This window comes from Dermacentor andersoni, chromosome 10 (assembly GCF_023375885.2).
Source record: "Dermacentor andersoni chromosome 10, qqDerAnde1_hic_scaffold, whole genome shotgun sequence".
In the NCBI taxonomy this organism is placed as follows: Eukaryota; Metazoa; Arthropoda; class Arachnida; order Ixodida; family Ixodidae; genus Dermacentor; species Dermacentor andersoni.
Genome location: NC_092823.1, coordinates 35,887,558 through 36,031,736, shown reverse-complemented (window position 1 = coordinate 36,031,736; position 144,179 = coordinate 35,887,558). Strand labels below are relative to the sequence as shown.

The following is a 144,179-nucleotide window of genomic DNA, read 5'->3' as shown; positions in this document are numbered from 1 at the left end:
TCGACTGGGTCCGTGCCTCATAGCTTGGCATACACTGGCATCAATTTCATACAAGCAGAGGAGCAAATCAATTTGCAGGAAATGCAAAAATTTCAGAAAATACAAGATCAATGCAAACAACAGGCAAATATTTGCATAAAGAAAATCCATAAATATACGAAAGCATCGTGGGAAATTCACTGAATCAGAAATGAGAAAAAAGGTAGAGGAAATACAAGCAGTGTTTTACCAAAAAATAAAAGAATGGAGAGTTATACCTAGATGTTGCGTAGCTGATTCAAAGAGATCAATTCTATATCCGTGTAATTTTTGGCCAACTCAATGAACATAGTTGGTAATGCGTACATTAACATTTGCTTACCGTAGGTCATGCGACATCTATCAACTTTCCATGTTTCGAGATAGCGTCTGTTGTATGCAGGGGAATTTTTTCGCGACCTCGCCAGTGATTTCAGAAGGTAATGTTTCTTGTTTGTTTCCAGCTTATGTTGTCGAAGTAGTATGAAATGGTACATACATTGTACGTTAACAAGCTTAAGCTTGTTGAACATGTCGTCTGTGTGACTTAGGTAAGAATGTTTAAAAACAAGTCGTATTGCACGCTTCTGAAATGAAAGTTTCTTCATATTTTCTTTCGTTGTTCCCCAAACTAGTGCACCATAGTTTAGAGTAGAAGAAAATAGAGCGTTGTACAAAATATTGTTATTAGAAAGAGGGAACGTAAATCAATGTCGACGCATGAGAGCAATTATTTGGATAGTTTTTTTTCGTTAGTTAATTGATGTGAGCATCACAGGATAAATTATTGGAGAAAATCACGCCAAGCGTTTTAAAACTTCCTACAACTTCTATTCCGAAATCGTTTAGCAGAAGTCGGGGGATTTCGCAGCATTTGTTTCGTGGGTGAAAAAAAGCTGCTTTGGTTTTACTAATGTTTAGCTTTAATTCATTACTTGTAGCCCCCAGGTGAATGCGATAAAGTGTTTCATTTGCGTGAAAAGATAGGCATGCGACATCCAAGCCGGTAACAAATAGGCTAGTATCGTCAGCGTATAACATATACTTGGCGGTGTGATCAATGTTAACAATATCGTTAATGTAAAGAACAAAAATAAAAGGACCCAAAATGCGTCCCTGTGGGTCACCTAAATTAACTGGTTTGCGTAAATAACAGTGACCACTAATCATGACAAACTACGACCGATGCTGTAGGTACGATGAAATAAGTGACAGAGCTTTCCCTCGATTGCCATAGTGCTCCAATTTTGCACAAGTATGTTGTCTTAATATGACTGAAGGCTTTTGTGAAATCCAAAAAGATACCACGGACCAAGCTCTGACTTTCAGATTTCAAGTATTTTTTTCTTTTTGCATGAGCAAAGCCATCTCGGTAGATTTGTCTTTCCTGAAGCCGTACTGCCAGTCAGCATGTTGTAGCGATCAGTAAATGAAATTAAACGCGTTAAATTTTTTTCGAATACTTTTCGAAAAGACTGGTGGAATGGATATTGGATGGTAGTTCATAAGATCCTTCCTATCAACTTTTTTGTAGATTGCCGTAATTTTTGCGCATTGCATTTACGAGGAAATACCGCACATGAAAGACAATTGTTAGTTATATGCGTTAAGCAATGTGTGATTAGGTCGATAGCGAATTTTACAGCTTTTATCTGCAGATCCATCATGTCTGTGGCTGTCCTGTTTTTTTAAATTCGTGTACGTTGTAATACCTTCCGATTCGGATACTTGCCGCAAAGACATTGTAGGCTCGCAGCGCAGCTCCATGTAAGGCCGGCTGTCACCTCCAGATGTTGATGGGAGATCAGAAAGGAAGGAATCATGAAATGCGCTTGATCGTTTTTCTCCACACATGTCCACGTTGTCCTTCAGTATCTTCAGTATCACTTCAGTACTTTTGCCAAATATCGTATTCAGTTTGCGCCACATCTCCCCAGAGCATTGGCTCGAAGAAATTAAGCGGTTATAATGGTACCTGCTTTTAGCAGCACGAAATTCTTTAGTGACATGATTTCTATGTTTCTTGAAAGCACTAAGCATATCAGGAATCTAGTTTGAATAAATGTTTTGTATAGCTGCTCTCGTTATCTTATTAGATGCGGAAGGTCAGTAGGTACCCATGGCTTACGGGCTTTCTTTGGTCGGAGGAGGAGGAGGAATAAACTTTATTTGTGCACAGCAGATTTGAGACATAGGCCTCTACCTAAATGACGGCCTCGAGCCCTTGGGCCCTGGCGGCATCTTCGGCCTGCTGGATTGCCTTGAGTTGGTCTTCCGGTGCACAGCTGAGCAACGCGGTCTCCCACTGCTCTCTGGTCTTAATTATTTTATTCTGTATGGGTGTACGAGGACAAGCCCAAACAATATGTTGTAGGTCCGCCCTTTCTTCACAGAATCTACATCTATCCGTGTAAAGGTCCGGGTAGTAGCGGTGGTAGGCCACCGGGTTCGGATATGTATCTGTTTGTAAGAGGCGCCATGCCGTCGCTTGCTGTCTATTTAACGAGGAGTGTGCCGGGGGGAAATGGGCCCTTCCCAATTTATAGTGTTTGGTGATCTCGTTAAAGCTGGTCATCCGGTCTCTCTCCGTTCCCAGTATTTGTTGCGTGTCACCTGCTCGGCCTGTCAGTTCTCGAGCCAGGTTGTGCGCTATTTCGTTCCCGGGAAGGGAGGAGTGTGCGGGTGCCCAAATAATGTGGATGTCGCGATCTTCACGAAAGTTGTTTAAAATTCTCAGTGCTTCCGGCGAGATTCTTCCCTTTGCATAGTTCTTGACGGCTGTCTTGCAGTCGCTTACTACGATGTTAGCTTCCGTGGAGGCTATTGCCAGTGCTAAGGCAGCTTCCTCCGCCACCTCTGCCTTCCATGTTTTTACCGTCCCACTAACTCTGCAGTCACCCTCTAGACTCGTAGCAACTATGGACATACTATGTCCATTTGCGTACTCCGCCGCGTCCACATAGACCACGTCCCTGGCACTACGGAATCTTTTGTGGAGAGCTCTCGCTCGTGCGTTTCTTCGATCTTCGTGAAACTCCGGGTGCATGTTTCTGGGGAGTGGGGGTATTGATAGATGTTCCCTTATTTTCCTTGGGATGTCTCTCCGCACTCCGTGCTGTGCTTCGTAGGTTATTCCGATGTCATCTAAGATGTGTCTCCCCGTCAAACTCTGTGTAAGCCTTTCATACTGCGCTACTCTCTGGGCCTCAATAAGTTCGTCTAATGTGTTGTGCACGCCGAGCGCCAAGAATTTCTCGTTTGACGTATTTGCCGGAAGTCCCAAGGCTTGCTTATACGCCCTTCTAATAATGCAGTCTATCTTGGTTTTCTCCGCAGCGTAGAGCTTGAGGTAAGGAACCACATATACAATGCGACTGATTACGAATGTTTCTATTAATCGGATGAGATTGTGCTCTTTCATGCCATAGTGCCTGTTGGATATCCGCTTTATTAGTCTGATTGTTTGTTGAACACTATTGTCAAGTAGTCTAAGGGTTTCTCCGTTATGGCCGTTTTCGGATATGCGGAGTCCCAGTATTCTCAGGCTCTCCACTATCGGTATCGTGGTGCCTTCTACTGTGACCACAATGCCCGGCCTTTCCCTAATGCTTTTTCGACCCCGGCATGTGGGCCTATAGAGCAGAAGTTCTGATTTTTGTGAGGAGCATCTCAGTCCCTTGTCTTTGATGTAGTCTTCCACCGTGTTTACTGCTGTTTGAAGGATCTCTTCCACATGCCCATCGCTTCCACCCGCCACCCAAAGGGTGATGTCGTCCGCGTAGAGGCTGTGTCCGAGTCCTTCTATCTTGTCAAGTCTCGCAGGAAGACCGATCATTGCCACGTTGAATAGAAAGGGAGATAGGACTGAACCCTGCGGGGTACCCCTATTACCTAGCTTGAGCGCGTCCGATTTGGATTCTCCAATTGAAATCTTTGCGGTACGATCTGTCAAGAAGTCTTTGATGTACGCGTATGTTTTACGTCCTACATCCAGCTTTTGGAGATTTTGTAGTATGGCCTTGTGCGTGACGGTGTCAAAGGCCTTAGTTAGATCGAGACCTAGTATTGCCTTAGTGTCCAGACTTTTCTCACCCGCATCTATGATCTGATGTTTTAGTTTGAGCATAACATCCTGCGTCGATAACTTTGGTCGAAATCCAACCATGGTATGTGGGTAAAGTCCTCCATCATCCATGTATCTCGTGAGACGTGTGAGAACCACATGTTCCATGAGTTTACCGACGCAGGATGTCAGTGATATCGGCCTTAAGTTCGTCAGTTGTGGTTTCTTTCCAGGCTTTGGTATAAAAATGATTTGGGCTGATTTCCATTGACTTGGAATGCTGCCTTGCTCCCAGCAGTTATTCATGTAGTCCGTGAGAGCTCGGATGGATACATCGTCGAGGTTCCTGAGTGTTTTGTTGCTTATCCCATCAGGTCCTGGTGCAGATTTCGAGTTGAGCCTGGTGAGTTCATATCTGACTTCTGCCTCCGTAATAGGGGTATCAAGATCAGGATTCTCGTTACCTAGGTAATCCGGAAGTAGTTCTCTCTCCGCATCTCCAACGTACATCTTTTGGAGCTCTCGAAAGAGCTCTTCTTCTGTACCGTTGTAGCTGTGTATAACCTTCTGTAGATTGTGTCTTTGTATGGTTTTTGTACTTCCGGGGTCCAAGAGACATCGGAGAATGTTCCAGGTCTTGGACATTCCTATCTGCCTTTCCATCAAGTCGCACGTGGCTTCCCACTTCTGTTGGGTTAACCTATTTGCATATATCTCGATTTCCTTGTTTAATTCCACAATTCTCTTCCTTAATTTCCGATTATGTTTTTGCTTTTTCCATCTTTTCAGCATGCTACCTTTCGCTTCCCACATGTGCAATAATCTGCTATCCATCTCCTCTATACCTGCCTCCTCTGGAACAGTTTTGGTAGCTCGTTTAATGTTTTCTTGCAGTTTCTCTGCCCATTTCTCAATGTCCGTTATAGTGTCTTCCGCATCATCTTGTCGGATTTTGCGGAAAGAGTCCCATTCTACTAGCTTGAGTTCTCTCCCCCTCTTTTTCCTTGGGCCTGCTTGTACCGTTGTGACGACGATGTAGTGGTCACTACCTAAGCTTTCCTGCATGTTTGTCCATTGAGAAACTGCTAGATTCTTCGTAAATGTTAGATCTGGTGTCGTGTCGTTGGTTACGCTGTTTCCTATTCTGGTTGGTGTCTGAGGGTCAGTTATGAGCGTTAGTCCTTCGTGCTGAGCGTCTGCCCATAGGCTTCGGCCCTTAATGTTCTCTATCCTGTATCCCCAAGCCGCGTGTGGCGCGTTAAAATCGCCGACCACGACTAGTGCCTGCTTCTGCGCTACGCTCAACACTTTGCGGAAGAGTGGGCCGAATTTGGGCTTGTGCCGGGGTGGACTATATATGTTCAGAATAAATAGACTTCCCTCTTCTTTACGGGAGGGGATTATTTCAATCAGGACGTGGTCTATGCCGCGCACACCGGTATCGTGCTCGACAGCCGAGAGGTTTCTGTGTATCAGCGTCGTGACGGTTGCCTTCTCGCCGGAAGCACTGTACGATTTATACCCCGATAATTTTGCGATCCCCCCGGTTTCCTGCAGGGCAATGACATCTGGCGCCTCCTTACTTGTTACGAACTGCTGCAGGTTTCCTCGCTTGCGACGATACCCGCGGCAGTTCCATTGCCAAATCGCGTATTGGTTACGCGGCGCCATGTTGATTTATCTGTTCTTCCCCGGTGGCCTTGCTATTTTCTACCGCATTCGGCCTGCTATACGGTTTGCTTTTAACCGGTCCTGCGCCTGCCGGCCTAATATCCTTTGGTGTGCTTTCTAGTGCCGCTACTCTATTCTCTAATCCATCGAATCGTTGTTTAATCTCTACATACATGTTTGTGATTTGTTGCTGTAACCCATCGAACATTCCTTTAAACGTTCCCATCACCTCGCTGATTGCGAATACACTCTTTTCTTCAGCCGTTTCTTGCGCCCTCCTTTTGTGTGGTGGTGCTTCTCCGTTCGCTTGCGTGGGAACGGGCGTTGGAGCCCGACTACGCGTCGACGTCGTACCGGCGGAGGGTGCGTTGACATTCTTTTGTTGCTGAAGCTTCGCGTTTTCTGCCCTAAGCTGCTTGATCTCATCTTTAAGCGTTGCATTCTCTCGGGTAATCTGCTCTAACATGTTTCTAATCTGTGTCATTTCCTGTTCTAGGGCGGACCCTTTAACTTTAGGCGATTGAGTAGCAGTGCCGGAGACCGCGCTTGCCCAGCTCACCTGTGCTTTGCTCCCGTCTCCCCCTCGATTAGTTCTCGAACCGGACCTCGACCTTGATCTCGTCCACGATCTGGTCCTGGACCTGGACCTGGAGCGTTCGCGACCGGCTTCCCCTGGCAGTCTCGGGAAGGAACCAGAGCGGTGTCTTCCGTAGTTTTTCCTGCTTGTTTCTTCTCTGTCGGTTGAGGGCTGCTTGCTCGCTACAGTCTTATGATTATTGTTGTTGCTCCCTCTGGTTTCTTTGTAGTTGTAGTAGGAGTACTCTTCCTCTTCGGCCACTTCTTCTTCCCTCCTCCGTCGCTCCCAGCGGCGTCTCCTGACCAGGTACGGTATCTTGTATCTTGCTTGGCACTTCTTGTCTCCCGTGAGGTGGTCTTTGCCGCACAGTTGGCACTCCGCGTCGCAGTTGTGATCCTGCTGAGGATTCTTGCACCCACACCCCCGGCAAATCTTGTCTTCAGGGTTGGGGCACACGTCAGCCCTGTGCCCTGTTCTTCCGCATCCATAGCATATGTCGATGTGTTTTTTATACAAGGAGCATTGGATAAGCATCGCTCCATACCTCACATATCTGGGGACGTGAAAACCTTCAAATAAAATGATCACGTTGTCTGTGTTACCCATTCTCTTGGCGTGCAAGACTCCAGGATTGCGTGGCGTGACCAGACCAGTGTCATAAACTAGTGCCTCAGCGACCATCTTTGAATATTTATTTCTGTAAATGAATCTTCTAAAATTATTGACCACTCTACACCTGTAGCACACGTTTCTTACAGATCAGTTATCTCTCTCACATTAACCAGTTTCCGTGAATCTATCGCACAGGTAAGCTGGGATTATGTTTTGAGTGAACGTAATCCAGAGATCACCTACGACAGGTTCTTAGAAAAGATTACATATATCTACAATTCATGCTTTCGGTAAAAAACATTCTTTGGTCGGGTAAATGTTTTTTACCGAAAGCATGAATTGTAGATATATGTAATCTTTTCTAAGAACCTGTCGTAGGTGATCTCTGGATTACGTTCACTCAAAACATAATCCCAGCTTACCTGTGCGATAGATTCACGGAAACTGGTTAATGTGAGAGAGATAACTGATCTGTAAGAAACGTGTGCTACAGGTGTAGAGTGGTCAATAATTTTAGAAGATTCATTTACAGAAATAAATATTCAAAGATGGTCGCTGAGGCACTAGTTTATGACACTAAAGTGCACACGGCGCAAATCAACATCTGTAATGAAGAGATCAAGAAGAGTTTCTGTTGTCAGCCTCGTTAGTGAAGATATTACATTCTGGCAATTGTGTATACGTACGAGAGACTCAAAGGCAGCTTTATTACGGTTATCTGCAAGTAAATTAATATTAAAATCGCCGCGTAAAATTATTTGATATTTATAATCGTTAACAAATTCCAGGAATGAATCTAAAAAGCTAAACAGGAGGAAACGTGACCGCGAGGTGGGTGATAGCAGACACAAAATAAAAATTTTCGTGATTTGAGAACGAGGGCTTCATAGCGACGAGTTTCATTGCGCATGATTTGAAATTGCAGTTCAGCCTGAAAAAACCACGCCGAAGGGATGCTGGTCCCATTACCGCGACAGACGGATGAGACGGTCTATACGAGGAGTGTTCTCCGCGTTCCTCGAGAGGGTTCAGGCCTGGAAAATTCGTCGCCTCGGTCCGGTGCACGATGGTCGGTGCCACGGTAACGTTAAATCTGGATCACGTACGCTTTCGCCAAACTGTGGCAACGGGAGACAGAGCGAGCCCGTAGGTCTAGACAGGTCGTTGAAGAGAGCAGACAGGACGCGCCAGCGATGGCGTGGCTTTATGTGCCGGACGCTAGCCCGTGCTGGCGCGTGCCGACCGCATCACTAATGCTCGTGCGCATGCGAGCGTCTGCTACGTTTCATGCGCAAGCGTCAAATGGCCCATTGAGCGAAAAAAAAAAGCTGGCGTCTCATCTGTAGCAGCGAAACGGTAGGTCACATTAGAAACAAAGCTGCGACACGATCACGGCTCGACCGATCAGGGCGGGTGGTTCACCTGCTGCATCACCAGCACACCAGGTGTTGCGTGAGGGGTTTCGCCGCGTGGCCACGTCGCCACCGCTCTCTCAAGCCTGTGTTATGCGCGCGTTTATTGCCCCCGCAAGCTCCCGCCTGCGTTCGAACTGCGGTAAGGCCGAATCAAAACGCGCCTTTCAACGCGCTTACTTGCCCGCGAAGAGCTCGAAGGACCGCGCTCAGCGGCGTTCAATTGGACATTAATGCTTTTACATTCACAACTTAAAGGAAGTGCTTCGGTGTCCTAGGATTTATTCATGGGACGCTAATACTGCTGCCGCTACAAAGCAAACGAACGAGCAACACGAATCTTGAGCGCACACGCGTGCGTCACAATCTTGTGCGATCACGTCTACGAAGCCTCACATGAAGTTGCGCCCTTCTCGTTTAGCTCTGAAATATCAACCTGGAATCGTCGATGTAAAGAAGGTTCCAAATGATGACCTGTTGCATACTGAAGCAAATGATGCCATGCTCTGCTGAGTCGATTCCGGTGTGAAATGCAGTATCCGCCTTTCATCGCCAGTAACGGCGATGAAAAGTGGATCATGCACTATAAGGTCAAGTAATATTTCACCTCCCTCGGCATACCGCTTCAGATGATTCATTGAAGGAATCATTCGCTTGCCTATCATCATGCCGTCATATTGCTTAGGCACCCACCGATTGGAAACCTTCCGGTACCCTAGCACCCGCGAACGATGTCGTAAACACTCCCCTCCGAATTGCCCTTAGCTGTACACGCCGATCCGCTTTCCCCAGTGAATTCACGGGGGAGAAATCAGTCAGTGATGCACGCTGCCTCCACAAACGCTCATTGTCATGCAAGACTTCGCAGCCTTTTTACAACTGACAACACCACTCCTCACACTTGTAAACACGAGGCACCTTTCAACGTACGTGGACTGCATTTACCTGTGGATATCGACGGATGTTCGTCCCTTGCTCCGTAGAAAACGAATCGCATTTCGTTGCTCGTATGTCGTGGACGTGTGAAGCACAACCGCCATCTTTAACAACTGACGGCAGCACCTTGGCGCGGAGCTACCGGCACTTAAGGCCGAGTCGGTCCAAGAAAAGTCCACCGCAGGGAATGAATATGTTGACTTCGCATTTACGGCTATAATTTGGTTAAAAAAGCAAAGGCAACGTCTTTCTGACTCGCGCTCGTAGTTTACAGCGCATATTGCAATTTATAAATTGTAGCTTGGGAGTTTGTAGGTAGATCCCAGGCACGTAGCCAGGATTTTTTTTTCACGAGGCACAACCCAAAGTAACGTTTCTATGCAAACGAGGGGGGAGGGGGTAATTTTACTCGTGCAAACGTGAATAATGCCCACCGTTCACCGTAAAGGCGCGTAAACTCGCAAAAGGTAAATGAAATAAGGTGTATCTCACAGGTACGGCTGTGAGATACACGCCTCTTTTACTTGGCAAACAAGGAACCACATCAAATGAACTCAGGCAGGCGAGAAGCGCAGGAACGACACTGCCAAGAAGTAAACAAGCGAAAGTGTGAAATAAAGATTTCTAGTAGTGTTCTTGTATTAGCTCTGAAAGAATTATGGAGAAAGGTATATTTGAGGAGCAACAGCACTTCTTCTGGATCCCTCGTTTACTGCCCTACCAAGTTCCAAAACTGACTCGTAGTGCTATTTGGGAAGTTGCGTAACGATGCGTGGTCGCCAGTCTCGTACAACCGCATATAGCGCAAGAAGCTGCGGTTCTAGACGTTCTCTGCCCACCGCGGAGGGTAAAAAAAAAAAAAAAAAAACCCATAAGCACAGCAGAGAACTGCCTACGTCGGGCGGCTCGACTAATAACTGTACTAGCGTCATTGAAAACACATGGAGTCATTCTGGATTTCCAGCGGCGTTTTCTCTGCTTCCTCTTTAAACAAAAATATTTTGATCCATAAATATTTTCACTACCAACGGTTAAATTTGTTAATTCTTGGTTTTCCTTTCTGTTTGGCCGTTGCCTCAGCTCTCTCCGTTAGTAAATCGATTAATCCCTCAAGTCCTTGCGACTTTTGTTTCCTGTTGCCAATTTCGCACTAAAAGCGCTATACAATTAGGACACACCAGACGAGGTAACGGAATAAATTCACTTTGCTTATGGGTTTAGCTGCTATTGCAAGGCGTGATGATGGACTCTGTTTCGCATCAGTTTATTTTCCATCTTATCTAACTCATATTGCGGCTATATGGTTCCGAGGATATGCCAGCGTCGCGGCAAGCCGTCACTCCCGGAAATAAGCAAGAAAAAAGAAAAGTTAAACGCAACTGGCGTTTTCTCTGGCCGCAACTCGTTCCACGAGCATACAGACCAGCTGACTACGAACTGAATCCCTATTCTGGTCCCTGGATCAGTCTAAACAAAGAAGGTTCAAATAACGAAGGAGCAGTGGTGCGCGTGACCAGTGCAATAGACGGTGACAACTGAACGCATCTTATGCTAATCGCGTGGGCGCCAAGCCGATGAGAAAACGCCTTCACACGCCAGGAGATAGGACACAGGCCGGACCAACGTTACTAGACTAGCTTCAGTTGTAAACCTCCCCGCCCGCGCGCTTACAGCCGCTGTCGCCACTTCTGTGACAGCCGCCAGAGGGCAACGCTGTTCCATCGGGCTTAGAATAATAATAATAATATTTGGGGTTTTACGTGCCAAAACCACTTTCTGATTATGAGGCACGCCGTAGTGGAGGACTCCGGAAATTTCGACCACCTGGGGTTCTTTAACGTGCACCTAAATCTAAGCACACGGGTGTTTTCGCATTTCGCCCCCATCGAAATGCGGCCGCCGTGGCCGGGATTCGATCCCGCGACCTCGTGCTCAGCAGCCCAACACCATAGCCACTGAGCAACCACGGCGGGTATCCATCGGGCTTAGAGTCACTGGAAAAAATTTCAGAGTACCGCATTCGTTTTCCCCGCGCCGCCGGCGCGTTCATTGGCCCAACCGTGCCACGTGACCTCTGGGGCGCCATACACCTTCCAAGCGCCGGGCGCGCCGGCTGAGTTAGAGCGCAGGCAGCGCAGGTTCCCTACGTTTTTTTGTCGCGCTCGCATTTGGTTGCAAGGAAATCGTGCCTGGCTGCTGCGCCTTCGGATGCAGCAACCGAACTGAGTCTGGAAAGACTTTTTTTTCTAGATTCCGGCCGGGAAAAATGACCGAGAGCGTCGTTCTGCGTGGTGACACAGAACCGGCCGGGAGAATTTCAAGCCTACAACAAACACCAGCGTGTGCGAGGTATAAGTATACCTTGCTTGTGCTTTTCGGCACTGTTTTAGAAGATACTTAAGCGAAGTGCACGCGGTGTTAGCGATGCTACGAAAATAGGAGTTCATTGTAGGGATCGTTCGCGTATTGCACGCTTGACGCGGGTACACGTGTACGCGTTTGTTGCTCAACACACGCGGTTATTCCGTGCTCGTGGCACGCGAAGGCACACTTGTCGCGCGAGAATTCCACGTCCTCACGTGCACCAGGTACTCGCATGATTTCTCCGCGCGCTCTCGCCTCGAGTCACTCGACCCATATCGCACTTGTTTTTCGCAGATCGTGACGATCGCAGTCATAAAAACCTGGTCAATACGAGGCCCATGATACTTCCTTTTTTCCACTTATCCTTTGCTCATTTATACATACGCATTTCGAGCTTGAGACCAACGGCCAGGTGGTATTCACAACACATTCTTCAAATTTTGAGCTTGTAAGCCGAGCACATGCAATAACTCAAGTCAGCATACATATTATGTTTTATGTTGAAATAATACGGTACATGCCCAAATACTGTTGTGCGTGATGCATAACAAGAAATACAAAACAACAGAACACCCAGTAGCTTTAGTTTCACTCTGTCACTATGCATGTTACATAAACCGCTCTGAAAGCGCAAGAATTTTATACATCGCCTATGTAATTTAGAAAAAAAAGTGCTGCGTCACCAGCCGGCGTTCCTGCTTTTTTTTTACACAGGCAGCATATCTTGGCAGTCTAAGAAAACAGTCATAAATAAGGTAAGAGTAGCCGCTCATGGACGCACTAGACAGCCGCGTTCATAAATTGCAATGTAGCAAACTCTCGCGCATTATCAGTGTACAGAAGTACATATACGTTGCTGTAATAACGCAAATGGCTCATATTGGCCTTCCACAAGATTTAGTGCGCAAAATGGTAATCGAAGTTGGTTTTTACGCCTGCTGCGCACAGATCGTCTTATGATAACGGCCAAACACCGGTGCGCACACGGCAGTCGCAGTGTGTCGTGCGTATATGGCGGACGAAGTCGCCAGGCAGAGTCGAGAACGCGCGGTATCCGATTACAAGCTAAATAAATGTATCCGATTTAGCTTGTGAAATTATACAATGAACGTACGTGCCGATGACACAGGCAGGTGTTAGTTTCGTCCTGCTTGGAAACATTCAATGGAACCGACGGCGGTCCACGATGTTCATGCCCAAAAGCACAAGCTTGCCTCATTCCGGCTCGAAGTGACGAAATGTTTCCTACGTAGCTCGCTCCGCGGAAGGGAAAAAAACGCGTGCATAAGCTCCCGATAGCAGCGCTAAGCTGCTGCCCACAATCATAGCACAGTTTCAGCAGTAAACACGATCGGAGTGCAAAACAACCGCCGGCTGCATTACTTCGCACAAAATAACGTTTTCTTTTCGTTCTTAGCAACCATTATCTCCGGGCACAAAGTATTTATACTTCATTAAACACTCAACCCGATGTGTCACTGAATATCAAGCTCTTCCAACACGGCGGCCTCCACGCGACGCAGTCGGCTTGGAAGGTATATGGCGGTGGCCGCTCAGTGTTGCCAGTCAAATTACGACCTTTGCGGTACTCTGAAATTTTTTCCAGTGACTCTAATCGGGCTCCACTGCAGACGCCTCGTCACAGCCTTGAGCTCGTGCGGACGGGCAGTTTGCGCGTGTTTCGCGCTCGCTGGCGTTCTCCCTTCTCCGAATTAGTGATACCACGAGAAAGCGGTATCCACCTACAGCAAGAAGATTTATCGCGCCAGTTCGTTAATACTGAAAGAAGGGTAAACTGCACGAAAGGAAGAAACGCATACAGCGAAGCGCGGAAGCTGCGTTTCTAAATGTCGTGTGTTTCTTCCTGTCGTCTTAACGTTTCGCGCAGTTTAGGCTCACGAGCCTGAATATCTGGCCTAAGTGCGTGATTGTAGGATGATCTGCATCCCCACCGAAGCTTCTCACCACGCCAAAGAAGCGCTACAAAAAGAAAGATGAGGTCGGTCTTTGTACACACAAGCCACAAAAAAAAAAAAAGAAAGAAAAAGAAACAAGTCGGATTTTTCATTCCGTGAAGATGCTTAATCAGCGAAACTGAAACGTGCGGCCCCTGTGTTTATCACTGGGCTGAGGGTTCATTAAAGCATTTCTCAGTTATGAGGTTACACACACAATCGGCTACGAGAGAGAACGACGTCACTGACCGTATGCCCGCAGTCCGCAGTTGTCGCGTGCGTTCGATGTCTCGAGTTTGCTCGGCGGCGTGGTTAGCAGCCTTCGCCTGCGATTTGCCGCTTGTAATTCTTCAAAATTAAATCTTTCCGGTACGAAAGACCATGAGTGGCTCATACCCCGTAAACGCGGCCTCCCCATTACGACGACAGAAGTGAAGTGAAATTCTACGCTGGAAAGATGAACGGCCACGCAGCCAGCTGTGGAAGACGACGACGAACGCGGGAGCAGTGGCACAAGCGCGTGCCGTTGATTTCGCAGAGAGTTCCCGGTCGGCACGAGGAATTGCTCTGTTCCACGCCGAGCGAAGCGTCGCTTTGCTGGGTGCAGAGAAAAAGTGGTGCGCCGAACTGTTGACATCGTTCCGATAGCGGCCTATGCAGCCAGGTACGCAGCACGGCGGCATCGTCTGCTGATATTCTTAAGAAACTCGGCGAAGGCTACAGTTCCAAGGATGACATGCTTGCGAAATTCGCTCTCAACAACGAACCACAGAATACATCAACGCTGCACCGCGTGCTTAGTCCGGCCCGCCCGCGTAGCCGGCTAGTGAGGAAGTGAAGCCGGGCGCGACTGCAGCGCCACGAAGGCGCGGGCGGGTGGCGGTTCCGCGCAACGGCGCCGAGTTTTAAAACTGAAGCTAGTCTAGTAACGTTGGGCCGGACCGCCGCTGAAATCTTGACGCTTGGGCCGGCAGACCACCAGCTTCGCTTCTCAGCCCGGCACTCTTGACTTCTTGAGGTTCGGTCCCACAGCCCGACAGCCGCGCTTAATCCACTCCGCACAGCGGCCATCTCCTCCCCCGCCCCCCCCCCCCCCAAAAAAGAAAGCTTTTTTTCCCTTTTAATCTTCTCCTCCCTCGTGAAGAACCAGTGTGTCTTCGTGATTGGCTGTTGGCCAAGGTGCCGCGTCCGGCGAGCTCGCGCCGAATCTCACTAGTCTTTCTCTTTGCATTTGTGTTACTGGTCGTCCACCGCACCAGACACGCGCACATTAGTCGTTATAAGTGACATAGGGGTACACTTATAGCCAGTGCAATATTCAACCATTTTTTTTTTTACTGGAACCGACAAGAAGGAACTGCCATATACGAAGTTTTATACCCGAAAATCGTTTAGTGCAATATCGTCGTGTATTGACAGCAGCAAATTCCGGAAAAAAGAAGAACTGAGCAAATTACAAGAACTTGGACTGGGAAAAACAAATGACAGATCTTCCTGCCCTACTATCGTAACAAAATTCTTTAATGGAGCAAGCACGGAGTTCAAATAGCAGTAAACTGAGAATTGCACAGAATAAAATCAAGATACAGATTCATTATTGTGGGACATAGTATGCACCATCTTTACGATATACACTAGTTACACAGACTAAGGCGGTACGAAGAATACGCACCAAGAGAACCGCACACACATATATACAGTTGAAAATACAACAAATTATTACGTATTGCACACACAACAGTAAACATTCCCGTCACAAAAGGGACAATCTACCAATATTGAAAAATCTATGCACTGTTATAAATAAGCAATAACGTCAGCACTACACCTGTAGGTTAGTGGCATTTTATAAATCAGAAGAAAAGCGCTACATGCGACAGCAACGTTCTTATTTTTTCCGGCCTGTTGTATTTTCGGTGTTTGTTAGAACAATCAAATTCTGTTCAAGCTGTCACAATTCGCCGTGGTTTCTTCACAAACGTCCAAATAATTTCGTCGACGTTAACTGGTGCCCGATGAATTGACATGAGGGCTAACCCGCTAAGGCGCTCCAGAGCGGTTCGGTTTCGTAGCTACGTCTTAACCCTCTTTAATGTCGAGAAACTGCGTTCTGCAGCGGCGGTTGTCACTGGCAGCGTTGCCAAAACCTTGAGCAATGTGTGAACTTTGGGAAATAGGCTCTCGTCACATTTCAGTAATGCGTCAGTGGCATAGCGCGGCGTCTCCTCTACTCATGTTGCCTGCCACTTCTCTTTCCACATTTCCCACTCTCGCCTTAGCGAAGGTATGTGCGTTGTCTGCATGTCGTGCATGTAAAATTGGAATGCCGCCTGCACGGACTCAAAGTTTGCTTTAGAGGCGTATTTTGTTAGAACAACGTGCAAACTACCCAAAGTTGCCCTGTGGCATGCAAAGCGGCGCTCGAGGGAAGCGCTAACATCGTCCGTGTAGGGAATAAACAACGCTCGCCTATAGTATTGCTCTGTTGAAGTTGAAGAGTAGTTAGCCCGAAGTTTCTGCGTGCCAACTACACGCGGGTATTCAGTTAACACCAAAATCAGCCGCTGTCTTTTGACATGCGGAAAATATATTGCGAAACTCCGCCTTATAATTAACAGCCATTCTTTCTAGCTTATTCAGCACAAGGTCTACTCAGTCTAAAGGGACGTTCATGTCAACAGACGTGCTCTGTAACTACTCCTACGAACGATGCGTTAAGCTTAAGAAGGTGTCACAAACAGTAAGATATACGAGGAAGTTAAAGGAGCATACTCGATAGTGGAGAGCAGACGTGGTGGAAGCGCTTGATGTGTGGGGCGCTTCCATGAGCTCTTCTAGTGCGGCGACTATTTGGGGCAATGCCTCACTAAACATTGAGACCGCCTCGCGGCGTTCCACCCACCTACTTTCATAATACCATTGTAAGCGGCAGAAGGACTTCGAGGCGCTTTGAAGGAGCCTTTTCAGGACCGCAGTTCTTTTAGGCGATCCCCTGAAGAAAGCGCAAACGTCTTTAATCGTGCCGAATGTACGTTGAATGTTTTTAACATTCGAGGCGTCGCTCAGGCAGAGATTGAGGGACTGCGATAAGCTGTGCGTGTACAAAACAGTTGGAAACTCCTTGCGAACACCTGTACACCACGAAATGCTCCTCTCCTGACTGCCGCGCCATCGTAACCTTTGCCTCTCATGTCTTCCAGCTGCAGACCTAGCTTAACAAGCTCACTTTTCAGCGTGTGAGCTAAGCTAGAAGCACTGACATCTTCCACAGCTACCAAGGACAAGAAATCCTCTCGAATCCAGAAAGTGCTGGAGTCAACGTACAGACGCACAATGAAAATTGTTCTGTTTGCGATATGTCCGACGTTTCGTCGGCTAGCCCGGCAAAAAACCCTGATTTGTTGACTTCTCTGACTATTTTGTCTTGGATTAGCTTACCGATAATAGAAATTATCTCATTTTGTATGCATGGACTTGAGCACAGAACGTCGTTTCTAGCTGTTTGAATGTGATGCAGCCAAGACGGTGTCCCCTCCATTGGCCCTGTAGTGTAAAAGCGCCCTAAAGTTGCCGTCATTGTTTACTGGCTCTTCGAGAGTAAGTCGCCCTACAGCGTTGTCACCCCTGAGAGCGAGGTCTTGTCTTCCGCACAGCGCGATAGTCTCGACGATTGCGCGCAGTTTCGCCTTGGTGTCCTAAAACAAGTCCTTCGCTTGCTGGTTCATCTGCATGTGGACGCTATCCACTTTACCTCTCATCACATCAAGGAAACGTTGAGCTTCAATAGTAGCCATCTTGTGGTAATCTGTCCGCGAATGGCTTTCGAAAGTCTCAATGGCCTGTTCCCATTTTCTAAATGGGGTGGTTACGAGGCTTTTGCACGTTTGGTGGGCACCTTTACCAGTTTCCGTTTCAGCGCGAAAAAGCACGCAAGTTTTACAATGTGCTCCAATTTTAGCATCAGAAAAGCAAACCACTTATATCGCTGAAGCCAGTGGGACTGGAACTTGCGTCTCTTGTCGCCTTTAGACACAGAGACCTCAAAGTCGTAGCTGGAAGGCGGCGTCCAGACTTCGGAGTATGCTCGGTCTTTGATGTCGCCAGGTATGCCTGGGCGATTAACGTAGAGTCCAATATCATATTCACTAATTGGGAGGACAGTTGTTGCTGCTTCTTCGGCCTGATGAGATGTCTCGTCATACCCGCCGGTCGCTGCTACATTTCCGCTTGAGGAAGTGGAAGCTGGTGGCGAGCAAGGGCGCGGCTTCTATAGTAAGAGAAACTTATTTAGAAATAGCCCAATATAAATTATACCACTTAGTGCAACTAGACATCCTTTAAAGTCTTTCTTTGAGTTACAATGCTTATGGCTCACTGAATAAAGTTACATGGCCTGACTACAAGGCCTGACGTGACAGCGTCAGCGCTGTCTCTGTGTATCTGTTTCTTTCTACGTCCTGGTTCAGTCGCGCTTACACACTCTATCATGGATTCAAATCAACTAGTCCGCCAACGTGTTTTAACCGAGCGTCAGCGCTTACCTTTGGTAGTTTGGTAAAGAAGCTTGTTATTTGCAGGAATGCCTCCTGTCGCTTCCTGGACGTCGGACCGTGGCTTGTCCCGTCTTTGTCCATAGTCGCGGCATAAGATTGGAAGACCTCGAGCCTTCCTCGTGAGGGGTGAAATAGCCCGTCCTGGAGTCTTCCAGGGTGCACCATCAACTTCCTTTAACGAATGTGACTTCGGCGGCGAACGCGTAAAAGATGAAGTCTTGACAGGGAGCGTGCTTCCACCTAGGAACGGTGAAGCGAAGTGCTGTATCATGACACTAACGAGCACCGACAGTGACCGCTTCGGCAGTCTCAACGCTGTCAGCGCAGCTGAGGCTCCAACGCGGTGTAGCCTGAGGGTCTTGAGGTGACGGCACAGCTTCCGCACATGCTTGGTATTTCGCGTTGGATCATCCTGTGACGCCTCGTCACCTACGGAGTGTAGCTACAGCATGCATCAGCCGTGCTTACACGCTGCCTACTGCATCGCTTGCGGTGGTACCAATTAAGAAAACTCCTGCGCTAAGCGGCGAAGAAAGGAAACGACGTCGACGGGTGAATCTCGCGTTGGTCCGGCGAAAGACACGGCAACGTGTCTAATAATACTCTAACCGCAACCCAATGTTGACCGCCGCATAGCTGTCAAGTCTGAAGATTGATTTGGCGGCGCTTTAGGAATATGTGTAAGGAGTGGCGGCATGGGCGGGGGGGGGGGGGGGGTAGGAGGCCTAATATGGGGGCGCAGGCCCTCCGCCAACCTAAATTGCTGGCTCTCCCATAAATGAGGGCAGATGTAAGCATGAAATGGTTACTGGCAAAGCAGATTGGTTGGAGATCAACCTGCTGCCTGCTGCCTGCCTGCTGGAGATGAACCAGCCTGCTGTGCATGTTCGCAACGGCAAACCCCACCACACCACACCACACTGCACCACGCCATACTGTGAACTGGTCCATGTGGACGCAGCCCAGCTAGGAGAAGAAAACAGGCTGAAGGCGGCACGAGAAGCAGCGAAAGACGCCAGGGAGACAGAGCGCACGGCCCTGCTAGAAGAAAATCACCTGAAGGAGGCGCTACGCAGCGTGGCACAACCCCTGGAGGCGACAAAAAAGCCACCCCGGGGAATTCAAGGACCGCTGGGGTTCAAAACAGCACAGGCAACCCTGTTTCAGCACCAAAAAATAAAAACCAAGTGTATGGTGCCCTGTATTTGCCTTTTGAACGACAATATTGAAAATGACAAATAAAATGTAAATGTATTATAACTTACAGCTTGAGGGCCCCGTGTACAGCGTCGACCGTCGTTTCGGCAAAAACCATACTGAATCATGCGTGCTCAACCAGGCAGGCCCTCCACGTAGGGCAAAGTTACTGATTTGACTCTCTCATAGCAAAATACGTCAGAAAAATTTAGAGTACGACATACACACAACCTACAGACATGACAGCGTTGGGTTGTAATTTGAATTATACGAGAAATCATAATTTACGCGGAAACTCGAACTCGGCGTTTTTATTATGCACAGACCGGCCACAGCGTCCCCTATTTGAGCGTGCCGCCACGCGCCAATCTCGCAGGCCACGGAGCGGTGCGCCTGGTTCCTAGCAACACCTCCAGATGACGCTCGCCTCCGCCCCATCGCAGCCCACGCAAAAGGTCGCGTTTCTACTAGAAAGCTCGCCTTCGTGTATAGCGTTCGCCGCCAGCGTTTCCCTTAAACATTACGGTGACATAAGCTGCAGTTGCGAGGAAGCGTCAGAAGCAGTCAAGGATTTTTAAATGATATCACGTTCCACTCTTAAAGGAGAAGCTTAAGCGACCTCCAAATTTCAAAGCGATAGCTTTACTGGCCGTGAACTTGCGATTTCACCCCTGGCGGTGCTCCGAGGAGGCCCAAGACGTCATAACGCGTGCCTCGCCGCGGGAATGTCTCTCTCTCTCGCTCCCTAGTGACTACTGCGCATACGCCACTAGTAGCACCGAGTCACAGGTGTTCCCCCGCTGAGCATCACCGCGCCTTTCCCCCGCCGCCGTTTGATATGACGTCACATCGCGTTCGTCGTCGTTGCGCTCGCCTCCGCTCGCTTCGCCAGCTGTGTCGCATGCCTTATAACATGTCGGAGGATTGAAAAGGAGAGCTCGCGTGCGCCGCAACCACAGTTGAGGCGGCAGTATGGACGGCTACAATTCTGATAAGCAGGAGGAGGCCTGGAATCGACGTCTAGATGAAGAGGAAATGAATCGCCCACGAAACAGAGGAGCAGCGCGCCGAACGACTGACTAAACGCCACAACATAGCTAGACAAACAGGCTAACCTGGACTTGCAATCAAGAATCACCAAGGCTAACCATGCTAACCAGCCTAAGCTTTTGCTACGTATATCCTGGCATAGCTGAGCTAAGCCACTGCCAAATTTTCGCTACAGAGTTAAGCATTTGTAAACGCTGTGCGTCTGTTATTCATTTACCCATCAATTCCCAGAAATGTGTGAAAAATTCTCGATGACAGAAATCAAAATTTTGTTTACTGTCTCACATGCGGCAACTGTGATTCCAATCGGTCGTATGAAAATATTCGTGCTTTTCACATGTATTTAATTGAAGTACTTGTAGTTTCACCGAGCTCTTGACTAATTTCTGTCTTTATTAACGTACGTATTCTCATCTAGCCAGAAATGTCGTGGAATAAGATTGACAGATTTCATTGCCAGCATACATGTCACACTAGTTTTATTGCGGCAATCAAGAGCTCGACGGACCACTCTGGTTAGGTAAAGCATTATTAGCACAACAGCTCACTGCCAACGAAAAGAAAAGAAACAGAGCTCGTCGCTTCGGGATCTCCACAAATTCATCGTTCAAGTGAACCGGTCATTTCAAGATTCATTTATGCAGGATGTCCCAGCTGAGCTTAATAAAATAAAAAAATTATGCCTACCAACGTACTCTAAGAGGTCGCCACCAAATAAATGCGTTGTTGGCTATCGTGTGGAACAAGTCATGCTATTTTTCGTGCTCTGCCTAATTAGTCAAGAGTTTTTATCCTCTTTCACGACTTCGTAACATTAAGCAACCAAAGAGCGAAACTTCTAAATATGTATATACAGGGTGTCTCAGCTAAGTTGAACCAATATTCTGAAAATACCTATGCGTTCTTCAGAACAGAAATCGCGTGAAAGTTGTTAATGTTTACTAAACTTACAGTACCATTATTCTGCTCGTCTTCTTTTGAGTATTTAGTTCAGATAAATGAATTAACTGTTTAAATATAGCTTGAAACGTTCAGGCGTCAAACGGAAAGTTGTGGTGCTCCACGAAATTGCCCAATCCAGGCACTTCCAACGAGATAGACTTAGCGTGGCCATTTTTATTCGGGAAAAACGAAAGCTCGCGGAGTTTCCACGGGATTTCCACGTGACAGCGCGTTCTATGCGCCCGAATGCGCCTAGGGTGCCTCGATGCGCGCGCGCGCTCCGCTGAGGGTGAAGACAACTGCGTCGTCTGCTACGGCGGCTGCCATTGCCATGCCTACTTCAGAGGCGCGGGGCGTGCGCCAACAGGCTTTTTGCACTTGCCGCTGCAAAAGCGCGCTTGTCTTCGCGACCAAAAGACAATACAACTGCGTTTCACGCCTTTTCTAATGAAGTGTCAACAGAACAGGCTTGTAAGGGGCAACTGTCCAAATATTTTAAGATTTGGACGGTCGTTTCTCCTAGCACACGGCGACTCGGGTGCTAGATTGGAAAGAGTTCATAGAGCGCACTAGGAACCTAACTGCAGGATTAAAATAAATTAATAACAGCAATATCATAAGCAGGTAGATTGCATTCAATTACTCAATTGTGTAACTAATTAAGAACGCTCCAGTTGCCTTATTCACATTTATTGTCAACCTAGAATGACGGTTTTTTTTGTAGAAGAAAAAAGATTAATGTGCTTTACGTACCTTGTCCTAAGAAATAAAAGCCAGCGCATTCGCCACACGTACACGAACCGAATATCGCAGTACCTGAGCCGCGCATGCATGCATTGTGCACTGAAAACCCCAAATATCTCCAGGCATTTTTATACGCGTGTAGTCGGCCATTCGAACTTGGCGGGACCACTGTATATTGGTCAAATGATGAGGAAAGTTTTAGTCGCAGTGAAAATACATCCGTTTATACTCGAATGGAATCGAAATTTTGAGGTCAATAATAGGTCAAACTAATGAGAGTCGACTGCATAGTATATTCAACGCGCACTTAAGACAGTGTTTTAAAGACAAAATAACAATCTATTGCCGCGATCAGAGGTTAGTTGAAAACAAACAATCATTAATATTGTTTAAAACCATGAAGTTGTTTATTTGCCCCGAAAAAAAAATATTTCAGGGTACTTTGAAGGCATGTTTGCACAGATTATCCTTGTCTTCAGAACCTGGAGTCAGTGCAATTTAGGACACTTATTAGGTGTAAAAATAGGAACTCTGCTAATGCTAGCAGCATGAGTGTACTTCAGCGTGGATAGAAGCTTAGGTTAAATTAACTCCCGCACACGTTTTGCTTGCGTGACCATTGAGACGAGCTTTCTGAAGGTGTCGGAGGAAGATGCGCAGTCTCAATTTTGCGTACCTGTCGGTCAGCGTTTTCCGTATTTCTTCAGCATGGCTTGCGCACAGCTTCAAGCGCGGTCGGTATGCTTGCTTGCAGCAGACCTTTCCTAGGTATGCTGTAAGTGAGCGGACAGGTGACTTCATTGTCACTAGTTTGCCTGTGCACCATAAGTTTATCCCTACAAAGTGCTCCTCGTAGATTTTGAGCATGTGCATCACATCATCACTGGGATAAATTAGGTTGTCACCTTCTGACACATATTCCTTCAGAGCAGTCAGAGAGGCATGTTCGTCACTAGCACATCCCAGTAGGGCATCCTTGCATTGCTGGCAGCTGACAGACGGCAAGATTCCTTTCAAAATGAAGCCTCCTATGTAGTGTAGAATGCTGCACTCTGTTGTGGACAGTTCTTCAATGAACAGAATTTCTGAGTCGTTTATCTCATCAGCTTCCACTTCTGTCCTTTCTTTCTTTGCCTGGGAGAAAAGGTCTACCAGATATTCGCGGTCATCGAGATCGTAGCTCGTCGTCCGTGGGGTAAATAAAAACTGGCTCACGCTCACAAGCCTCAGAGCGCATTTCATATCATACGCACTGGGCACAGGTTTTCTTAGTCGAACCACCGAAAAGAGGTTCTCCAGACAATCCTGTAAGAGTCTGCTGGTAAGAAAAAAATCGTACCCCTCATTTCCCAGCAACACTTCTTGGAGGTGGATGACAACGGTTGTTGCAATGAGAAGGCCAGCTTGGCATGGTTTCCACAGTGATGTGGACCCCATTTTCGTACTTCTAATGGTCTCCATTGCCGTGTGCAACGTGCCTAGGGCGGCATAATACTTGGCCATACTCCTGCGACTTAAGGCCATTGTTGGGTTGCGAGACGACATTAGAGAATACCATTTGAAAATGAGCTCCAAAAACCATGCAGTGGTTTCAGCTTCTTCTTCAATTACAGATGCTCTTATTAAAAACCGAATAGCAGCTGGTGCTTCGCGGAAAAACTGAACGGCAACAGCAACTTTCATTTTCGTGAAATGGCCACTGCTAGTGTGCACCTCGCATAGGTTGGGCGCTACCTTGAGCTCGTGCTCTGCGTCATAGTCGAGCACAGCCTGAACATGCTCGAGTTTGACCTCCGATGATGGCAGGTTGTTCTCCTTTACAGTGGCGTCACTCAACGTAAAAACTGATGAACTTAGTAACTGTCCTCTGAGATTTTTGAGAACGTGTGCAGGGTCAGCCGTGAAAAACAGTTGCTTTCCATCCAAACATGGGTGTGGTATAGAGCACACAGTTGAGGAGTTCCTGTGGCTTGAAAAGCCAAAGTCTGGCCACATCGCTCGATTTGACGCACCCATATCAGATGTCACAACACGAACTCTGAGGGACACCTGGCTGCATAATTGAACAAGCTCAAGGACATAGTGCTTGAGCACAGAGCCCTCTACGTGATGTCCGGTGAATTCATAAGCGATCACCTGTTTCCACCTCTGATTGAAATCGCCTAGCATGAACACTAACGCGTGATTGGCAGGCTCGTCAGGCTTTGGCGGTAGCGTCTTTCCTCCAAGGAGCGCATCTTCAGCACGGTCCAACTCATATCCACTTGAAATCTCCATTTCATCCAAAAAAAGGATGCAATCTTTCTCCACCTCCTCCGTGGCCATTGCCTTGCACCGCATGACGTCAATCACCTCGTGAAGTATCCCCGGAAGGAACTTCAAACCTTCGAGCCTGCGAGTCAGTGTCCTGTTTGAGGGAAGGGGATATCCCAGCTTTCTGAGCGTTTCATATCCAGTTGTCCCGCAAGCGAACTTAATTTGAAGGCCTTGCTTGACCGTTTCAGGCGTCCAGGAATTGCCCCGGTTGTTGCTCCTAGACAGAGCACGGAGCTGATCTTCATTCAGGAACTTGACATTTTTTGAAAAATTCCTGATTTCGCTTTCAAGCCTCTGAACTTGATTTTTGAGGCCCTTAATACTGTTTCTGGCGGCAGCATGATGGTCCTGAAGGTCTGTGTATTTCCTCGTGATGTCCGCTAGCTGCTTCTTCAGCTCTGCAGAATACGAGGAAGCAGTCTGGGTCCCACTAGGTTCGCCGGCTTGCTCTCTCCTGTCTGCATCCTGAACCTGCTGTGGACACTCAGCAATGACATTGCTGACCTGGAACGAGTCCATTTCGGATGTATCTTCCTGAAGCGGAGGTCTGAATTGAGACTGCTCCGTGGTCTCAGAGAGCGTTATTCCTTCACATGACGAGCTGCTTGCTTCCACGGGGGTCGCATCTGATTTACCATTTGAGAGCGAGATCTCTGAAGCCGCTCTCTCCTTCGGTGCTTTTCGCTCCTTAGGTAAAGCTGCAACATAAAAAAATATGCACTTTAAGATTGGTTTATTCGACCTGGCGAGCTAGTACATTCTTTTCTACAACAAGCAAGATGGGACCAAGGATCACATCTTTTCTACAGTGTACTCTTGAGAACGCACATAAACTGGAGCAAGCATGTTAATGTTGTACGCTAACGTGCACGAACCCGACATTTCCAGAAGGTTAAAAATGTTTTTTTTATTTAATGCTATCCACAAGCATGTTCCCGAGACGGCTTGTAAGCAATGCAGGTAACAATAGCTATATAATACTTATCCGGACTTCAGAAATAACAACTTACGTTTGAATGAAAAAAGAGTTGGAACTGCATTCGGCTTCGGCTGTTTCCATCCATCTGAACGATGCTGTTCAAAGCTGCTTGGTTCAAAGTGAGCCTGCAAATGAATGTGTAAGGTTGAGGCACATTAGCATTTTTGTTTCACTGTAGATGATATAGACAAAACCAAGTATATCATATAACTGGTATGTCCAAAACAGTGTAGTATAACCAAGTGTGTCATAAATGAAACTTTGTTTTACACTTGCTTGACGGAGAGCATCCGTAGAGCACCCAGAGCGAGATTTTATTTACAGACCCCAAGTATAGATAATTAATATAGCAACGTGCGAACAAAAATTCCAGTCATCATGAATATGTGCTCGCAGCAAACAATGCAGGTCATAGAGACGAGGGGGTGCATGTGCTCAAGGACAGGGTGCGAAATAAGTGATAGCAGGTACCAAGAAAAGCCTATGCAGAATGCACTGAAAAAGTGAAGCTTTATTTTCGCATGCATTACTAATCGAACAAATTCACTTTTTCTCAGCTGTTATAAAATTTTTAGGACAGTACCACTAATTTTATTTGTAACAAGCACATGAGCACAATTATGCCATGTGTACTATAAGCGACTTTCCGCGCATCTTATACCGCGCAATGAAATCAATTAGGTGGCATCAGTGATGTGAGCTGCAGTCGGTACACTGTTACGGCTGTCGCTAAACGTTTTAAAGCGAGGGCAGCTCTCGCATTCCTTGGCTCGTTGTGCGAAAAGCCCGCCGTTGCCGTGGCAGCAGCACCTCCCCCCCCCCGTATTTAACCCGGGGGGCAGGGGGGGGGGGGGTTATGACGAGTGTATTGTCACCGCGGGGGTGACAATGCACAAGTTTAAACCTGTCGGCGTGGTGAAGGAATGTAGAACTTCTTGCTGGGCGAGTTGGTGCATAGCTTTCTTGGGATCGAGCATAGCTTTCTTGGGAAGGAAGGAGCGAGCAGACAGCGGAATATTTCTGCAGCTACCGAGTGCATTAAAAGGAAAATCCCGCGGTCAACATCAGCTGGCCTTCAGTTTTCGGAGAGCGAGGTTGCGGTGCTATGCCGTCTTCACCGTCTGAGGTTCAATCACTCGCGTCCACATCACCACTCGAGACAGCAAAGCGTGGCCGTAGGCGGCAGGGCATGGTGAGAACTCCGCAAATAAAACCCAGCTGAGAGATCGCAATATGACCGATTTGTCGTCTCGCTTTGTCGCGACCTCATAATAAGCAACTTTCGGAGCCTCGCAAAAATTACATAGCCGCACTACACATTGCAGTAGCATTTCGCCGCAGCCCTACACTCAGCAACAAGTAACGCTCTCGCCTTTACACAACATAATGATTGCTTAGGAGCCCACATAATCGAAATAGACTGCACTTTTCCTTTATTTTACTATGAAGGGGAATTGTGTGCGCCATTGTGAAGAGATTTCATGTTCATTGTTTCAAGTTAAAATGCAGTCAGTGAGTCAGAAGAGCAGGCGCACCAAAAAAGGCCTCAAGCTTTTTTTCAGCGAGAAAGTCTCATTCGAAGGAAAATACTCGAACAACGCCTCCTTTTTTTTTCTTTTTTCACTCTCTCTCGTCAAGAGAACGCGGGCATTTTTGTTTTCTTAAAAGGTGCGGAACTTTCCGGGCAGCGATACTCGTTCTGTGAGCAATCTAATTTGCTCCCAACATTTGCCACACAATCCCTGTGCACGAAGTTGCTAATCCTCAGCGGCACTTAATTTCAGAGCGATCATATTCACATGTCCCTGTTCAGACCTTCCACACGTTCTCTCAATAAAAATGAATCGCGTACCTCAACGGCACGCCCATGCGAATCCTTTGACATACGAAGGAAAGCTTTACTCACGCTGCACATGCACGATGAGTTTGTCGGTTGCCACTTGTCGCGCTTGGTCTTTACTGTCTAAAGCAGCCTTCTCTTGGGGTCCCTCGGGAACTGAAACATTCTCCATCCCTTTCTGGAGTGGTTGGTGCACTGCGGCACACAACAACCCGGCATTTTTCGATGTGCGCCACCGGTCAGCACCAAGAGAAAAGGCGACAGAGCGAACGCACGTGTTACGGCCGCCGCGCCGCCGCGAGAAAGGGCATGAAAATGGCCGCAGGTGGACTGTCCCGGCCGAGGAGGCGGCACTCGCCCTCCCAAAGGGTGACCTCACACTAGAGAGGGCGCGCGCGCATCGAGGCACCCTAAATGCGCCACCATCACAGCGCTCTCAACCGTGCTTTCTAAAAAACACCACTCGCTTCGTCCCTTTCGTGCTGCCCACGACAGAGCTTCGCGTTGTGCTTGGTTCCGAGATAAACGCCAGTGGGTTCGGGCGGCATTTGAAATACAGCGCGGCTCCCGTGTCTGCGGCGATAATTGCACTCTCACGCAAGCACAATGCATGCGGAGCAAAAATGACAAGCTCATGAGTTCGAATTTGGGAGCAACAAGTAAACAAGCATATAACAAGCTTGATAACGTTGCCTGAATTACTTTGGTTGTCACAAAAGTAAGAATTGTAAACTGACACGGAATGTAGCTTTTTAGCTTCCTGTCCATTCCTTGTCAGCAGAGAATTTGTAATTTCATATTACTTATGTGCCTTTTCCACGCCGTACAAAAGTTTCACACAGATGGCTCATTTCATGGATAACGGTTGTAAAGATTTATTCGCTGTGATGTCTGTCTAAGGAATGTGTTCTAACAAGTCGCTATCTGCCATAATGCAGTATTAGCACCTTTTCAGCACGTCCGATGTAGCTTTTTTCACGACGAAGGACGGTATCTCACTGCAGGCCTCAGTAATCTCGGCATTTAGCGTTTCTGGCATAGTTGTAGGTTTGCGGTACACTCGGTGATTCACATGTCCCCATAAGAGGAAGTCAAGAGGTGTCAAGTCCGGTGACCTTCCAGGCCATGCCACTGGTCAATGCGGCCCGACCCACTGGCGTTTGAAGGCTTCGTCAAACCATGCTCGGGGAAGGCTGCTGCTTTGAGCTGGTGCACCGTCGTTCTGATACCAAGTTCACTTCAAAAACGCAAGAGTAAGATCACAGCGAAAATTTTCTACTAGGCCTTCCAAGATGTCGTTGACGTACCGCAGAGCATTGATCATGTGGTTAAAAATTATGGGGCCAGTTATTCTTCCATCAAAATATACCTCACCACACACTGACTGACAATTGGTACTGGCGTCTGGTCTGCGCCACCCAATGCGGGTTCGTATCGCTCGAGTAATGCGTATTATGGATCTTGACTTGAGAATTTCTGGAGAAGGTTGCCTCATCTGTCAAGAGCAGTTTGTCGACAAAATCCCGTATTTAGTCACTATTCACAAGGATCCCATTTGAGAAATCAAGCCGCCATTGAAAGTGTATTTCTTGAAGCTCTTGATGCGGTTGCAGGTGATATGGATGCATTTCAGCCTTCCTAAGAACTCTTGACACTGAAGATATTGAAATGTCGACCTCACCATTTACATCACGCACGTTGTAATGAGGGTTTGCAGTCATCAAAGCCCAAATGTCTTCTTCAGCCTCTTCACTGATGGTCCCCTTTCTGTGCCGCGTCTTCTTGAAGCTACCTCTATCTTTCAGCGTCAAAAAACTCCTCATGATTGTGTTCGCGCTAGGTCTTCCGCAACATTTCCAATTTCGGTATACCTTGGCAGGTTTCCTTGGCAGGCTAAGGCCATGTTCGCCTTCTGCTCGCTTGAGTACGGCATGCTTTGGGCACTGCAAACAAATTCTTCGAAACGGTTGCGCGGCACGACAGTAATAGACAGTCGAGCTAACATGCATCTAGCCCTGGCACAGCTTGGAAGAAAATCGGCGTTGTAATATGATGCTTTCTCTCGCACAGGTTCCAGATGTATGATGTATGTCTTGTGTGTATTTTTTCTATTCCGCATGGGCTTGAACGCTGAAAAAGAAGTTGCTCTTCTGCCATATCGGAATAAATGGCTGATGACTGGGCGTTCTTTGGCGACAGGCGCGAGCGGCTGCTGACGAAGCGCTTTTTCGGAGCGCCGTCGCCAGCCGCGGCCGGTAATATCAGAGCCGAGAAAAGTTTGAAGCCGCTTCTAGTAAGCGCGGCGCTGGTGATGTTTTTACAAATCACTCATGAGAGCGCTGTACACGCAGCGCATTCGGGCGCCAGCACAGAGCGCGCGGTCTCGTGGTATTTTTTAAACTCCGCGGGCTTTCGTTTTTCCCCAACAAAAACGGCTACGCTAAGTCTATATTGTTGGAAGTACCTGGGTTGGGCAATATTTGTGGAGCTCGACAACTTTCCCATTGACCCCTGAACGTTTCAAGCTGTATTTAAAAAGTTAATTAATTTATCTCGGCTAATTACTCAAACAAAGACGAGCAAAAACATGGTACTGTAAGTTTAGATAAACGCTAACAACATTCACGCGATCTATGTTGTGAAGAGCGCATAGGTTTTTTTTTTTTTCAGAATCTTGGTCCAAGTTATCTGGGACACCCTGCATACGTATAGGAGAGAAAAGGCAGGGAGGTTAGCCAGACGCACGTCTCGTTTGCTACCCTGCACTGGGAAAAGGGGTATGGGATGAAAAGATGGAGGGGGAGATAGAGAGAGCACACTTTTGCACATATGTGAAGGTTCGCACCGAGCCTACACACGGTCGCCAAGACCTGTCTACTTGAGGTACTGTAACAACGCTTTTATGGGTTTCTGTGCCGTTGACGCGCACTGCCGAGGTCCAAGGATCCTCATTCCCAAACATGGTCTAGAGGCCGGTTTAATACTGTTTGCAGAGTTTAACGCTCGAGGTCGTACTGAGGACCGAGACATATGATGTTATCAATCGTTTCTATAGTTCCACATGTGTATGCCGCATTCGAATGCGGAACGAGTGGACGTTTGTAAATGTCACCCCGATCCAGAGGTATCGCAATACTGTTGCCTCAGAACGGGAAATATTTGGCGACACTTGGGGCTTTAAGGATGGATCAAGTCCATGAAGATGACACTTTGGGAGGTCGGCAGAACACCAGTATTTCCATGTCAAAGATTTAGCGGCGATACGAGTGTTTCTTGCAGCGTCGGTTCTGGATGAGGTGATAGGAACTGGTGGGGCTTCCAGATGGGTCGACCGGGCGGCTTCGTCGGCTTACCAGCAATGTTGGTATATCCAGGTAGCCACTGAAATATTCAGTTTCATGCCCTTTAGCGATAACTTGATAGTTGCTTTCTCTTATCTTATATTTTAGTTGCTTATGAGTGCTGAAGTATGAAAATAAAAAGAAAAACGTCTATTGCCCGCTTGTGTGCAGTGATTGGAATGCTCTCAAACGTGCCGCGTTTGAACGTACAGCGCATCACATAATGATTGCAGTTGCAGGAATAACCAGGACATTATGTGCAGACTCAGAATCGTACGGTACACACGTACGGTACACATTTCTACTTTTTGTTTGGTAAAGAAGCCCCGTTATGCGCTAGGGGCAGAAAACGATTGCAAATCTTCCAACGCTTCCGATTTCTTTTTTCGCGAAGGTTACGAATTTAAGCTTGTTTTGCCATTTTACGACAGTTGCGTGAAATTACACGAAATATTCTGTTCGTGAAAATCTTCGCTCTTCCACCTACAAAGATATTCTCGAAATTTTTCTGACGGTAAAAATACAACAGAGTCATACTGGGTTGGTGTGTACTCGGACCAATTTCGATGCAGCGCATATTGGCCCTGCAAATTACCGTTTTATGGAATAAGATGTATTGCTCTGGAACTAATTAATAGCTATTTATCGTCAGGAATACAGTGCACAGATGTAAACGGCGTTTCATCTGCTTTTGGCACAATATGTACAGGTGTTCCACAGGGCTCCATTTTAGGGCCCTGATTTTTTTCTACTGTACATTAATGATATTAGCAATGTACCTAGTTCAGCTGATATAGTTCTGTATGCAGATGACACTAACATATTTTTCTCCAGTAATGACTTCTTGAACACTTTAGCAAATGCAAACAAATATTTGTCTGAACTATCATTATGGTTACATGCCAATGAGCTTCAGCTAAATGTGAAAAAAAAATTTATAGTGTTTAAACCTAAAAATAAAATCTTAACCTTCGAACCTGTTCTCAGTTTCAGAGGAGAAAACATTGAGCGTGTGAGGTCTACACGTTTTCTTGGTGTGGTCTTCAGTGAGCAATTAACCTGGACTGAGCATATTAACTACTTGCGGTCCAAGATATCACACTCAGTCGGGCTAATGCATAAATTAAGGCTTCTTCTACCAACCTGGCTAAAAAAACAACTATATTTCACGCTTATCCAGTCACTTCTCGACTACTGTTTATTTGTATGTGGTAGAACAACGTCTACAAACCTCAATTCCTTATTTATCTTGCAAAAAAAAAGCAAATAGAGCAATCCTTCATGTTCCCTACACTTCCAGTACACGAGAATACTGGCGACCACTGGGCCTTCTTAACATATATAAGTTAATAACACTTCGACAGGCAATTTAGGCTCATTGCTTGATCCACAGGAAACCTAACCTTAGCTTCTGTTCAGTTGCACGGCCTGATGCTCTTTATGAACTCCGATATGTCTGTCGCAAAACTCCTGAGGTTAGAACTAATTATGGGCCTCAGACCTTTGAACATACCATTATAACTTTCTTGAATGACAAGAAAGATATCGAAACGCTAATACACGAGTTCCCATGTAAAATACTTTACAAAGAAAGAGTTATGGATCCGTTACTTAGGTCATAACACACAACTTATAGCTACTGTAGTCTTAATGTGGCAGATTATTTACAACATTGCTAGATAACGGTGGTTTACTTATTTGTTGATTTTTGTGTGCTCGCTTTCATGTTTCTTTTCACAGCTGTAATTTCAAAAAGTACTACCTCGAAACATTTATATACTGTACAGAATTGTGGATGTTCTTTTTTTGTGCGATTTTAATGTTACTTTAGAAGAAAGCTTGTCTCAAATGCACTGTTTGTCACCACGAGGAGGATAGGCCTCGTCAGGCATATACAGCCTTTAGCCTCCCTCCTGACGTGGCGATGTATGTTTGGATGCTGTACATAACATTGAAAAAGAGAATAAATTGTCCTTAAAAAAGAAAAGTCACTGCAGGAGTCACCCTTACCTGAAAAATAATGTGCTGCTGGTAGGGGTCGCCATGAAAAGTTTTTTTTTTTTAAGGAAAGCGGCAGAGACATAGAGAGGTCAAGAGTGCTGTAGTGCCTCGAAACCCTCTCAGCCCACAAACTTCCTGGATGTCGGGCCTGGAGCTGCGCAAGACAGCCTGCCACTGCGGATCACTACCACTGCTTGTGATTTTAATGCGGTTCAAAGATTTTTGGGGTTGGATGCTGTATATAAGGGCAAATAATTGTATTAGGGGGCGTGTGAATCGCACAAAAAAGTGCGCAATGGGTCAGCTAAAAGAAAGGAACAAAATCCACTTAGTTTCCTCCTCCCCCCTCCGAGTGATGTCTGGGGAATTTGACGAATTTGAACGTAACCCGTTTGGCAGGTGTGCAACTGTCTGTACTCGAGGTTTTAATTGAGTATGAGGGGAAAGAGAGAGAGAGACGACATTATTTTTCCACGACATACTTATGAAGAGCTCGCTGTCATCTGCTAACGTAATGTTTCCCTTCGTGAGTACAGGAGATTGTACAGGAGATTGGACACCGCTCTGAATCCCCAGTCTGCCCGTGTTTTGCGGAATTGATTAAGATGAGGCGCGGCTGACTGACATCTCGTTGGCTAAGTGCCATTGAGCGAAATTTCATTCTACTGCAATACTCGTATCCATTAGTTGTCACATTTAGGTTTGACATACTTTTAAAAAATCGCCCTTTACGTTGTAACTCTAGTCCCTGAGCTGAATTTTTCAAGGAGGCGGACAATAATACCACGAGAAATTGAAACACAGATTCAACTAATTAAGAAATGTTTTAGGAATTAACTTCTCAATTGATTTATGGCTCATATGGCCATTTAAGAATTGTAGCCCATGAACTTGCAGGGCGTATCCACTTAGACTGAATTTCTTTAATGACACCTGTTTGGAGATATCAGCCATCAAAATCGCTGGAAAATTCACTGTCGCTCAAATAAAAAAAAACACTATTTTAAATATTGGAGCACATAAGCAACGCGAACGGCAATGTATTTCCTTCCAGAGTTTTGGAAATATCTCGAGACTTGTGTGATCCTGGAAATTCATTTCATGCGTATACGTCTTAGAAGCTTACCGGCTATAATGCGAAAATTCGAATATGTGCGGCAAAATAATCAATTACGAGGTTAATTAGTGAATTTTCGTTATCAGTTGTAGCGGGTTGCAGAGTGACGGAGACGATTCAAGAGCACGTACCGCACTATATGTGATTATGATTATGAATATGTGATTTGATTTCTCACGATAATAATGTCCGCCTCTTCGAATAATCCAGCTCAATGGCAAGAATTACGCTATCTGCCACAGGCCATTTTTAAAAATTCCGTAAAACTTAAAAAAGATCACCCTTTATAGTCACTGTCGTAATATCACAGATAACACTTATTTATGGTCTCTTAGGTCCATCTACAAGCACTTCATCCTACTCCCCTCTCTCGACCTGCAGCTGTCAGATTACAATTCCTTTGGCGTTCTATGGCTTTAGAGCTTTTGCGTTATAAATCTTCATCGATTACGACGAGCTACTATTCGAGTGAGAACTCCTCACTCACCATAATAAGTGGAAACATACCAAGAACTGGTCGTATTTAGAATGAGGACACCTAAAGCTTCGCTGTTCCTGCAATCAAATTCATTACCCACAAATAGGTCTTTGAAGTCATAAACACGTAGCGTTTTCCGCAGGCAAGGCGAAGAATGGCGTCAGATACGGACAGCGGTTCAACCCTGCACCATTCGGCCTCGGACTGTTCAGTTGTATGCTGAAGGATTGGGGCAGATTGCCGACGATGCCGTGGACCTTATCGCCAGCGACCGGGACGAAAATGGCGACGTACCGGACTGCTATACCATCATGCAGAGATGGGCGTTAGAGTGTAAGTGTACTTGGGACTATCTATGGACTGAATATTCGAAGTAAGACAACGATAACGCCCTGTAATTCACCACCTATATTACAAAAAAGTAGGACATAACTGTTTACGGGAGTTTACTTGTTATGATGAAATATTGCGTTTCATTATGTGCGATACTATACAGTCGAACGCCCTCAAACGAAGCGCTTGGGGGCTTCCGAAGTTATTCGCTGTACAGGTCGCTTCATTGCGACCGTCACGCACTGTACCACTCAGAATAGAACCGGGAGAGCAGCATTATTGCGACAGCAATTATATGGACACTTCCGGTGCATTTTGCCAAATGCGATAACACCATCGGCGCGCCGCATGCTGGGTTAAACGCATGAGGGGAGCTGATGATCGGCAGCTCAATCTCGCGCACACAAAGCAGAAAAGCGGGCAAGAAACACACCGTCTTGCCTCATGCTAAAAGCCCTTTAGGCAGGGAGGAAGAACGGCGGCGTTGTGCTCCAACCGTGCCCGACGAGCGCCGAAGATGGCAGCTCTAACTGTAAAGGAGGAAAGCGCGTGTAAAGGAGGAAAGCGGGCACGAAACGCGCTGTCTTCAGTCGCAGTCGCTCCTCCGGCAGCAATTGGGCCGCGCGCGCGTTATATTGAAAGCAATCTGCGTCAAGGGCTGTCGCAAGTGTGACGGCGTCTCATGCCTTTTTACGCGACAGCGTTATGCAGCACGTGTCGCAGAAAAGCCGGTGCCGTCGGCGGCGTTGGCCGTCAGCGAAAATCCCGGAAGGCAATTCATAAATAAAAACAACTTGCAAGATGGGCTGCGTTGGAATTGAACCAGGGTCTCCGGAGTGTGAGGCGGAGACGCTACCACTTAGCCATGAGTTAGATCGTTCAAAGTGGGACTAAAACGCCTCTAGTGAATGCGGTGTTGCCTTACAAACGTGCCGTAGAAAGCTATACTTGTGTGTATATCGGTAATTATGAGCATGTAAATTACAGAAGTCGCAGTTAAACGCGTAGCGAAGTACGTTTCCGCTACATTTCTTCTGCGCTTTCCGCACACGCAGAGCCATCTTGCGGAGAACATAGAAGACCCCCTCCTCTCAATGTACGGCGCTGCTTCGACAGGTGGCGCGCCACGCGCGCATTGGGGCTGTGCGGCGACCCGTGGGAGGCGCGTCGCGGCCCGGACTCACTCTCCCCTGACGACGCTTCCCCGTGCCCCCTACGGGTTGCAGAATCAAGCGTCCTTCCTTTCTTTACATCACTATCTATCTATCTCTCTGCCCGTGCCGATCACGACGTTTGGCTGACATAGATCGTTTCCGCCTCCGAGACACCGAGTTCTTTGGTTCATTCCGCTTGCTCAGGCGTACTCTTCGTTGCCGCGCCGAACGCTGCGTTGCTCGACGCTCACCGCGTGATTGGCGCTGCAAAGTCCGATGCGGGGCGCCTCGTAAGTGATCGCTGCGCCGTAGCGCATTGTCTTACACCTTTGGCGGGTCGACAGCAACGCTGTCGCGTTCCACTCTTGAAGGCGAACCTTAAGCGCCCTCCAATTTATCGTGCTGCGTTCCCGCCGTTCAGGTTGTGTTGAAGCGATACACACCTCCAAGGTCTCTCCGCTCGCTGCAGCTGCCGCACTTCCTCACGCCAGCGTTTTGACAACGAATACTAGCGGTAGGAAAGTCCTGCTAACTTCACTGAGCCATATTATACCCCATTTACTGCCCTCTTATTCCTCCAATAGCACTGCTACACTCGCCTCACTAGTAACGTTCTAGCACTAAACTTTGCCAGGTTCAGATTCCAATGGCGGCCTACCCAGAACCAGGAATTCTAAGCACCCTCTACTGCGTCGCAGGTCTGACCGCCGCCGTGGTCAGTTGCTTCGCAGCTGCTGGGGACTAAGGGCCGGGTTTGGATTGTTCTATTCATATAGGAGGTTGTGGCCAAATACTCCACCAGGGTGGCCAACCCCGCTCTGGTGAGGGAGTGCGTTACCGGTTCTGGTCACCGGGATCAGGCTGCACTCCAGGCATGTTTATGCAATTTTATCAACACGCGGATTTTTTTATTCCGGTGGAAAATTGCGTGGCACCGGGATTCGAGCCACGGTCCTCTTGCACGCGAAGCGGATACTCTACCTCTACGCCATCGATGGACGACTGCAATGCCAGGGCAGGCAAGAAGCAGGGTGGAGACAAGTCAGTGGGGGAATATGGCATAGGCTCTAGGAATAGCAGGGGAGAATTATTACTAGAATTTGCAGAACAGAATAATATGTGCATAATTAATACCTTCTTCCGCAAGCGGGATAGCCGAAAGTGGACGTGCAGGAGCCCGAATAGCGAGACTAGAAATGAAATAGACTTTATGCTCTGCGTTAACCCTGGCATCATACAAGATGTGGATGTGCTCGGCAAGGTGCGCTGCAGTGACCATAGGATGGTAAGAACTCGAATTAGCCTAGACTTGAGGCGGGAACGGAAGAAACTGGTACATAAGAAGTCGATCAATGAGTAAGCGGTAAGAGGCAAACTAGAGGAATTCCGGATCAAGCTACAGAACAGGTATGCGGAATTAACTCAGGAAGAGGACCTTAATGTTGAAGCAATGAACGACAATCTTATGGGCATCATTAAGGAGTGCAATAGTAGTCGCTGGTAACTCCGTTAGACAGGATACCAGTAAGCTACCGCAGTTGACGAAAGATCTGATCAAGAAACGCCAATGTATGAAAGCATCTAACCCTACAGCTAGAATAAAACTAGCAGAACTTTCTAAGTTATTCAACAAGCGTAAGACAGCTGACGTAAGGAACTATAATATGGATAGAATTGAACATGCTCTCAGGAACGGAGGAAGCCTAAAAGCAGTGAAGAAACTAGGAATTGGCAAGAATCAGATGTATGCGCTAAGAGACTGAGCCGGCAATATCATTACTAATATGGATAAGATAGTTGAAGTGGCTGAGGAGTTCTATAGAGATTAATACAGTATCAGTGGCACCCACGACGATAATGGAACAGGGAATAGTCTAGAGGAATTTGAAATCCCACAGGTAACGCCGGAAGAAGTAAAGGAAGCCTTGGGGACTACGCAAAGGGGGAAGGCAGCTGGGGAGGATCAGGGAACAGCAGATTTATTGAACGATGGTTGGCACACTGTTCTAGAAAAACTGGCCACCCTCTATACGCAATGCCTCATGACTTCAAGCGTGCCGGAATCTTGGAAGAACGCTAACATATTCCTAATTCATAAGAAAGGGGACGCCAAAGACTTGATAAGTTGTAGACCGATCAGCTTACTGTCCGTTGCCTAAAAGTATTTACTAAGATAATCGCAAATAGAATCAGGAACACCTTAGACTTCTGTCATCCAAAGGACCAGGCAGGATTCCGTAAAGGCTACTCAACAATAGACCATATTCACACTATCAATAAGGTGGCAGAGCAATGTGCGGAATATAACCACCTTTTATATGTAGCTTTCATTGATTACGAGAAAGTGTTTGATTCAGTCGCACCCTCAGCAGTCATGGAGGCATTACTGAGTCAGTCTGTAGACGAGCCGTATGTAAAAATACTGAAAGATATCTATAGCGGCTCCACAGGCACCGTAGTCCTCCATAAAGAAAGCAACAAATTCCCAATAAAGAAAGGCGCCAGGCAGGGAGATAAGACCTCTCCAATGCTATTCAAAGCGTGTTTACAGGAGGTATTCAGAGACCTGGATCGGGAAGAATTGGGGATAACAGGTAATGGAGAATGCCTTAGCAACTTGCGATTCGCTGATGATATTGTCTGGTGTTACGTTTCGCCTACGACGCGCGGTATAGCCGGCGCGGATGCAACGGACGCCGGGGCTTCGTTCAAAGCGGCGGACATTTTGGCCCGTTCGGAGCTGCCGCAACGCCTCCCCGCCAAGCGCGTCCAGGCGTGTTTCAGTGCCACGTGTCTTCGTGTGTGCGTGTGTGTGTGTGTGCCCACGCTTGTCAAAGCGCGGCAGCCGGGGAGAGGAGCTCCCCAACTGTGAAGCGAGGAGGTCGGACCGGCGCCGGCTTGGCGGATGCGTCACTACACTCGTCTCAACGTGTCTCTCAACCTGTCCGTGCCCCGCCGTCACGTGGCCTCGTCACGAGGCCTTCCTCTTGCCCTCGACTCCGAGAGTATAAGAGCAGCTGCCCCCGGACGCCAAGAGAGGCTCCGATTCCTTCCGTTGAGTTACGTGCTCTCCCGTCTCTCCACTTCGGTCGACCTGACCGCCCGCTCTTTTGCGATGCTAGAATAAACAAGTTGTTCTGTTAGCAGTCGACTCATGCTTTGCCGGGACCTTCGGATGCTTCCAGTTGTGCCCCAGGCCGCCAGGCCAACGCTACCCTTGGGGCTTGCGACCTATTTGCAACAACGTGCGTCAGCACTGAGATTACAACACTGGCTTAGTAACTCAGGGGACCAATTGCAATGCATGCTCACTGACCTGGAGAGGCAAAGCAGAAGGGTGTGTCTAAAAATTATTCTGCAGAAAACTAAAGTAATGTTTAACAGTCTCGGATGAGAACAGCAGTTTACGATAGGTAGCGAGGCACTGGAAGTGGTAAGGGAATACATCTACCTAGGCCAGATAGTGACCGTGGATCTCGATCATGAGACCAAAATAATCAGAAGAATAAGATTGGGCTGGGGCGCGTTTGGCAGGCTTCTCAGATCATCAATAGCAGGTTGCCATTATCCCTCAAGAGAAAAGAGCATAACAGCTGTGTCTTACCAGCATTCAACTACGGGGAGAAACCTGGGGGCTTACGAAAAGAGTTCTACTTAAATGGGGGACGACGCAACGAGCTATGGAAACAAAAAATATAGGTGTGACGTTAAGGGATAAGAAAAGAGCAGATTGGGTGAGGGAACAAACGCGAGGTAGTGACATCGTAGTTGAAATCAAGCAGAATAAATGGGCATGGGCAGCACATGTAATGAGGAGGGAAGATAACTGTTAGGGGTTGCGGACTGGATTTAGAAGAGAAGGGAAGCGTAGCAGGCGGTGGCAGGAAGGTAGGTGGGCGGATGAGATAAAGAACTTTGTAGGGACAACATGGCCACATTTAGGACATGACATGCGTAGTTGGAGAAGTATGGGAGAGGCCTTTGCCCTGCAGTGGGCGTAGCCAGGCTGGTGATTATGATGATGCTGAACGTTGGGGGCTGATCCCAGTGGTAGTGTTGTTTAAGGTTACATGTCGCAGGAGAGTGAGATAAATGAGATGCGAAAAGCGGGCATGTTTGCCGGAAGATAAATGGTTTGCTACCCTGCATTAGGAAAGAGGTAAGGGAGGACAGAAAGCTAAGGCAGAAATATAGACCCCGAGAAAAAGTGGGACATCAAAAACGTGAACACACAAAGTCGCACACTGGTTCAACCAAAGCGCTTGAACGGGGGAGCTTCAGTAGCCCCTGTGTCGCCTTTTGGTGCAAACACCGTATCAGCCGGCCCTCCTAGATATTCTCCAAAGTAAACGCGACGTACCTGAAAGGAAAGTTGAGTTAATATGGACACCGGCTCACTCTGGGCTGGAGGGCAACGAACTTGCCCACCAGTTCGCCCGAGAGATGCAACACCGGGTTGAGGAAGGTGAGCCACAGTCCATATTTAGTTACAGAGACATTACGAACCATTATAAGACGGAGAGGGGCCGTTACCCCGATCCTCACAAATCGCTTAGCAGAGAACAGCAAGCGATCTACAGGCAAATACAGGCAGGATCATTCCCGCACCCTTACCTTCAAAACAAGATGTACCCGGAAAGGTACGACAAGGATTGTAACTTCTGCAAAACTCAGTTAGGCACGCTCCAACACGTCATTGGAGTATTCGATTTCATCAAGGCGATCCCCCCACCTCTTAACTGCCCTGCTACCTTACCCCATCCCTCATCCACCCTTACCGAGCGATAGGAGACCTTGCTAACCAGCACCGCCCTGGAAGACCAGCTCGTCCTGATCTCCAGGGGCCAGGCGGCTAGGGAAGCATATGGGTCCCGTGAAGAGGGAACCACTTCCATCGACGGCGTCTAAGAAGATGTCGAGCTCGGCTCAATAAAGTTGTTTCTCTCTCTCTCTCTCTCCAAGATCGTCTGACCATAAAGCCGTGCCATCGCAGTCATGAGCGACTGTCTCTGGGAACTGTAGCGAGGGGAATAACAGACGACATGTTCGGTGGTTTTAGCACTGACGCAACTGTCACAAGCAATACTGTCCGCCATTCAAATGCGGCAGCCAAATGTATTCGTGAATGATACTCCAAGCTATACTCGACAGAGAGCAGTTACCTAAATTCCAGATAGTCCAGACGGAATGCTAAGTCGGATAGAATGTGCCACAGATGTGACTGGGTAAGTGCACTTCGTATGTGCACTGGGGACAATGGGTATGTCCCAATGTCTCCAGTTTTCTTTCCCTCTTATATGATAACACTATAAACATTCCGCATTACTTATCAATATAAACAGCGTGCAGCGTATATTATCTACATAACCGTTCACTACACAACATTTACGTTATTTTTACGACTGTTGTCCACAAATTAATCAATACTTCGGATTACGTAGACATAAACTAAAGCTTACTCAGCCAATTCTTTTTCTTGATGTGAGCTTCTAGCGTCCTACTATTTCAAACGCGCTACTAGTCTCAAAACATTTTTTTTTTATATGTCGAAGTTTCGCCCAAAGGAAGAATAATTGACTCCGAGAGCAAATTGTTAGACATCTATACGCAATAAGGGTAGTAGTTTTATTAGCTGTGTAAGGTTCAGTAAACATTCGCTTACTACATTAACAAGCATGGCGTCACGCGCGCACAATCACACATGAACACACCTGACTCGATGACTGTTCTCACTCCTCCAGTGTTCTGACTCGCTGTCAGAACACTGGAGTGATGAAGACTGGCAGCAGCGGCGAACGCATTTCCTTTCGTGGCTGCCTCTCGCTTCAACGCAAACCATGCGCCCGAGAACACAGCGCGCACGGAACCCTCAGCAATTTCGGGCCTGCTAGGTTTCCAACCCAATTCAAAATCTGAACTGGGACGCGCACGGCCGCACTAAATCGCGCCATGCGCAGAAGCGGCCAGAGTAGAAGCGGAAACACTAAAGCCCCTTTTGGGAAACACACCTTGCCCCGCTTCTCGGTCTCCTAGCTCACGCACATCTCCCCGCTCCCCCCTTGCGCGAGCTAAGTGTCGCGCGCACCCTCCCGACTTTCCTCCCTCGCGTGCGCGTAAGGACGTTGCCACACCAAGCCTTCTCGGCCCACTTTCGCGTGCTTTCTCCCACACCTAAGGCACACAGCGCGCGGCACGAACTGATCGCTCTTGGACTTCATGCCGAACCACACGGCGACGCCGAAGCCGACGGCTGAAATTCGCCTAGAGTGACCGCATAATTGCTATGGCAATAAATCTTCAATCTGGCCTACACCGTGCAAGGTTGTGTTACGCTTCTGCGAAACAGCGATGGCAAACCGACCATTACTTACTTCTTAAAGCACTGAGTGACCCGAAGCATGAACCTTAATGTGGCTTTCAGGTTTTTATGCATATGACATAATGACGGACGATAAATTATCACAAACAGGCATGGGTGTGCAGTCAACAACTCTTTGCGTAATGCCGCATTAATCGCCTAATTTTACGCAGTGTTGGTACCACGCCGTGGTAAGCATCCAACATTTGATGACCAATAAATAAAATACTATATGCCAGAGGCTCTTAATTTTTCACAGTCGCAAACTCAATCAACAACATGGCCCGCGTGTTGTAGACGCAGAGCTTTCACAAAAAGTTAACGTACGACGCAGCAACTAAGCGTCTGCAGTCTAACACGTTAGCGATGGCGAATAAAAAATTTGAGCAGTTATATGTATTTAATGCGCTCATTCTCTAACTGTAATGGCTTTACGGGAAGTCTGCGCTGCGCATTACACGGTCTACCCAGCTCCATTTTTTTTCTCTTAGTATCAAGTAGACTAATAACACCCGTTTGCTCTCTCGTCATCACCGCTCTCTCTTTGTGTGTTAATGTTAGGTCTAACATTTTTGGTCCCATCGACCTTATCGCAATCTTTAACTTGTTCTCCAGTTCTTTGTTAACCTCCAATTTTCGGCCCGGTACGTTAGCCCCAGTAGAATGCAACGATTGTACACTTTTTTATTCAATGACAGTGGCAAGCTCCTAGTCAGGATTTCGTAATACCTGCCGCATGCACTCCAACCCAATTTTTTTTTTTGTAAATTATTCTCGCGATCACGCTCCACTGCGAGCACTTGACTTAGATAAACGTAGTACTGGAGACTCTAGAGGCTCACTGGGGATCATCAGTTCTCGTTGGCTTGAAATACATTACCTTTGACTTCGGCCATAATAATCTTAAGCCACACTTTTTCCCTTTTTCGGTTAAAGTCATCAATTGTTTGTCGCAGTTCATCCACAGTGTTGCTAAACAGGACATTGTTATTTGCAAACCGAATGTTGTTGAGACATTCACTGTTAATCCTCACTGCTGAGCCTTCCCAGTCTAATAGCTGCACTACGTCTAAGCATGCGTCTGATTTCATAATGGACCAGTAAAGTTGTTTCTCTCTCTCTTTCTCTCTAAGCATGAAGCATGGGCGAGATTGTGTCCCTTGCCAGACTGCTTTCTTGATAGGTAACTTTGTACTCTTCTTTTTGAGGAAGTACTCCGATATTTTTGTAGGCAATGAAGTGCAGTCAAGGACGACAGAAAACTAGGTGGGATGATGAAATTACGAAATTCGCAGGCGCAATTGTGAATCAGCGAGCGCAAGACTGAGGTAATTGGAGATCGCTGGGCATGCTGCCGTGGACATAGGCAGATGATGATCTTAATAAGCGCAGCGCAGTGCGGTTTCCACCAAGAGCGAAGAAAACAAGTGTACGTCACAGGATCGATTGCAAGGACCAGGAGCTCCGCGATGCGCCCCTTGGTACGAAAGAATGCAAGGCTTCTATAGCAGTCCTTTTTATGCTACTACGATAGCCAGCGATTGTGACCTACAAGGCAGAAAATTCGTAGCCAACAATATAGGAGCATGCCTCCTAGACATGCGCAAGAAGATGGCCTACTGCAAGCCCTAAGAGCGATACTGTGACGAAGAGGTGTCCAGTGTTGTGCGCGAAAACGAGGGCCTCTACTGGTGGCGCTCACGCCCAATGTGAATGTGCACGCTATATCCTTAAAGAAACCAAAGTGTCACCTTAAATTTTGATGACAATGTACTTACTATATTACTCTTGCGCGGGGTTCAGGGGGCTTGGCAGAGAATAGCAGGAAACTCCTACTGATCTTTCGGGGAGATTTCTTCGCCTCCAAGACTCGTTAAGTTTTGGAAAGAGCTCGAAAGCATTAATATCAGTGGTTGTTTCTGGCTGTAGCGGTAGGCAATGAGAGTACAAGCAGGATCAGTACCGGCAGCAACAGTAGTGGCAGCAGTGAATGTAGTAATAATTATAACAATAATAGACACAGCAGTAGTACTAGTATTACATGATTTCATTTGTGAAAAACCGCTTATAGGCATTCCGCCTATCGCCTTTAAATCGTATTGGAAAACAGATAAATTTCGGTAGCTTACATTTATCAACAAGCGGAATTTATTCTCAAGAAAGAAAAAGAAGCGGAACATATGGACTGGCGCAAATAAATGAATACCGTAAAAGAAATAGACAAGGATGCATTAGAAATTACCAACCTTTCCCCTACCGAAAAATCGGGTAGACGAAGCTTGTCGTTCGTGAACCTGACTTTCGTCACGCTTAAGTAACCCACAGGTAACGATGCCCGTTGCTTCGGCCTCCAGCTCTCTCAGCTCGGGATCTTCTCGTTGCTGTCGGATTGTCTGGGCTCGGGCGGCTCTAACGGCTCGATCAGTGCGCCGACGGCTAGCCGTTTCACGGGTGAGTTCTCGCCGCCGTTCGTTAAACGCTGCCCGGTCCTCGGGGGAACGCACAAACCGTGGCCGTGGCCTTCCGTGGCCTTCCCATCAGTTTTCCGAGACTGAACAGAAACGATGCCGGTGCAGCGCGCGCGATACCCTTTCCTGCCCTTCCCCTCTCCGGCGATAGCGCGCGTGGCGTGAGCGCGCGCCTATGCAGCTGGAATCCTTCCTAATGACTCGCGCTCCGGCGCCGGCGCAGCTGTCAACTCATGAAACCGCTCTTTGTAGGAGCTGCTCTGCTCTGGGAGCAACTGGGTCTTTTTGCGTGACCAGGATAACGCCACTTGTAAGGGAATGCAAGCTTCGCTTGAATATATTATGCTATTCCTCGAAAAATTGCGTAGGGAGTCTGTGCACTGGTGGTAAGTATACTGTTGTCGTGTGCAAGAATTCAGGTGTCTACGTATGGTAGAACGTGTGTAGTTCCAACAAGATGATAAAAATGTACAGAATAGGCTACATAAGCATCAATGAATTAAACTGCGTAGAATGTCGGAACATGCCATTCGTAAATAAAAAAAAGAGAGCAGCTACTTTGGACAAACTTTTTATATTATTATTTCTTTTGTTTTACAGCTGTCATGCTTGTTTCTATGGACCAGAGACTAGGTCTGCTTGACAATCCACTGTCACCCGACTCAGACGCAGCTGGAATAATGAACGGAATCGTCGCACTATTTTCTGACATGGACAAACTGGTGACGCGATTTCCTTACTATCGTTACTTCCCAACGCCCATCATTAGGCGTTTTCAACGCACTGGGGATTACTTAGTCGCGTAAGTACCGTTACCTAGTGTGCATTTATTTTTACTAATCGCTTTCTATTATGCGTGCATGTGTAATTTGTTTGTATTTTTGCGTTTCCAATATATTCGCTCATTTATAACACAAAGTACACGCTCACAAGATAAATAATGTGAAAGGCAACAGGCAGCATTTGCCTCTTCGAGATGGAGCCAATGACAACAGGTACTGTGAGACACGTCACTGTGGCCTGCATGATTATTTTATGCCGTCATGGAGTATATATAGACTTGTAATGCAAAATGCGTCTGGCGAAAACAGCTTCTAGTTTGCTTTAGGCCCAAACAAATAAACGTTCCTTTCCTTCGACCGTTTCCTAACCTTACGTGAGGCCTCCTTGCCGCGAATGGCCGATGGAGGAAGCAAGCGTACTCTGAAACTTCCCTTCGCCTGTCCTCACGTAAGGAACGCTTGCCGCATGCCTGGGTTCGAGAGGATCTGTTAAAATATTTGCACGAACACCATTGTTGAATAAAAAGGTATTGCATCGTCGCGTATATTCTTTTTTTAATTCAAGTGCTAATATAGAAAGGCGCGCATGCTTTCTTCTAGTTTTGTTTACTAAACGTAAGAAAGTACCACATTATAGCGCAAAACTGGATGCGCTCCAGCAATGATGTCACCCCCGCCGTTGTGCAACGTCTAGCAACGGCTAGGAACATACCTTGGAAAGACCAACGTTTTTAAATATACTTACTTTCGAAACTGCACTTGTAGAGCCGAGCGCGACTTGTCCCTAGGCGGTGAGAGGGCGCTGCTGTCGAAGCTTGCGCCCCTTTTCGCGGAGTTCGTGGCGTGCAGCCTCTTATTCTGTACGCTCGTGAATTGTGCTAGTGTCTAGCGCAGTGCGTGTTATGTTTACGCTGCGACATCTGCATAAGGAAGGACGCTGGGATAAGGAACAAGGTCGGCTGTGACTAGTCCATCGCTTTTTGTGGGCAATTGTGAAGTGTGCAACTATTCTAGTGCCTCGAAGCTCAGTGATTCATCGTGAGGTAAGATGCGCTGACATCCATCCGTTCATCATGCCAACTTGTTTTGTGCCCGGTTGTACCAGTGGGTACAGGACAAATAAAGAAAGACGGCGCTTTCTTGCCCCTCGAAGTGACCCCGAGCTTCTTCAAAAGTGGGTGAGCGCCATTCCCCGCGCAGACAAGCTGCTTGGGAAAACGTGTAAAGTGTGCGATGTCCAATTTCAGCTTGCAGATATCGTGCAAACGTGCCCGCACATTATCAACGGGAACGTCATAGAGATAGAGCGCGGATCGTGGGCACTTAAAGCCGATGCTGTGCCAACGGAGTGTTCAAACTTGTCAAGCTACCTGTCTGTTGTGCGCAAAAGGCGGAAATTACGGAAGAAGAGGTACAGATTCGTGAGCAATTCGGTGCCAGTGCTCTGTGAGCTCAGTGAAATGAATGCGGAGGAGGTTATATCCATCACAGAGACCATTAGTGTTACTGACGGTATTGAGAATTCCGCGTCATTGCGGCTGCCGAAAAACTGGACCGTGGCGATCTTGGAAGAACTTCCGATTCACCGACAACTCGTGTTTTATAACACAGGAATGCAGAGAGGTGTTTACTTTGTTCTCAAGAATGTCGTGATGAAAGGGAACTTGACGTACATCGTTTCCAGCTGCGGAAAACTTCTGCACAAATCGCCTGTTGACGTCCCAATCTGTAAAATGGAAGATGTACAATCAGTTTTGCAAATCGTGCACAACAAGCCTTTCTGCCGTGGATGCACACGCAGTGATGCTGGTGTGGTGCTTCCACCAAAACTGAAGGAAGTGGCAATAGTTTGTACCAGAAGAACTGCTCAGTTCTGACCAGTGCGGGCCGGGGAGTGTGTAGTATGTGTGTTAGCATGACAAGAAGTTTGGCCGATGTTCGGACTGCTATCCCTTTACACGCCTGTAAAACTGGCTGTAAAGGGTAATTGCGAGAAACGTGAGGATCGTGTTTTGCTCAGTGCCTTTCAAAGCTTAGGCGAAAAGCGGTGCGATGTCCTTGCAAAAAAAATGATATTGAAGGAGCAAGTTTGGGATCAACTAAAGGCTATCCCCTTCAAGGAACTGTACAGTTAACCTTATCACCATACATGAAATGCTCCCATCACCGGAAAAAACGGTGTTATATTACCTAGCTGGGTATGCAGCTTTTAAAATCAGCCAATGCACTCATTGTATGGAGTTTAAAAAGGATGCACTGGGCGGTAAAGACTCCCTTCCTGTTGAAGCCACCTTGTCATGGAGCGTACGTATGCGACAGGCTCCGTTGTGTATCCATAAAGAAATTTTGTTTGTTTGAGCGGTGTGGAAGAAATCGTCAGTCAAGCCTTCGAAGAAACTCTATTTGGCCACATTTTCTGGAAGTCCTGGGTACACTCATTCAGTGGAACCAGTGCAGTAGGCTGCCAGCACGACTGCGATAAATTTATTGCCGGCGTCATATACTTCTACTTAATGACACGCATGCACTTTTCTTGCTGGACAAAAACCCGCGAGAACGGTTGTGCTGTGCGAGCGCAGAGAGAAAGAAAGAAAGCTAAACTTGTCTGAGAGAATGCACTCGTGGCTGCACAGTGTAAATATGTCAATAAACCACACCTTTTTCTTTCAAATAGTAAAAGTGCGGAGTCGTGTTGATAGTTTCATATCGGCGTGCATCACTGATAACTAATCATCCATGCTGCCTTCGCAAAGATAATGACAAGTTTTTGAGGCCGTGAAGTGTCAATCACAAACAACAGAACACGTACTGGTAAGTATTTCTGTTCAGCACAAGCGTACTCAGAGGTGACAGCTACCACAATAAACGTAGCCTTAGAATGCCACATACCTCGACGAAAGCTAAGAGGTATGAATGTGCACATGCATTTACTGCTGCAAGAGCAGCGCTAAAACTATTTAATGACCCGCTGTGGTTGCTCACTGGCTATGGTGTTGGGCTGCTGAGCACGAGGTCGCGGGATTGAATCCCGGCCACGGCGGCCGCATTTCGATGGGGGCTAAATGCAAAAACACCCCTGTACTTAGATTTGGGTGCACGTTAAGGAACCCCAGGTGCTTGAAATTTCCGGAGTCCTCCACTGGCACGCCATCTGCCTCATAATCCGAAAGTGGTTTGGCACGTAAAGTCCCATAATTTAATATTGTTTAATGGATTATCAAAAAAACATAACAGTTAAAAGTCCCCAGAAAAAAAAAAATTGGAGGACGCTTAAGGTTCGCTTTCAAGAGTGGAACGCGATAGCGTTATCGCACCCCGTTCGCACCGCCCACTCATTCGCTCGGCATGCTCTTGAGTCACACAAAGACGAAACGTGCGCCTGAGCAAGCGGAACGAACCAAAGAACTCGTTGTCTCGGAGGGAGGATGGTCCTACGCGAGCCAAACGTCGTGATCGGCACGGACAGCCCGGCCGCGACGCGCCATGAAGGCGCACGCGATTATGGGGCTGACGCCTCGATGGGATCGTCCTCTATCTCGCTTGGGAGCATCACGCAGACGCATGACTCCTCGCCAGCAGTACGGCACACTCCGCAGGGGACGCTTTCCCACCAGACGCGTTACGGCGCAGCGACACGTCAGAGGCGTCCCGCATCGGACGCTGCACCTAGGAATCGCGCTGTGAGCGGAAAGAGGAGCCGCGCCGCCTAAACACGAGGGTTCGAGTGACGCACGCTGGAAGTTGGAAGGGGAGAGAGCGAGAAAACTTATTAAACGCAAGGGTATTGAGGCATCCTCGCACCGGCCCCGCACGGTCCCAATGCACTCAAACGAGACGAAGGGGAGAAGCGGGCGAGTGGCACGCCATCTGTCGGGGCAGCGCCGTACATTGCGAGGAGGGGGTCTTCTGTGTTTGCCGCAAGATGGCTCTGCGCGTGCGCCAAGCGCAGAAGAAATGTAGCGGAAACGTACTTTGCTACTCGTTTAAATGCGACTTCTGTAATTTACATGCTCACATTTATCGATATACACTGCAGTATAAATTTCTACCGCACGTTTCTAAGGCAACACCGCATAAACTAGAGGTGATTTCGTCGCGTTTCGAACCATCGAACTCAAGGCTGAGTGAGGAGGACTCACGCATAAGGAGGACTCCTAATTGGCTAAGTCCCCTGGACAAAGTGACTAGCCTACATCGTTCTTATCACGACACACTGGTCCGGCATTGACTAGTTCTTTTTATGGCCGTGTATTCACATTGTACTTTCTTTTGATAAGCCGGTAGTAAAAGAAAATCATGGATGAGTGGTAGTGTCTCCGTCTCACACTCCGGAGACCCTGGTTCGATTCCCACCCAGTTCATCTTGCAAGTTGTTTTTTTATTTATGAATTGCCTTCCGGGATTTTTCGCTCACCGCCAACGCTGACGACACCGTCTTTTCTACGACACGAGCTCTTTAACGCTTCCGCGTTAAAACGCGCTATACGTACAGGCGCCAGGGACAAGCGCCCCTGCGGCGCGCTATGAGACGCTGCTCGCTCCATCGCTCAACCTTCGACCGCAGCGCCGCGGTGGCAGGAATCGCAGCGGGCCGCCTGCCCCGTATGGCTGCGCCGCGGTGTTTGGACGCTAAGTATAGTTCAAAACGTTGGCAAGATGTACTGTGCTCCAGCTTCTCCGCATGCGCAAGGTATCGTCAGGCCCCGCACACTCTCAAGTTACAGCGATCGCCACAGAGGGCGAAAAATTAACCGCGGCGCGTTCCAACATAAGCACGCAAGTGGATCTGCTGTAATTAGGTCACACCTTAATTTTGATTTTTTCTGCTAGGGGCGCTCAGTGTGGCTAAAGCTGTGCAGGGTTATATGGGCTGGACTAGTTTCGATGTGGGGGAAGCTCGCAGTAAAATTGAGTATGAAGAACGACTGAGGAATATGGAAGAAAGTGAATGGGCTGGGAGAGTGTTGATGTATCTGTACAGGAAAAACATTGATTCAGAGTGGAGGAAAAGGACTAGGAAGCTTACCAGCAAGTACGCGGCCTGTAGGGTGGGCAACACAACCAGAAAGAACGTCAAGCGGGAAGTGAGAGAGGCCGAAGTAATCTCATGGGTGGCGGCAATGGAAAAGAAACCTGCCATGACTAACTACTTAAGAAGAAGAAACGAAATCAGGAAAGAAACAATTTATGATAACTCAAAGGGACGCTCATTACTTTTCTAAGCGAGATCGGGATGCCTTAGAACTCCCACCTATAAAGCGATATATAAGAAGGAAGAAGAAGCATGTGCTTGTTGGGGCAAAGCTAGGGAAACTACGGAGCATATTTTCTTACAATGTGAAGACGTCTACCCAGCGGTCGATTTAGGCACCACTGGCCTCCTTGAAGCCCTTCGGTTCAGCGAGAGCAGAGGAAAATTAAACATGTCATCAATAGGGATTAGTAAGAGGCGATTGGAGAATTGGTGGAATAAAAGTAGGGAAACGGCAACAAACGGAGACGTACAAAGACACAATTCGCTATAGGGGATTAGAAATTATATTGTGGGAGTTCATAGTGTTTTTTTTTATTGTTCAACGTAGGTAGGACATTAGGCAGTATAATAGCAAGAGCTCGATGGCCCAACCCACCACCCCGCTCCAAAGGGGATGCTCATAACATCCATCCATATTTGATCTCTAAATGTACTTTTAATAACCGTGAAATATAGTCAACGTGTACTTTTTTGCAAAATAAACAGGCAATTTTTTATTAAACTTACGTTAAGCCGGTGCTTTATTACTTGAATAAAGGTTTTGAGACCTCACTGACGTATGATGAGCAGCAGCCCAATGATATCGATTGCAGTCCGTGCCGTTTATCGATTCAAATTGTGCAGCGGTTATATTTGCAAACGGGGTGGTCGTTTCCTTTTGGCACCATCAGGCAGGTTCGTTTTAATTCGACAACAACAATATCTCAGCCAGTTTATGCGTGCGATATTCTACAGCCGCTACCAGGCGATCGTGTTTAGACTCAATTTCATCAGTTGCGGCGTTTCACTGGCGTAATGTCTACATGCGCGGCTTCCGCCGGCAGTGATCTGCCGCGTCTGGCCGCGTCATGGCCAGTTGCTTGTAATGAATGCCGTAGCTAGCGTGAAAACTCGTCGCTGGAACCGAGCACAGTCTGTTTGGAAGCTATCCAAGAAAGCGGATTAACCTTGCAGCCGCTGGGTCCGTGCACCGGTGAGTTAAAAACCACTGCTTTGGATTTCATCTTTCAATTTCTTCGGGTGCGAGGCGGATAAAACAGATTGCTGTAGTCATTTTTTCTCAAAGTGGAAAATCATAATAAGGTTATTGCTCTTCAAAGGCAGTTGAACCAAAGCTCTTCTTATTTTGCCCAGTTGCTAAAATTCCTAACACGTCGTACAGTTAATAAAAGAAAGTTTTGCCTCTGTCTGCTTGAATGATACACTGCGATAAATTCACAGCACATTAGTGCAAGTGTACTTCTGGTGATACAGTTGGATTAATATCATTTGATACATAATATACAATTACTGTGTTTATTACCTAGTGGCTGGCAAAAAAATTTAATCGACGCTTCACTAAGCACAACCTGCACAAGGACACCATTGAAATAAATGCACACTCCAAACAGTGTTGTGTGTGTGTGTGTGTGTGTGCTTTTCTGTCATGGAGCGTTTTGTGCACTCTTCTTAGTCATACATTAATCACCAACTCACCCCCGCTTCCACCATAGTAATTGAGGCTCTTTCTTCTTTTACCTCTATCCTCCAAGATACTGCTCATATTTGAGCACCCCTTTGGACTCTATTGTATCTGGACGTACAAGCCAACAGTGAATGTGTCACGACGGAGCCAGAATCCTCGCAACGTACGTTTCTGAACACTTCAACTAGAACCGTGCTTTGTTCATTTATTGTCAAAACTTTTGTTTCACCATTCTTTGCTTGCAGGTTTGTCATGGCTTCGTGATTTATCTTTTCAGGAAGAAGTACAACACAGATTATTCCTTTGGACAACAGAGATTATTGGTTTGCAAGCTGCCCATGCCAAGCCATAAGACGCTCAACGGTTACCATAATGACAACAGGTCCTCTTGAACTACGTGCCTCACCATGAAACGTTTGCAAGTTTACCAGATATAGGGCTGTGAGCTCTATCAGCAAAGCAGCAGTCTACAGTTTTGTGTCATACCGAGCAGGAATGCTAAAATTTGACATAGAATCTTGCTTGATTTTAAGGACGTTTTATCACAATCGGAGAAGCAACAAGTTGAGTCCCAACTTGTTTCTTTTCTCGTCATGTAGCATCCCCTACTTGGTAATGCACAATCTCTGTCATGTGCTATTTGCAAATCAGATTGACGGGCCTTACCACCAAGTATCACATGCTCCCTCAAAGCGTTAATTTGTTACATGAAACTGCAAATAATGTTGAAGCCTTCAAAATCGCGTGGTGCAATTTTGAGGAAATGATGCTTCATGTTCACTGAAACTCTGGCAGCACTCTTCACATTAATATTCTATTTTTTATTTAAAGTACGCTCAGGGCCATATGCCATTATAGAGGGGAGTGATTGCAAAGCAGTAGAGTAAAAGAAACGAACAACGGCAGTGAGTTCTGGTAATACAATGATTCTCCTGATTACACAATGTTACCTAATGTTTTGCAAAAGGAGTTTGTTGTCGGTGATGGCTACGATATTTGAGAGAAGGTGGTTGCATTCCTGAGATGTATGGGGATGAAAGATTGAAAGAAATACTTCCTGTAGGAGGAATGAATCCGTGCGTTACTGTGATGATCGATGCAGTTTGAAATGAGCTTGGGGACGGGGTATGAAGTCGTAGTTAAGTGTGGTATGACGGAAAATTAACGAAATAGCGAAACATGGCGACTGCGGCGATTATCTAGGGGATATGCGATGGTTAGTTTCATTAAGGATATACTCGCGGTACGGTTATAATTATTTAGAAAGAATGAAACGAGCAGTTAATTCGTACTAGTTCAAGCGAATTAATGAGACTAACGCGTCTGGGATCCCATATTGCAGATGAATATTCAAGTTTTGAGCATATTAGCGTCTTCTCAAGGTGTAGTTTTAAAGTAGACAGTGCTTTGGAAAAGCTGCAGTGTAAGTTCCCGAGCAGGTGAATAGCATTGTTAATGGCCTACTCTATATCGGTCCAATTTAAATTATTTGTAATGTGTACACCAATATATTTGTAGGACATGACGAAATCTAAGGGAAGATTGTTAACACGGTAAGTGCTAGAAATAGAATTAGATCTCGATATTGCATTTTTCATTTGTTAACTACAAAAGGCTCATGTACAGTTTGCATGAAATCAGTGACTAGGCTAGCCCTGCACCGTAAGAGATGCCTAGAAAGGGCAACTTCACATAACTGGCCTACTCCACACTTTTCAAACACGAGAAACCAATAAAATGAATTTTTCTTTCTCTTCAAACACTAGATGACATACCTGAGGACAGTGTGTCCACAAGAAGGTTTTGGAATATACTCGAAGTTTGGCTTAACATTCAGCTAACCAACAGTGGACGAGCAAGGAAAGCCTCCGATGGGAACTTATCTTCATCACGGCCCTCATAAATATGTTTGATTCTTGAAACATTGGATACAGGCTGAGGCTTCTCTTGCTCACCTCTGTTGCTCAACAGAAGGGTTCATCTCCTTGTAACCGTTTTGCATTGTTTGAACACGCAAACCGAAATGCTTTTCAACATGAAACCATAAATTGCATCTTACAAGGATCCGTAAGCATTAATTTGGCATACATATATGTTTATTTAGTGTCCTTGTTTATACACAATATTTGCAGAGGTCTTTGTAAGCACTGTTGTCTCCATAACGTTCCTCGCCTTCCTCCGAGCACTGCACTCGTGTCAAAGCCTTTACTGCGGCACCTGAACACTAAATGTGCAGCAGGAATATCACGAATGCACAATATGTGATCTAAAAATTTGCGTAAAATTTTTTTCCTCTGCAATTCGTGCCTATCGCCAATGTGTTCTGAAAAAAATGCGACGTTGCAGTTCGAGATTGCCTTACTGACATTACATCTTTGCCGAGCACTTATGTTTCTTTTGTTAATCTAGCTGAAATCGTCGGAGGCAGACAACATACGTATAGTATGAAACACGTCAAACAGCACTGAACGCAACACAAGTACGACTGTAGCCGAGTACAATTTCACTGTCCTTGCTTTAGTGGCACGCCAATCACGATGGGAAAACTTTGCTCGATTTCAGCTTTCAATTCCGTTAAACAGATTACTATATATATCGGTGTATCTGTATGTTGTAAACTCAGTGACTAACAGCATTAGCTCCACCTGATTGTACGAAAATTGTGGGCATGTACTGTACTGCTTCATTCACGATTGACAATAAACAATTTAAGCTTACTTGTCTGACGTGTCTTTTTTGCCATTTGAGGCCTCTCGGTCATGTGGCGATATAATAAAGGTATCGCTAGTCATTTTAGAGTGTCGTACACACGAACACCACTCCAAAGGCGGCACAACGCCCAAAACCAGCGAGCGAGTAGCACAACCAACCCCACCAGCCGCTACCGTAGCGGCCATATTGCTCACTGCGTAATGATGATATTAGTTTTAATTTTGCCAACGCCATTTCTCGGTCGCATACTTTAGTTTACAGCGCCACCGGTACTCTTATTTTCGTTGCACTGTGGAAGGTACAGTTTCCCTTCTCTAAGTTTATATAGATGTTTTGTGGTATCGTCACGTGGGTAAGCAGCGAGGTGAAGTGCTCGTTCACGGCCAGCAGCGGTGTAAGGACGCATGAAGGTAGCTTCGGAGCTACCTTACGCCGAGGAAGTACCAAGGAAAGCTTCACTGAGGGCCTCTCAGTAAGCAAGCTATCAGAGTGACAAAAGGTGGCCTCACCGCAATGAAGGATTCCTTGCTAGGAAGGAGAATTTCATTGTTTGGCCCTTATAGTGTTATCGATTAATCGGTCTTGGTTCATCGACAGTAAAGACAAACGACAATAAGTAGGGTTCAGTTCAGTACGGTTTCGTAATAGGCACAAGATAGCATAATAACGAAACTTAAAGTTGTGGAAACCAGTTAATTCAGAAATCTTCTGAAACACACATTATTGTATCCTCCATGACTTTATCACTGTCAGGTGAATTTCTTACAATAGTTGTGAACCGTGCCGTCTCTACAGCGTGATTCAGAAGTTCTTTGAAAAATACTGGCTTCCATGACTTTATGCGCCAAGGTATCATTATGCTTACGCAAAGAAACGCTCCTGTCAAATCAATATATATGTGTCTCACTTTACTCACAAATGCACGAGATGTGTTTGTGTGCCTGGCTTTCCAAGATATTTGTTTCTTATACAGGGTGATCAATTTCTCGTTTTATGGAATTTTTGAAAATAGCCTATGGCAGATAGCATAATTCTTGACTTTCGCTGGAACAGATCGACATTACTAGGCCGAAAAGTCGAAACATATATTCAAGTTATCATTTAAAAATTTAATTACCTTCCTAAATAATTATTTGCCCGCAGATATTGCCATTTCCAAATCGTAGCCAGTGACTTTGTAAAGCATATCCACTTGAAATGAATTTCCAGAAAGAGACCAGTTTCGATATTATTATTTTCCAAACTGGAAATAAATACATGAGCGTTCCAGCTACCTTTGTGCCAGTTGATAAAAAAGCACATAAAAAAAAGAACAAGTGAAACAACTCTGCATTTTCCCGGCAAATTTGGAGGCACATATATCCAAGCCAGCGTCAATCTTGAAATACCATCAACGTGTATACGCCTTGCATTTCCTTGTTGTTGTTCCCCCCCCCCCACCTTATTTAATGCCCGATTCTCCGTCCTAAGGGTAAATAAATGAAACTAAAGACTCATTGGCTACAATTCGCAAATTTCAATAGGAGCCGTAGAGTAATTAACTCACAAAAATTTGTGGACTTTAGTTTATTAGTTGGATATGTGCTTTGATTTCCCACGCGAGTAATCTGCACCTCTGTGACTAATCCAGCTCAAGGGCCTAAATTGTGTTCTCTGCAAAGGGATATTTTTGAAAATTCCATAAATCTTAAACAATGATCTCCCTGTACGAAGTTGCAATGGCGATTCAACTGATGGAACCCTGTATATTCAGGTACCCTGTGAATCAATTTTTATTCTATATTCGTTGGTTCTCTATAGTTTTACTGCGAGAGAAGCGCTCAGAACTGGGCCTACTTTTTGCGACGACAACAGGCGTCGTCGTCGTCAAGTCGTCGCCGTTACTGCGTCGTCGTAATGACGTCTACTTAGCTTTACTGCCGTTTTGGAAGCGAAAGTAAGCTTTTCACACCACCGACGTTGCATTGCAGAGCGGCACACAATCCACGTTGCAGCAAGGCAGCTTTTGTAGAAGTGAAATTGTGCCTCACAACGTAACATCGGTGAGGCCGTCTCTGTACCGCCTAATAAAAAAAATTCTCATGTACCACGTATGAAAACGACAATGTGATTTTGAGGCTAGGCGTAGTGGTGGACGCATGAATTTTCTTCCCCTGGGATTTTTAAGGTATACCTAAATGCAAGTCAGCCAGAACGTGATTTCCACACTCATATATATATATATATATATATATATATATATATATATATATATATATATATATATATATATATATGTGTTTGTGTGTGTGTGTGTGTGTGTGTGTGTGTGTGTGTGTGTGGTGTCATACCATCAGAATCCAACAAACACTGCCACCAAGGACACCATAGGAGAAATTACGTGTACTTTATAAATGAAATAAAGAAACGATGAATTAATGGAAATTGAAGTGCATGAACAAACAACTTGCCGCAGGTGGGGAAGGATCCCACAACCTTTGCATTTCGCGTGCGATGCTCTACCAATTCAGCTACCGCGGCGCCGTTTTCCCATCCACTTGGGTATTTATGTTTCCTTGTAGAATCCTGGGAGTGTTAGCCAGCGCCACCACTCACAGACTTTGGCGGCGGACGCGGAACATCCTTTCGGCTGCAGGCGTCACGAGAACGTGAACTTTATGGGTGAAGGCGACCGGTCAATAAACCCACACATGCTACCTGAAGGCATCTATGTTGCCGGATTCGAGACCCTCGTTCTGTAATAAACGAGAAGAAAGGGGGTTAACCGACGGGCCCTTCACCCAAAAAGATGACGTTCTCGTGATCCCCCCCCCCTCCCGACGGTTTTCGGAATGATTTATGCTAGGCAATTTGCTCTGGTCTTTGTCGCTATCACTCGTGCAAGTTGTCATTAATGATGTAGTGCATGTGTTAGGCGACTTCTCATAAATTTTTTGTGCACATGCTCGATGTCAGCGCATGCGCAATGATGTTCTCGGTGGTTCGTTTCTGAAAATAAAGTTATTGCAAGTGAGCGTCTCTCCTGTCCAGGTCTCCTTTTTCTGCAACACTTCTGCCCTCCCCTTTGCAAAATCATGTCAAAGAAACTCGCTCAACCGCTTACTTTTCCCGGAGGTCTACTTGAGCAGCTCGAGGATGGCGTAGTACTACTGGAGTAGTACTAAGCGCGCAGGAATGGGGGCGTGTTCGCAATGATTGAGCAGCTAGGCAAGCCCACATTCTTTCTAACCATCAGCATGTCCGAACTACACAATGAGCGCCATGTCATCGAGAGAGTCAAAGAGCCGGCCCAAGCGCGCCACCGCAGCGGCGATGCCACCTGCAAAATGCTTCGCATAACTTGGATTCCCACAGTACGTGGCAATTGCGTATATTTTTAGTACTCGTTCATGCGCACATTGCGGGTCATCGGAAAACACTGCACATATGTCTGAGCGTACGTGCTGAGGGACCACGAGTAATCATTTGCGGCGGTCCCAGAGATTGCCACGGTGGCATAAGAGTTCGTGACGAACGACGAGGAGACGTGCTTGGTGACGCAATTCACGGCCACAAGAAGACACTGATGCGTGACAGGAAAGCCATCATAGAAACAAGTCATGGGTACTTCTGCTAGTCCAAAAGCATGCACATCCGGCCACAAAATCTAAGAAAAAGCTTCATATCTCGGTACCTCACAACGGAGCCTGGTGTTCGCATTGCCAGCCCCTCCTAGTACACGCGAACCACATATTGATGCACTACTTTACTGGTTACTTTTATAGACTGCTGGAAAATTCAACGTTTTACGAGATCCCCCGGTCAGGAAAATTTTGTGGCCGGGTGCACGTGGCGCTAAGGCCGTACTTATATCTCCACTTGCGTAGAAGTAAGCTGGCCTGACACAGGGGAGCGAGACGGGGCATTCGCGGCCGAATGGTTGCGGCCAGAGTGGTGCAGCACTCGAATATTGTAATCTTGTAGACAGAGCGTCCATGGAGCAAGGAAACCTGCGCGGTATTTCAGGGCAGACCGCCAGCAGAAGGCACGGTGTTCAGTTATCACGTCGAATACATGTCCGGAATCGTAAATAGAGAATTTAGTTATAACCGGAAAGATCGCCAAACATTTATTTTCTGTAACGAATAGCTGAGTTTCGCTTTGGTGATTGCGGGGCTGGTGAAGGCAACGACGTACACATCGACGCCTTTCGTTTAACAAGAAGTACTGGCAGGCGAATTGCGCTGCAAAAAGATACCAATCTCATTTCCTTACGTAGGTGAGCTCACGTGCCCATTTCTGATGAACAATGATGTTCAACAAATTATTTTCAGCTCTCCTAACGAAGGAAGATCACTCCCGCGTACCATTTGTCCCCGAAATTGACTGGCCTTATATGGAACCCCTTACCATAACTGCTGAAGGCATATAATTTCTAATCGACAACCTGAACGTTTCTACTTCTTCTGAATTCGATAATATCAACTATCAGGTGCTGAAGAGTACAAAGCCCATATCAAGCGAAATGTTGTGTCTCATATTTCAGCAATCATTACAGACAGATCAACTCCCTGCAGAGTGCAAAACCGTGAAAATAATTGCAGCTTTTAAGAGCGGGGACACAAGTTCTGACAGTTACAGACCAATCTCGCTCACATCCGTATGTTGCAAATTACTAGAGCACGTTGTTTCTTCTGACGTCCGCCGTTATCTTCAGTCTAATAACTTTTTCTTTCCCAACCAGCACAGTTTGTGCCGTTAATTCTCCAGATTATCAGCCCTTCATCTTGATTCTCTAACGTTATCCATGACTGCGTAACTTTCTTTCCTTTCGCACAAAGTCAATTCTTGAACTCAGAGAAGCTCGGCGCATGAAGAATAAGATAAAACACCGAATGGATAAGCTAGCGGATCAAAGATGGAAATGCTTTTGCGAGTCACTAGACCCCGGCAAGCCATTGTCCCTTGTGTGGCGCACCCTACGGGGTCTTTGCTCAAGACCCCAGCAACGACGCCCTTTTAACGCACTTGCTCTCTATCAAAACCGCCGTGAGATAGACGTTGCAGAGGACTTTTGTGCGAAAGTCGTCGGCGGCACAGTTTTAGTCCCTGACATGGCTTTAAGCGACACTCCCGGTCCACGAGATACAAGTATGGAGGCTCCATTCTCTATGGAAGAGTTAGAAGCTGCTATGGCGCTCTGCAGGTGTTCGTCTTCACCAGGGCCCGATGGCATAACATCTACTGCTTTGCGCCACCTAGGTCGAGAAGCACGAAGAGAACCCTTCAGCCTTTTTAATAGTTCATGGTAAGATGGTGTCTTCCCACAGGAATGGAAACGCAGCCGCCTGGTACCGCTACTAAAAGCAGGAAAGTCGCCGCTCGAACTGGCATCGTATCGGCCTATAGCACTTGCCAGCTGCGTCGGGAAGCTCATGGAACGCATAATGCTCATGCGTCTCGAATGGTACCTTGAACACCACAAAATTTACCCTGATTCTATGGCGGGATTTCGACGATGTCGTTCATCGATTGACAATGTCATCGATCTAGTGTCATCTGTAAAACAGCAAAAATCGTGGAAACGATTATCAGTAGCGCTCTTCCTGGACGTGAAAGTCGCTTACGACAAGGTTTCCCATCAATCCATTCAAGACGCACTTTTGACAATTGAATTAGAAGGGCGAGTATATCGATGGATCAGAAACTACTTGACACAAAGGTCCTTGTTCGTACGTACGTAAGGTGGTCCGACTACCGACCATTACATGTGCCGAGGAGTTCCCCAAGGTTGTGTTCTAAGCCCTATTCTTTTCAACGTCGCGCTTCTTGGGCTGGCTGAATCCCTACCGGAACTAGTGAGTGTCTCAATCTACGCCGACAACATCTGTATCTGGTCAACGGCGGTCACTCGCCTGCAGGTTCGTGCAAGGCTACAGAGCAGCAACACAGGCATCTGACTATCTTCACGCACAAGGCCTTACCACCTCAACAGAAAAATGTGCGCTAGTCGCTTTTACACGAAAATCGATGTCTCGTTATCCACTATGCATCAATGGCCAGCCTATCTCCTACAAGAGAAATCATCGTTTTTGGGTGTCATTGTGGACTGGGACCTCTCTTGGAGCCCTCGCGTTGCCCACTTGAAGAAGAAGCTCACAGCTATTGTTCATGTCTTCAAATTCATCGCCAGGAAAACATGGGGATCGTCAGTGGGATCCATGCTACAGTTATATTGAGCACTTTTTATTGGATTGCTGCGCTAGAGTGCTCCAGTGCTTACTACAACATGCAAGTCAAGTCATAGAGAACTTCAGAGTGTGCAAGCACAACTGCGTGTTTGCCTAGGCCTTCCGCGGAGCGCCTCGACAGCAGGAACCATTATAATGGCTCAAGACCGTCCGATCACGACTTACATTAGCACCGACACGCTTAGGGCCCATGTTCGTCATGTTTCACGCATGCAATCAAGCTCTCTTGCCTGCCTGCCAGAACGACGACCACAGGCGTCCATCTCCAACGAGGTAAGCATCCATCGTGCCTGTCTACCATCGGGCTTCACACCCTCAGCACGTTCAACCTGAGCTTTGTGGTGTTTAAAACACCTCAAGTGCGTCTTACGGTTCCAGGCATAAGAAAGAAGACCGACCTGCCTACCTTCGCCCTGAAGCAAGCAGCTCTGGATTGTTTGAACACTTTCTACTGTGACCGAGTCCACATATATACGGATGGCTCTTCCACTCAAACCAGCTCCACGGGCGCAGCGGTTATACCATCACGATCAATTAGCATCCGATACAAGATTTCTCACTTGGCAACATCGACCAGGTCGGAGCTTGTTGCCCTACGAGCTGACGTTGATTACACTAACAACCAACCCGCTAATCGGTGGGCAATATTGTGCCATTCAAAGGTGGCCTTACAATGTCTTCTGTCATCTCTTCGTCGCGGGTCCTGTGAACAACTAGTGTCGGAGATACGAGAAATGCACCATCGTATGATAGCGAAAGGACACGACGTCGTGTTTCAGTGGCTGCCTGGCCATTGCGGTATCTCCGGCAACGACCTCGCTGACAAAGCTGCTAGAAAAGCACACGAAGGAGCAACCCTTGTTTGAATACCTTTATCACGGAGTGACGCAGCCCAACACCTAAGCAAGATAGCAGATCGTATGACATTAGAGAAGTGGCACACACCTGAATTCAGCCAAGATCAATTGCATTCTCTCGACACCTCTATGCAACTGCGGCTGTTATCAGGACTTCCGCGAATTTAGCAAACAATGCTGTGCCGCTTACGCTTGGGCGTCGCATTCACCAATGCATATACGTTTTTGATTAGGATGGCTGATAGCGCCGACTGCAATGCCTGCGGTGTCGAGGAACCTATAGAACATCTACTGTGCTACTGCCCATCTTTTGAAAACAAAAGACATGACCTTTGCACCGCTCTCAATCAGCTAGGTAGAACACCGTTCACCTTGAACAAGATCTTGGGACCGTGGCCTCGCATATCGCAGCTACAGAAAGCCACAAAAGCGTTGCTATGATTCTTGAAAGCTACCGGATTGAGTCACCGTCTGTGATCCGGATTGAGTAACCGAATGATATCCCAAGTAGACCTTCTCTTGTTCTTTTGATCTTTCCGTCCCCTTTTCCCTTTCCCCAGTGTAGGGTAGCCAACCGGGCTCAGTCCTGGTTAACCTCCCTACCTGTCCTTTATCATTTGCTCTCTCTCTTCATCACCTGCTTGTGTTAGCTCGTGTTTTCCACAAGGCAGTGTTCTCGGTCCTTTCTTTTTCCTTATTTATACTAGACACCTGTGACTTAATATAGCATTCCGTGTGCGTTTGTTTGCTGATAATTGTGTAATGTCATCATCAGCAGCAGCCTGGTAACCCCCACTGCAGGGCAAAGGCCTCTCCCATACTTCTCCAACTACTCCGGTCATGTGCTAATTGTTGTAATGTTGTCCCTACAAACTTCTTAATCTCATTCGCCCATCCAACTTTCTGGCGCCCCCTGCTACGCTTCCCTTCCCTTGGAATGCAGTCCGGAACCCTTAATAACGATTGGTTATCTTCCCTCCTCATTAAATGTCCTGCCCATGCCCATTTCTTTTTCTTGATTTCAACTAAGATGTCATTAACTCGCGTTTGTTCCCTCACGAAATTTGCTCTTTTCTTATCCTTTAACGTTACACCCATCATTATTCTTTCCATACCTCGTTGCGTCGTCCTCAATTTATGTAGAACGCTTTTTGTAAGTTTCCAGGTTTCTGCCCCGTAGGTGAGTGAGTACTGGTAAGACACAGCTGTTATACACTTTCCTCTTGAGGGATACTGGCAACCTTCTGTTCATGATCTGGGAATGCCTGCCAAACTAACCCCAGCCCATTCTTATCCTTCTGATTATTTCAGTCTCGTTATCCGGATCCGCTGTCACTACCTGGCCTAAATAGATGTATACCTTCACCACTTTCAGTGCCTCGCTACCTATCGTAAACTGCTGTTCTCTTCCAAGACTGTTAAACACTACTTTAGTTTCCTGCAGAGTAATATTTAGACCCACCCTTCGGCTTTGCCTCTCCAGGTCAGAGAGCATGCATTGCAATTGTTTCCCTGAGTTACTAAGCAAGAGAATATCATCAGCGAATCGCAAGTTACTAATGTATTCTCGATTAATTTTTATCCCCAATTCTTCCCAATCCAAGTCTCTGAATACCTCCTGTAAACACGCTGTGAATGGCATTGGAGAGATCGTATCTCCCTGCGTGACGCCCTTCTTTATTGGGATTTTCTTGCTTTCTTTATGGAGGACTACGGTGGCTGTGGAGTCGCTATGGATATCTTTTTGTTCCATTCGTTCCACGTAAGTACGAGGTTCTGGACAGGAGCTTTGCCGCTTCAAATTAACCTGGGGCCTGGCGGACCAACCGACTGAGCCATCTCTCCGGCCAAATTCCAGGGGTCACGAGTTCAAATCCCCGATTTTCTTCCTTTCCTTTTTTTCCTTATTTATCTCTTTTCTTCTAGTTTATCATTATAACAGGGAATTAAATATCTTCGCCACGTCGTCCGCACGGCGATCTTCTTAAATTTTTTTCTTGAAACACTTGAAATTTTTTTCCTCTATCATATATGGCCACTAATGTACAGCTTATAAACTACCCGGTTTGTGCGGTTTAACCGAGCTCAGATTGGTCGGCCATGACTGATCGAAGAAGGCACTACTGTAGGTTAAATGAGGCGTAAAACTCCAGCTTAGGCTCGCTGCGTTCCCAGAAAAACTACGAGGTCAGTTACCTCCCCCCCCCCACCATTCCGTCCTTCTCATTAGCTCTATTATAATCACTGTCCAAAGCTGTAGAAAGGATGAAGACACCGCCGAGAGCCTTTAAGGTCGCCTTCTTTGTGCGAATCTCAGCGCGATAGTGCGACAGAACATTCTGAACAGCCACCCGGGAACGCGTGTGTTCGGACGACAAGAGACTAGCATACGCGGCGAGCGGATCATACGACACTCGGAGCCTCTTGGTAAGCGCTGAAAAAACTTTTCCCTTTTTATTTTTACGCACAAGTGTTAAGCGCTGTTTTCATGTAGCAAAAATATATCGTGTACCTAGGCGCGCTCAAGTCCGTGTGCATGCGTAAGATGCGGGAAACAAGAGGCTAGTGCAACCGAGAATTGACACTATGTCGTGCAACCTATACCGATCAGCAAAAACCTGCAAAGGGCGAACAAATTATCGGATCTCTTACGCATGAAGGGCCCTCTGGGCCATACTTGGCGGCGACATGGACTAGCCGCTTGCGGCATTATCTTACTGAGCTATGTCTTATGTACGGTTGCGGTAGTCGGAAGTTCAAGACCGTCCCGTATTCCTTTTCAGTTTTTCCTTTTCTTTTTTTTTTAAGCGATGGTGTATCTGCGTATGACATCCTCCAGTGCACTACAGCGGGGCTATACTAATCAAGGTACAACCAAATTAGGAAGGCCCACTAAGCTTGAACATAGACACTCCCTCACCAGAACAGGAGTTGGCCTGCCTGGCGCAGTATTCGGCCACAACCTCCCTAATGAAATGATCTCAAAGAAATGGCCCTCAGTCCCGAGTGGCTGCGGAGCCTCTGACCAAGGTGGCGGTCAGACTTGCAACGCAGCAGAGGGTGCTAAGAAAATCTGGGTCCAGACAGGCCGCCAATGGAAACTGACCCTTGCAACGTTTAAGACGCAAACCCTCTCGAGTTAGGCAAGCTTAGCAGGACTCTTCGAAGAACTATCAGACATTGTTTTGGATATTATCGGCCTTATTGGGATGAGAAGACCTGATGAGGCTTACACATTGCTGAATAACGGCCATGTCCCCTGCTATAGAGGTATCCCGGATAAGAAGCATTACGGGGTGGGATTTTACAGCAGCAACGAGAGGGTAGCAATAGTCGTAATCAAATTGAATAAATCGTATAGATTAAAGGTAGTACAAACCTACACTCCAACGTCCAGTCACGACGATGAGGAAGTAGATCAGTTTTATGAATATGTTGAATTAGCGATGCAAAAAGTGCAAACGCGGTATACAGTAGTAATGGGGGACTTCCATGCAAAAGTGGGGAAAAAGCAGGCGGGTGAACAGGCAATTGGCAACTACGGTGTCGATTCTAGAAACACTAGAGGCGAGATGCTGGTAGAATTCGCAGAAAAAAATGAGCTGAGAATAATGAACACTTCTTTCAGGAAACGTAACAGAAAATGGACCTGCAAAAGCCCTAATGGTGAAACAAGAAATGAAATTGATTTCATAGTTTTTACCGATCCCAGCATAGTGCAACATGTTCAAGTAATAGGTAGGGTATAGTGTAGTGATCATAGGTTAATGAGGGCCAGGATCCACCTGAATTTCAACAGAGAAAGGGTAAAATTGGTTAAGAAAAAACAGGTCAACCTAGAGGCAGTAAGGGTAAAAGCAGACAAATTTAGGCTGGTACTTGCAAAAAAATATGCAGCCTTAGAACAGAGAGATGATGATGATGACATAGAGGTAATCAATGAAACCGTAACGAGGCTGGCTTCAGAGGCAGCGATTGAAGTGGGAGGCAACGCACCGAGGCAACCAGTATGGAAGCTCTCCCAAGTAACAAAGGACCTAATAAAGAAACGATAAAGTATGAAAGTGTCCAACTCAAGAGATAAGATAGAATTCGCGGAATTTTGAAAAACTGATCAACAAGGCGAAAATAAGTGATATTCGAAACCATAACGTGAGAAAGACTGAAGAAGCCGTAAAAAATGGACGCAGCCTGAAATTAGTAAGAAGGAAACTTGGCATAGGACAAACCAAGATAAGATAAAAGATAAGCAGGGTAATATTATCAGCAATCTGGAAGATATAGTAAAAGCAGCGGCAGAATTCTATACTCACCTTTACAGTACCCAGACGACTCAGGAGTGCTCTAGTCAAAACAATAGTGAACAATATACAGAAACTCCTCCTATATATAGAGATGAGGTCAGAAATGCCTTGCAAGGCATGAAACGGGGAAAAGCGGCAGGAGAGGACGGAATAACAGCCGATTTAATCAAAGATGAAGGAGACGTAATGCTAGGAAAACAGGCGGCTCTCTGTACGAAGTGTCTATCGACTGCAAGGGTCCCAGAAAACTGGAAGAATTCAAACATCATACTAATCCACAAAAAGCCCGACGTTAAAGAACTAAAGAAATTATAGGCCTATTAGCTTACTCCCAGTATTATATAAAATATTTACAAAAATAATTTCCACCAGAATAAGGACAACACTGGAATTTAGTCAACCATGGGAGCAAGGTGGCTTCAGGAAAGGTTACTCTACATCACATCCATGTCACATCCATGTCACATCCATCCATCCATGTCACCTGATCCCTGACATGGATCACATCCATGTCATTAAGCAGGTTATCGAGAAATCCGCAGAGTATAATAAAGCTCTCTATATGGCTTTCATAGATTACGAAAAAGCATTTGATTTAGTAGAGATACCAGCAGTCATAAAGGCATTGCGTAATCAAGGAGTACAGACCGCTTACGTAAATACCCTAGAAAATATCTACAGATATTCCACAGCCATCTTAATTCTTCACAAGAAAAGCAGGAAGATACCTATAAAGAAAGGAGTCAGACAAGGAGACACCATCTCTCCAATGCTATCCACTGCGTGCTTAGAAGAAGTATACAAGCTATTAAACTGGGGACGCTTAGGAGTAAAGATCGCCGGCGAATACCTCAGCAACCTTCGGTTTGCCGATGACATTGTTCTATTAAGCAACAATGCAGACGACTTACAACAAATGATTGAGGACCTTAACAGGGAAAGTGTAAGAGTGGGACTGAAGATTAATATGCAGAAGACAAAGATAATGATAAATAACCTGGCAAGGGAACACGATTTCAAGATCGCAGGTCAGCCTCTAGAGTCCGTGGAGGAGTACGTTTACCTAGGTCGACTAATCACAGGGAACCTGGACCATGAGAAGGAAATTCACAGAAGAATAAAAATGGGTTGGATCACATGCGCCAGACATCGGGAGCTCCTGAATGGGAGCTTACCGTTATCATTGAAAAGGAAAGTATACAATTAGTGCATTTTACCGGTGCTGACATACGGCGCAGGGACTTCGTGGCTGACAAAGAAGCTTGAGAACAAGTTAAGGACCGCGCAAGGAGCGACGGAACGAAGAATGCTAGGTATAACTTTAAGAGACAGAAAAAGATCAGTTTGGATCAGAGAGAAAACGGGCGTAGACGATATTCTAATAGACCTTACGAGAAAAAAAAAACGGCGCTGGGCAGGTAATGTAATGCGCAGACTGGATAACCGTTGGACCATTAGGGTAACGGAATGGGTACCAAGAGAAAGGAAGCTCAGTAGAGGACGGCAGAAGACTAGATCGAGTGACGAAATTAGGAAATTTGCTGGTGCTATTTGGAGTCGGTTGGCGCAGGACAGGGGTAATTGGAGATTGCAGGAAGAGGCCTTCGTCCTGCAGTGGACATGATGCAGTGGATGATGATGATGATGGCGGCGGCTGTGGACCCGCTATAGATATCTTTCAATATATTTACATACGGCTCGTCTACACCCTGATTCTGTAGTGCCTCCATGACTGCTGAGGTTTCGACTGAATCAAACGCTTTCTCGTAATCAATGAAAGCTGTATGTAAGGGTTGGTTATATTCCGCACATTTCTCTATCACCTTATTGATAGTGTGAATATGGTCTGTTGTTGAGTAGCCTTTAAAAAATCCTGCCTAGTCCTTTTGTTGACAGAAGTCTAAGGTGTTCCAGATTATATTTGCGATTACCTTAGTAAATCCTTTGTAGGCGACGGGCAGTAAGCTGATCGGTCTATCATTTTTCAAATCTTTGGCGTCCCCTTTCTTAAGGATTAGAATTATGTTGGCGTTCTTCCAAGATTCCGGTACGCTCGAGGTCATGATGCATTGCGTATACAAGGTGGCCAGTTTTTCTAGAAGAATCTGCCCACTATTCTTCAACAAATATGCGGTTATCTGATCCTTCCTAGCTACCTTCCCCCTTTGCATAGCTCCCAAGGCTTTCTTTACTTCTTCCGGCATTACTTGTGGGATATCAAATTTCGTTAGACTATTCTCTCTTCCATTATCGTCGTGGGTGCCACTGGTAATGTATAAATCTCTATAGACCTCCTCAGCCACTTCTCGTCAACATACATATTTAATGTAGTGTAATAAAATGAGCTGACGATACTCACCTTCTTCAGCAGGACCTTAATAATATTTCTAGGTGGTGTGAACAATGGCTGATGGCGCTCTACTACTTCAAATATAAAATGATGACTTTCATCCGTAAACGCCCTAATTTCAATTTCTCTTGATTTTTGGATAACGTGCCTGTGTCAGATAATTGGTTGTACAGATACCTCGACATTTATTCTACACCAAATTTTTGCTGGTCCCACCATACTCCTCGCGTCTGTGCTAAAGCATACCGCTCATTTAGTCATCTCCGCCACAACCTAAAAAAATCGCCTGCTTATGCCTGATCATGCCCGTAATTTAGCTTACGTAACTTATGTGCCCCCCCTCCCCACTTGAATTTGCATCTACGATATGGTCATCGCACCACAACTATCGGATCACAGAACTCTAAACAATACAAAACAGAGCTGCCAGATATATCTGCAGCCTTAACCAGCAATCCAGTGTGTCTGAAATGAAAAAAGAACGTTATCCCGCCTGTAGAAAATCGCCACTTAGTCTCCCTGTTGTGCCTGTTACACAAGTACGTGTATATAGATAGGCCTTCGCCCCTACCGCTTAGCACTCCGCTGCGCACGTGTACACGTTTGCAAAATAATCGTAGTTTTTTTACTCATTTTCCAATGTACAAATGCTTATATGCCACATGCCTCTGGAATGATCGTTCCAATTCGATTGCATCATTATCAAATACTGTTTCTTTCCCTGAGCACATGTATAGCTTGTACTGCTAGGAGAATCCTAGGTATATTTTATACCATGATAGCCTTCTCTTTTGAATGAACTTATATTTTTTCTATGCTTTTACATGTGTTTGCTATTCCACATTATCTGTGTTCAATTTTATTAAACTAGTTATTACGATGAATTTTGTAATGTTTTGTATTGATGAGATGCCTAGTGTTTGCCCCACATTCAAGATTATTGATTTTGACATTATTGATTTTGATTTGGGCCTGCAGGGTTCACTGAATAAATAAATAAATAAATAAAAACGGCCGTGACTTAGGTTGGTTAAGCCTGGTGATTGCGAAGCAATAGTGTGTCGCCGAGCTGCATACTGGGCACGCCGCTTAGAAAGTCGTTCTCCTTCCGTCTCCGTAGCTCGCTGATGCTTCCTCTTTGCATTCTGCCGAGCTGCCTTGTTCGGGAGTTAGGCCGCCTTCAAGAGTGGAACGCGATAGCGTTATTGCACCCCGTTCGCACCGCCTACTCAAACGCGCTACGCCAGCCAAACGTCGCGATCGGCAAAGATAGCCGGGCCCCGACGCGCCATGAAGGCGGATGCGATCATGGGTAAATCATGGGTAGTGTTCCTGTATATGCTCCCGCAGGGAGCAGAGTTGCGCATAGGTCCGCCGCCGTGATCCAGCTCTGCAGCGAAGGCACTCCTCGCGCGCGCAGGAGCCAAATGCCGCTCGGTGTTCCGCCTTTTTCTCTAGTGGTCGCAAGCTACAAGCGCCAATTGTTCGCAGGCGCTTAGCAAAGGGCACTTCTTAATACAGGCTACGCTTGAACGAGTCATTCGTGCAGCCGGAGGAGGTGGGCTTCCAACCAACCCAAACTTTGTATGTACCTATGTAAACACGCGTATACAAACACACACGAACGTACAAATAGGGGGTAGGACCGCCTTCGATTCCCCAAAATAAAATACTCCCGTGGCTCGAACAGCTCCAATGTTCGCTCGCAAACGCGCAGTACGTTGCCACAAAAAGTGGTGCAATGATTTTCAGCATGCATATGAAGTCTTATCATGGTCAGAAAGCAAGAAAGTCTTATCATGGTCAGAAAGCAAGAAAGCAAGAGTGTTTAAAACTTCACACACGTAAGGTGGACACTTAGCGCATTTTCGCTGCCGAAACCAGCTGATTAATGACCGTCGCCAAGAGAGCTGTCGTGCCTGCAGTTATGTCAGTGACCGTTAACAGAGCGCCATTTATCACTAACCATCGTTCACAAAAGCTGCACGTTTTCGACACATGCGGTGCAGACACAGATTTAAGCGCATTTCAAATGTTGACATGCGCACATTTTAAGCAAAGCTTACTTTTATTTACTATTACTATTTAGTAGTGCTTACTATTTAGTAGCAGCAAATCTGCAAGTAGAAAAAGATTCAAGATGCAAGAGCTTCTAGCTGCTCCTCTGAACGCACGATCGACGGTCCACTGATTGCAATGGCGATGGTACTGACGGAAACGACGAGTTCGCATGAGTCGGCGATGCACCCGTAAAGTTGGCTTCGCAGCGGCGCGTATCATTTGACGTCATTTTTCGCGCTCGGCCAATAGCGGTGCGAGCGGCGCCGGAAAAGTTATGCGCAACTCTGCTCCCTGCGGGAGCATATACAGGAACACTAATCATGGGGCGAGTGGTGCGCCACGTGTCGGGGCAGCTCCGCACATTGCGAGGAGGGTGTCTTCTGTGTTTGCCCCAAGATGGCTCTGCGTGTGCGCAGCGCGCGCAAGATATGTAGTGGAAAGGTACTTTGCTACTCGTGAAACTGCGACTTCTGTAAGTTACGTGGTCATAATTATCGATATATACCGCAGTATAACTTCCTACGGCACATTTCTAAGGCAACAGCGCATTCACTAGAGGCGATTTTGTCCCGTTTTGAAGTAGCGAACTCGTGGCTGAGTGATCACTGCCTAGTCATGGTTACAATCGGTACGAAGAGAATAGCTGCGAAATTTAATTGGGACTTGTGGAAGTTTAATGATAAATTACTGGAAGATGAAGAGTACGTGACTAAAGTCAAGGAATATATAGCGAACATGCTGCGAAGTAACTCCGGGAGTTTTATGCAAGTATGGGAGCTGTTCAAATGTGATATTAAAATAGCCGTTATTGATAGATTATGTGCGCTTCGGCGACAAGAAAAGCAACGAGTTAAAGAGCTGCAGAGTGCCCTAGATATTATGCTAAGTACGGAGTGCTACGAGCCGGGATTGTTCACAAAAGAAATTAAAGAGACTAAAACTAAGCTCGAGGCAATAGACGAACAAATGTACCGTGGCGCAGTGATAAGGGCGCGTAACGAAAAACTGTGGTCCGGAGAGACGCCTACCAAACGCGCGCTCAGTGATGAAAGAAGGCACGCTCTGTCGAAAGAAATAACGGAAATATGCTATCAAAACGAACTCACAAATCGAAGAGAAATAATCAAGCAGGCATTCGTCGAACATTACACAGATATATTCAGCCTTAATACTCCGAACACTGACTACTTCAGGACAGAATTCCTATCGCTGATGCCGAGATTAGAGGATGACCTTGTACACGCTCTAGAAGCCAGTATTACGGCTGAGGAAATTGAATCAGCGATTCTGGAGCTTAGTTCAAACAAGTCGCCTCGGCCAGACGGTCTCGGTGCATCTCTATATAAAGCCTTTAGAACAGAAATGGCAGTCGCACTTGAAAGGCTGATTAGCGAATTCTATGAAATGAAAGCAAGTCCTCCATCCTTCCGAGCGTCCCACGTAGTACTAATTCCTAAAACGAATGATCCCATTAAGTTACAGTCTGTTGAATCATACCGTCCCATCAGTCTAACAAACGTGGACTATAAGATATTCATGAAGATTTTAGCTCGACGCCTTCAAAGTGTTATTAAGTCACTTGTAGGGCCACATCAGACATGCGGCATAAAAGGCAGGTCAATCTTTACCAAATGTTCACACAGCTAGAACTGTCCTTGAATGCTGTGACGGAATGTATGTGCGCGTGGCCATGTTGCAATTAGATCTGCACAAGGCGTTCGATAAAGTCGTACACGAAGTTCTGTTCTCGATCCTAGACCATATCAATGTTGGAACCGTTATTACACAAGGTGTTAAAATGATGTACAATGATTGTATAGCGAAGCTGATAATTAATAGGCAGTTAAGTGATGGTATTCCTGTGCAGTCGTCTGTGACACAAGGCTGCCCTTTACCCCCTGCTTTTCGCTCTCTACCTCGAGCCCTTTTGCTTGCGGCTGCTGAAGAGCCCAAACATCCGAGGTTACACTTTTCATAAAACTGAAGTTCGAGTTTTAGCATATGCTGATGATGTAGCAGTTTTTTGTACGGACCATGACAGTGTTAAAGCAGTTGTACAAGAGGCTGTAAAATTTTGTACTGCAAGTGGAAGTGCTATTAACTGGAACAAGTGTCTTGGTTTTTGGCATGGGAATTGGCAATACAAGCCTGAAACTTTTTGTAACATGCAATGGGCGGTAACTCCAGGCACCTACCTAGGTGTCCCCCACGAACATTATCGAGATAGCAAAGAATATTGGGACAATGAAGTAGTGCGAATGAAAACCCAGATCGGCAAATGGGGAGGGCATAAATTTTCAATGTTTGCAATAGCCACCGTGTGTAATTTGTTTTTAGTCGCTAAGATCTTTTATGTGATGCAAGCGTTATGTCTGACGAGGGTGTCTGTGCAAAAGCTGCATAGAGTATTTGCGATGTTTATTTGGGCCTCAACATGGGAACGTACAAGTCGTAGTAATCTGTTCCATAGCGTGTTCAATGGGGGGCTGGGGTTGTGACATTTGTTCCTCAAACAGATTGTAAGCAGGTTTCTTTTTTTGCGAGATCAAAAGGATGCTTTTCTGAGAACAATGATTCAAGCTAGACTGCGCGATTCATTGCCTGATTATGTAGTGTCGTCCATGTATACGGGGCCAATGCCTTTAAGTGCTTTTTTGCGTGAAGTGGTCGCGTCTTTCCGATTACTAAAAGCAAGATTTTCTAGTGAATATCTGGCCGCTGTTACTAGTAAGAAGTTGTACAAAGATCTTGTTGATGTATTCTTGCCTGTACCGTTGTATCGTACAGTATTTGTTTTAGGTTCAGAACGAGATGTTCTTAAGAGAGTTAAACGAATGCCGGTAAGAGCTTCTGTTAAATCTTTCTTTTTCCAACTACATACAGGCACTCTCCCAGTCAAACCGTGGCTGCAAAGCAAAGGCATTTTTGTACCTTGGTCTGTGAATTGCTTTATATGCAAGAAACCGGAGACGATTGAGCATATCTTTTTGGACTGTCATGACGCAGTGTTTTTGTGAGATATTTTAAAACGTAGCCTTAAAAAGGAATTGCCGTCAAGTGCTTTCGGGATACGCTTCCTGCCATGTGCGGAACCAGAGGGAGTGCCTGTCGATTTGTTAATGCTTATGTGCATGCACAGTGTGTGGCGAACGCGTATGGATATTAGACATGAGCGCATTGTTCAGGCCCCGGCACATGAATACTTCATTAAAAGTGTGTTATATATACGCGAATTTTTCTGTGCACAGAGTGATCGTCCTGATTGGCTAAGTGCTTTGGGCAAAGTGACTAGCCTACATCGTTCTTATCACACCACACTGATCCGGCATTGACTAGTTATTTTTTATGACCATGTAATACTTACATTGTATTTTCTTTTGCCAAGCCGGTATTAAAAACAAAAAAAAAAACTCGTGACTGAGTGGTAGCGTCTCCGTTTCACACTCCGGAGACCCTGGTTCGATTCCCACCAGCCCAGCTTACAAGGTGTTTTTTATTTATGGAATGACGTTATTTATGTGACGTCACTCTAGGTCACGTGGTGTGACGTCACGCAGCCAGGTCACGCTAAAGCTCAATGGTGCCTACCACCGCCTCGCCACGGAACGGGCTGAAGTGCGATCTAAAGTAGTGTTGCTTCGCAATAAAACGCGCCAAGGCCGAGTTCACTGCCATCCGTGTGTATTTCTGTCGGATCGCTTCGATCAAAATGCCGGCGCAGGCTGTTATACAGCGCTCGACGGAAGACTCAGGTACTTCATATGTTTCCCTCTGCTCTGCAGATAGTCTTGCGCTGGTTCGTCGCATTCGGTCAAACTTCCCTCGCATACTGCATCCTATTCATTCCGCGCAACGGGAACGCAACTAAAGGCGGAAGCATTATAGGTCGTCAGACCCGGAAATGTCCCTTCCAATAAAGCCAGCCCTTTCCGTCGTACTCCTCCGAACTCTCTCTGAACTCGTTCACCTCGTCCTTGCTTCATCGCTTCAGGTTCTCCATCTTCAATTACTCCGTCGCTTCATATCCCACATCTTGCCACCAAATGTAATGGAGTTGCCATGCCGACTTGAACATTACGTCTTAATGACAGCACTTGTCGCCACTTTGCATCTTATGACTCCTTGCACTTCTCATTTTCTCCTTTCATCCGCAGAATTTAGCCTACTACGGAGTCACTCATGATGATTATGAATGTTTCCTGACCTTCTGACCTTCAGTCGCAACAATATGTATGTTGTAATGAAGTGCAGGCGCAAACTCCGTAACACGGGACAAGGTGGAAAGAGGAGGAAGAAGTGAAAGGGAACAGGAAGTGGATATTATTTTAACGCGAGATCATTAAGGTCCTCTTGTCGCAGAAAATCCGGTGTCGGTGTCGGCGTTGGCGGAGGTATCCATGAGCGAAAATTCCCGTATATGTTTACGGAAATATATATTCCACGCCTTGCTATATGGCATGCGGTATTAGGGGTTACATTGCTACCCCATTTTATGGCTACAGTCGCTGAAACCTTGTCTTACATTCTTCACAAATTTATTCCCCGGAATGTTGAGAATGGCAGCCCACAAACAAATGTCGTGAAAGAAAACACCGACAGCGCATGCCTTTGATGTTAAATCTTCTCATACTCAACTATTAAAAGTATGGATCAATAAAAGATACCTGAAAATTGTGTATTTTTTGGCGCCGTTGTGCACTACCTCCAAGATCAGCCCATGCAACAGGCCGAGTTTCTACCAGAAAGCTCGCCTTCGTGCATATCGGTCGCCGCCAACGTTTACCGGGAAACATGGTTACATAAGCTGCAATGACCGCGAAGAGTGAGACACAGTCAGGAATCCTTGAATGCTATGGCGTTCCGCTCTTAAAGGCGAAGGTTAAGCTTGCTCCATGTTTTTCACAACAGGACATCACCGACACACAACGCCAAGACATTGTCGTGACTGTTATCATAGCTTCACTTGCGGACGCGCAAAACAGCAGCAAACTTATCATCTGCGGCGCAACTCTCTGCTTTCTTCTCTGGGAAAATAAGAGTCGAGATGAAGAGAACCTTATAATCATCCCTCCTTCGTTGCGGTCTGGTATTCTTTATGCCAACCACAACACACCTCAGCCAGGACACATAGATCAGCAAAACAACGCAAAAAAAATAATATGCAGATCCAACGCACTGTGGGAATCGGGGTCGGGGTGTATTTGTAGTGTTTGCATTATTTACAGGACTTGGAGGTTATGTGTATGGTAATGTTTTTATTTAGCGCGTGGTGCAATATGACAGTGGTGAGGTGTTCTTCCACTTACGTGCACCACTTGTGTTTGAACACGTAGGACACAGAACACAAAACTAGACGTGTTTGCTTGGGGCGGCGTTGTGAGTTTATTGTTCATAGCCTGCAGGAAAGTTAGCACTGTCATTACCTCACACAGCGCGTCTAGTGGTGGCAGATATGTTGAACTTTAATTACCTTGTAGTGATTTACAGGCCTAAACCAAAATCTGATTATCAGTCATGGCGTAGTTGGGGACTCTGCATTAATTTTGACCACCTGAGGTTCTGCAATGTGCACCCAAATCGAAGTCAACAAGAGTTTTTCCATTTAACCCTCGCCAAAATGCAGCCACCGTGGTCGTCATCGCACCCCCGACCTCGAACAACGCCATAGCATGTATGCTACCGTGGCGGCTACAGAAGTGTTCATTTGCTGAGCGGCCGCTTGCGTAGTGACGCTGTACTCTTGACGAAGCGGTGTTTCACTAAAGTTTTTTGTGGGCACGCAATGCGTCAGTTCTCCAAAGGACAAACTTGCACGATGTTTATTTTTCAGATATATCGCAAACGTACCGTACCTTGAATATAACATTTTCCCGCTTAGTAGTTCTCAACTGTTGCCACGTGTAGCAGTTGAGACCCAAAACGACGCATGCTTTGTAGCGTCGTATTGAGCTTCTCCTCTGCCCTGTAGGGGAGCTGTCATGAGCGAAGTGGTAAAATTGTCGTTCACTCGTTTCGTCACTGCGTGGTTGACGAGAAGGGGCAGAGCATCCGGGTCTACCCAATCGCTGTCACCTCCCTCTACTTCCCGACTTTAGCGTGAGAGCACAAAGGCAAGCACTGTAGCTTCTGCAATACTTTCGCGGGGAAGGGACATTGTGGCGACTTCCCGGGAGCTTTATGGCCGCGAAACAAGATGAAGCATGTATATGCTGCAGCAGAAAAGCGCACACCACTCAGCCAAATATAATGGAATGAGAAGGTGAGGTCCTTAAGAAGAGCATTAGGTAACGTGCACCTTTTACAAGCGCTTGGATATCAAGTGCATGAAAACATCAGCCTGTCAGCAGTCGAGATAAGCAAGATACGTTTAAGGCATTTGTGGAAAAGAAGCAGGGAAGATAGTGACATGACCACATCCTTTGCACCCATAGGTATCGCTACGAGGTAGACATAGATGTTTTGAGAAAAAGAAAAAAAAAGGTTTAGAGACCTGTAGACAGAATTATAGAATAAAAATCATGCATACCTGATTAACTCAAGCAGGCTAGGTGACTATTTCTTACCTCCCCGTTTCAATGTGTATGTCAATAAGTCATAATGATCGTCATTACCTAAGCGAGGCATGCATTGCGATATCGCCAACTCTTCTCCCGCGCTTCTGTCATGTGCTTTACCGGACAACCCATCACACGATGACGGACGACCGTAATGCATTAGTATTGATCAGTATAGGCACAGCGTATCGCCGCAGTCGAAGCGAGGTAAGTGTCAGGCGCGTACTGCAGCACGACTTGTCTTGCCAGTTTTTTGTATAACACTCGTCGCCATCTAGTGGCGTCGAAGCGAAGCCTGTGCGTGGCCTCCGAAATCCATATCCCGATGATCCGTGCGAGCGAGGAGGAACGCGTCGTGCGGCAACCGGGCTCCTCTCTGTCGTTTCTTTCCGCTGCGCCATCTAGTGGTGCTGCCGAGACGACAAACATGGCGCACTGGTTCCTGCGGGCGCTGAGAATTGTTGCGTCGCTTTCCACACACTCAGTGGCTCATACTGAAGGACTCAAGTTGGCGAGAGGTTCGGTGAAGAACGAAACATACCCAGTACATTCATGGCGGAGCTCTCTAAGTGTTGGCGTGAAAGGCGTTGACTGAAAAGTGGCATTGTGCATTAGTGGCACCGCCTGATTATGCGTCGGGTTGCTGTCCTTGAGGAGCGTTCATGACGTGGGTTACGTTCTGCTCAGCGTTGGAGAATGTTAAGGCATCTTTCTCGTCATTGAAGAGCCGCGCATTTTCAGTGGCGCACACTTAATAACCTGTTATAAACTTTCCTCTTGAGGGATAATGGCAACCTGCTGTTCATGATCTGAGGATGCCTGCCAAACGCACCCCAGCCCATTCTTATTCTTCTGATTATTTCAGTCTCATGATCCGGATCCGCAGTCACTACCTGTCCTAAGTAGATGTATTCCCTTACCACTTCCAGTGCCTCACTACCTATTGTAAACTGCTGTTCCCTTCCGAGACTGTTAAGCATTACTTTAGTTTTCTGCAGATTAATTTTTAGACCCACCCTTCGGCTTTGCTTCTCCAGGTCAGTGAGCATGCATTGCAGTTGGTCCCCTGAGTTACTAAGCAAGGCAATATCATCAGCGAATCGCAAGTTACTAAGGTATTCTCCATTAACTCTTATCCCCAATTCTTCCCAATCCAGGTCTCTGAATACCTCCTGTAAACACGCTGTGAATAGCATCGGAGAGATCGTATCTCCCTGCCTGACGCCTTTCTTTATTGGGATTTTGTTGCTTTCTTTATGGAGGACTACGGTGGCTGTGGAGCCGCTATAGATATCTTTCAGTATTTTTACATACGGCTCGTCTACACCCTGATTCCGCAATGCCTCCATGACTGCTGAGGTTTCGACTGAATCAAACGCTTTCTCGTAATCAATGAAAGCTATATATAAAGGTTGGTTATATTCCGCACATTTTTCTATCATCTGATTGATAGTGTGAATATGGTCTATTGTTGAGTAGCCTTTACGGAATCCTGCCTGGTCCTTTGGTTGACGGAAGTCTAAGGTGTTCCTGATTCTATTCGCAATTACCTTAGTAAATACTTTGTAGGCAACGGACAGTAAACTAATCGGTCTATAATTTTTCAAGTCTTTGGCGTCCCCTTTCTTATGGATTAGGATTATATTAGCGTTTTTCCAAGATTCCGGTACGCTCGAAGTCCTCAGGCATTGCGTATACAGGGTGGCCAGTTTCTCTAGAACAATCTGCCCACCATCCTTCAACAAATTTGCTGTTACCTGATCCTCCCCAGCTGCCTTCCCCCTTTGCATAGCTCCCAAGGCTTTCTTTACCTCTTGCGGTGTTACCTGTGGGATTTCGAATTCCTCTAGACTATTCTCTCTTCCATTATCGTCGTGGGTGCCCCTGGTACTGTATAAATCTCTATAGAATTCCTCAGCCACTTGAACTATCTCATCCATATTAGTAATGATATTGCCGGCTTTGTCTCTTAACGCATACATCTGATTGTTGCTAATTCCTAGTTTCTTCTTCACTGCTTTTAGGCTTCCTCCGTTCCTGAGAGCATGTTCAATTCTATCCATATTATTACGATATGCTCAAGCGATATGCTCAAGCTGTTGACGATATGGACCGCGAAAAACCGCGTTCATCACACCTGACGGCCTATACCAATTTAAAGTAATGCCGTTTGGATTATGCAACGCCCCTGCCACCTTCGAGCGTACGATGGACTCCTTGCTCCAAGGTTTCAAATGGTCCACATGCCTCTGCTACCTCGACGACGTCATCGTCTTCTCGCCAACGTTCGACACTCACCTTGAACGTCTCACAACTATACTTGATGTATTTCGAAAGGCGAAGCTGCAACTTAACTCGTCCAAATGTCGTTTTGGCCACCGGCAATTTACTCTTCTGGGCCATTTCGTTGATGCTTCCGGAGTACAGCCTGATCCCGACAAAACTCGCGCTGTCAGAGAGTTTCCGGTTCCGAAGACAGCCGCAGACGTTCGCAGTTTTGTAAAGCTATGCTCGTACTTTCGTCGTTTTATTCAAGATTTTGCGGCAATTGCTAGACCCCTCACTAATCTTTTAAAGAAAGGCGTACAATTCTCGTGGGGTACTGCAGAAGCCGCCGCCTTCTCTCGTCTCGTTACTCTTCTCTCCTCACCACCCATTCTCGCCCACTTCGACCCTGATGCCCCTACAGAATTGCATACAGATGCCAGCGGTCATGGCGTAGGTGCCGTCTTAGCCCAGCGTCAGCGTGGCCAGGATCGCGTAATTGCTTATGCGAGCCGCCTCCTCACACCATCGGAGCGCAACTGTTCCATTACGGAACGAGAATGCCTTGCTGTAGTCTGGGCGGTTGCGAAGTTCCGTCCTTACCTTTACGGTCGCCCTTTTTCCGTAGTAACTGACCATCATGCTCTCTGCTGGCTCTCTTCGCTAAAAGATCCTACAGGTCGGCTTGGTCGCTGGGCTTTGAGGCTACAAGAATTTTCATATTCAGTGGTGTACAAGAGTGGCCGCCTGCACCAAGACGCTGACAGCTTGTCGCGTTACCCTGTTGACGACTCTGACTCCTCTAATATTGCCAGTGCTTCTTGCGTATTCTCTGTATCACAGCTGCTTCATTTCGCCGACGAGCAATGCCGTGACGCCTACATCAGAGCACTCATCGACCGTTTTGAGCACTCTCCGGCCGATGCTACTCTACGCCTCTTCGTCCTCCGCGACGGTACTCTGTACCGTCGTAACCTTCATCCGGACGGCTCTGAGTTCCTACTTGTAATACCTAAACACCTCCGCTCCATCGTTATAGAAGAGCTCCACGACGCACCAAAGGCAGGACATCTCGGCGTATCTCGAACCTATGACCGTGTACGTCGCCGTTTTTTCTGGCCTGGTCTTGCCCGTTCCGTACGACGTTACGTCGCCGCTTGTGAAGTTTGCCAACGACGCAAGAAGCCTTCCCAGCTCCCCGCTGGTTACCTGCAGCCGCTCGACATTCCTGCCGAGCCCTTTCATCGTGTCGGCTTAGACCTTCTCGGCCCATTTCCGGAATCTACATCAGGAAACAACTGGGTTGCAGTCGCGGTGCACTACGCGACCCGCTACGCCGTAACCCGTGCTCTTCCGACCAGTTGCGCAACTGATGTTGCGGACTTCCTCCTACATGATATTATTTTGATGCATGGTGCTCCGCGTCAATTGCTAACAGACCGTAGTCGTACGTTTTTGGCCAAAGTCATCGACGACATCATGCGTGCCTGCTCAATACGTCACAAATTTACCACCTCCTACCATCCCCAAACGAACGGCCTCACTGAGCGCTTGAACCGCACCCTTACGGACATGCTATCCAAATACGTTTCCGACGACCACCGTGACTGGGACCTGGCTCTACCTTACATTACCTTTGCATATAACTCTTCCCGTCTTGAAACTGCTGGCTTTTCCCCGTTTTACCTCTTGTATGGCCGCGAACCAACGCTACCACTGGACACTGTGCTTCCGTCCGCCACAGCTTCAACTAGCGCTTATGCCCGTGATGCAATCGCCCATGGTGACCACGCTCGCCAACTTGCGCGCAGTCGTCTACAAGTGTCTCAATACAAGCAGAAGCAACGCTACGACCTCCGTCACCGTGATGTCCATTTTGTGCCCGGCAGCCTCGTGTTGCTTTGGTCACCTTCGCGTAAAGTTGGCCTATGTGAAAAGCTCCTTTCTCGTTACACAGGCCCATATCGCGTGCTCCGCAAAGTGACCGATGTCACCTATGAAATCGTTTTAGCCACGCCCACTACGTCCTCCGCTGTGACAACCAGGGACATCGTCCACGTCGCCCGACTCAAGCCCTACAACTCTCCACGCGCCTTGGATATTTAAGAGCACCGTGACGGTGCTTTTGCCGCCGGGGGGTAGTATTACGATATGCTCAAGCGATGCTCAAGAAATGAGCCGCCGCGAGAACGACGACGAAGTTGGTCGGTGCGCTTGGCGCGAGCGAGTGTCAGCCTGGCTGCCTGGCTCCAGTGTAAATAGCCTGTAAATAGCCTCTTCTGTCTGTGTCTTTCCACACGCAACAATATTATACTTCCTTATGTCAGCTGTCTTACGCTTGTTGATTAACTTCGAAAGTTCTGCCAGTTCTATTCTAGCTGTAGGGCTAGAGGCTTTCATACATTGGCGTTTCTTGATCAGATCTTTCGTCTCCTGCGATAGCTTACTGGTATCCTGTCTAACGGAGTTACCACCCACTTCTATTGCACACTCCTTAATGATGCTCACAAGATTGTCGTTCATTGCTTCAACACTAAGGTCCTCTTCCTGAGTTAAAGCCGAATACCTGTTCTGTAGCTTGATCTGGAATTCCTCTATTTTCCCTCTTACCGCTAACTCATTGATCGGCTTCTTATGCACCAGTTTCTTCCGTTCCCTCCTCAGGTCTAGGCTAATTCGAGTTCTTACCATCCTATGGTCACTGCAGCGCACCTTGCTGAGCACGTCCACATCTTGTATGATGGCAGGGTTAGCGCAGAGTATGAGGTCTATTTCATTGCTAGTCTCGCCGTTCGGGCTCCTCCACGTCCACTTTCGGCAATCTCGCTTGCGGAAGAAGGTATTCATTATCCGCATATTATTCTGTTCCGCAAACTCTACTAATAACTCTCCCCTGCTATTCCTAGTGCCTATGCCATATTCCCTCACTGCCTTGTATCCAGCCTGCTTCTTGCCTACCTTGGCATTGAAGTCGCCCATCAGTATAGTGTATTTTGTTTTGACTTTACCCATCGCCGATTCCACGTCTTCATAGAAGCTTTCGACTTCCTGGTCATCATGACTAGATGTAGGGGCGTAGACCTGTATAACCTTCATTTTGTACCTCTTATTAAATTTCACAACAAGACCTGCCACCCTCTCGTTAATGCTATAGAATTCCTGTATGTTACCAGCTATGTTCTTATTAATCAGGAATCCGACTCCTAGTTCTCGTCTCTCCGGTAAGCCCCGGTAGCACAGGACGTGCCCGCTTTTTAGCACTGTATATGCTTCTTTTGGCCTCCTAACTTCACTGAGCCCTATTATATCCCATTTACTGCCCTCTAATTCCTCCAATAGCACTGCTAGACTCGCCTCACTAGATAACGTTCTAGCGTTAAACGTTGCCAGGTTCATATTCCAATGGCGGCCTGTCCGGAGCCAGGGATTCTTAGCACCCTCTGCAGCTAAGAATCCCTGGCTCCGGACAGGCCGCCATTGGAATATGAACCTGGCAAAGTTGGCGTCAAAGACGCTTACAAAAGAGCCGCACACAACTACCCAGTGAATGAAGTTGACATAAAAGAAGTTCGCTGAAGAGCAGCACAGATCGAGTTGCACATACCCGTACTCCAAGTCGGCGTAAAGGAGTTTCTTCGAACAGCGGTACCTACCCAGTCCCGAACCTACAGAAACCTATGAGGGCGAGAGAGATTTTCGTAGAAGAGCGACACGTATGTACACATTTCCACATACTCAGTGACCCATGTTAGGCAGATTGCTTGTATGGATCTCTGTTACCTCAGCAAAGCACGCCGATGCGCTGCCCATTCGCCCACTGACTACCCAGTGACCCAGCAAGGCGGGAAAACGGTTAAACGTACACGTACATAGATGCATTGATAGCCCTGGTAAAGTGCCTGAAGTGCCCTAAGAGTACCTACCCACTACAGAGCTTCGCTCTAAGAGTACAAGAGCGTTTCTGGTGGCCAATAATATGTAAGATAGTTCGCTCTTACATCGCAAGCTGCGAAATTGTACCAGCGATAAAAGCGCTGTACGGGATGCCAACCTGGGCAACTAACACCTATTCCAGCTCCTGGTACTTATCTTTGCCCCATGCTAGTGACAGCGGCTCCTAATCAGTACATCTCGATTGCTGCTGACCACCTATTCAAATTTGTGTAGGTAGACGTCGTGCCTTCCCTGGCATGCCGCCCCGTTGCGCGAAACATAGCATGCCGCAATATTAGAGAAGAGTCTCGAGAGAGGGCAACGGAAGCAAAAACAGTTCAAAACCGTAATTACAGACGCCGGCACTGTCCCGTGTCACAGTACCAAGCTGGATATTGTGTGTGCTTCCAGTGACGTAGTAGCTCACCGAGCAAAAAACTATGCGCCAAATTTGACATCCCTTTGTGATCACAGAAAACCTGGGCTAGGAAAATTGGCGTGTTCGTACTGTGGACGAAAAGTATGCTTGGATGATATGAGAAAGCCGTCCACGTGTCTGTTCTGAAGGTCAGCGTCCACTGACAAATCTGATGTTGTGACCCAAGCGTAATATATATATATATATATATATATATATATATATATATATATATATATATATATATATAAGTGTGTGTGTGTGTGTGTGTGTGTGTGTGTGTGTGTGTGTGTGTGTGTGTGTGTGTGCATTGCAAGTGTCTCACGGCGGTGGCCGTGGAGGGCCTCGCTGCAGCACGACCGTGTTCGCGTAATACACGCGACGCTGTCCGCAACCGCTCGCTGCTTCCACGCCGATGCTAAGTTCCCTAAACACTTGCTTTCGACGGCAACTCGATATCGCTCGGGGCAATGGCGTTTTTTACACATCGGCTCGACTGGCTCTCCGCCGGTTACGGTCCCCCGCCGGCCGCGCTCATGCAGAAGCAAACATTGCGCTGAAACAATTATACCACACGAGTAAGTTACCGTAACTAGTTCCAGTGCAGGAGCCTGCCGAAAGCAACTAGGGCAGTGTGCCACTCCGTTTTGAAATGTGTTCCAGGGTCAGATAAATTGCTGCCGCACAAGCATCGCGGCCCTGCGATAGAACACCGCGCATACATTCAAACTTTGAGCGTATCTTAACGAAGGGTTACACTGTCGATACACTTGGCATAATAAATGATTAAGTTTTCGTTTACGAAAACCTAAACCCGAGCCGTAAGCCAAGCAGCGTGCTTATGTGATATTTTGTCGCATTGTGACCTTCTGAGCCTCTGTCTAGGCCTAGCCTCGTTTTGCGATGGTAGGCGCCGGAGAACACGTGTGCATCAATATTTGTTTTCTTTTAGAAACTACTTTTGGAAAATTTGGTTTGTTAAATTTCACTTCCTATCTCAAGGTCGCTAGTGAATCATAATTTTTCTGTTGCAATGGCCAAGTGGTTGCGTGATAAAGTTCGAAGAAACGCCACGATTTGTTGAACTCTAGCCAGTGCTATGGCCTGGTGCTCAAGCCACTGACAATGCAGCACTTCCGGATAACATTGCGGTGCCAACGCGACGTCACTTCACCTTGTCCACGCCCCGTATCTTGTCTCTCTCAATTTCTTATCTCAGAAATTTACACCGCAACTCAATAAAGAGAGCGTTTTCACAATGTGGATGCGATGCAGAAAAGAAAACGATACGCTGAGGGTGAACAGTTTAGCAGGGCTGCAGAACGGTGTTGAAGAATGCAGAAGAAGCGGTGAGGCATACCGATTTTGTTCATGACAAATTACTTCGAATACGGGAGGCTGTCCGTTTTATGAGAACGTAGACACCTCATAAATGGTCGGTGTTCTGCGGCGATGCCAAATCAGCACTAGAGGCGCTAAAACGCTTTTTTAAAAGAAAAGACCGTATTACTTGCTCGTGCTGCAAATCGCCGAACTTCATCACAGTGCCGAGTTAGGTGGCCACGTGATCAGTTTTCAATGGGTGTCTAGTCATTGTGGTGTGATCGGCAATGAACTCGCTGACAGTGGGGAAAGATCGGCCTTCTCTTCCTCTGATGAAGTACGGATTGCCTACTCGCGACCTGACACCAACTCTATGATCAAGGCACTCTGCAGGACCTTACAAAGGCATACAGAGACAACATGACAACATCCACAGACGCCTATACATGATCGACCCAGACGGCTCTTTGCTCCCGAAGATTACACGGAGCAAAACGTCATTGCTACACAGGATTCGGCTGGGCGTTGCTTTCACCCTTACCTATGCGTACCTCATCGGCCGGTCAAACAGGCCTGACTGTGAACACTGCCAGATGCCTGAAACGCTTGAACACATACTGTGCGATTACCCAGCATATATGCTGGAGCGCAGGACGTTGGAAAGTTTCCTAGCCAGCGTTGGCAGGCAACAGCCACTCTCGGAGGACGCTATCCTCGGCCCATGGCCTGACACTGCAACTTCAACGCGAGCAACCAAAGCGCTGTTGAAGTTCCTGCAGGACACCAAGCTAGACGAGCGGCTCTGGCAGGGCCAATGTCTAGTATACATAAGCACTCACCACTTCTCTAATCATAATAACCCATCCCAGTACTTTCACTCCCCTTCCCTCCTCCCCATTGCAAAGTAGCAGACTAGAACGCACTAGCTCAGGTCGACCTCTGTGTCTTTCCTAGCAATAAATTTCATCTTCTTACTTTGATGGTGATAGAAGTTAGGGAATGTTCGTATAAGTAGGCCAATTAATAAAGGCATATATCTCTGACTGTGGGTTTCATACATATTCGTTGGGCAGTCTCTCAACGGCTAATAGCAGAACGCATTCTCTGTGGCTTTATAAACGTTAGGTGTTACCTAAAAATGTCGGCTAATTGAATGGTGCGTAGTCGAAAGAAAAAGACTTAACACAGGACTTTGACGACCAACAAAACCAGCACTCGAGCTCATGTACGTAAAGCAACATGCACGTGAGAGCATGTTGCCGACATTACCGCTTTCGCGCAACCCTCGTTCTTGCCATTTTATGCAAGATGTCGCGCTTTGCTAACATCATTTCACACTCCACCCATATCAACTTCTCCAAATGTTCACATTGCTGTGGCACTCCAATCTTCAACTAACTATCATTGAGAAATGCTTATTGAATCTCAAGTTCATTGACATATCTTCCCATTCATGTCATTCTTATATCTATCTCCCAATTGTATAATGCAATGTGAGAAAAAAAAAAAGCTGCCACTTCGAACAATATTCCTGGAAAGGCTAGCAAATTTGCATTGGGATAGGTGGCAGAACTTTATTTCGCGAAGTGAATTTTTTTCAATCCGTTCTTAAAACATGACGTAACCAATTCGAATATTACGCAATGTGATATTCCCCAATATGCTGCGCGCTTGAAGATAATGTAGTGGTGCCGCAAAGTTTTGCCTCGAGACGATGGAATTTCTTTCGTACTCGACCACCTTACTTTAACTTAAGAAAGAAGAAAGCGAAAGAGTGCAACAAGATGTGCGTCTGTAAAACAACTGAACTGAATAATTTTCACGTGAGTGTGAGATATTGTCTTAGAGCGACCAAATAGGAAGAAGAAAATAGTCTTTATTAACAAGTATGGTCCGGCAGTTTTGGTTGTGGTGGCCTCTGGTGGCGGCTCGAAGTCCCTGGACTAGGGCGGCGTCCTCGGCTTACCGGACGGCCCAGAGGTGGTCTTCGAACTCCGAACTATTGAAAGCCGCCTCCCGGCGGCGTCCCCCGCAGCCGGGGCGGCGTCAGGAAGAAGCGAGCTCGAGGCTTTCTGCACGCTGGCAACGGCCGCGGTTACGGACGCGTCGCTAATGGCGGCGGCTTCAGTACCGTTAAAAAAGATTATCGTTGTAACATAGTAAAGTTAACTGATTTGACGCAATGCAACAAACTTCCCTAGAGTGGCCAAGGTTATTTCGAGCAATAGATCAGTTTTACCGGCCCAAATTGCACCGATATTTATTACCAGTTTGATTGCGTTATGTGGAACACCTAAAATAAGCTTCTCTGAGCAATAAAGAAAGTCGCAGTTTCGCCCGAAAGGTGAAGCACCGATTGAAAAAGCAAATGAGTAAATGTCTATAAGAAGTAAGGATAGTAGCTTTGTGGGCCGTATAAAGTTGTAACGATTCGCTTACTAAGTAAATTAGCAATGATATAATTTGTAAGCGCGACCGAACGACGACGTAGAAAGAAACAGACATACAGAGACAACGCTGTCTGTGTGTCTGTTTCCACGTCCTCGTTCAGTCGCGCTTACACATTCTGTCATACATTCAGACTTGCCCGCCAATGTGTTTTAACTAAATTAAGAAGCACGCTGTCACACGCGCGCAGGTAAACACGAACACAGCTAGCTGGGTGAGTGTGGAAACGCGCTGACGGAATGCTGGAGTCAGAAATCGCTGCAGCAGCAACGATCGAATTGACCTTCGTGCATCTATCGCTTCAACGTGAAGGAAACGTCGGAAGCACAGCGCATACAAATCTATACAGGCACTACGCGCACTCTGCGTACATCCCAGATCGCTTTGAAGGTGAAGCCAGTGTTGCCAGGTTGGACAAGGCGGCGTAGCCCAAAGCCAGAGATATTATAGCTCAAATGTAGCCAAATACAAAAAAGTGCAAAACAGATTTATAGCCAATATAACCATTTTTATTTGTATATACATATTCACATTCGACTACTGTAATCCTTTTTTGCACAACCCGTCGTAACGAAAAGTTCGTGACGCTGTGAAGGTCGATCTTTCACATGCATGACAGCGATATCATGCTTGCACACAGAACACTTCGTTGGTTGGCACCGGAAACTCAAGTTCCAGCGAATCACTGCAGAAGGCGAAGCTATCAAAATGAATCTCTAATGTAAGCACGAACAAAAACCTTGGAGGAAGATTAAGGGGAACAACTGGCCAGAAAGTGTTGTGATAAGTTGATAGAAATGAAATGACCATGATTTATAGAGGTAGATTTGAGCACGCTGTTCGCGATTAAAGTAGGTATTATAATTTTAAATGGGCAGGGAAGTCTGAAAAACCAATAAGTGGCGACGCTTGGCAGTGAAATCATGGCACTTTGTATGTAGTCTATGAGATTACTGTACGTAAGTTGGCTGGTATTAAGTACAACATAATTATTGCTTAGATTGCATTTGCTATATACTAATATAGACACTTGCGCTTTATTCTACACTTCGGAAATCAAAAGCGCGCGCACGGTTACGGCAACACGCTGAACGGCGTATCACGTCTAAAAGCGTCGTTTCGTTTTCAATGCAATTGGTTTCGTTTTGACTCGTAAAATACCAACGCAGTTGGACAGGAAACAACGAAAAGGCGTAGCTATTATCGCAGACACACTTTAACACTTCGAAAAACATGAATTGGTGAAACGTCGACTTGATACACAAAATAATACTTTTTTACAGTTAAGGCCACACTTGTCGTCTGCCTCTAATGCCGGCATTTAATCGCTATCGCGCTGACTTATGACCGCTTTCAGCATGCTCCCAGTGAATGACTACATCCTGAATGCAGATCGAAAAATTCTGGCAAAAATGTTCCACGCCGTTTTCGGCGTTACCAGTTCATGATTAGACACTGTGACAGTTAACCTTTTCATTGCATAAAAAAATACGTACGTGAAAATTGGTTCTCAACGCCTTTAAGCTTCTTCATAAAGAGTAGAACGCGATAGCCTTCGAAGATCTGCGACTGCTTCTCACGCTTCCCGGCGAATGCAGCTTATGTAACCATAATGTCTACCTCCCAACGCTGGCGTCGAACGCTATGCGCAAAGACGAGCTTTCTGGTTCTTCTTTTTCATTCCCCCCGCACGGCTGGTGCCGCCACTTCCGCGAGTGCCATCTGGATGGTGTTGCAAGGAACCGAGCGGGGTGCGCCGCTCCCACTAAGACAGACCTCGAACGGCAGCTGCGAAAGGGGTTTGAGTTGCCGCGTAACAGAATTATGTTTTCTCGTTAATTGAAATTACAATCCGACGGTATCATGTCTAGGTTGTGTTTAAGTCGTACTTTAAGAATTTTCTGAAGCATTCTGTTTTCTTGAAACTCAATTAGTTCAGTAACGCTTATGCGCCAGCCAAAGAACCTACGTGGTTCGGGTCCATTTTTCTCATGCGGACAACGGCGCCGACACCGGATTTTCTCCAACGCGGGACCCTTAACGCTATGCGTTAATATTCATGTCACACGCAACGGAAAATGGCAGTAAAGCTTACCGTGAGAAAACCCGCCGTCGTTGCTCAGTGGCTATGGTGTTAGGCTGCTGAGCACGAGGTCGTGGGATCGAATCCCGGCCATGGCGGCCGCATTTCAATGGAGCGAAATGCGAAAAACACCCGTGTTCTTAGATTTAGGTGCACGTTAAAGAACCACAGGTGGTCGAAATTTCCGGAGTCCTCCACTACGGCGTGCCTCATAGTCAGAAAGTGGTTTTGGCGCGTAAAACCCCATAATTTTTTTACCGTGAGAAACGTGGAGTAGGTCGAAAGCTGTGCACGGCGCCATATTTCAACCAGAAGCCTTCGCCATGAACATATTGCACCGTGCCATCTACCCGTGCTTCCCTCCTATCATGCCGGCGCCACCATCGCCCAGCCCTGTTTTATTGCTCTCTGTTTCTGAGCATAGCCATGTTAGTACAGTGTGCTATGAAATACCGTCTAGTCCCAGGCTGAACCCGATGCCCGGTGATCGGGATAAGATGAGACGATGTTGCTTTCGCAAATGTTAGCACGGTGGAAGCGCGGGGTACATTTTAGGTTCATCAAAGATTAAAGCCATCGGCTCAGAGAACGGCGCACTCAACGGAGGGGAGAACCATTTCGGGCACGTACACGTGCGCAGACGCACTGGCGATTTAACCAGCGAAAACGTAGCCTTCGAGAATTGTTTCTACTCGAGGAAAGCCGCCTCTGGATCGTGGATTAGGGCGCCCCTTATAGCCCAAACATAGCCAAGTCGCACGTTTTCAGTAGCCCAACTATAGCCACATAGCCAACTCGCCCAACTCCATTAATGTTTTATTTTCTGTAGCCTAATTTGGCTATAGCGAAACCTGGCAACACCTGATGAGGCCCGCGCGGAAGCGCACAGGAGAGGGCGCGCTTCCGGCCCGCCTTAATTGCTCGCTCGCTCCCGGTTGAGCCGCGTGAACCGGCTCACCCTCGCAGGCTTTCCTTCGCGCAAACAGCATACGACGCAGCGACAATTTTATCGCCCTTGGACTTTATACGGAACCCCATGGTGACCGCAGAAATGCGCCTGGAGTGTCCATATAATTGCTGTCGCAATAAAACACAACATACAGATAATTGTCGTAGCTTTAGCAATGCGCCATACCCATGTAAAAACATTTAACATTAAAAATGAAATTATGCGTTTTACGCGCCACCGCCACGGTCTGATTATTAGGCACGCCGTAATGGGGGACTCCTGAAATTTGGACCACCTGGAGTTCCTTAACGTGCACCTAAATCAAGGTACACGGGTGCTTTCGCATTTCCTCCCCATCGAAAGGCGGCCGCCGTGGCCGGGATTCGATCTCGCCACCTCGTGCTTAGCAGCCCAGCACCATAGCCACTAAGCAACCACGGCGAGTGACATTTAACATTATTTTTTATATTCAACTTTTGTTGAAGTATAATTTATATGGCCTAGAAGAGGAGGGTGACTGCACGGCTCACGAATATATAATTCGTAGATAAGTAACGTGTAAATTCTTGAGAATTATCATTTCAGATCCAATTCCTTGTCAACACAGCTTAGTGCTAAATGAAGCAAAACTATTTTTCGCCTTAAGAAAGCATTTTTCGCTTCTGTCGCTTTATGTTCACTACGGTAACTTAAGCCACAAAATTAGTTTGTAGTTATAGGCTTTTTTCTCTGCTGGTCAACAGTATGTGAACACTTTTAAAGAAATCAATCTTCACCTTTCGTTTTTACATATTCTTTTGCAGGCGCATGTCTCACATCATCAAGGAAGCAGCGGAAGCTACCAAATCAAGGGGCAACAGTAATGAGAACTGCACCATCCTTCAGCACCTGTACAACCAGCAGAAAACAGAATTCAAGGAAATCTTTACTTTCCTGCATGACTTTGTTATTGGAGGAACTGATACGGTAGAGTATTTATTTCTTTATAGTTCGTTGAGTTCTTCCCTTCATATCCAAATAATAAACTAGGTAAACGACTGTTCTGTAGGTCATGCATTAATTCGCGGTCGCATCGTAAGTCATTTATTATGTATGTCATCATCCCACTTAAAGGTTTGTTCTAGTGAGTATTGCGGATCAGTTCTGCAAAATTCCAATATATGCACTGTAATATAAAGCTATTCCATAAAGTTTCTATTAAAGATTCTGCAATCCGCCCTCCACGATTGGTCAAGAAATGTTCTGGCTGTCCCCACTTCGCCTGTTCGTTACGCAACGTCCCCATTTGATGTGACGTGTAGATACCGATTCTGAATGAGCAGAGGAAACAAAATAAACGCAATTAGTTCTGATTCGACACCTTTTTTTGCCATTAGTCTTCTGCTCTAACTGGTCGGTCAGTGCTTACTTCGTCCGTCTGTCACGTGACAACACAAAACCGCAAAAATTCGCCATATAGAAGTCAAGCGCACGCGCTAAAGATGCCTTAGTATTGCAAGAATTTTTTTAATAGCCGGAGACTACCCCGTTTCGAAAGAAATAGGAGAGCGCTGGCCACCGATCGCTGTGACACTGGTATTCAGTGCTGCCGGGAAGCAAGCATTTATGTACGCATAATGATTTTTTGTGATTGGCAGTATAACGTTATCGAGCCCTTTTGGCACGTATACGACGACGCTCTGCGAACTCTTCGCGGAGGATCCATTTTAGCGACATTTCTAAGTTTCCTTTGAGCGCCGCCGCGATTTTTTTACTCGTAACCCCAAGCTAAGTAAGGGGAAGTGGACCAATCGCAGACGCCCGTACCACCTTCCTCATTTCGTTATCTATATTCACTGCTTTGGCTGGGCCCCACCAAAATCATTTCCACCTCAGCGTGCTGGTCGCCTCTTCTCAGGCAATAAGAAATCCGCTCAACGTAGGCACTGCTATTCGCTTTGAAAGCAAACTGACCCTGTAAAGGAGGATAGCCTTTGACTGCGCTCTTTAAACAATTCTGCGGGTTGACGCCCGATGCTTGCGTGGGTAGTTAGGCAAATCTGACGTCAGGAGACAGGAAGAAAACAGACGGGACCACGTTTATCTTATGAGCGCATGCACGCACTTGTGTGCAGCGGGTGCTTTTACGCTGAGGTATGTTGAAACGCCATATGTAAACGTGGTACCTGCGTCTGAATTTTGATAATATGCAAGTGTTCCGCTTTACAACGTATATTTTTCCGCATTCATAAGGTCATAGGGCTATTTTGGTTTTGATATTGCACAAATGATGCAGTTGTCAATGACATGCATAACTCGGTTATGTACTTCATGCACTGGCAGCGTTAAGGGCGCCATACGTACACCGTGTGGACATTTAATGCGAATGCAATATATGCCCCATTACGCTCAAATTCGCACGTTGCACGGCTTAAGGCCAGAATACATGGAGCGAATATGCGACGAATAGTCGGCGTTCGACGCCCGGCGGCGTACGCGCGACGCGGGGCGGCGGCGAAAACGTCGTTCGCCGCCGATCCAGCTGGCGCAAAAAAGTTCGTCGGGCGGCGACGATACCGGAAGCGGCAAACGAGCGGCGCCCCAAAGCGAGCCAATCAGGTCTCACTATCTGCCCAGACTTCCGGCTAGGCTTCCCCGCTTGTCCGTGTATCCCGATCCCGCTCTATCGTTCACGCCGGTCTCCCGCTTTTCGTATTCATGGTATCCAAAGAGGCGCGGCTGGAATTTAACGAGTTAATAACAGCCATGGTTAGACAAGCTCACGTGCGCTACTTTCGGGTCTGCTTGCTTCGGCCGCGCGCGCGTTGAGCCACAGAACAGAGCCGCGGAGTCGGAGGAGCCGAAAGTTGTTTACCCGCCCAGTGTTGCCACAACGCATAGCATCGCCGCTTTCTTTAAACTACATCGGCACATTAATGTCTCAAACACATAAAAAGACTAGAAATCATTTCTAAACAAAATTTTACGCGTTTTTAGAGTGTTCCGTAATTCAAAAGCGATAATAATTGTCGTTAAAGTTTTTTTTTTGTCATGTGTTTCACGACAGCGCATTTGCCTCGTCTAGCCACACTGATAACAACGCAGCGACTCGCCGGCGGCGGCCGGCCTGTCTTCGCTCCATGTAGCGCAGCCCGACGAACTTACGGCGTCGCGCCGCGGCAGATTTTCTGCCGCCCGAACTTCGTCGTGAAAGTTCGCTCCATGTATTCTGGCCTGCGCCCTTTTTCGCTGTTCTCGTTAACTGCGAAGCATTATCTCTCAGCAAACGGTATGTGTTTCTTTTGTAGCTTCGTGCTGCTGTCATTCCAGCGTGCTGAAATAACAAACAAACCATCTGCTCTCTTAAAAGTACTAGTCCTACATTTTCAACTGCGTGGTGCACTTACGTATCTCACTCAGAAAAGAGGTGCAGCAAGGAACAGCGCTTTTCGAAACCCCACATGCTCTCGCGGAGACGAGGAACTATGAATGAAAAAACATATTCACCTAAATTAAAGGATTTGAGTGCTCTTTTATATACATATTGGACTATTAAAGAAAACTTCCCTCGTTCGCTGATTACCTCTGACCCTCGGGGCATTCACCTTGTTATGTTTATTTATTTTATGGGTGTGAAAAGCTGCACCGAAAAGGCGGCATTAGTGTAGGGGGTAGTACGGATATTACGCTATACAAAAATTAGACATTTCCAAACTAAATTCTCAAAATACAAGCTCTTCCGCTAACAGTAGTGCTCCTGCGATGTATGTATCCTATGCGTCTTTCTGTTTAAACACACACACGCACACGCAGAACCTGTCGTGGTTGCTCAGTGGGTATGGTGTTGGGCTGCTGAGCACGAGGTCGCAGGATGGAATGCCGGCCACGGCGGCCGCATTTCGATGGGGGCGGAATGCGAAATCGCCCGTGTACTTATATTTAGGTGCACGTTAAAGAACCGCAGGTGGTCGAAATTTCCGGAGTCCTCCACTACGGCGTGCCTCATAATCAGAAAGTGGTTTTGGCACGTCAAACCACAGAATTTTTTAACACACACACACACACACACACACACACACACACACACACACACACACACACACACACACACACACACACACACACACACACACACACACACACACACACACACACACACACACACACATATATATATATATATGAAGCCAACAAACAGTGACTAGGTAAACATACGAAATCGCTTATTTATTTGGAATATAAGTATGATACATAGACGAAAATGAAAGCGGAGGCAAAAACTGGCCGCAAGTGCGATACCAGCGCCTGTGTTCGCATTATCGCATTATGTGCGTAATTAAAAAGTCAATAAACAAGACCGGACACTCCCATAGAGCCCAACGGCCGACCTGACGGTATTCGCACCAAGCTGCCGGCACCAAACTTCCGCATTCGGTTTTGGGCGCGCGCATTGTGAACGCTAGCTGGCACGCGTTAAGCCTAGACCACACGTACGCTCGCGTCCGCGCGCCTAGCGCCTGCCGCGCCTCGCGAGTAATGGTGGTTTGCATCCACAAAGACGCGCGACAGCGCGCGCTCACTCACAGACGCCTCGGCAGGCGGCGCTTCGTACTTTCTTACTGACAGCGTTTCAAGATGCTTCGATATTTATAACCGTAATTGTTATATTTTTATAGCTGTTAGATCAGTGCAAAAAGGAAGGAAGAACCACATTCTTGCACGATATAAATCTGCTTCACTGAGAGTTGAACGCTCCGCGCCGTAGCTGCGTAGCCAGGCGCGCCGACGCGAGGCAACCCAAGCGCGCCATGAGCGCGCGATAACAGAGAGGAGCTGTTCCCCAAGATCACGCCGCGTTTGGACGCGTACGAGCCATGCCGCACCGTGTGCGCATGCGTGGGCGCGTGAACGCGAGCTTGCGCGCGTCCGCAAGCGTACGTGTGGTCTGCGCTTTACGCGGACTGCGCTGATATGCGCGCCATGTGTTTGAAGCGTGAAATGCTTTGAGGTGCCGTTGTCGGCGACCTTCAAGTGACATTGAACCAGAAACCATAGCCCTTATCCGGGCATGTTGCGAGAACAAAACAAAATCAGCCGGGCAACCAGTCAAAACTAAAAAAAAAAGTGAGGCCTCTGGCCTCTAAAAGTTTGTGCAAGACCGCATTACAAACGCTAGTTAGTGCCTAAGCAAGTTAGAAAAAATATTGCTTCCGAGTTTTTCCTAACATTTGTTCACAATATAACTCAAGCTGTAACTTCTAGTAGGCAGAAGTTTTATTTGTCATTACCAATAGCGAACTTTCAAGAGGCAGGCACAGGGCACCATACACTTGATTGTCATCTTTTGGCGCTGACACACGGTTGCATGTGCTCTGGCATACGCCAGTAATCCCGGTGTTCCGCGCCGTGGGTATTGTGTGGCATCGAGAAATGGTGCCGCGATGCGGGCACCACTCCTTCGGGCGATTTTCTTCTAGCTGGGCAGTGCACTCGCTCCCTGGCGCATTTCGCTGCCTATTGTGCTGCCTTCATCCGGTTTTCTTCTTCAAACTGGGCAGCGTCCATATGGAGCAGGGCGCAGTATGGCGGGGTGCGGTGCCATGTTGTGGGGTGTGCCGTTGCGAACATGAACTAGAGCCACTTTGAGCTTGTAGATAGTATCATCTCCAAAGAATCTGCTTTGTCGGTTGCCATTTTATGCTTACATCTACTCTCCATTACGAGAGAGCCAGCAATCTTTTCCTGTCTCCGGTTCGCCGAGTGTTACCTTTTGTTGAATTTCTTTATGTTACGCGTGCGATGCTCTTACCTGTGGAGGTAGCGCGGCGCTCTCTTCCCTTACACTTTCCTGGGTATATGTGTATGTGTAATGCCTTAATCACAGGGTATGTTAGCCAGTGCCACCGCTCACAGGCTTGGCGGGGGATGTAGAAAACCCTCACTGTGGCAAGGCGTCACGTGGTGCGTGGACTAAGGAGAAGACAACTGAAGCTGAAGGCATCAAAGCAGCCGCAGACGAGGCCCTCACAATTTAATGAACGAGAAGGAAGGAAACCGCGGAGCGCGGTTCTCTACAACGCTTTTGTTTTTGTCCTTTCAGACATCTGGTGCTGCCACCTTCACATTATATCGGTTAGCAGAGAACCCAGCAGCCCAAGAGAAAGCACGACAGGAAGTACTCGCTGCAACAAAGAAATCTGCTGGGACATTGTCCGCAGACAGTCATCAGCACTTAGGCTACGTCAAAGCCTGCATAAAAGAGGCACTTCGGTAGGTGTTTTGTTCAATACCCGCCACGCTTGCTTAGCGGCAGCAGTGTGGCGCTGCTAAGCACACGGTCGCAAGATAAACTCTCGACCGCGGCGGGCGCATTTCGATGGGGGAGCAATGCAAAAAAGATCGGGTCCCGCGCATCAGGGAATGTTAAAGATACCCAGGGGATCAAACCTAGTCGTTAGTCCCCAACGTTGAAGTGCCTAAAAATCAAGTCCTGTTTTTTTGGCTCGTAAAACCACAGAATTCAATTAAATTTTGTTCAATACATATTCATGTGCGGGACAGGGTGCACGTGTCCATATTTTATACCGAAATTATCAGTGTTGCCCCCTACACCTAATTAAACAAGAATGCGGTCGAAATATTGTTATCTAATTTGTACCTAGAATGGCTAAATATCAGAACTGACATATCGGGATCAACACTGCGTCTATGTCAAAGGCGAGCCCACCGATCGACAGCTGCTGCTGATGGTGCAGCTGCTTTTATTTAGCAAACTGTTTTACCAGCAGACATCGTCTGCGAAGTTCCTCCATGACCACTCCCCACCGTAAGCGCTGACAGAATACTTATTTGGCCAAGACGAGTCTGGTTCAATGTGCACGGCGCAGCAAGACAGCTTGCAGGTAGTGAATGTAAGAAATGGAATATGCACTGGTCGGAGCCTTGATGCAGATGGTCCCGTAATTTAAGCAGAATGCGGCGCAAAATAAAGCCTTACACTGAGAAGCGACCCGACAACCGGCGCCCAAAGGTCAGACGACGAGAAAGCGGATTTTCTTTATGAGAAATGAAGCGCGAGAACCGAGTTCCCCCCACCTCGATTGCGACGTAATCAAGCAGGACAACTTCAAGGAAACAGGAAGCGCTGGCAGCAGCATTTCATTAAAGGCTAAACGGACTTATTGATTATAACGCGGCGTGTTTGTGTGAAATTCAAACGAACTACCTTCGCGTAATACGAAAAGCCATCGTGCTACGATTTGTCCCCTGTATAACATGAGACGCCGGCGCTGCACCCTCTTCACAGGGCAATGACCCTTGTAAGCGTAAGAAGAGGGTGAAGCATCGTGCTCGATAAAGATAACTGCGATGGCGCCATGTGAATAGGCGAGGGCGACATAAATATAATTGGAAGCCCAGATTTAGCCACTACCGCGATAATCAACGTGAGGTATATGCGACTGTCGCATTCTTTACAACGCTTCCCTCTGCCTCGTCTGATAGATTGCAAGGGAGTGGAACGCTTTGCCACCCGCTTATTTCTAATCAAATTTTTTCCCAACTGTTTCCCTGGGACGCTACTGCCGTTATTGTTTCGCAAACCTAATGATAAACTTGTGCTTCAAATCTTAAAAATTCAGTGAATAATTCGCAATACATTTTTGAAATTGTGCACGCGAAGAAAGCTGTTGGAAATACCACATCTTCTAATTACGCGGTCCATGGCTGTCCTCGCACACGCAATTTCCGATCGTGAGAATAATCCCACCTCTACGCAAACTAACTATTCCTACAAACGTCATGTAAAGCACATGCTAGATTTCGCTAATCTTATGGAGTGCATGCACACATTCGTCCAACAGTTGTATTAAATAAAAAGTAGTATATTTTAGCTATCGAAGAAGTGTCGCTTGAGCTGGCTAAGTGGCAGTAATGCTATCAGATGTTGAATGTGTACTTTAAAAATTTTCTGCATCATGTTTACATGCATCACAATAATTGGCACGTAGTGGCTATTCAGTAATGTTTTTTTTTTTTCAGATTTCACCCCATCATACCAGGAGTGAACCGAAAAATAAACCATGACGTCATACTATCAGGTTACTGCATACCGGCTAATGTAAGTATGAACAATGCCAGTTACATAACAATGTTGGCAGTCCTTATTTTAAATTGTACGCTTATTTGTTCACGTGGGCAAGGTCAAAGTACAAAGGGTAAGCTATGCGACATGTTGATGTTGCAACCTACCGTCACATTTCAGCCGGTCGAATTTGTTGCCACAATTGTGCGTGTGTATTGCACAAGCTCACAGCTTAGGCTAAGACGAAAGCTAGAGCGTCAGTGCTTTAGCGTTTCAAAAGAATAATCCGAAGACGTTCGCGAAAGGTCAAACAGGCCATCTAACTTTCTTAGAGGTATATTCAGAAAAGGGTCACGGCATTCTTTTACCTATCAGGAAGTTGTTCATCAGTGATGACTTCTACGCATAGGGCACGAACGAGATAGCACAACGGTACTTCGGTGTTTCATTGCTAAATATTAATAGTTATGCGCGCGTTTCAAATGCCTGGTAATATTTGTGTCAGTTGATCATGGTTTTGACAACTCTTGCTGGTTTCATTACACAATTATATGACAGTTATGTTGTGTGTTTCACTTTACGTCATTTTTTCTTCGAATGCAAATACTATCATCATAGAGCAACGGAAAGAGTCAATGTGTTTTTAGATATCTCCTATCGCGAATTCAGTGCTTATCGCTGGATAAATCACTGTAATGAAAACCAGCTTGGTGAAGATTCAAGGGTTGCTGTTGTAAGTTTAAACAAGTACTGTCTATCGTACAAAGAGAAGCAGCGGAGCACCAGCTGAGTGGGTTGTCGCTGCAGAACGTAGCCAAAACGTAAAAGCGCGACCATGCAACGCAACTGATGATCCAGGATCGGTGGTCGTGACACATCAGATTTCGTCATGGAGATCCGCGTTTTTTGCCACGGGAGAATACCCCGAACATTAATGTTCTAAACGTCCCCAAAATTATGAAGGTGGGCATTCACTATGGCATACAAAGAGCGCTTGCTGATCATTTAATCACGTGTGTCCATGACACATATTTCATGAAGGCCACACGGTGAAGGCGGGATATGGAATTTCAAGACGAGAGCAAAACGAGAACAAGGTGAAAGCGGGAGCCAACGTTAAACACGTGGATTTGTTTTTTTCAAGGCGGCTCGTTGAGGCTTCTCTTAGCTCGTAGGAAGCTACCGCAGCCAGTGGTTGCACCAAGAGACATGCAACTCGCAGTCATAAAGTAGTACCACCTCCTAAATACGCATAATAATGAGAAACAGAAACCACTAGCCTACACATACGCGATGCTGGCATCACAGTTCGTTGGGATACGTACGTGCTTTTAGAAAAAATACGCTCTTGGATCATATCATTACAAGACTCAACCAATTATGCAGAAACACCATACATTGCACGGTCGCATGGATGGCTCCCAGGTCAGCCGGATATATAGGCCAGTAAACGAGTTCATGACTGAGCTCAATGTCATAACGCCAAGCAACTCCAACACATGGCCTGATTCCATTTGCCCAAGAGGTCACAGCCAAAGATCGAAAAGAACGCCGTAAGGGGCTAAAGTTACAAAACAGACTCGATTCTTTTTACCTTTCCTATACTGAGCACTAGAGAGGGAAGTGTGCTTATCCGCCGGGCACAAACACTTACGCTACCCTCTGGTGATATTTAACACTGCATTCAGCAAAAACCTGGCAAGCCGCCATGTCAAGTACGGTGCATACACCCCAACGTACACTATAATTACTGTGCATGTTCCAGAACAGTCTCTTTTCCACACCTTCAACTGAGTCAAATATCCCAACCTACTTTCCGGACCTCAGGGAGAGCAAGACGGCTCCGCCGCAGGGGCCACGCCCGACAATGCTGGTGGCCCACATAACATACCTCGACGTGTACAGACAACTGAACTCAGAAGTAATAACGGGAATCCATGTGGATTCCTACAGCGACTACAGGAAGAAAGTACCGGTAAAATAAAATTTATATAAGTAAATGCAGCACAGTAAGGGCTCTGTTCAAACCACGACGATTTGTGTGGACTTCTCCTTCGAAACAGAGTGGCGACAAATAATCGCCTCGCTTGCTGTAGTTAATCAGGTTTGACTAGGTCTGCCGATTAGACATGGAGGCTGTCATGTGTAACTGCATGAATTTTTATGATGTACAATGACGTCAACCCCCCCCCCCCCCCTTTTTTTTTGCGCCCTGCTCCAGTCTCCACGATTGTCAGGCTTCCTCGAACGAACGAATGAGGCTGTGTTTGAGCTCGACACTCCTCAAAGATGTGGTCGCAAACGTTCGACATAGAACGCCTCATTACTGAAAATTATGGATGTCGACGTTATTACGATTAGGTTTGAGGCAATGAAACGACACACTGTAGTACTTCCGCCAAAACCACCATGTCGAGGCGTGTATGCAATATGGCTACTCTTTAGCGCGTCTCTCTGACAAAGCGGCGTAATCTGGTGGCACCGCCACCAAGCCCTCGCATGGTACGTGTATTAGAGATGACGGTCTGAATACCAATGGCGCAGGTTTCGTTCCGTCCAACACCAGAATTGTGTTAAAGTGTTTTTTAATGCGTGAGCATTCTTATTGTACTTCGCGCACCATCCAGGCGCTGGATGTCTATGTCTACTTGGGTCACTGGCTAGTCCATGGTCGAACATGTGTCACGCATTGGGTTGCTGCGCTGATGGAACAGCATTTGAAACCAACAGTCGGAATAACTTGGGTGAATGAGTATGTGGCAATGTGCACATATGTCACACTCTTCAATGAACATCTTGCGCGCCGACATGGGGCACTGTAGATGCGCGACCGGTTGTGTACCGCTCTGCAATGAAACTGTTTGACGCCCGCTTGGGCCAGTGAGCATATGCCACTCGGTCTGCACAGTTCTTTGATGATCCCCTCATGCCAACCTTGGTCAAATCATATGTACCAGTAGGTGTTTCGCGCTCTTCAATGAAACAACATTATGGGGTTTTACGTGCCAATACCACGATCTGATTATGAGGCACGCCTTACCGGGGGACTCTGGTGATTTTGACCAGCTGGGGTTCTTGAACGTTCACCTAAATCTAAGCACACGGGTATTTTCGCATTTCACCCCCTTCGTAATGCGGTCGCCGTGGCCGGGATTCGATCTCGCTACCTCGTGCTCAGCAGCCAAACAGCATAGCCACTAAGCAACACCCGGCGGACTGTACGCTTCCAAAGCTGGGAGTCTAACCTGGCCCTCGTGGGTGAAGGCCAAGTATCGCAGCCACTAGACCACGCCGGTCTTCAATGAAGGTCTATGGTGTCAACTTGGGTAAATAAATATGTGCCACTGGCAACGTGCCCCTCTACAAAGACATAACATATCCTTTAAATTTCGTCATTGCGGGGCGCGATCAAACCCACGTGACATGGCTCCTCAGTGTAGCCAACCCACGGTTTGCAGGATACGCGATAAATGCACTGGGTATGTGTCGCTTTTCAATGAATAGCATTCACGCCAACGCTTCAGCTTGGTGGTTTATGAATGCACTTGGTATGTGACGCTGTTTAATGAACATCCCGGAAACTTAGGTCAGTGAGTATTTCACGCTAGGTGTGCGGCAAGGGAGGGAATAATTCTCTGCGTTCGCGCGCACCGTTGCGTAATGCTTTTTGTCTCGGAGGTCACTCGCGGACTTCTCGGAAGTGGTACTAGGTAGCGCAGCGTGCATGAGAAGAAGCGTGAGTGGAGCCTGGCTGCCGGATTTCGCGTTTCTGATCGTTCGCACGCACCGACGTGCCATGCATTTGGGACGCCACGCGCAGACTTCGTGGCACCTCCGCTAGGTGGTACCGAGTGCTCTTACGGGAGCCAGAAATAGGAGTCTCGCTGCCGTACACCCCTCCTACATAACTTCTTTTGATAATGCCAGTGTGTTGTGTCGCTATTATTCAATGCTGAACGCATTATCGTCGACAGGCTTCATGCGATGGTTTATGCCGAATTTGTTTGTCATTGAAGAATAGCAGATGCCCAGTGACATGCCTTGGCGTCGAAGTAGGTAAGTGCAGTGGGCATATACCCTGTTGCACATATCCAGTGACCCAAGTTGACGTCAATGAGGTTCATTCACAGGGCAAATGAGTTTTACGTGATGCAAGAAGATGGAAGAAGTGTCATGAAAGGGATAGATAATTTGATCCACCAGAGTGTAGCACGAAGCTACAAACAAAAACCTTATGGGTTTCCCAGAAAGAAAGCTTCGCAGATGAGGAAAAAGTCATCGTAGTCCGGAATTGTAGCCCGGGCCCAACGCCTTTCCGTGGCGGTCCCTGTACCATGGGATCTGGCCGGGAGGCCAGCACATTGCAGCGTAAGGGCAAACTAATCAACAACTCGAAGCGCCGGGACAGTGAATATGGCAGAGCAGTTTTGCAGAATCCCGCAAAATCAAAGAAGTGTCATGAAAGTGAAAATTGTCATTCTCTCCACGGTAGCAGGAAGATAGACAAGAAATCCACAAGGGTTCCTCAGAAAGGAAGCTTCGCAATTGAGAAAAAAGTAGTCCTGGTTAACGACTGAAGACCTAGCCTAACGCTTTGCCGGGCGGTCAATCTACCATCTGAGCTAACCTACTGGTTAGCAGATCGCAGTGCGAAGGCACATTAATCAACAGCTCGAAGCGCCGGGATACTGAATAAGGCGACTCATTTCTGCAGAATCCCGCAAAATCGAGGTGGTCTTTAAAGGCGGTCTTTAAGGGAAAATTTTCATACACTCAACTGCAGCACGAAGCTGCAAAAGAAACCCATAAGGGTTTTTTAGAAATAAATCTTCGCAGCTGAGGAAAAAATAGTCCTGCTTCGCGATTGGAGACGCAGCACAACGCCTTTCCGAGCGGTCGCTCTACCATCTGAGCTAATTCTCAGGTTAACAGACCAAAGCGAAGGCAAATTAATGAACAGCTCGAAGCGCCGGGATACTAATAAGGCAAATCAGTTTTGCGGAATACAGCAAGATCGAGGAAGCGTCATAAGAGGGAAAATTCTCATCCTCTCGACTGTAGCACGAAGCTAGAAGAGAAACGAACACGCCTTCTCGGAAAGAAAGCTTCGCAGCTGAAAAAAAGTCGCAATTTCACCCGTAATCCGAAGCATTGATTGCTATAGCAAAGTAGTACAAAGCTATACGAAGTAAGCATACCATTTTTATCAACCGTATAAACATGGATACATTCGCTCGCTAACTGAATTAACAAGCATATGGTGTCAGCGCGCAGAAGCAAACATCAGCACATCCCAATCGATGAGCGCGGACACAAAACACTGGTGTGAGCAACAAGGCAACGACAGCGAGCGAAGTGATCCCTCCGTGCGGTATACCGCTTCAACGCAAGAGCGGCGGACACACAGCGCACCCAATGGCATAAGTCGTCTGCAGATCATTTTCACAATACGGCGCGCGCTACCACACGCGGCCCTACGAAGTGCAACACGCTTGTTGGCGGAGTCGAAACCGCACTCCCTCCTTAGCGCTGCCTCCTCGCTTGCCTCCATATACGGTGTGAGAGACTGAGCCGCGGGCATCAGTTCCCTTTGCGCTCGGTCGCGAAATTCGCAGTTGCTGCGGGATCATAACGCCGCCTCCCATCCCCCCGCCCCCCGGCATTTCGCGCGACGGAAAACAGCGCGTTTGCTCTCCGCTTTCTTCATTCACGCATGCCAGATGGAGCCGTTATCGTCGGCTTCGCTCGCGTCATTTCATTCGCACATACAGCATACGACGCGCGGCGACGCTCTTATCGCCCTAGGACTTCATGCGGGACATCAGAGCGACGGCGAAGGCAAGAATGCGCTCGCAGTGTCCATAAAGTGTTATCGCAATAAAAGTTGTCCAAATCCGGGATTGAAGACCTAGCCCAACGCCTATCCTGGTCGTCGCTCTACTATGTCAGCTAACGCGGATGTTAGCAGATCGCAGTGCGAGGGCAAATTAATCAACAGCTCTAAACGCAGGAATTCTCATAAAGGCGAATCAGTTTTGCGGAATCCCGCAAGATGGAGGAAGTAGTATGAAAGGGAAAATTCTCATCCGCCAAATGTTGCACGAAGCCACAAATGAAGCCCCCCCCCCCCCCCCCCCCCAGACGGGTTTATCAGAAAGAGCGTTCCATTGTTGAGGAAAAATTCCTCGTTGTCTAGGTTTCGAACTCGGTACCAATGCCTTTCCTGGCTGTCCCTCTACCGGCCGATCTAACCAGGAGGACATTAGATCGCAGTGAGAAGGGTTCGCTTTGTACCTTCGTGCTACATTCGGGTGGATGACAAGCTTGCCTTTCAAGTTCAGTCATGTTCCAGTCATGTTCCATATCCAGTTTATCAGTTTTGGCGGTTGTGAAGTAGGCATCAAAGAGCTTCTATGAACAGTGGCACATAGCAAGTAGTCCATAGCCAGTGACGCAAGTTGTTCCGCTGATTGGTTTCGAGACTTGTTCCCTCAACATCAACAGCCCGATGCGTTACTCGTTAGACCATGCACTGCCCAGCGACCTCAGTTCGCGGGAAACGGTTAGGTGCATAAAAAGATGGACAGACTGAGAGAAAGCCTCTGGAAAGTACGTCTGGTACCCTAAAAATTCTATTCGCATTGGTAACAGAATATTGTAGCATAACTTCACGAGACGACCATTGTTTAAAGAATTTCGGCTCGTGGCAGGTGAGTCTGCTGCATGCGCTACTATTGTTGATCCCTGAATACGCTGCTGACTGATGGTTCATGTTGAGCCGACATGATAGACACATTGGCGAAGACAATAACATATTTAGAACTGAGGTTAAACAGCGCGAATAAAACAAGGACACGAGAAAAGAAATACCACAGACAAGCTTGTCTCTGGTATTTGTTTCCTCATGTGCTTGTTTTATTCGCGCTGTTTAAACTCCGTTCTATATATGAACCACTAGCCCTCATCAAGATCTTACAATAACATAGTAAAGCGCAGGGGATTTCCATGTACACAAAGACGCGTACCAGATATGCTTACGCATTCTTCTCCCTCAAGTGTTAATATGCTGATGCAGCGAATTTCTTTCTCCGCTACTATTCCGTACTTGTGTCATTCTTTTCGAGCAACGTTTTCTTGTCGCTGTTGCTACTGCTCCAAACGGGTATTTAAACGATGTTGGCTGCAATATTGTACACAAAACCTTTTCAGACTGTGTTACGAACGGAGCCTTTCGTAGCTGGAAGGCTGGAGGAGAACTTCACTCGGGCTTCGGAGTTTCTACCTGAAAGGTGGCTGCGATCGAGCGATGATCATTCGTCCAAGACGAATGACGATACTTGGAATCTGCATCCATTCGCCTCTCTCCCATTCAGCATTGGACCAAGAATGTGCATTGGCAGAAGGATCGCTGAGATGGAGTTGTGCATTCTTGTGGCCAAGGTACGTTCGACAGCGCAAAGAAATTACGAAAGATCCATGAGATCCAGCGCACATGTGCAGCGATACGTTGGTGAAGCGGTTAATTAAGTTCAATCAAATACGGTGCTTAGAATCGTTTAAACAAGGAAAAAAATTGTTTTAATGCGCAGAAGTAAGAAGGCGACAGCGCAGAATGCACACCAACACCGAAGTTATTGCTGAGATGTCTGCAATATAAATACAATCGGGCTTGTTGGAAGGAGGAAAAATAAGGAGTGAATTGGCTGCGTAGCCACAAGTGCAAGAAAAGGCATCGTCTCAAGAGATGCTGATACTCATTATCTAATAGGTTAATTGAAGGCTCACTCACGTATTTATTTTCACCTGCATCGCGAATAACAAAGTTGTCAAGGATTTCGCATGCTCTTTTGTCACTGTATTTAGCCACAACTTGGCAGTCGTCTAAACTAGTGGTTCACTTGTACTTAGAACAACCACTTGCCATGTGGCAGCCTGCAGACTTGCGCATCAGATTGGCGTGCTCTCTTAGGCGGTGGTTAATACATCACCTTGTCGGGCCGATGTAGCAGTGGCCAAACGACAGTGAAATGCGGTAGACAACACCTATGCTGCCGTCTAGCATACTTTCTTTAATGTTTATTCTTACAGCCCTGCCTGAAAGTGCAATCTTAGTTGACCCGCTCACAAATGGACCCTAGCTTATGCCGTGCTTTAAATACAAGCGTGACACCTGCTTTCTCAACAATTCTTTTCAGGCGATTCGGCAGCTTGTAAACGTAAGGCTTGGCATAAATATTTGCCTTGGGTTCCTCTTCTAAGGTGGCATGTATTGCACTTCTTTCTTCACTCTTATAATTCGCAACAAACGATTCCGCTATGCCTGAGAGCAGGGTGCCAAGGAAGCCTGCAGCATTTAGCTTTAAACTTGGCATTGAAAGATGGTTTTACCCTGGCGGTGGCAACACCTTGACAACGATGCATGCATGCTTTTTCTGTCCCCGCTTAACAAGCTTCGAATGTGAGGAACTAAACGGGAGCAGGCTTTCTCTAAAGCTAGTTGCATATTTCTGGCAGAAATGTTTCTGCCTGAAAAAAAATTTCTACTCTAACAACCTCAGCTCGTTATTCGCTGGAAACTCAGCTGTCGATTGCATGTTAGGAAAAAAATGGTAAAAGCCTTTTCGACGTTTTGCCGAGCGTCACACTGCTATGCAGGAAAGATTACAAAGAAGTTGTCAACATAGCGGAATACGACAACGGCCTTTGTTTCACCAAGTGCCTTCAGGCACCTGTCATACCGAGCAAATAAACTATCACTGAGGACTGGGGCCAAACGCGACCGAATGCACACACCCTGATTTTCAATAAACCAGCTGTTGTCCTACCTGGTGATGACTGTCGACTGAAAGTAAAAGTTGAAGAGTCAGCATAGCTTTCTATGTCTGTACCGCAAAGTTTAAAAAACCCTCAGATTCTGTCTAATGTTGAACGCATTCTTTAACTTCCTCACACAAGACGGCTTGAGACAGAGAATAAAAGAGGTCTTTCACGTCAATGGAGGAGGCACTTACACAGTGTGGGTAACCATCCATGAGGAAGTCGGCTACATCTTGTGCTTTCCTAATGAGAAATAGATCTTCATTGAGAGCTGAGATTTCTACCTGCGAATACTTGCCCACAAGTCACTACCTGGAATTGCTCTCGGAAACGATGACCCTAAACCGGCACAGGTATTTCTGTGCCTTGGCGCTTAAAAAAACTGAGAGGCTTGTGCCCTTACACTTTCTCACTGACAAGACTATTCTTCCGAGTCCAGTCACCTCGTACAATGTTTCCACTTCTTCCTTCGCTCTCGTGGGTTTAGCCTTCATAAGGAGTCTGAAGGAATCTGTGGACGGTAATGCGAATAGAAATGGAGCAATGTAGCGATAGACAATATTTTTGAAGTGCCGTTTATTTACCACATGTAGCGGTAATTGTAGACTTTTATGGATTCGGCTATATGCCACATACTCCGATATCTCGTTACTTTACTGTGACACTCGCTTGCCAAGATTGCCCACGACATAGTGGGATGACGACGACTGTATGACGCTGACGCATTCGCGATGGAATGAGAAAGTCATGGTATTCATGAAACGACAAAAGGGCTTATAACAACAACGGCACGATGACAATGATTGTGTAAAGCGGTGTATCTAATAATTCAACTGGTAGCTTGAAGGCGTAACCGAGAAGTCAGACGACTCAGAGTAGGAACCACTACATGGCCGCGTGGCTCTCCATCATGCCAAGCACTCTCATGCTCTCCATCATGCCAAGCTGGCTCAGTGTTTGCATTGCAGGCACCGAATAGACGATTTGGCTGGCCTTTTCCGTGTGCTTTCCTTCTTCCTTACAATTACCCCCGCTGATAAAGCGGCGACATCCTGGCCGCTTGCGACGTGGAGACGAGTGGGTCATAGTATTGATTCAGGCCGTGAACGTGAACATGCACACCGCGGCAGCTCCTGTCGGATATCGGCGTAAGCGGCTCTAATATATAGTTTACCGGATAGGTGCGTTTCACGATGCGGTATGGTATGGTAGATAGATAGATATATAGATAGATAGATAGATAGATAGATAGATAGATAGATAGATAGATAGATAGATAGATAGATAGATAGATAGATAGATAGATAGATAGATAGATAGATAGATAGATAGATAGGCCCAACATGGCGGAAGTAAGCAAAGAATTCTATTCGCATTAAAGAAGTTGTACGTAACATAAAAAACAGATACAGACAACTTGTTGAATGTAGTAGAGCAGGAGACGCACAAACGAATGTAAATAATGGTAAATGAATAATGTGCTATGAGAGTAACTTGTAAAGTGCATAAAAATCTGTCATCTGTAGTTTCTACTACATTGATGGGACATTCGTTCCAGTAATTTATCTCGTGAGGAATAAATGAACATTGGTAAAGTCACATTCATGCAGCTGTTGCCTTTATCTTTAGTAGGTGAATACGGTGTAGTGAAACGTAAGTCTTCATCACGGTGTAGTGAAACGTATGTCGTATGGTAAATATAACCATCTTTGTGATCCGCACAGTGGTTTAAAAGTATGTCTCACGAAGAAAGTAATTTGAAGCAGAGCACGTCGTCTAGACAGATCTTCATTAGGTGCTTCTTTATTTAGTTCACATTGTTTTGGTGTCGGTATTGCTTACTCGTAAATCGAGCTTCACGGTTCCACATGGCGTCAAATCTTTTTGCGAATGACTGAAGACGCAGATTCCAAACTATGCTGGTATATTCAAATATGGATTTAACGTTCATTTTGTACAATATCCTTTACTACTTGAGAAGCATGTTTCAAATTTGTTTTGGTGCAATTTTATGGCGCCACCGGCATTTAAAGTTACAGCGCCGATGAGAGCTAGAGAGAGAAATAAGTGAGGTGGGAAAGGCAGGGAGCTTAACCGGAGAAGATCGTGGCTTGCTACCCTGCACTGGGGGAAGGGTAAGGGGAAATGAAATACAGCAGTAAGAGCGTAGAAAAAGCAAAGCAAAGAAATCAAAGAGAGGAGGCTGGGAACGTCCGTGAGAAGCAGAGTCTCTCTAACAGGCCACTCGAACGCAGAAAGTTCAAGACGGCCTTGACTCTCTTGTGGTGCGGCGACTGCACCGTTAGGCAGTCCAGGACGGGCTGCTCCGAAAGTGGTCGGTCATCAAGACGCTCCAGCGCGGTCGCGAGTGACTGTGTGCGCTGTATCGGGGACAATGGCGAAAAACGTGTTAGATAGTTTCCTCGCTACCGCAGTGTTCACATGAATCACTATCTCTCGTTTTGATGTGGAAAGCAAATGATTTTGTAAATGTGAGCAAACTACAATCGGTAAAGAACAGTTGTCTTTGTTCGGAACAGTCCAGGTGGAGGACGAAGTTGAAGCAGGGGTCCAATCGATGAAGGCATGTGTGCTGGAAACTAGGTCTGTTCCATAGCAAGTGTATGACGTCGTTTGCGAGCACTCGAATTCTGTGATAAGTCAGATGGGAATGTTATCCCTAAATATTTCGCATGGTTTACTTCCTAAATAGTGTCATTCTTTAGATATGAGGTGAAGCTTATTGATTTCCCTTTTTACGTTCGCGTGAAGAATGAACATGTTTACATCTAGGCGTATTCAGCGTCGTTAGCCACTTTTGACGCCAGGAATGCATAAAACTTTGACATGTTTGTAGCGCTGCCCTGCCAGATTACTCCTTAATTTCAACGTATGCTTACGTAGGAAGATGCAGATGAAAAGCTATATACAAGTATGTTTACAAGGAAATACGCCGCACTTGGCCAAGAGGCAACAGCCCGCGCTAGCCTCTAACCGTCGCCGTCGTCTTCACACTGCTCGCCTCTTCGTCATCGCAAATACTGTTCCGTAGCACTACTCCCGGCAGCGAAAGCACCGTCCCGGAGCGTCTAAAGGCCGGGCTTGGAAGCAGTGTAGTAGGCCTTGAGCCTACTGACATGTACGACATCACTAGATGCCAGAGTAGAGGACGAGGTTGAACTCAAAGGAGCATTTCGTACGTCACAGGCGTCACCTGGCGCAGCACGCGGTAGGGCCCTGTGTATCGCGAAAGGAGCTTCTCCGAAAGTCCGATGTGACGAGAGGGCTACCACAGGAGCACGAGCGCACCAGGCAAAACTACGTCACGGTGGCGGGCGTTGTACTGACGCTGCTGAGTGGTTTGCGAGGCCGTCAGTCGAGTACGGGCAAGCTGGCGTGCATGGTCGGCGAGGGCGATGGCGTTGCGCCCATACTCGCTTGTTGAGATCGCAGCAGGAGGAAGTGCCGTGTCAAGGGGCAAGGTCGGTTCACGACCGTACAGTAGATAAAGTGGAGAAAATCCGGCGCTGTCGTGCCGGGAAGAATTATACGCAAATGTGACGTAAGGAAGGGCAATGTCCCAGTCGTGGTGGTCCTTGGAAACGTACTTGGACAGCATATCGGTAAGAACACGGTTTAACCGTTCTGTGAGGCCATCGGTTTGAGGATGGTATGAGGTAGTCAGCTTGTGTTGAACGGAGCAGGAGCGCACAATGTCGGCGATAACATTTGAGAGGAAGTTACGACCACGGTCAGTAAGCAGCTGTCGCGGTGCGCCATGAAGCCAGATAATGTCACGCAAGAGAAAGCCCGCGACGTCAGTGGCGCAACTGGTAGGAAGAACCCGGGTGATAGCGTATCAGGTGACGTAATCAGTTGCGACGGCAACCCACTGTTCCGTAGCAACATAATGGAAAATCGTCTACTTAAAGCGTAATTATTGAGGTCATGTTTTCACGAAGGTCATTGTTGTAATCTAAAAATAAAATTGGACTCGAGACCGACGACTCTGGCAGGCTTGAATATACTGGAATGGAGCAGATTCATTACCATTAGCGATTACTTCTTCAGAACGACCTGTGAAATCTTTATAGAGCTACGAAAGAATGTTAATGGGTAAACTATGGAAAGACAGCTTCTGTAAAAGAAGAGTATGAGAGACTTTGTCGAGCGCCTTCAAAGAATAAATAAAAACAAGGTTGTTCGTGTGAAAACCTTTATAGAATGAGCAAAATATATTGTCTGATAATCCCAAATGTTGCGTTGTCACGTCAATGTCCTGATCGAAATCCGCCTTGATATTGAACAGAAAAGCATAGTTTTCTATGCGTAAAAATATGCGTGTGGGAATTACGTATTCAAGTACTTTGCAAATGATACCACGTAAACATATGAGCCTGTAGTTATTCAGCCTATCCCGAGACCCATGTTTATGGACTTCAACTAGGTAGTAGTTTTCGAATTTCCGGAAATATGGTGAATAGTATGCGACCTAATATATTTTGTTGATAAGTAGTGAGAGATGACATCTGCGCCAGATATCAGAATGAAATTTAAGATGCCGTGAGGCACAGGTGCGCAGTTATGGTCTGCGATTTCAAGAAGCCTAAGTGCGCCGGTCCGGTCGACGAAGATGTCACACATGCAATTAACATTTAGTTTGGAGAGACGAGAGGCGCGTTAATTGGTTAAGAGAAGGCTGCTGATTAAAAGTATTCATTAAGACAATTAGCTTGGTCTGCACAATTGTTAGTGTGATTGTTGTACATCGGAGGCTGCATATCGAAGTTAACTTGATCATTTGATAGAACACTATTCCAGAATTTCCTGGGAACATTTTCAGCGTTGATTCCAAGGATTCGAATACGACGGCCATTGCTACTTCGATTTTAAGCTTCATTTTTCTTCCTAAATTCTCAAGAATCAAAAGGTGTTGCGGCTTCGGCATGTTATCGCAACGTTTAAAAACACGCGTTTCACATTTATTACACTATTTAATCCTTCTGTAAAGTGTGCATTGTTTTGTTTGGCCTTAAAAGAGAGCATTTCAAGCGGTATGTGCAAATCAGTAAGGAAAAAGAGTTTACTTCTAAATGGTAGTCACAGTTCAATCACGGAATGCGAAGTGCTTCAAGATAAAAAGGTTGAAAGTGTCCTCACAGTTGCCGTGTGATATTAGCAGGTTTACGCCTGTTAAAAAAATAAACATTTCTTATAATATTTGGATTATGGTGTGCATACGGACACGTAATGGAAGGCAATACATCATCGTGTTCGCTGATGCATGGCAGTGTACTCATTGACTGCTCTAATTGGAAGAATTAGAAAAAGAAAGGTCTAGAGCAGAATAAGCGGCACCGTGACATAGCGTAGGGACATCAACACACCGAAGGAAACCGTAAATGGTAATGAGATCATTAAAATCAGTGTCAAGAGAGAAGCTGCCAGAAAAGGTGGGCACCTTATCCACCCAGCGAACATCAAGCTTGTTAATATCACCGTCAATCAGAAAGTAGCTGGTGGATCTTATTTGGAATAAATTGGAAAGCAAATTAAAGAACTGACCGCTATTGTTACTTGGCGAAGTATAAAATACCGCAACACTGAGGTATTCGCCACGAAAAGTAGAATCCTACAGTAAACACTCTCATAAAGCATGTCATCCAAGTCAGTGCCGAAGCTAGGTATGCCTTCCCTCCTTTGAAGAGTACAAATACAACAACGCGAACTGCATTTCTGTCGTGTTGATAGACAGGTATTCGGCAGCAAAGACATCCGTTATTACGACCGACTCGTCAAGGCATAATTCACAGCCAGTCACAAACATCACAGCGCAAAGATGATAACAGAGCTTCAAGTTCGTCTCTTTTATCTTGTACAATCTTGCCGTAAAGCGGGAGCCGTATGACGCAAAACTATTCCATGCTGATTTTACTCTAATCTGTTTACGTAAAACCTACGTAATCACCGTTGGAATCATAAGGCGCTGACCCGCAGCCTTGTCTGAGCAGCCGAATGAACTATTTCCTTGTTCGCAGGAAGTCCCTTCTTCAAGCGAAACTTGTATTGCCGAACGTGCACCGTCGGTGTGGCTGTGGTTGTAGCGAAAAACGTAAGCCGCGCAAAAATAAATATTGCTTGTCGGGCTGCGGTAGCGAGACCGCCAGGCTAACCGATTCAGCCACTATGGGTTCATCATACGCGCCCTTTAAAGCGGGCTTTAATATGCATGAACACGTAGACGCAGCGCAAGGCGCGAGCCAATCATAGGACGTCCCCTCCCTCCGCAGGAGGGAAATTGTGCGAGCGCGTGTTCGCTCGCCTCGCGCCCGCCGTTTCCCGCCATTTCAGGCCCGGCAGTCAGAAGGAGAGGCCGCGTTTAGTTGTTTCTGCCGAGGAGCAGGCTGCGTTCCATGAATGCCACCGGGAACTCGCTCGAGAACGGGCTGGTCGCCGACGTGCCAACCTCGCCCAGAGTGATCGCGAAGCCGAGGCGTTACGACAACGAAGAGCCGCGGATCCTAATCTTCGCTTGCACCCTTCGTCAGAGTAGTGCAAGGGTGGTCAATTTTTGTTTGCGTTGATAGCAAATGACATTGCATACCTACACATGTGTTGTTCTTATCTAATGGGCTGACGAGAGGCGAAGAGCACGCAGAAGTGGAGGGTGTTTCGGTTGGGCGAAGTTAGCACAGGGAAACATAGTTAACGGGTTAGGGAGGGCGGTGCCGGCCTCGGCCATTGGCGCGATTCCCCTTGCATAGCTCGCGGTGACTGGTTCAAATCGCACAGGCGGGCAACAGAAGCTTACAAATGCCTCCTAAACGGGTCCTTGGTGAAGAAGAGTGGGAAAAACAATGCCGTGCACCTGCTGAAAAGGCTGCACAAGGTTACACTGCCACAATGTTTTTAATTTGCGCAGACTGGTCCATTCTCCCTGACAGCTCCGAACGGGCAGAGCCACAGCCACCTGCGAGCAAGCGATTTGCTATTGCTATCGTAACGTAACAAATAGCAAAGGGCTAACGTCCAAGAAGGCGTAGAATCCGAAAATAATTTATTCCTGCAGGATTCCTATGTACACATCATGTCAGATGGCGAGTTATAACTGTTTTCGCCACGTTGCATAACGGACAGCCCAGGTGGAGGTGATCTGGAAAATGTTTCACCAATCGTTCAGGACTAGTGGCTGTAATGGAATAGAAACAGTCTGGAATAGCTTTATATTACAGCACGAATGAGGTGCACTGACAGTCGCATTGAAGGTAAACTTACGAGATGAAACACGAGAATGACATTCTAGACGAGGCGTGAAAATTGCTGTTTCAAAGAAGCAACAGAATTCATGAAGGCTTGTATGTATGATACATGCCATCAATAATTATCTTATGAAGAAGTGTAAATTGCGATGATTTTCCCTTATCCAAGTCAAGCTGCTTCCTTCATGCAAATCGGATTCACCGAGAAAAATCTTCACGACTAAAAACTTTTCTCCTTTTCGCTTGTATCATTCCTCCAAAAACCTCTTCTTGATCCTTAAAACGACAAACCGGACTATAACTGGGCGGTTTTATTGTGATATAAATTATATGGGCATGACACTCCAAGCGAATTATCGTCGTCCACGTCTCCATTCGGATTGCCCTGCGGTGCCGTTTATATTATTGCGATAGGAATTACATGCACATTCCGGGCAAATTATCGCCGTTTTTTTGCCGTCGTCGTCGCCGTCGCGCTATTCAGTTTGCCTATGGGGTTGGAGACGTCCATTTCTCTGATGCGCAAACTAGAAATTTTCTCGTCGTGATGGATAATGCGGTGGGGTCCGGTTTTCGCTGGCAGGAAAGACGCGACGATACTGTCACAGCGGAGGAAGGCATCTTAACGTTTCGCCAGCTCTTTGAAAACAAAGGGCGTCTGCTTGCAATGATGCAGCGCTGGCAACGGACGGAGGGCAGTCATGGTCCGTCGGAGCGGGGCCATAAAATGGGAGGGACCTGAAGTGGCCGCGACATGCCCTGCAGAAATCAATTTACTGGGAAGGCGTTGTAGCTCCCCGTAGACTAGTTCCGCACTAGTCGCTTAAATGTCGGGCATGAAGGTGGCGCGAAGACGCAGTGCAATAGCTGGGAAAGCCTCACGATGGCACATGATGGCTGCTTTGAGCTGCCGGTTAAAGTGTTCGATCCTTCCGTTCCCAGAGTGGTCGTAACTTGCGGTCCTTTATCACTCAAAACCCGTCGCGAACCCGAGGGCTCTGAAGATTTGAACTTGGTACTGCCATCCTTGATCGGTTATGACATGACGAGTGGTGTCGAAATGGGACATCCAACCAGCAAAGACAGTTGTTGCGACCTATGTTGCGGTCGTCCTTACGAGAGGTTGTACTTCAGGACATCGTGTCAAACGTTCAATGGCAGGGAAGAAAGGGATGAATGATGCCTAGGTTAACGTGTTGTCAGTGTTCTTAAGGCTGGCGAAGTACTAGGAGTGGCAAAATGAGGTTCCAGGTATTTTTGGCTCATTGGCAATGAATGAAGGTGCGCGACCAGGTACGACAGTAACGCTGCATAAAGGGTCAATCGTATCTCCCTGTCTGACGCCTTTCTTTATCGTGATTTTGTTGCTTTCTTTGTGGAGGACTACGGTGGCTGTGGAGCCGCTATAGATATCTCCCAGTATCTTTACATATGGCTCATCTACACACTGATTCCGTAGTGCCTTCATGACTGCTGAGGTTTCGACTGAATCAAACGCTTTTTCGTAATCAATGAAGGCTATATATAAGGGTTGCTTATATTCCGCACATTTCTGTATCTCCTGATTGATAGAGTGTGTGATGTTATTGGGGCCAGATCACTCCAGTAAGAGGCAGACGCAGCGCGCAGAAGCACAGACACACATCAGACTTGTATTGACGTACATAACACAGATAACGGCACACACACGTGACAGTTCCCCAAATACCCTATAGATGACATGCGGCTATAGCTATGTATCGGCGACTTATAATTGGCCTACAGTTCAGGCGGAAGCGCGTGTCGCCGTGTCGGAGACCTCGTGGAACAGATGTCGGCCAGCGGGGTCGGATAGCAGTGTCTGCCGATCAGAAGATTCCAGGATTCACTCGTCAATACAGTGAAAGGGGGCAGTTTCGCTTTGGCGCAGACGCACATTAGTAGACGGCACCATGGATTTAGAGAAAATCACGGCGATAGGACTCCAAATAGGATTGTCAGGCGCAGAACTTCGCAGATGGATTGAGGCCGAACAGGCAAAACAAAGGGACGAGAGAGCTGCAGGGCGAGAGGCAACCAAGGAAGCTGCTGAATTAGCGCGCTTAGCTGACGAGAGGCAGCGTGAGATCCTCCAGCTAAAGCTGCAGCTTCAGGAAGGAGCTCGCAATGTGCCAGCAGCGGCTTCTGAAATTTTGACTGCGCCCAGCACCTCCTCGTCATCCCTGAATCCGCAGAAGTTACTTCCTTTGTTCGACGAGAAACGCGATGACTTACACGCGTATTTACAGCGATTTGAGCGCGTAGCACCAGGGCAGGACTGGCCACAAGAAAAATGGACTCTTGCTGTGAGCATGTGTCTAAGTGGTGAAGCGTTAACTGTAATCGGTCGGATGACTGCCGCCGATTCATTAGATTACCCGAAGGTAAAGAAAGCTTTACTACAGAGGTTCCAATTCACGGCTCAAGGCTACCAAGAGAAGTTTCGGAAAGCACGAGCAGTGGAGGGCGAAACTGGAAGACAGTTAACAGCAAGAATTTCAGCCTATTTTGATCATTGGATTGAGATGGCTAACGTGCCTAAAACATATGAAGGTCTACGAGATCACATGATCTCTGAACAGTTTCTGCATTGTTGTGAGCCAAAGCTAGTCATTTTCTTGAAGGAGCGAGAGTGCAAATCCCTTGACGAACTGGCTAGCTTGACGGATCGCTTTCTTGAAGCGCAGAACTGGACAAACCTAGGAAAGGGTCCCGATAACATAAAGGATTCTGGTGGGAAAAACATTGAAGCTCCCTGGAAACCGCAACTTATGTGCACCCTCTGTCACCGGTTTGGACATTTGGCTCCTGGCTGCCGTACCCCGCCTGAGCGTATGCTGAAGTGTGAGTTGTGCGACAGAACGGGACATACTGCTGAAAATTGCCGAGTCGCAGCTTTTCGCAATGTCGCAGCTTTTCGCCTGGAGGACCCCCATCAAGTTTGTTGGAAATAAAACATTTTTGATTTTTGATTGATTGAACTCGGTACGGGGACAACAAACCAAGTTCTGCGTATGCACTCACCGAATCTCAACCAGTCCCGACTCGTCCAGTGAAAGAATCAAAGCGTCCAGGAAAGAACACTCGGCGATCAAGTGACAGCGACGAGAAGAACCCTGGGACTGCTGTAACGTTCCTCGTCGACGGGATGCCAGTGGTTGAAGGCCGGCTGCTAGGAAGAAGTGTTCGTGTATTACGAGACACCGGTTGTAATACCGCAATTGTCAGACGAGAACTCGTTCCAAAGGTGTATATGACGGGAAGAACGAGCAATGTTGTTCTTCTGGACGGCTCAACAAGCTACTTGCCTGAAGCTGTCGTGCAAGTGAACACGCCGTATTTTACAGGCAAGTTAACAGTGGCATGTATGGACGAGCCCCTCTACGACCTTGTTCTGGGAAAACTTCCAGGCGTCAGAGGACCATACGATCCGGACTCTGACTGGGAGCACCCCGCTGCTCCCAACGCGGAGTCGTCGTCGATAGAAAGGAAGCTGACTAAGGCGCCTAGGAAGCCTCAGCATGTATCGAGCGTGGCTGAAGCCAAAACTGAAGAACTGGGCAAGATTCGTCACTTGTGCGTTCCGACAATCGTCTTACGTGACGTCACAAAAGGACGACTCATTGAAGAACAGCGGAAAGACCCCACGCTGAAACATAGTTTTGCCAAAGTGAGCAAGTCGTTTAACTCGGGAAAGGGTCACAGCTACGAATTCGTCGAAGAAAAAGGATTGTTGTATCGCCTTTGCCACCGGGCCACTGGCAGAACCTTTAAGCAGGTGGTCATACCAAAAATATTTAGACATGACATATTAGAAGTCGCGCATGAAAACATCATGGCAGGACATAAAGGTATCAGGAGAACAACCGATCGTGTCCTACAAGAATTTTATTGGTCAAATGTACACAGAGACGTAAAACGCTTCGTGAAGTCGTGCGACAAGTGCCAAAAGACAACCGCCAAAGGGAAAGTACAGGCCGCTCCAGTTCCTCGTCAGTGTGTGCTTGTGTGTGCGTGCAAGAATACAAGTTCGTTCGGTCCTGAAGTCTTAGAAGTGCCGACATAAGGCCCTCTGAAGTCGAGAAAGCGCCGGGGATCAGGCCAGCGGAAACAAGCCCACAGAGGAGCACCCCAAGCACGTGAGCAACAGAGTGTTGCGTTGGAGTCTCCTTTTGGCAGCAGTATTATTGTACTGCTAACTACACAAATGGTTGTGACAATGTCGGAGCTGACTACTTGAGTCGAGTCGCACGTAATCACCTGTTAATACATCAAAATGCGATTAGACAATGCGACCACTCAAGCGCTTAGTGCTTATTTGAAACCGTACAGACCTTTGCATTAGTACTTTAACTGGGCGCAGTGCCCTGTGAACAATGTGTGTCGTGTGCTTATATGAACAATCGGACTAACGTACACGACAATTTTCCTTTTCCCTTTCTTTTCATTCCGCGTCCGTGTGTTAGAATAGTTGTGAACGACTTTCTCGAAAAGGGGGGTATTGTCATAATATATGGTACGCGGGAGTGGAAGCATAAAGAAATGAAGACAGTGTGCCGTGTGGTGGCGAAGAGGACCATCATCATCATCCACACCAATTTGGGAGCGTCGGCATAGGCGCCTCAAAAAGCGTGGCGCGAGGGGGTGTGGCCCGTGGCCCGTGGCCCGTGGCGTGAGCAGTGCGCGAGGTTCGGCGGTCGACGGAAAAGAGCTTCCTCGCTGGGGTCTGGCCCATAGGAGCTATCGCCACCCGCGCCCATACGCCACAACAACGCTGTCGCCCGCTGGGAGGTGACCTCGCCCCGCTCTTCCGCTGGGCACTGGTCCAGGAGGGCTGGCGGTCCTGAACCGGGGCGGTCGAGCGTTCGTGTGAGCGACCACAGGGCTACCCAGCCAGCTGTGGACGCGACCAGGTGACTGCGGCCGGCCACCTGAGCCCCGCGAGGCGGTCCGACCCGGCCGTCCGACCCGGCCGTCCGACCCGGCGGTCCGACCCGGCCGTCCAACCCGGCGGTCCGACCCGCCGGCCGACACTGCTATCCGACCCCGCTGGCCGACATCTGTTCCACGAGGTCTCCGACACGGCGACACGCGCTTCCGCCTGAACTGTAGGCCAATTATAAGTCACCGATACATAGCTATAGCCGCATGTCATCTATGGGGTATTTGGGGAACTGTCACGTGTGTGTGCCGTTATCTGTGTTATGTACGTCAATACAAGTCTGATGTGTGTTTGTGCTTCTGCGCGCTGCGTCTGCCTCTTACTGGAGTGATCCGGCCCCAATAGCATCACAGTGTGAATATGGTCTATTGTTGAGTAGCCTTTACGGAATCCTGCCTCGTCCTTTGGTTGACAGAAGTCTAAGGTATTCCGGATTCTATTTGCGATTACCTTAGTAAATAGTTTGCAGGAAACGGACAGTAAGCTGATCGGTCTATAATTTTTCAAGTATTTGGCGTCCCCTTTCTTATGGATTAGGATTATGTTAGCGTTCTTCCAAGATTCCGGTACGTTCGAGGTCATGAGGCATTGTGTATATGGGGCGGCCAATCTTTCTAGGACAGTGTTCCCACCATCCTTCAACAAATCTGCTGTTACCTGATCCTCCCCAGCTGCCTTCCCCCTTTGCATAGCTCCCAAGGCGTTCTTTACCTTTTCCGGCGTTACTTGTGGGATTTCAAGTTCCTCTAGACTATTCTCTCTCACCTTATCGTCGTGGGTGTTACTGGTACTGTATAAATCTCTATAGAACTCCTCAGCCACTTGAACTATCTCATCCATATTAGTAATGATATTACCGGCTTTGTCTCTTAACGCACACATCTGATTCTTGCCTATTCCTAGTTTCTTCTTCAGTGCTTTTAGGCTTCCTCCGTTCCTGAGAGCCTGTTCAATTCTATCCACATCATAGTTTCTTATGTCCGCTGTCTTACGCTTGTTGATTAACCTAGAAAGTCCTGCCAGTTCTATTCTAGCTGTAGGGTTAGAGGCTTCATGTATTGGCGTTTCTTGATTACATCTTTCGTCTCCTGCGAAAGCTTACTGGTTTCCTGTCTAACGGCGTTACCACCGACTTCCCTTGCACACTCCTTAATGATTCCCACAAGATTGTCGTTCATTGCTTCAACACTAAGGTCCTCTTCCTGAGTTAAAGCCGAATACCTGTTCTGTAGCTCGATCCGGAATTCCTCTAGTTTCCCTCTCACCGCTAACTCATTGATTGGCTTCTTATGTACCAGTTTCTTCCGTTCCTTCCTCAAGTCAAGGCTAATTCGAGTTCTTACCATCCTATGGTCACTGCAGCGCACCTTACCGAGCACGTCTACATCTTGTATGATGCGAGGGTTCGCGGAGAGTATGAAGCCGATTTCATTTCTGGTCTCACCATTCGGGCTCCTCCACGTCCACTTTCGGCTAACCCGCTTAAGGAAAAAGGGATTCATTATCCGCATATTATTCTGCTCTGCAAGCTCTACTAATAACTCTCCTCTGCTATTCCTAGAGCCTATTCCATATTCCCCCACTGACTTGTCTCCAGCCTGCTTCTTGCCTACCCTGGCATTGAAGTCGCCCATCAGTATAGTGTATTTTGTTTTGACTTTACCCATCGCTGATTCCACGTCTTCATAAAAGCTTTCGACTTCCTGGTTATCATAACTGGATTTAGGGGCGTAGACTTGTACTACCTTCAATTTGTACCTCTTATTAAATTTCACAACAAGACCTCCCACCCGCTCGTTAATGCTATAGAATTCCTGTATGTTACCAGCTATTTCCTTATTAATCAGGAATCCGACACCTAGTTCTCGTCTCTCCGCTAAGCCCCGGTAGCACAGTACGTGGCCGCTTTTTAGCACTGTATATGCTTCTTTTGTCCTCCTAACCTCACTGAGCCCTATTATATCCCATTTACTGCCCTCTAATTCCTCCAATAACACTGCTAGACTCGCCTCACTAGATAACGTTCTAACGTTAAACGTTGCCAGGTTCAGTTCCAATGGCGGCCTGTCCGGAGCCAGGTATTCCTAGCACCCTCTGCTGCGTCACAGATCTGACCGCCGCCGTGGTCAGTTGCATCGCGGCTGCTGGAGACTGAGGGCCGGGGTTTGATTGTTGTATTCATACAGGAGGTTGTGGCCAAGTACTGCACCAGGGTGGCCAATCGTGCTCTGGTGAGAGAGTGCGCTACCGGTTCTGGTCACCGGGATCAGGCCGCACTCCAGGCCTGTTTGTGCAATTTTCTCAACACACGGTTTTGTTTTTTATTTTCCGGTGGAGAATTGCGCGGCACCGGGATTTGAACCACGGTCCTCTTGCACGGGAGGCGGATACTCTACCGTCCCCGCAGGAGTTAAATTCCGAAACCTACTCATGTCTAATTATGGCTGGGTCCTGTAGCCGTGTCACTACTCTTGAACTATTCACATGTCTTCCTTTTATTTAAGCGCTTTTGGTATATTGCACTATGTACTGTTTCAACACTGTTTTAGTTGTTAGTGCAAGTTGGAATACAAGAGTATGCGTCTCCTTTCACACATATGTTTAGATAAAGTGAGTGGGGCAACGTGCAGTGGGGGGCAGAGTTTATGTCTCATCTATTGCAAGATTTCGGAGACGCTATCTCAGCCTGGTATGGCTGTAGAAACAGAACAGCAATAGAGGTACTGAAAACTTAGTGGTATACGTACAGTCGTTAGTGATTCCAGTGGACTTTGCACGCTTCTTCCTAAGGCATGCTTAGCGCAATCTACGGTCGACTACTCCCAAGCCCTAATGTACAATGCGCGTATTTCAATATTCTGCGCTTTTCGTTCTCTAATGCCCGCCACTAAGGTAACATGAACTCGCGTGTACACTGCTCAAGAAGACTTTTGGTGACCTTTTCTCTGGCATTGTTTACAACTAGGAGCCATATGGTGAGAGGCCATGAGATGTTCGACTAACTCACAGTGCAAGCGCTTATGTGTTAGGTCACGTTGTCAGGTGCACTTTCATTCGAAACAGCGTCTGCCGAAACTACCAGTTCTTGTGGAAAGAGGTAACCAAATGTGCTTTCTAAACAGACAACCACCCGGAAAAGCCTATTTTAGGTGCTAACAAAGAAACTTCATACATAGGCACTACAGAGGCAGTGATAAGCCGCTTCTGAATCCATGAATTGCGCCTCGTACACGAAAGGTGTTGAATAAGGTTCTTTGAGTCGATTCCGTTCAACTATTGTGCTCGGAAGGAAAGAAAATTCGCAGGATTGACTATGTGCAAAATAAGGTCTAAAGTGAATGCGGTCTATGATGCATATACCTTGAATATAAGGAGGTGTAATATACCGAGGGGTCGAGCGCTAACTTGTGGCAATGCTACTCGCTTCATAAAGCAAATGAAAGTAACCTATCATTAACGAAGAAAGCGTTTCATTGCGCGATTCAGATAACGCGGCAATTCACCTCCCTATGTCAACGTGGGCGGTTGCGGTAATTTGAAGTTAGGTGATTAGAATAAATAGGGATCACAAAAGGTTCACATTATGGGGCCCATGAATGTTACATATGTACAAGGACATTCTTAGCCAATCCTTCAGAGTTCATGTGTTCCACTGTCTAGTTGCCCAGATAGACGAGGAGAAAGAAAGGAAAGAAATGGAAAAGTTGGCGACCGAAATAGTCGACAACCACAGAGAATTGAAGAAGTTGGCATGAAACGCAGCTAAGTTTGGAACGAAAAGTAAAGCGAACAAAAGCATCGTTTATTATACTCATGAGTTGCATTCCGCGTAAAGCGAAGAAATCGATATTAAATATACTTCTCAGTTCCATCCCACGTCCGTAAAGAGTACACACGTATGTATACGAAGATGATATGGCTTTCTTCGCATCAGAAAGTCATAGTTATTCCCGGTATAGTCACTACAATATTACCTCTTCAACATGGAATTCTGTTTGGACAATACTTGCCTCTCCCATAACGTTACAAAGTAGTTCATATTGCTTTTCCAAAAAAAAAAAAAAAAACGTGCTTACGTATCACTCGGTTACCGTGTAAGAGTCGGTGAATTATTTGGGTGTAAAATATGATAGCGTATGGACAGTACAGTTAAAATGGAGTAAGATCCGTTGGTATGCTACGTAAGTTACGCTATATTCCCTCGGGGATGCCAAGAAATAATATTTTAATGATATATGAATTGTAAGTGCGCGCCATTTTTAGGGTGTGTATTTCTTGTGTGTGTGTCAGTTAACAAATTACATTATCTTCTACTGCACCAGAAGGTCTGGCGACTGTGTTGCGGATTACCATATGTTTAGCCACTAATGCGCTACACCAAGAAGTACAGTCGCCCCTAATATTTAGATGCTGTTTACTGGCGGCACAAACATTGTTAAATAAGTATGAAGGTCATTACAGAAGATTGGAATCCATGTTTATATCCCAACCCGCATGATATTTTTGCCTAAACGGGCATCGGCTCACCACACCTGAGATTGTCCTTGTACAAACTTTGCTTATTCCTTTAAATCTGTGCATCAGCGAGATACCAAGTACTGATGATGGGCTAGAGCCCCTAGAGATGACCTATGACAACATGCACCTGAAGATGCAAAACACCTTTTTAGATTATATGAAATGGCGTGTTACAACTTGAGTTATTGAGTTTAGCAATAAACGCTGTCGTGGGACAGACGTCTCACAGTGCCAGGAAAAAGAAGGTTGCAGTCACTTTAGGCTACGCTAAAGAGGATGACGGCGAAAGCCTGGGCGCTCTTGAGACTTTCATTACATTATCGGATATTGTCGTTCGAATAAGACTAAATGTCGTGCGTTCGACTGCCTTAATAACCATGCCGTATTTAACTTCCCCTAAATTAACACCAAAGGTAGTGGGTTCGACTCACGGCATCAAGATGTCAATTCCAATCCAACTTAGAAATGTGGCCGGTTCGCCCGTATCTGCATGATGGGTCGCGGGCTCGAGTGCCTTAATAAATTTGTGCGATGCCGTGCGAACAGTATCCACCGTAGCCACGGTTTATTTATGCCAGTCAACCACGGCACCGCGGGATCACGGGCGCGGCAGCTACCGCGGCCGCTCAGCTCGAGCGCACTAGCGTGTTCTTACTGTCGCCCTACATGCACGTGTGCCGTCTTCATCCTCACCGGCGCTTGAAGCGATAGTCATGCCACTTAAGCACCGCCCCCATCCTTTTAGTGCGCAGCGCGATTGGAAATGTGCGAAAGGCACGCGCACAGAAGGAGGAATTACCGCAAGCCCGCACACACTTCTGGCAATTCGCAGCGTCCGACAAGACGTCCAGGCAACGTCTGTGCAAGTCCCGCACTGCCGACGTCCGCATGGCCAGCACGGTGCAACTCGGCGCAGCCACAGTGGCGCCGTAGTACGAAATCACGACCTGTCACAAGTTGCCGTAGATGCCCGGGCCTGGTGGAAGTCCAAGCTCCGAAAAAAGACCATCATGCAGCTCGCGACTTGCATGGGGATATCGCAAGTGTTGGTCAATCACGTTGTTGACGCAGAAGTGATTCTTCAACTGATGAAACCAGATGGGAGAGCTGCTCCTGCAAAACTTCGTTAGGCCATGCATCCGCGGAAGGTGTGAGCACCGAAAATCGGAAGGCTCGCCTGCTGCTGCTTGCGGCGAAATCTTGAATGCAGATACTATTGGAGTTGCGCTGGTCGCTGAAGGCATAACGAAGGTTCTACTTGTGGCGTCGCAGTACCTGCGACAGTGAAATTTGCGCCTAGTGGAGCCAGTGAGAGAGCCTCTTAATCGCTGATGACTGAGTTGCCCCCGAAAGGAAAGAGGACAGCTTGAGGGAACGTCCAAGGAATGAGAGTGGCGGGCCGTAGATTAGTCAAAAGCGCTTGCGTTTGGCCCAGTGAATTCCTTGGAAAGAGTCGTCGCGCAGCTGCCTTGAAGCTGGGGAGCAGGCTCGCGAGCCGAGTAGAGGCTTGATGCTGGGGCCGGGGCGTGCTGACGATCGACACAGGTGGACACGTGCGATGTGGCACGATAAGACGCCGAATGACGCGATGGCTCAATGGCGAGAGCTGTTGTGACTGAGCGCTCGAGGTGGCGTAGTGGGCAAATGCACGCAAGCCCTCGTAGAAGTCGGAGCCGGTGGTGGAAGCTGGAGCCTGGAACGAAACCGTAGCCTGGAACCTTGTTAATACGCAAATGGCTGTTCACCTGGATGAACCAGATTTACGGCATGTCGACATAGAATCGCCGGACACCCTACAACCATGGGATGTCACTCTCGCCTTCGCAGAGTCGGTGTGTTGACGCTGGTACGGGTTAACAATTTGTGGGAGGCGGCACGAAGAGGTAGCCCCCATAGCTACGGTTTATTTAGGCCGGCCAGTCATGGTGGCGCGCGAGATTGTGGGATCGGCAGCTACTGCGGCCCGTCAGGTCGAGCGAGCTAGCGCGTTCTATTCTCGCGCTACATGCACAACAGCCGTCTTCTTCCTCACCGGCTGCAAAGGCCATAGTCGCGCCGCCACAAACTCTATCTTAATGAACTCTTCCTTGATTCACTTCGCCTTAATTAAGACCAAAGGCAGTGGCTTCGGCTCTCGACCTTCACGATGTCAATTCGAATCCAACTTATGCAAACTTGCACATATATGCATTAGAGATATTCATCATGACAGATTTTCGAATGAACAAGACAGTGTTTGTTCAACATAGTAAGGCGGACATAGTAACTGAACCATCGTTATTAAGCTGTTACCCAGCATCCTTACTGCTTTTCCTCCTAATAGAGAAGTGATAGTGTGCTGCGTTCGGTTTCATTGATTTGCCATGGGGAATATGTGCACAGTTTTTCATACTCCATCAGCATGTGGGAAGTGAACGTGTTCGTGGCTGTGCACGTTCACTGTAGATATATATGTACGCTGTTGCATCGTTTAATTTTCTTTTGTCTTTATCTTCTTTTTTTTTGGGGGGGGGGGGGGTAGGGAACTAGGCTGGTTGCTTGGGGGAGTTGGTAATTCATGATGCAAGATAACGTACAGCGCGAAGGACAAGGACTGCGAGAGACGACATACACAGCGCTGCATACACTAGGGTCCAGGGTTTGAAGTCCCTCCAGGGTGTTGCGTGGAAAGCTGCTGGCTGTTGCTTTGGGGGGGGGGGGGGGGGGAGGGGGAAGGCAAAACGCCTTTTCTGGGTTGGTGCAATGCGTTCCCTCAAAAATAAAATGCGTAATTTGAACTAGCCTTCGTCACGCTGGCGTCTGTAATCGTTTACAAATTAGCTTACGACAGATAACTTAGTTTATCTAAATAAGTCAGTCGGTAACAAATATCCAAGTCTTGTTCCATTAACTCTTAAGCGTGCGTTGCGTTCCTGCATTTGCAGGAAGTGTGGTTAGTTGGCGCTTTTATGTGCAAGCTTTAGCTCAGAGCCTACTCCGATGCCTCCTATTGAAATACATGTAACATGCAGAAATACTTTTACGAGGGAACCTCCTGACCGATTTGAATGAAGTTTATTGAACGAAAGAGCGCAGTTTAATTGTTAGCGGCTGTAAAAGAAGAATTTCCATTTAGAGCGCGAAAGTATTCACAGGAATTTGAAAAAAGAATTGGTTAGTTTAAAAAGCATGCAAGCGCAAATTTACAAAGTTGCACCTCTGCATCAAAGACGCATATTGCAGCTTTGCAAACGGGATCCGTTAAAGCAGCTAACGCGGGCAAATTCAGTATATGAAGTAATGCCTTGCGTGAAGGGGTGAAATATTTATAAGGGTTCTGCAAAAGTACGACTCTTAAAACCAGATGTAATACCAACACATGTTGTATTATATGAATTCGACAAAATTGGTACATCTTTTTATCTCTTAGTTACGTAGTCGTATATTTGAAAGGCTTTCCTTTATGAAAGTTTGCAATTTTCACGAATCTTTATTTTCAAAATGCAGGCCTAAATCTAAAGTTCTGTTGCGACAGTGACTAGATATGAGTGTTTTTTTTATGTGCAACTAAATTTGTGATATTTGGTTCCGTGGTTGCGAAGAAAAACAATTTCAACTTTCTAATGTATTCAAACAAGAGCCCATGAGGAAAAGCTTCCTCTCAAGTCCCTAATATCTCGAAATAATCTCAATGACCAAGAATAAAAGCGCCGAAGACAGACTATGTTGCAGTAGTATTATATATATAATAAGCTCATTTAGGAGGGAAGATAACCGCTGGTTATTAAGAGTTACGGAATGGATTCCAAGGGAAGGAAAGCGTAGCAGAGGGCGGCAGAAAGTTAGGTGGGCGGATGAGATTAAGAAGTTTGCAGGGACATCATCATCATCATCATCATCAGCCTGATTACGCCCACTGCAGGGCAAAGGCCTCTCCCATACTTCTCCAACTACCCCGGTCATGTACTAATTGTGGCCATGTTGACCCTCCAAACTTCCTAATCTCATCTGCCCACCTAACTTTCTGTCGCCCCCTGCTACGCTTCCCTTCCCTCGGAATCCAGTCCGTAACCCTTAATGACCATCGGTTATCTTCCCTCCTCATTACATGTCCTGCCCATGCCCATTTCTTTTTCTTGATTTCAACTAAGATGTCATTAACGCGCGTTTGTTCCCTCACCCAATCTGCTCTTTTCTTATCCCTTAACGTTACACCTATCATTTTTCTTTCCATAGCTCGTTGCGTCGTCCTCAATTTAAGTAGAACCCTTTTCGTAAGCCTCCAGGTTTCTGCCCCGTACGTGAGTACTGGTAAGACACAGCTGTTATACACTTTTCTCTTGAGGGATAATGGCAACCTGCTGTTCATGATCTGCGAATGCCTGCCAAACGCACCCCAGCCCATTCTTATTCTTCTGATTATTTCACTCTCATGATCTGGATCAGCAGTCACTACCTGTCCTAAGTAGATGTATTCTCTTACCACTTCGAGTGCCTCGCTACCTATCGTAAACTGCTGTTCCCTTCCGAGACTGTTAAACATTACTTTAGTTTTCTGCAGATTCATTTTTAGTCCCACCCTCCTGCTCTGCCTCTCCAGATCAGTGAGCATGCATTGCAGTTGGTCCCCTGAGTTACTAAGCAAGGCAATATCATCAGCGAAGCGCAAGTTACTAAGGTATTCTCCATTTACTCTTATCCCCAATTCTTCCCAATCCAGGTCTCTGAATACCTCCTGTAAACACGCTGTGAATAGCATTGGAGAGATCGTATCTCCCTGCCTGACGCCTTTCTTTATTGGGATTTTGTTGCTTTCTTTATGGAGGAGTACAGTGGCTGTGGAGCCGCTATAGATATCTTTCAGTATTTTTACATACGGCTCGTCTACACCCTGATTCCGCAATGCCTCCATGACTGCTGAGGTTTCGACTGAATCAAACGCTTTCTCGTAATCAATGAAAGCTATATATAATGGTTGGTTATATTCCGCACATTTCTCTATCACCTGATTGATAGTGTGAATATGATCTATTGTTGAGTAGCCTTTACGGAATCCTGCCTGGTCCTTTGGTTGACGGAAGTCTAAGGTGTTCCGGATTCTATTTGCAATTACCTTAGTAAATACTTTGTAGGCAACGGACAGTAAGCTGATCGGTCTATAATTTTTCAAGTCTTTGGCGTCGCCTTTCTTATGGATTAGGATTATGTTAGCGTTCTTCCAAGATTCCGGTACGCTCGAGGTCTTGAGGCATTGCGTATAGAGGCTGGCCAGTTTTTCTAGAACAATCTGCCCACCATCCTTCAGCAAATCTGCTGTTACCTGATCCTCCCCAGCTGCCTTCCCCCTTTGCATAGCTCCCAAGGCTTTCTTTACTTCTTCCGGCGTTACTTCTGGGATATCGAATTCCTCTAGATTATTCTCTCTTCCATTATCATCGTGGGTGCCACTCGTACTGTATAAATCTCTATAGAACTCCTCAGCCACTTGAACTATCTCATCCATATTAGTAATGATATTGCCGGCTTTGTCTCTTAGCGCATACATCTGATTCTTGCCAATTCCTAGTTTCTTCTTCACTGCTTTTAGGCTTCCTCCGTTCCTGAGAGCTTGTTCAATTCTATCCATGTTATGCTTCCTTATGTCAGCTGTCTTACGCTTGTTGATTAACTTCGAAAGTTCTGCCAGTTCTATTCTAGCTGTAGGGTTAGAGGCTTTCATACATTGGCGTTTCTTGATCAGATCTTTCGTCTCCTGCGATAGCTTACTGGTATCCTGTCTAACGGAGTTACCACCGACTTCTATTGCACACTCCTTAATGATGCCCACAAGATTGTCGTTCATTGCTTCAACACTAAGATCCTCTTCGTGGCTTAAAGCCGAATACCTGTTCTGTAGCTTGATCTGGAATTCCTCTATTTTCCCTCTTAGCGCTAACTCATTGATCGGCTTCTTATGTACCAGTTTCCTCCGTTCCCTCCTCAGGTCTAGACTAGTTCGAGTTCTTACCATCCTGTGGTCACTGCAGCGCACCTTACCGAGCACGTCCACATCTTGTATGATGCCAGGGTTAGCGCAGAGTATGAAATCTATTTCATTTCTAGTCTCGCCGTTCGGGCTCCTACATGTCCACTTTCGGTTATTCCGCTTGCGGAAGAAGGTATTCATTATCCTCATATCATTCTGTTCTGCAAACTCTACTAATACCTCCCCCCTGCTATTCCTAGTGCCTATGCCATATTCCCCCACTGCCTTGTCTCCAGCATGCTTCTTGCCTACCTTGGCATTGAAATCGCCCATCAGTATAGTGTATTTTGTTTTCACTCTACCCATCGCCGATTCCACGTCTTCGTAGAAGCTTTCGACTTCCTGGTCATCATGACTGGATGTAGGGGCGTAGACCTGTACAACCTTCATTTTGTACCTCTTATTAAGTTTCACAACAAGACATGCCACCCTCTCGTTAATGCTATAGAATTCCTGTATGTTACCAGCTATATTCTTATTAATCAGGAATCCGACTCCTAGTTCTCGTCTCTCCGCTAAGCCCCGGTAGCACAGGACGTGCCCGCTCCTTAACACTGTATATGCTTCTTTTGGCCTCCTAACTTCACTGAGCCCTATTATATCCCATTTACTGCCCTCTAATTCTTCCAATAGCACTGCTAGACTCGCCTCACTAGATAATGTTCTTGCGTTAAACGTTGCCAGGTTCATATTCCAATGGCGGCCTGTCCGGAGCCAGGGATTCTTAGCACCCTCTGCAGCGTCGCAGGTCTGACCGCCGCCGTGGTCAGTTGCTTCGCAGCTGCTGGGGACTGAGGGCCGGGGTTTGATTGTTGTGTTCATATAGGAGGTTGTGGCCAAGTACTGCACCAGGGTGGCCAATCCTGCTCTGGTGAGGGAGTGTGTTACCGGTTCTGGTCACCGGCATCAGGCCACACTCCAGGCCTGTTTATGCAATTTTATCAACACGCGGATTTTTTTTTTTTTTTTTAATCCGGTGGAAAATTGCGCGGCACCGGGATTCGAACCACGGACCTCTTGCACGCGAGGCGGGTGTTCTACCTCTACGCCACCGCTGCTACCAGGGACAACATGGCCACAATTAGTACATGACGGGGGTAGTTGGAGAAGTATGGGAGAGGCCTTTGCCCTGCAGTCGGCATAACCAGGCTGATGATGATGATGATGATGTAAGGCAATCAACGTGGCTAGTTGGACATTCAGGGTTGTGTTGTGCTTAGTGCTTAGCTGTTGGAAGAACTTAATAACGAACATAAAATGTTCCACAATTACGATAGTGCCTAATAAGAAATTTGGGCGCGGCTTTACGCGTGTTTTCAGTTCGCGTTATACTGAGGCCACGAATTTGAGATCGAAATCACCGAACCGACTGACAGTGGGCCAGTGCTAGCCAGCGCCTTCGCGGAGGTATGGCAACGCTAGCATGATGAGCGGCATCAGAGCCAGCTGTGGAAGAAGAAAACGACGAACGCGTGAGCAGTGGCAGGAGCGCGTTCGCGTGGTTATACCGAGCGGCACCAACAAGGCAGCTGTGTTAGCAGACGACGACGGACACGCGAGCAGTGGCAGCCGCACGTTCGCGCTGTGAACACGCGGACGCTCGACCGAGGAACGGGCGCGTGAAAGCTGCCCGCTAAAAGAACAAGAGGTGGATCTACATCCTTTGGCTCTTTTATCTTCGTTCTTTAGTTCTTCCGTCAGTATAAAACAAAACACAAACAATGATGGACAACTTGATGTTGCCTGCCCGACCTGTAGGCTTCTATGAAAGGTACAACTGCAATTTATCTTCTCTTCTGCAGGTGCTTAAACGATACCGCGTGGAGAACCATCATGGCGACATCGGTTTTCTTACGCAGTTCACCGGCAAGCCCGCAAAGCCAGCGAAATTCAGGTTTGTGGAACTCAACACCACAACGTAACCTCTCCAAAGATTAAAATAAAACTGTCGTCGCCTTTAACTCGTCATCATGAAGACTGCAGCGCTCACCCGAAGACAGAAACACGGTACAGAAATAAAAGTTTTTTTTCCCATGTCAAGCTTGAATGCCTGCTTCCTAAAGCTTGCATGTATGCACCTAAAGCTTGCATCGAAGTATCGTTTGTCGCAATGCACAAAGCTCCAGACCACTGCCTATAACGTGTCATTTCTTATTTAAATATTCCAGCTATATTCCGCGTGCTCTGGTGCGATAGCTGCGAACTAACAATAGGCGATCCTGTGTTAACCTTGATAAAACGTTGTCTCTGTCACAGCCAGGAAAAGGAAGACGAAGGAGCCGACTAGTGCGGATGCGATGATTTCGGCTTCTGATTTTTTCAATGCTTTCGGTTGGTTTCCTTTCTCGAAACCGAGTAAATTGTGTGTTAATCAGCGCAGCAAGTTGTGAGGATTTCACCGGTACCGGAAGTTTCACGGTGGGTGACTTTTTTGACGTTTTGCGAGTGTGTGAAGTTCCGACTACGCCGCGGCATAGCCAACCCTAGCGCGGTAGCTAGGCCTAACCTCGGCGAGGCAGCGCGGGTAGGCCTGGGCCTAGCCCTGCGGCCACGGGCCAAGATGGAGCGCAGGATGGAGATCATGGAGGGAGAAGACATCTCTCAAGAAGAAGCAAGCAGCCCCGGCTGGATGACGGCATACGGCCGCAAGAACGGCAAGGGGATGAGAGCGGCGACTACTAACCCAAGACTTGGCGAGCAAAAGGACGGAGGCCGCACTGCCGACCCACGGAGCGCGTACCAGTGCATCGTCGCCACCTCAAGGCTCCCTCGACTGCCGAGGGACACGTATCGCATCATCGTCAGGTCAACGGACGGCCCGAACGTGACCAAGGTTAGCCAAATACATTTCGAGCAAGCCCTAGCCATGGTGGCGGCCCTGGCTCCGGCCGAAGTTGAAGAGGACAACATTTGCCCCAACGGTACCCAAAACATCTATGTGGTGTGTACTTCTTACGAGAAAAATGCGTGCGCCTACGTAAAGGCACAGCAAGTCCGGCTAGGCGAAAGCACGTACCGGATCTCTGTGTACTCGGTTCCCCCCGACGGCACGCGTAAAAGTGTAATACGGGGTGTCGACATGGATGTCAACGAGGCTCAACTCCGAGCAAGAATCGTGAACCACCGCAATCCAGGAGCCATCGAGGCCAAACGAATCAAGAACACCACGGCTGTGGTAGTATTGTTCAAGGGTATGAAGGTGGCCCAGTTATGTGCCTTGCGGCGCGAGCATGTTTCGCTGCACGCTATACAGGAGACACACGGAGGTTTGTTACGGCTGCGGAGGTTTAGGACATCGTGCCGACGTTTGCCCTAATACAAACAGCAAGTGGTGCCGCACGTGCGGACAGAAATCACCAGCGGATGATAATCAGTGCATCCCAAAGTGTTCGCTATGCGAAGGTCCACATCCCACTGTGGACAGAGCATGCAAACACAGATTTCAAGTCCCCTACATCGTCAGAAGGAGAAGACGCCAACGCCACCGGCGAGCCGAGAAGACGCAGGTGGCCTGAGGAATGCAGTCACGGGACTCCAGCGTATATACCAGTGTCGCCAGCACTCACGGAAGAGGTCGCTCCAGGACGCCATCTACGCGGCGGTGCGACGCCAAGAGAAGCCGCTCCCGTTCCAGAGGGCGCTCGGCGTCTAGAACGAGATTTCAGGAGGAGCTCACCTGGGCGGATCGAGTGGCGAAGACGCCCAAACTCAGAAAGGTAACGCGGTCGGTATCGCGAGATCATAGTGCAGAGCGTGAAATTCAACTATTACGTCAGGAGATTGCCAGTCTCAAAGAAGAGCTATGCAAGCAGAAAGTTGTGCAGGCCATTAAAACAGGGTCGAGGGTGCGAAAGCGGCGGATAATGCCGTGCAGAAAAGCACGCCGGAACCGAAAGTCGAGGTCAGCAAAGCCAAACGTAAGCCCCCCTCCCCCCCCCTCCGCTTGAGGACGACTCTGAGATGCGCGAGTCGGAGATGGCCGGGGCGGAAAGCTCGCAGAACAACATGGTCGAAGAGTTGCTTAGGATTTCCAAAGAAAATCAGGCAAGCATTAACCAGCTCGCGCAGGGCATGGGAGCACTTGAGAGTAAAGTAGGAGCTATAGAGGATAAAGTAGTAGCAGTTGAAAACAAGATGGCGATAAAGGACAAGTTAAAGGTTCGTAGGCAAGCTGCAGCTGATGACGGTACTGGGACGGCCCCGAAGCGTCATCAACATCTAAACTAGCAAAATGGCGGGCACTCAAAAGGATCTAGTAATTTGGCAGTAGAATTGCGCTAGCTTTGAAAGGCGCAAGACTTCGCTGCAACAGTACATTACAGCTGAGGCCAAGAGGCCGCAAGTAATTTTGCTAGAGGAGACACTGTGTGTTACACCCACCCTCGCCGGCTACAAATCGGTGGCAGCAAAGGGGGAGTCCAAGAGAGGTATAGCTACGCTAGTGAGCAAAAAGCTCGCATACGTTGAACATGACATTCAGCCAGGTCGCGGCAGAATGGAGGCGCTTCTGGTTGAGGTTATCCCCAACAGCTGGCTTGTTCATCAGCGTGTTCTTCCTCAATGTTTACAGCCCACCATCCGATCAGAGACAGTCTTTCCACTCCCTATTTATGAAGGCGGCTTCGCTCGCTAGATAGTCACTGTTAGTAATCGCGGGAGACTTCAACGCCCCACACAACGCATGGGGGTACATTAGGCAGACGGCTAAGGGCAGAAATCTAGCGTGGGCCGTCGATGACCTAGCGCTAAGAGTCATCACCGATCCCCGTTTCCCCACGAGACTGGGCACGTCGGTGGCTAGAGACACAACCCCCGATCTCGCCCTTATCAGAAATGTAGAGCAAGCAACCTGGAAAAACAGGCAAGAAAACCTGGGCAGCGGTCACTTCATCATTAGTGTTACCCTTTAGGTCAGAGCCCCCAAGGCCAGGGAATTTAAAGTGACGGACTGGGATGCTTTCCGTAAGCTCAGAAAGGAGGACACGGGCGAATACGCCAGCTTCAGCGAACTCGTCGAGACACTCGGAGCAGATGTTGAAAAGGCTACAAAAACTATTCAAACCGAGCTCGAGGTTGCCAGGATGGACCCGCACCTCGCACATCTCTTGGAAGCTAAAGCCTCTATCTTGAGGTGATGGAAAACGCAAAGGCTTAACCAGAGGTTGCGAAAGAGGGTAGCCGCACTTAACAGGGAGATTGAACAGTACTGCACCGAGTTAGCTCGGGTACCAGCAGAACTTTTTGTTGGGCTAGTTGGTGCATGTTACTGCAGTGCTATAGCGCCAATCAGATGACACAAGAGACACGGACGAGCGCTTACTAACAACTGATGCTTTATTGACGGAAACACACAATATATATGCGGAAATTTGGCGGCGCAACTCGCGCATTGTCAAAAATCACATGGTAACCAGGCAAAATGCGATAGAACGATTGTGAAGGTGACGTTCGTGAAGATGACACGTGGTGTACAGGGCCAAATGACTATAAATGATAATGGTTACGCGATACACAAACACCGCCGTAAGGGAGTACCACATAAAAACTAAATGATTAATAATTTTCACCAAGCGGAGGCGGCGCAGCAACATGCTGAGTCTAACTAAGGGCTTCCAAAAAGGACATCTCACTTTTATAAAGAATTTTTGATGGTTCGCTCACGCATTCAAGGCCCTTCCTTTTAATGTGGAAGGCTTCCTTCAGCTCACGGGCAACGCTGTCTCGACTTCTGTCCAGAACGATCTAGAAGTCCTGAACTTCCAGTCCAGTCCAGGACTTCAGTCCAGAAGAAGGCCAGTGGTGCCGTAAAAATCCTGGGATAAGTACAAGTCACGGAGGATGTAAAAAACGTGCTGGCGAAGGGACAAAAGTTAAGCCTCGAACCTGAAACTGCAGCGCATGAGCTACTTTCTTTGGATAGGCGTGTTGCCGAGAAGGAGTCACCTGAAGACCAGGAAAGGTGCCTACTGGAAGGAGTAGACGCTCTGTCAAGAACTGTTTCGAAGAAATCTTCGAGCAACCGATCTGGGATTAACAAAGTAGTCACATTCTTCAAGGACAATGGCCTGCTGCTTTTACAGGCTGACAAGGAAGGAGTCTTCGTTGTGGTCCCGCAAAGAATTTACAAGGAGAAGGCCTGCCGAGCTGTGGAAATGAATTTCGCCACGTCAAGCCTCAAGCCGGCTAGGGTGAAATCTCAGGCTGTGTCCCTCTGCAAGGAACTGGAACTAGGAAAAATAGCAAATGCCATAAGTAAGTGCAAAAATAAGACTTTGGGCATGTTTTTTACCGCCAAGACCCACAAAGAAGAAGTTTCGTTCCGGTGTATCGTGAGCGAAAGGGAATCTTGGCAACGTCATGTTAGCCAGTTTCTGGTAAAGCATTTGAGTTCACTTAACATAGAAGATCTGTTCGAAACAAGGAACTCCTATGATGTGGTAGGATTTTTGCAGTCCTGCGGTAGCGTAGGTGGTTTTTTTCTCGGTCGATGTTAAGGATCTTTTCTATTCTGTTTTTAGCTGTCCAGGCATGTATTCAAAAGAAAGGCACCATTCCGTTTCAGAATTCTGTGGGCATGTCAGTTGAAAATTTCATTAGGCTTCTGAAGTTTTATCTTAGTTACACGCTAGTTCAGTTTGATGATAGGGTTTATGTTCAGAGGAAGGGCATCTGTATAGGGTCCTGTGTAGCCCCTATCTTAAGCAACATTTTTCTTTCGGCCGTTGAAAGCGTTTTGGACAGCATGATTGACAAACAAAAGGTTTTGAAAGTTTTTAGATATGTAGATGATTTCCTAATTGTGTTAAACAGACAGGATCCACCAGGCCACCAAGAATCTGTCAAAGAGATACTAGATGTTTTTATGAAATATAGCCATGGTTTAGAATACACCTTTGAACTACCAAAGAACAATAAGTTACAGTTTTTAGACCTCGAGCTCAGCCTGGGAGCCGAAGTGAACTGCAAGTACCAACCCCGAGCGCAAAAAAAGCTCTTGTCTTACGAGTCAGCCCACTCTAAGATCGTAAAAAGAGCGATAGCCACAGGGGCATTGGAATCGGCTGCCAGGAAATCATGTAAGCATGCCATACGAAGCAGCTTCCATCAGCAGATTGAAAGGCTAAAGGAGGCGGGGTTTCCACAGACAGTTCTAAGTTCTGTAGTAGAGTGCCTGCTCCAGAAAATAAAAGGGAAAGCAAGAAAAACACGCAAGAACAAACCAAGACATTCAGACCTGTAGCCGTACCGTACTCTCACCGCGTAGCTCACAACCTGAAAGAGGTCGCGAGTAAATTCAATGTCCCGGTTGTTTTCTCAGCCCCTTCAAAACTTGCTACATTGTGCGCCCGCGTTAACAACCCAAAAAAACAGAACGCGCGACCTGCGGAACCCAGCATACCGATCCACTTGTCAGTTGCAAGGAAGGGGTAGTTTATCTAATTCCGCTCTCATGTAAAAAGGTTTACATTGAACAAACGGGGCGGTGTTTAAATGAAAGGCTAAAAGAACACGAATGGTCACAGGGAAAAGGAACTGGTTCCAATATGGGGCCATCCATTGCAAAGATTGCGGGTGCAAGCCTCGCCTAAGAGATACCATCGTTTTGGACAGAAGTCGAGACAGCGTTGCCCGTGAGCTGAAGGAAGCCTTCCACATTAAAAGGAAGGGCCTTGAATGCGTGAGCGAACCATCAAAAATTCTCTATAAAAGCGAGATGTTCTTTTTAGAAGCCCTTAGTTAGAACTGAGCATGTTGCTGCGCCGCCTGCGCTTGGTGAAAATTATTAATCATTTAGTTTTTATGTGGTACTCCCTTACGGCGGTGTTTGTGTATCGCGTAACCATTATCATTTATAGTCATTTGGCCCTGTACACCACGTGTCATCTTCACGAACGTCACCTTCACAATCGTTCTATCGCATTTTGCCTGGTTACCACGTGATTTTTGACAATGCGCGAGTTGCGCCGCCAAATTTGCGTATATATATTGTGTGTTTCCGTCAATAAAGCATCAGTTGTTAGTGAGCGCTCGTCCGTGTCTCTTCTTGTGTCGTCTGTTTAGCGCTATAGTACTTCAGTAGCTAGGCTACAATGGGATGAAATCTGTGCAGCAGTCGATGGGCGCATGCGCACAGGCGGTAAGTGGAATCTCCATAAACACATGCTAGATGACACGCAAACCAAAAGCAATCAAAGACAGACGTTGTGCCGCCTCATGCACAGGCACAAACAAGAAGGAGGTACCGAACAAACGCTCTTAGACTAGGTAGCCAATAGATATCTCCCGCCAGGCGCAGTACACTCAGAGGAATATCCAAACATCGAATGTGACACTGTAAAGGAGCTCGATGACCCCTTCACGGAGTCCGAAATCAGAGCAGTACTTCACAACTTAAATAGCAGGTCGGCGTCAGGTCCGGACGGCATCTCAAACAGACTGCTAAGGAACCTGGATGGTAGCTCAATTGAGCTGCTAAAGAAAGAGGTCAACAAGACTTGGGAGAACGGGTGCATCCCGGACGAGTGGAAAGCGGCCTCGGTTGTGCTTATCCCGAAACCGGGTAAGCCCCTAAACCTTGACAACCTAAGGCAGATATCGCTAACCTCTTGCGTAGGTATGGTAGCGGAGCATGCGATCCTCCACAGGATAACGGAATACATAGAGCGCAACGAACTGTTCCCGCACAACATGGTCGGCTTCAGGCCCGGCCTTTCCACACAGGATGTAATGCTACTCCTTAAGAAGCACATTTTCGATAACAGCACTAGGGATGTTAGGGGCATCTTAGCCCTTGACCTGGCCAAGGTCTTTGACACTGTATCTCATCGATTTGCCCTGCAGGCCACGGCCAGCCTAGGTCTGGAAGCTAGGTTTCAGGCTTTTGTTAGATCATTCCTCATGAACAGAACAGCCACCATCAGGATTTCGCAACTCAAGTCAGATGACTTCGCACAAGGGGCCACAGGCACTCCCCAAGGAGCAGTCATCTCCCCCTGTTACGTTTCGCCTACGACGCGCGGTATAGCCGGCGCGGATGCAACGGACGCCGGGGCTTCATTCAAAGCGGCGGACATTTTGGCCCGTTCAGCGCTGCCGCAACGCCTCGCCGTCAAGCGCGTCCAGGCATGTTTCAATGCCACGTGTCTTCGTGTGCGTGTGTGTGTGTGTGTGCATGTTGGTGCCCACGCTTGTCAAAGCGCGGTAGCTGGGGAGAGGAGCTCCCCCAACTGTGAAGCGAGGAGGTCTGACCGGCGCCGGCCCGGCGGATGCGTCACCTACTCGTCCCAACGTGCCCGAGCGGCGCCGTCACGTGCGCCTCTATCGAGGCGTTCCCTCCTGCCCTCTACTCCGAGAGTATAAAAGCAGCTGCCCCCCCCGGACGCCGAGAGAGGCTCCGATTTCTTCCGTCGAGTAACGTGCTCTCCCGTTTCTCCACTTCGGTCGACCTGACCGGCCGCTCTTTAGCGATGCTAGAATAAACAAGTTGTTCTGTTAGCAGTCGACTCATGCTTTGCCAGGACCTTCGGATGCTTCCAGTTGTGCCCCAGGCCGCCAGGCCAACGCTACCCTTGGGGCTTGCGACCCATATGCAACAACTGTCTGCCAGCGGTGAGATCGCGACAACGGAGGCCAGCAGCGAAGATATGCGGTTGACTGTATGCTGAGCAGCACAACGACCATCCGGGAGCAGTGCAACGAGCCCTGTGTGATGACTGGTTGCCTGCAGCGGAACGACTGGGCTGAATTCTTGGCTGCGAGGTTTGGTGAGTGCGGGACTTTCTTCTTCTGAGTTTTGCCAGGCTTTTGTTAGTGTCAGAAACAGAGCTGGTAATTGTGGTTGTCGTTGCTGCCGGGTTAGTTTGCGGCAAGACAATAGAAGGCAGTAGAGAAAGCAGCATTCATAGCAGCCATGGATTTGAAGTCTTTGCGCAAACCGAAATTGCTGGAACTTGCAAGAGAGTTGGGTCTGGATGTCTCAGTCAAACTCAGAAAACCAGAACTGCTAAGGGCTATTCTTGAGTTAGAAGCTGAGGATGACGAGCTGTCGGAATGCCTTGAGACCATTGAGGAGCGGGCAAAAAGACAGGAGCGCGAACTTAAAGAGCAAAAAGAGAAACAGGAGCGCGAACTTAAAGAGCAAAAAGAGAGACAGGAGCGCGAACTTAAAGAGCAGAAAGAGAAAGATGAGCGCCAACGTCAAGAACAGAAAGAGAAAGATGAGCGCGAACGAAAAGAGCAGAAAGAACAAGAAGAGCGCGACCACGCTTTGGAAATGAAGCGTCTCGAGATAGAGACGGAACGCGCTCGTAATGGAAGTCAGGCACACGGTGCAGGAGAAAGAGTATTGTTCAAAATGACTGACCTGATGCGGCCGTTTAAGCTTGGAGAGGACATTGGTTTGTTCCTGGTTAACTTTGAGCGAACGTGCGAGACGCAGGGGTTCTCTCGGGAAACGTGGCCACAGCGCTAGCTCACTTTGTTACCTGTCGAGGCGGCCGAAGTAGTCGCTCGCTTGAAGAGAGAGGAGGCAGAGGATTTCGACCAAGTGAAATCGCGTCTGCTAAAAAAGTACAGGCTGTCAGCGGAGGCTTTCCGTCGGAAGTTTCGGGAACATGAGAAAGGCAGAACTGAGTCATATACAGAGTTTGCCTAAAGGCTAATGTCAAACATGCAGGAGAGGCTCAAAGAAGAGAAAGCGTTTGGTGACCACGAGAAAGTTCTGCAGTGTTTCGGGCTGGAACAGTTTTATAGTCGGTTACCTGAGAACGTGCGGTACTGGGTCTTGGATAGGCCAGACGTTAGTACGGTGGCTAAAGTCGCCGAGCTAGCCGAGGAGTTTGTGACGCGTCGGGCTCGCGGAGCTAAGGACGGTCAAAAGGGGGAATTTGGCTCCAGGTTTGAGAGGCCGAAGTTCACGCCCATGAGAGCAAAGGGGGACACACGTAGTTCGGATGCGAGTGAAAGCAGTCCGACCGAACGTAAGGAGACGGCGGCAACCGAAGCCGAACGCAGAAAGCGGATCGAGACGAGGCAAGCGCGCGTTTGTTATACGTGCCAGAAGCCGGGTCACTTTTCGGCGCAGTGTCCAGAAACAAAAACAAAAGTCGTGTTTTTGTCATTATGCAGCACTGACGAGAACATGAAGCTTCTCGAGCCTTACATGCGAGACCTCCTCGTGAACGGGAAAGAGTGCCGAGTGCTTCGCGATTCCGCAGCTACAATGGATGTAGTTCACCCGTCTTACGTAGAACCCGATATGTTCACGGGCGAGTGCGCATGGATCAAGCAAGGCGTGGAAGCTCATAGCGTGTGTCTGCCCGTAGCAAAAGTGCTTATTGAAGGACCTTTCGGAGCGCTTGAGACGGAGGCCGCAGTGTCATCTATGCTGCCCCCCCAGTACACGTACCTATTTTCGAACAGGTCCGATCACCTCCTGCGCGAGAAGGGGCTTTTGTTTGGTGAGGCTAGCGTTCAGGCCTTAACCAGATCGAAAGTTCGGGAGCTCGCTGCAAAGACGGTAGTTGCCGGGCCGACGTTGTCGAACAATGAGAAAGGGTCAGAGGCGCAGCAAGCTGATATTCAGAGCACGTCCGAACTGAATAAAATTGAGCCTGGAGCGTTGAAGGCACCAGATACTGGAGAGGAAATGCCCGACACGGGAAAGTTAGAAGAGCTATCTGCAGATTTGCTCATCGCGCCTACGTCAGACGGACTTAATAGGTTGCTAAAAGTCAGCCGGTCGGCTTTGATAGCCGAGCAAAAGAAGGATGGCAGCCTAGAAAACATACGCTGCATTGTCAAGGAAGGTATCGCCTAGAAAAATGCTCGCTTTATGGAAAGAGGTGGGGTCCTGTACCGGAAGTATCTAGACCGCAGGGGAGTGGAGTTCGATCAGCTGATCGTGCCTCAGTGCTACCGTCAGGATCTGTTGCGCTTGTCGCATGGGGGTTCGTGGTCCGGACACCTAGGAGTTAAGAAAACTAAGGACCGTCTCTTGCAAGAGTACTATTGGCCAGGGTGTTTTCGGGACGCAGACCACTTTGTGAGGACATGTGACACCAGTCAGCGGGTGGGCAAACCAGGGGACAAATCGAGGGCGCCGTTGAAGTTGGTACCTATCATTACGGAGCGTTTTAGACGGCTCGTTATTGATACAGTGGGACCTCTGCCGGTAACAACCACGGGGTACAGGCACATTAAATTGTGATCTGCCCAGCGACAAAGTTCCCTGAAGCAGTGCCGCTTAAAGAACTCAGCTCAGCTGAGATAGTCAATGCACTAGTGTCCTTATTTGCGCGAGTTGGTTTTCCTGCGGAAATCCAGTCAGATCAGGGCACAGTGTTTACTAGCGCTTTGACGACAGCCTTTCTCGAAAGGTGTGGGGTAAAGCTGTTACACAGCTCAGTGTACCACCCACAGTCGAATTCCGTTAAGAAGCTCCACTCCGTCATGAAGCGCTTGTTGAGAGCATTGTGTTTTGAGCAACAAACTGACTGGGAGCTGTGTCTGCCTGGGGTGATGTTTGCATTAAGGACCGCGCCGCATGCGGCTACAGGGATTTCGCCAGCTGAGCTGGTGTACGGTCGATCGCTGCGGTCTCCGCTTCGCATGCTTCGAGAATCGTGGGAAGGCAGGGGCGACGACCCAGTCGTGGTGGAGTACGTGCTTAGGCTCCTCGAACGCTTAAGAAGGGCACAGGAGTTGTCAGGTGAAGCAATGGCAAAGGCCCAGCAGAGGGCCAAGGTTTATTATGATCGGACAGCCAGGGCCCGTCGTTTTGAGGCGGGCGATGGGGTAATGATATTGCGCACATCGCTAAAAAACAAACTCGACGTGCAGTGGGAGGGCCCAGCACGAATTGTTAAAAAACTGTCGGACGTTAACTACGTGGTGAGTCTGCCAGGAAAACGGAAAGCACAGCAAGTTTACCACTGTAATCTGCTCAAACCCTATAGACAACGGGAAGCAGTCGTGTGCATGATGGTAAACGTTCCCGAAGAGCTTCCGGTCGAGCCTCCGGGACTAGGCTCAGTGACGAACAGGAAAGACACCGATCAAGTCATTAGTGACTTAATCAGTAAAGCACCGCTGTCGCCTGAGCAGAAAACCGAACTACACCAGCTCTTACAAGAGTTTCAAGGTCAGTTCTCTGGGAGGCCTGGTAGGACTTCTGTCCTTACTCATGATATAGAACTTACCTCCCCAGAGCCAGTACGATCCAAGGCGTACCGGGTGTCACCCCGCCAGCACGATATTATGGAGGCGGAGGTAAAGAAAATGCTACAGCTCGGTGTTATTGAGGCGGGTGAGAGTGATTATACCTCCCCTTTGATTTTAGTTGAGGTACCGGGCAAGGAACCTCGTCCTTGCGTCGACTACCGCAGGCTTAATTCCATCACTAAGGATCAAATTTATCGGATCCCTAACATCGAGGAGCGCCTTGAGAAAGTTAGTAGCGCTCAGTTTATTTCCACCCTAGATCTTGTCAGGCGTTATTGGCAGGTTCCACTTACAGAAGAGGCTAGTAGGTATGCGGCGTTCATTTCACCAATGGGAACATTCCGTCCTAAAGTGTTGAGTTTTGGTTTGAAGAACGCGCCATACTGTTTTTCAAGCCTCATGAATAAAGTGTTGCGGGGACAGCAAGAATTCGCTTTACCGTATTTAGACGACGTAACGATATTCTCCGCATCCTGGTCTGAGCATATGGCACACTTGCGGGCAGTGCTAACCCGCCTGCGCGAGGCGGGCTTGACACTGAAGGCTCCCAAGTGCCAGTTAGCACAGGCCGAGGTTGTCTACCTCGGTCACGTGATTGGTCGGGGTCGTCGCCGCCCCTCTGAAATAAAGGTGGCCGCTGTGCGAGACTTCCCGCAACCGCGCACGAAGACCGATATTCGGTCGTTCTTAGGTGTCGCCGGCTACTATCAGAGGTACATCCCTAGGTACTCTGATATCGCGGCTCCCCTGACGGATGCTCTAAGAAAAACAGAGCCCCAAACAGTCGTCTGGGACGAGACAAAGGCAAGAGCTTTTAGCGCCCTAAAGAGCGCCCTAACAAGCCAGCCTGTGCTACGATCGCCAGACTACA

The 144,179-nt window shown here is 47.2% G+C and overlaps 1 protein-coding gene across 1 annotated transcript; it reads left to right on the top strand.

Moving 5' to 3' along the window:
- Positions 1-34,163: 34,163 nt before the first annotated feature.
- Positions 34,164-132,127, top strand: LOC126519115 (probable cytochrome P450 12a4, mitochondrial). The gene is made up of 7 exons (XM_055065080.2): positions 34,164-34,499; positions 45,080-45,281; positions 91,271-91,433; positions 96,547-96,716; positions 98,487-98,565; positions 105,739-105,969; positions 131,890-132,127. Exons 1-7 carry the CDS (start codon positions 34,478-34,480, stop codon positions 132,007-132,009), a joined length of 987 nt encoding a protein of 328 aa, XP_054921055.2. The 5' UTR covers positions 34,164-34,477; the 3' UTR covers positions 132,010-132,127.
- The last annotated feature ends 12,052 nt before the right edge of the window (positions 132,128-144,179 follow it).

Coding starts and splice junctions, on each gene's coding strand:
- LOC126519115 (XM_055065080.2), top strand. CDS start 34,478: ATGCAGAGATGGGCGTTAGAGT. Junction 34,500..45,079: donor GCAGAGATGGGCGTTAGAGT/GTAAGTGTACTT, acceptor TTTGTTTTACAG/CTGTCATGCTTGTTTCTATG. Junction 45,282..91,270: donor ACTGGGGATTACTTAGTCGC/GTAAGTACCGTT, acceptor ATTCTTTTGCAG/GCGCATGTCTCACATCATCA.